The sequence below is a fragment of the Scomber japonicus genome, chromosome 22, assembly GCF_027409825.1.
Source record: "Scomber japonicus isolate fScoJap1 chromosome 22, fScoJap1.pri, whole genome shotgun sequence".
Lineage (NCBI taxonomy): Eukaryota > Metazoa > Chordata > Actinopteri > Scombriformes > Scombridae > Scomber > Scomber japonicus.
The window spans coordinates 10,061,050-10,205,228 of NC_070599.1; the positions used below are offsets into that span (position 1 = coordinate 10,061,050).

The 144,179-nt window shown below is 40.1% G+C and overlaps 2 protein-coding genes across 3 annotated transcripts in view; one reads left to right on the forward strand and one right to left on the reverse strand.

Annotated features, from left to right (window-relative positions):
* Positions 1-51,215: 51,215 nt before the first annotated feature.
* slc8a4b (solute carrier family 8 member 4b) lies at positions 51,216-100,420 on the forward strand. Its single transcript, XM_053342916.1, has 15 exons — positions 51,216-51,387; positions 52,946-53,085; positions 53,207-53,359; positions 53,453-53,680; positions 53,774-54,184; positions 57,042-57,152; positions 57,267-57,419; positions 59,329-59,425; positions 59,645-59,836; positions 60,495-60,687; positions 88,310-88,416; positions 92,407-92,531; positions 94,023-94,122; positions 95,436-95,708; positions 100,041-100,420. Exons 1-15 carry the CDS (start codon positions 51,216-51,218, stop codon positions 100,418-100,420), a joined length of 2,835 nt encoding a protein of 944 aa, XP_053198891.1.
* A 23,095-nt stretch (positions 100,421-123,515) lies between these two features.
* Positions 123,516-144,179, reverse strand: part of plcb3 (phospholipase C, beta 3 (phosphatidylinositol-specific)) — a 60,110-nt gene continuing 39,446 nt past the window's right edge. For both annotated transcript variants that reach the window (XM_053342913.1, XM_053342912.1), the window contains 32 exons: positions 141,923-141,991; positions 139,560-139,697; positions 139,151-139,230; positions 139,007-139,060; positions 138,666-138,738; positions 136,173-136,273; positions 135,861-136,027; positions 134,736-134,882; positions 134,442-134,599; positions 134,205-134,287; positions 133,968-134,052; positions 132,635-132,779; positions 132,425-132,526; positions 132,237-132,310; positions 132,054-132,150; positions 131,623-131,707; positions 131,316-131,440; positions 130,817-130,971; positions 130,536-130,697; positions 130,236-130,335; positions 130,001-130,105; positions 129,621-129,715; positions 129,385-129,517; positions 128,789-128,830; positions 128,464-128,573; positions 128,138-128,247; positions 127,686-127,845; positions 127,282-127,358; positions 126,959-127,048; positions 126,735-126,792; positions 126,293-126,379; positions 123,516-125,335 (listed from right to left, as the gene is read on the reverse strand). In XM_053342913.1, coding sequence (XP_053198888.1) covers positions 125,024-125,335; positions 126,293-126,379; positions 126,735-126,792; positions 126,959-127,048; positions 127,282-127,358; positions 127,686-127,845; positions 128,138-128,247; positions 128,464-128,573; positions 128,789-128,830; positions 129,385-129,517; positions 129,621-129,715; positions 130,001-130,105; positions 130,236-130,335; positions 130,536-130,697; positions 130,817-130,971; positions 131,316-131,440; positions 131,623-131,707; positions 132,054-132,150; positions 132,237-132,310; positions 132,425-132,526; positions 132,635-132,779; positions 133,968-134,052; positions 134,205-134,287; positions 134,442-134,599; positions 134,736-134,882; positions 135,861-136,027; positions 136,173-136,273; positions 138,666-138,738; positions 139,007-139,060; positions 139,151-139,230; positions 139,560-139,697; positions 141,923-141,991 — 3,579 coding nt within the window. In that variant the 3' untranslated portion in view covers positions 123,516-125,023. The remainder of the gene's footprint in view (positions 125,336-126,292; positions 126,380-126,734; positions 126,793-126,958; positions 127,049-127,281; positions 127,359-127,685; positions 127,846-128,137; positions 128,248-128,463; positions 128,574-128,788; positions 128,831-129,384; positions 129,518-129,620; positions 129,716-130,000; positions 130,106-130,235; positions 130,336-130,535; positions 130,698-130,816; positions 130,972-131,315; positions 131,441-131,622; positions 131,708-132,053; positions 132,151-132,236; positions 132,311-132,424; positions 132,527-132,634; positions 132,780-133,967; positions 134,053-134,204; positions 134,288-134,441; positions 134,600-134,735; positions 134,883-135,860; positions 136,028-136,172; positions 136,274-138,665; positions 138,739-139,006; positions 139,061-139,150; positions 139,231-139,559; positions 139,698-141,922; positions 141,992-144,179) is intronic.

Sequence of the window (144,179 nt, forward strand, 5' to 3'; positions counted from 1 at the left end):
CATAATACAGTTATTATCACAATGCAGCTTTAATTGTCTGCAGTTCATTTAAGCTTTTGTTGGCTAATCAGTCTATGTTTACCACTGTACAGCCTTGCCTGCAGCAAAACACATTTACATGCTTCATTTCGTTATCATGGTAGAGCCACTATAAAGTGCCATGCAATACAGTAATGTCTATGCTATTGACTAGTTAAATCTCAATTTACTGTATCACTTTTATTACAGTTTAAATTTCACGGTGTGTAAAGTTATTTTTTACTTTTACTAGATGTTTGTTTGTACATAATTGTTAGTGATTAATTAAATATGAACTATTATAAAAAGATATGAGATTGCTCTATGTGAAAAAAAAGAAGAAAATGTGACTTTTCTTTCACTGTTAAGCTTAAGCATTGCAGAAAACCTCTTATACTGACATATATATATATAATTGTGGTGTCAACCTGCTAATTACAGGCTTTCAATCACATCTTTGACTGAAATTGTATATGACAATTATTAGGTCAGGTGATATTTCCAGTAGCTCTATTCTATGTCTCTGTGTTCCTCCCCATATTTCATAAGAAGAGTGGGTAATCCATCCTCCTTTAAGGTTTTATTTGTTTTGTTCTGACAGTGATGAGAAGCAGGAAATTGGATGGAGAGGCGCAACACAGTGCAAAACAAGCCACATTTCCAGCCCAGATGAGAGTACATGGTATCTGCATTAGTAAATGTGTTTTCCTCATTGTTACTGCCCGTCTCTTTTCTTAATCCTCTCCTCCATCTCTCTCTCATTTCACCTTCTCTTCAGCTCTCGACATTGGCCTCTTCATTCTTTCACACTCTCTACTTTGCATTTCTCTGGCCCTCGTGCCTTCCATTACTCTTTATCCATCTGTCTATCTTTTTGTCTCTCTATTTCTTCTTGTCCTCTCCCCCTGTCATTCTCTTGCTTCCCTCACCAATCATCCCCTGTACTGTCTCTCCTCATCCCTATCCCCTCCTTTCTCTGCCTCTATGTCTTGGAGTATCAATTCTGCCTCCCTATTCTCTCTCTCTCATCCTTTCTTCCCTTCCTTGTGTATCTGGGTTGATGTCTGAACTAGTTCATGTAGAGCTTGCAAGCTGGTGGCGTCATTGCTTCTGTTTAATTGATGTTGTTTGATAGGAACAAGCTGCTTGTTGGATTCAGTCAGGTGGTAATGAAATCTTAAGAGCCTAACTACGAATGAGCCCCATACTAAAAAACCAGGAGGCAAACTGAGGTGACTGTGATTTCATTTTTTCACATACTCTATAAAAGCTTTTTAACACTTGTGGAGTTTGGGGACACAAAATGCTGTAATTCATTAGTGATTACATCCTGGCACTTTCCCACTACGTACAACTTTTGCTTTACTCTGATTGCACTTTTCTAAGCAAAGTTAACAAAGTGCTGTAAAGTACTGCAGAGGGAGTGGTGCATTTACATTAACAAACCATTGAATACTAATGGGAACTTGCACTGCTGGCTCCGTCAAGTCCCAGTCAGCAGAACAGAAATGGGATAAGTAACTGTAACATTAGCATAACAATACAAATCTGCATAAAAATAATGAAATAAAGGCTGTGATAGATGGCCATCATTACAAGGAGAGGAAAAGGATCACATTTGCCAATAACCTGATGTATTTTTCCTCTTAGAGTACTTCTGTTCCTTAGAGCTCATTATTTTATTAAACTTGACTACAAGTCCATCACTGCGGCAGATTGTTGGATGTTTTCATCACCTCAAGATTGTTCATAATGTCAGATGCAGCTTTGTTTTATATTGCTTTAAATTTGAATGTTAATGTGAACATGCAAGATGTGTTTCTGTACACTTACACATATATGTGTGAGTGTGTGTGTGTTTGTGTGTGTGTGTGTGCAGTGATAGGAATCATAGTAAAAGGTCAGTATTGCTTGAGGCGAGAAGACACAGAGACAGAAGTGATGAATTGTACTTTGAGATCATTTTCCTCGCACTACCCCAGGCTATATTGAAGTGCTTGGATGTATGTATGAGACTGAGAAAGAACAGGTGCATGCATACGTGTTTGTGAGAAGAGGATGATTTTTGGATAGGGATGCAAAATTGCATGTGCATGATGCAATATTGAAGGACATTATACCAGTAACTCTGGGGTGGAACACTCCCCTATATGTTTCACTTCTCTTTTTTTCATTTCATGTAGGCAAGAGCAACAAAAAGGCAGAGGAGAGCAGAAAAACTACAGACACGGTAAGACGAGAAATGCTTTTGTCATGGTTGTGGTGACAGTGTATTTTATAGACAGAGGGTTGAAGAAAACACTTCTTGTTTTGCTGATGACATGCAGTTTCAGTTGAAAGCTGGGTATAACCACTGGCATCAACTGGCCTGTGGGATGCATTTCAATTTTGATGAATTTCAGCAATATCAGGAAGGATACACACGGGGCTTCTGTGTATGGGTGTGCTTTGTGTGGGGTGTGTGTCAAGGATCTGATTGGTTTCTGCCTCCTGATTAATCAGCAGCTCCATTTCAATGCTGATCAATACCCTTCCAGGCTGATGGAGGGGGTCTCATGTGAATAATTTGTTTTGGTGTTTGAATGTGCTTGTGTATGCTCATGTGTGTCATGTTATAGAATCACAAGGTTCCTATTTGAATGTATGCACCTGCTAATATTTTTTGTGTGTTCACGGTGCAGATATATAGCCTTGGACACTACAGTATAGAGTGTGTGTGGCCCCAGAGCCACGTAAGCACTTAGCAATTGACTTTTGCCGTGATTGACGGTGTGCCTAACGGCCAGAACGCCACAGCGACAGATGCTTTGATGTACTCGTATAGCTGTTAACACTTTAATAACCTCGAGTGGACAGAAAACAATCAACCCGTGGGTGTGGGAGCATGTTTGTTTCAGTGATTCTGGATCCATTTGTGCCTGGACATGACTGCAGGTGTATGTACAAACTGGCAAGAATGTATGATACATATTTCAGCTGGTGTGAGAAACAGTGTAGTGTGGCTGCGATGCTCATCTTTTCCCTTTCAAATTATCAAGCCTCATTTATTTGCAATCCTCCTCCTCATCATTTAGTTCTGTTTCACAGCTCCCCTGGACCGTACTCAGCATGACTTACAATTGCTTTGGTAGGCCGATACAATGAGTCTGTGGTGGCTCATGAATAATCAGAAGCCAACAATGTGTTATAAGGTTCGAAATGAAGCAGGATGACTTGATTAGAGGGCTACTGTGTAATCATGGCCAATGTTTGAGCTGTCTTGTTTCGTTCATGAGAGGATTTTGAAATGGGATTTGGGGACTTAAGACCTGTATTAGCCTTTATTTACCAAATATAGATTGTCACACAGGCTACAAACTCATATCATTCTGTGCTAGCGTTAGTGGCTCAGTTTTTTCTCTATGCTTCATGACACTCTCAGGAAATCACTGAAATATGCAATTTCAAGAAGTGAAAGTGATGTGATTGCAGCATAAAACTTAGAGTTCACATGCTGTACATATTTAGACACCTAATTTTGAAATTACTGTTTACTGGAATTAGAAATGACCTAAGGTCAAAATGTTCTAAGATTTGGGGAATTAGCATTCTTGCTGAAAGATAGATAAAAAGATTGATACCATACTGTCATTAAGTGCAAAGCAGATGGACCCAAATGCAGGACACAGCAAGCACAAGGAACTTAACAATATACAGTATGTACTAAACAACACAGCACAGGAAAAGAGCTGATAGGCTATGGGAAGATGCGGGAAGCAGGGCGGAGCAAACAAGACTAATGCAGGGAGACACACAGAAAACCATAAAAACCCAGAAAACACAGTTTAACCATGAACAAACTCACAGAAACACGACTCAAATAAGTGCACAAGTCACAACAAGCACACACCGGTAAATAAACTTCAGAATATATTGCTGTTGACAAAAACATGAATAAATCAGGCTGTCAAGCAGAGCGGTTTGCATATTAAGGCTGCATGTAACAACATAAATCAGACTAAAAGACAAGTGCAGCTCTGAATAACAAAACTAGTGTTTCAGTTTACTTCAGCACCTACTTCTTATGAGAGTCAATGTAGCAAGCAACAGTATCTCAGCCTGTTCTTCTTCCCACTCAGTCAAGTTTTAACAAACAAGCAGAAAAGTCTGAGGGCATCTGGTGGACTGGTGGATGGACTCAGAGCCAGACTGGGACAGAATCACAGCCTACATACAGTATCTGTCTGTTGATTGTGAGGCTACATCCATCAGCCTGCTGCATACACATAACCCCCAGTAGAACCACAACTTGCCACTTTTCTTCTTCTTCTTTTTTATAGCTGTGAGCTCTAGCTTCATGTCTAACAGACATGTTTGCACATTATCGTTATAGTTGAGCCAGGAGCTCGTTACAGGGTGAAAAAGCTATCCTGGATCTGTCTAAAGGCACCAAAATCCATCTAGCAGCACCTCGAAAGCTCACTAACACATTACATCTCACTTCTTTTATCCGTACAAAAACCAGAGTGTAAAAACAACAAGTCGGGATTTAACGGACTACTCCCTCGCTCAAAAAAGTGTTTCTTAAAAAAAGGAATAATTGGCCATACTGGGAATTATTTGCTTCCTTGTTGAGAGTTAGATGAGAAGAGGGATACCAAGGTACTGTCTTGGTATATAGGTGGTCCCTGTCATGTTGTAAATAATATATTCCCACAACATAATAAATGCGTGCTGAATAGAAACGTGTTAAAATGCTGAATACAATAGTAGCACAGGTGTTGTATTTGTTACTGTCAGGTATATTGTGTGCAGCCGGTGTGGACCAGCTTATATCAGCTACAAAGGGGAATGAGTATGAGCAACAGCAACAAGGTCCAAATGAGTATGAAGAAGAACTAGTTTAACTGGCTTTTGTGGTCTGCCAGCTGATAGTCTGCCAAAGTCTGTGGAATACATGACAGAGAGCAGCATGTATTGTTCATCCGGAAAGTCAGTCCTGAAAAATTATGGCTGTTAAGTAGTGCCTCTACTGAAAAATGCAAAACAATTTTCACAGCCTGCAGCTTTGGTACCAAAGGGATGCTTAGTTTCCTACTGGTTTTTTGTGTAGGTACACTGAAAACCACTAAATCCTTGTACATGTATGTATAAACATTTTAGATGAGATTCTTTTCCTAATTTTTTCTGCTAGGATTTCGCTAACACTTTAAATAACAGCCCATATTATCAATTTTCATTGACCTTTGGAGGACTGCTGTCATCTTGGCACCAACTAATAGGCATCAACTCATAATTAATCTGATTCAGGCTAATTCAAATACAGTATAGCTGTAATGCACATGTTAAAATTCTCATTGTTTCACATGATTAAAGATTAATAACATGATAACTTATTAGAGGAAGTGCTTTTTTTAACCTGCCTAAAAACATTAGCGAGGCTGTGGTTAAGTGCAACATAACAGTTAGCCGCTATATGTATGTAATGTCTACCATCAGATAAAAAGATGTTTTTACTTCCTGCTGAAATACAAAGCTGAGCTGTGAGCCCCAGTTACAAGAAAGCTTAAAGGGCAAAATGACTGTTACATGTTCACGTTCAATGCATCTCTAATTAGAACTAGTTTGCTAGCCTAGAGTAACAAAGTGGGGAATTTTATACCAATATTAAAATTGGCCCTTAGAAAGTTAACCTGTTCTGAAATAAAGCATGTGGGTGTGCATATACAGTACATATTGAGATCACATGAAACATAAGCAGGAATAATCCTGTGACAGTACATGACAAATAGAACTGTAACCAATGTGCTACAGTGTTCACGAGTCTCGAGCTGAAGAACCAACTTAATATTTCATGGAAAACAGCAATTATCCTCCAGGCTGAAACGGTTCGCAATGCTGCCTTCAAAGACGCCTATGCACTGTGCTATAGTCATTGTTTGCAGCTATATAACAGTAGTAAGATGGAGAGCCATGCTTATATTCTCATTGCCATAGAAACTGGGTAGAAATGTAGCTTTCTCTGATCATATTGTGGTATGTTTGGCAATATAGTAGTGAGGTAGGCAGACACACACTACGTGGCGATGGGGGAGGGTTAATAGGCACTGAATCTGTAACGCTTTGATGTTGGCCTTAGAGGAAGACATACAGCAGAGTTAGTGAGCGAGGACTTGCAAGTGGCAGTTATAGTCATCTGAATTGAAGATGTTGGATGCTAGTTATTAAAAAGCTTGATTTTGGAGTCATTTTTCTAGTTTCATGTAAATATTTTCTAATATAATCATACATAGATTGTAATATTTTAACATGCATTTGGTTCGTGCTCATTGACTTTGAATTCATTAATTAGAAATACATCAATCAGAATCATACAAGGGTGTTTGCAGACCCCCTGTCCTTAATTTGAGTGTTAGATACTTGTTTTCAGTGATGTATCACCTTAACGTTCTAATCAATTGGCACTCACCCTGCAGCCAGTGCGCTTTACTGTCTGACATGTCTGAGTGACTTATAGCTTTAAATGTTTAAGAGACAAATTGACCTTAAAAAACATTATTGTTTACTCTATATGACTCTTGATTTTGCATTTCCTTGTCCATGTTTTCCTTTGTGTGTATTTGTTACATACATTTTGATGCATTGAATTATTTGACCCACTTACTTGAACTTTTTTCCATTTAAGCCAGAGCCTTAAATCTTTCTATAGCACCTTTTCTTTCTCTGAATCTTAATGCATGTAAACTAAAAAGTGGATTCCCAATCCAAAGGAACTCACTGGCTTGTTTAGATTCAGTACAGTATTTCCAGCACAACCTTTTCTTTAAACCTTTTCTTTAGTGAAGTTTCAACCCAGACTGTAAACTTAAAGATATTGTATGTCGAGTCTGTCTAGATAAGGAAAGGCCCTGTACTTAAATGCAATTTGTCCATATGATTGCCTTTATGGCTTTGAGTCAATCCTGTCTTGGCTGTGATCCAAATCCGCAGCAGAAAATAGTCCCCAACAAATGCACTATTTATTTCTGTTTGAGGAACATTTCCTAAAAATTACGTGTTTTGTTTTGTTTTTTCTTTGTTTGGTTTTTATTCAATTTGTTGACAATAAGAAAAATACAGAACATCTGTAATGTTTTACATCCTGAACAAGATGAAAGAGAGCTCAGTATCTTTGCCTTTGGAGAATATTCCCTCATTTCCAAACACAGCCCACTATTAGTAAAGCATTTTAATATTACATGTACAGCTATTCACAGAATCCTCAGTTCTATTAATTTTGAGACTTTCCTCTCCCTGGCAGCTATTATAGAAATGTGTGTGTAGGCATGGCGGATGTGTATTGTTCATTCATGCATATTTTGTACTATGCATTAGAGTTACTATCCATTTAGCTGGAACACACTTTGGTTGTGGACGGTTTGTGTGTGAAGCTGCATTCGCTCGATGTTCCTAAGAGTTTGGCTGGAATTGTTTGTGCATTCTTGTGTGTGTGTGTTTATGTGTGTGTATGTGTGTGTGTGTGTGTGTCCTCTCAGGGTGTGAATTAGCTTGCGGTGTAAAGGCCATGCTTCACACTGAGACAGAACTCTGATCAACTGTGTCGAAAAGACGGATAATGTAAAACTACTCCTCTCCTCTCTCTCATTATTTACACCAACTCCTGCACCCCCTCTCCTCTCTCCTGCATCGCCCTCAATCTCCCTCCTCTCCATCTTCCTCCTCCCCCCTCCCTTTTCCTTTCTCATCTCTCGTCCCTGCTGGCCTCCGTCCTCTCCTGCTCTGCTCTTTCGCCTCGCCTCGTCCACTTTTCCAATATTCTCACGGCCTTTCTCTCCCTCATCCATCTCTCGCCCCTCAGTCCACATCTCCTTCTTCTCCTCCTCCTCTGTAGAGAAGTGAGGCGAGGTGGAACAACAATTATCTAATGGGAAAATAAATTCCTATCCAAACGACATTGTTTTCTGGTGAAACTCATACAAACATAAATGTTCATATTTTCTTCATCACTGCTGACATTTTATATTTTGACTCCTGAGAAGTGACCTTTGACCTGTAGGTTTTGAGGTTTTCTTAAGAAATGAAGCCAAGCTGAAACAGTTAATCTTCATCTATTTTGATAATCAATTAATTGTTTTTTTAATCATTCTTCAGTAATTTGAATACACCACCTTTGGCTCTGGAACGCATTTTCATTATTCTTTGACATTTCAGAAAATTGAGATTGATCTAGGAAATAGTTGCTAGATTAATCAATAATGCAAATAGCAGCCCTGAACTGATAAACTTTGAACCTCCATCCATCCATCTTTTCTTTTCCATCATTGTCTTATATTTTTTCCACCTCTACTGCTTTTCAGCTCAGTAGTTCCTCTCCTCTCCTCTTCCCTCCACTTCTCTCTTCTCCTCCTCTCCTCCAATGATCTATGTTTTTATCAGTGCAGTGCCTTGGAGATGCTGCTGGCAGTGCATGCTCCTTTGGTTCACATTCATCCTCTGTGCCTTCCAACTCATACTTACACACACACATACACACCAACTCAAACACACAGGCAGGCACAAACACACAGTAATGGCCACACAGTTCAGCTCTCGGTCCCCACACTCCTGCTCACATCAGCTCATCCAGCCTCAGTCTCATCTATTTGTTTTCCACATACATCTTTCTCCTCATCTCTGTGTTGTTGTTCTGTACTAGAGAGAGAGAGGGAGAAAGAGGAGGGAGATCTTCCTTTCCAGAGAGAGAGAGAGAGAGAGAGAGAGAGAGAGAGAGAGAGAGAGAGAGAGGAGGGCGCAGGAGCAAACGGGTGAAGTGCGCTTGCTCTGTCGCTGCCACCGCTTCAGAGGAGAAGATCCGTTTATTCAGCTGCTGGATGAGGGACTGAGCGGAGGGAAGGATGAACAGATAGAGGGATGAGTGAATGACTGAACGGACCCAGACCTGGGCTTCTTCCAGTGCACCTAACCGGTGAGAAGACGCACACAACGTGTATTACATGGTGAATTTCTATGCATATACAATAACATCTAATTGTTTTAGTTGTTCTCATTGTCATATTTGAGCCGTGTATGTGTGTGTGACAGGAGCCAGTCGGTGTGTGTAAGAACTGTACACAGAATTGTGATGCACGAGCTGCGATCACTTTGACAGTTTTGGTTAATTGCAGCCGGTGGTGTCATTTGCACAGATTGGTGTATGCGTGCGTAAATGAGGAGCACAAAAGCTGTCAGTGAGATCAGATCAGAAGGAGGGTGAACGTGTGTATGTGTGTGTGTGTGTGTGGTTGAGGGGAAACACGGAGCAAAGAATCATATAGCTGAAGCGGGAGAGATCGCGGAGGAATCTACAGGGCACCGGAGTGCCATGCTTGACCGTGGGTGTCAAGGTGTGTGCGACATCTCAGAGTGCTGCCCTGTCTGGTCCGGTGCACGCCTTCAATTAAGAGCTCCGATGAAGCTTTTCATCCAGCGCTCAGCTTCCACTACTGAGACAGCGTACGTGCGTAAACCTAGGGGGATCTTGACTGGTGCCGGACTGAGGAGAGGGAAAGCCTCAGTGGAAAACGGTGAGTGATATTTCCTCCAAAACTGCGGGGGTGTAACCCGGTCGAGCGGGTCGAGTGGTGACCGGCGGAGGAGGACCAGATTAAGGGTTAGGGATAGTGAATACACCCAAATGACTGCGCACTGGGTGGGCTGCGCTGGAGCCAGGCAGAAGACACATGCTGAGCTCCTTGAATGTGAGTTGAGGAAATAACGCTGAGGCTGGATTGAGGAAGATAAAGATGAAAGTGGGGTAAATTGGAATTAGCACCAGTGGGTTTAATGAATCACACTGATTACATCAAGATCATAATGATGGTAGGTTTATTATTTTATTTAAGTTTTGAATGACCATGAACTTCAGCAGATGGTAATAAGGATGAGGGTGATGATGTTAATGATGATGGTGATGATGAGGATGAAGAGGAGCAAGCTGGTGATGGTGAAGAAAATGATGGTGGTGATAATGATGATGAAGATGATGGTTCTGGTGATGATGAGGATGATGGTGTCTGTGGCATCCTTGATGATGATGGCACTGGATGAAGATTGTGGTGATGGTGATTGTAACAGTGCTGATAGCTGAGCCACTGGCAGCACAGTGATGGTGATGATGATGGAGGCCGCTGTTATAAAGATAATGATCACATTGGTGCTGGTGATGATGGAAAATGGTTGTGATGGGAGTTAGATGATAATGGTGATGACGACGAAGACGACTGTGGTGGAAGTTTAACGACAGCAGCCGAACTAAAGGCGGCATGATGATGGGGATGACTTTTTCAACAATGATAAATAATTAAACTCAAGATATGTCGCCCACTCAATAATTCAAAGAGCCAAGCTGTCTAAGGAAATGTAGGCTATAAATTAATTTGCATATCTCAAAAGCATTTTTTCAGCTGACATCAGCAACAATATGTATTGGCGTTAAGCGGCTTTGGTGTTCTCTCGCTGTTATGATCCGGTGGGCATATACTGACAGCACAAGCCAGTGTGGGTCATGTCTGCAGGGTGGTCATGCATGAGGTAACATTTTGGACAATGCAAATGAAGCTGCATTCATTTATTTAAATTCTCCCTGGCAACAAGTTTAAATGATTTAATAATCAGAGTTTAAAAATAGGCTTCTTCTTTGAGTTAAAATGTTGACACAGAAACAACTTTTTGAGACAATGTGACACTTTGTGGATGATTCTGAGTGGATTTCCCTCAGCAACAGAGTTCATTTTGTGTTTATTTCTGCTTCCAACTTCCTTGGAAATGGCAACAGTTTGTTTTGGGCTTCACTGTCATCTGAGGTTGATTTTGTTCCACCTGTCCTGCTATTCATCCGGGATGAGTAAATGACTGACAAACCAGAGAAGCCAGGTGCTTGGCAGTAAAAACACATGCATTTATTCACTGCACAGTCAGACGCCTCAGCCTTGAAATGTCAATATTGACACTGATTTGGTCAGGCTCACCCTGTCACATTTATAGTTCGTCTCTAGGTGTGTGTGTATGCACATAACCATGCTGCCTCCGTATATCTGCTACGTCTCCGTGTGCTGGAGCCAAAAATATCCAAGACTTTACCTCTTTGTCTGTGTCTTCCTTTCCTGTGACTGTATCCTCAACTAATCCACTAATGACCCTAAACAACAAACTCACTTCCTAAGGTAACCCACATCTCCTGCTCTATTCTTGTCCATGTTAATCTGGTTATGTGTATCGCTGGAACCGGTCTCTCGTTACCTGTTATTACTGGCTACTGAACCTCGGGATCCCACTGCCGTCAGCGATAGGATGTCTGGCCAGTCGCTGAGACGGATAGGAAAGTCCCTGTGCTCATAATCCTCTTCTCTCCTGTGTGTGTGTGTGTGTGTGTGTGCGTGCGTGCGTGCGTGTGTGTGTGTGTGTGTGCTAAATGCTATTAGTAGTGTCAGTGGGGGATTGTTTTCCCTGAAGACAGATGCCTTGTGTTGTGAATGGCGTGGAAGGTGGAAGATGTAGTTAGCAATGACAGGAAGGTAGCTTCTTTTGCCAAGGGGGGTATGGTTAGGATTGGCCAAGTGGAAAAACATGCTTAGGGAAAGATTATGGTTTGGGTTATAAACAGGAAACTACCACTAGAAATGCTATGAAGCAATGCTTTTATGAGTGTGTCTCCGTTTTGTTTGTTTACATCATGCACATGCATGCACACACAGGTGGCTCGATACACATTCCTACCAGTGATTTCACACACGTATTAATGGAAGCTAGTAAATAAACAATGTAGGTTTTACTGAATGGAAACAGAACGATGCTTTAATTATGCATGAAAGTCAAACAGAGTAACAAATATGAATCGTGAAGTGTAGAATAGTCCAATATGATCTTTATTCTGAGTGTTACTGGGCTCAACAAGTAATGCTAATAAGTCAAAAGTAAGCTGTGTTGTTTGTGTTGACCTCCAATGGACTTCATCTTGCGTCAGTGATGCAGAGGTGTTTTCCTGGGTGCGTCAGTACATTGCGACATCACTGCACTGATGGATGTGGTTGCATGGTGCGACAAAGCAATCTTCTGATCACTGGCAACCAAACCCTGGGAGAGTTCAGATATGAAACCGTCTTTACATTTTTTTAAGTCAAGAGCACTGCTGTTCAGCCTGATGTTAAGTTACTCTCTGACGTGAGCCAAATCTTTTATATGGTTCCCTCGTGGCTCCAGAAGGACTCAGCACCTGGTGTTATCATTATTGATTTTCAAAGTCATAATTTTCAACATTTTTTTTTAAGATATTGGCCTTTGCTTTATGGGTGCAGCAAAATACAACCTGTTTGCTCAAGCATGTCCCCCACAGGATTCATTAAACTTTCAGCTCCCATCTCAGCCCCTCTGACCAACTCAAAAACATTTTAATTAAGTTTATCTTGTGGTAGGAAAGCGGCTTGTTTCAATATTTTGGAAAGTCCACTCCATCTCCTTCATCTATTTAGACTTCTGTTTAAATCGGTATAATTTAAGGAGGTATTTTAATCTTACTGCGACCTAACTGTGAGTTCCTCCCTTGAGGCTTTACACAACATAGCCTCCTGCCTACAGGTTGATTAATTAAGTCACTATTACAACAGAATGTGAGGACAGTGATATATTAGTGTTCAGCTCTTGTCTGGCTGCGAAACAAAGCCTTTGGCCTCTCCTGTTTTATTTGATGCAGTGTTTGACATTTGTGGAAGGCGCCCAATACGTTGCCCGCTTTGCCCAGACGCCACATCACATATTGGCACCTCAACACTTGCTGGTCTGGTGGAGAGTCTACTGTGAACGGAGGCCAGAGGGCGGTGCTTTTTTGCAACATGGTCTGTCTGCCCTGAAACTGTGCAGTCAGTGCGGTCATGTATGACCGAGTGGTATTATTTAAAGTTCAATTCAGCAGGAGACTTTGAGGAAATGAGAAAAGTTAAAAATGTATTTTACATAATGTGACTAAGACCCAGAGGAATTTAAGATCAAAGTAAAGCAGTGAAATCATATATCAAAGGAAACTAAATACTAGGCTAAAAAATCAATAATCACTTACACAGAGGACTGCAACAATATAGAGTTTAGATATATTCTGGATGAAACACTCCTCTGAGATTAAGGAAAAAAATCCAATAAAGATGAGTAGTGCCGACCTAATATTACCCTGATTTCCCCTTACGGGGCCAAACAGGTTGGCCGGGCCTCACATCATTCATTCCACTCAGTTTCCAATCACTCCCAAAGCAACACTTCAGGGATTCGTTTGACACGTTTATTGCCAAATGCTGTGATTTTCAAGCTGAGCAGCAGTTTCAGATGTACTAACAGTGATCTCACTTGCACTGCACACTGGTTTGGCCCTCACACTTATATACCTCGCTTAGGTCTTCAGTGAGGAGACAGCCAATGATGAACTGAGTCGTTAGCAGTCGTTAGCAGTCTGTAGCGCTGAATGCGTCTTGCACCATTTTGCTAAGTGTCATATTGACCAAACTAGACAGAAAGAACAAAGAACAAAGAAAGAACAGTTCGATCTTTCAGTGTTCCTCCCATCTAAACAATAATGTGTTATCATATATCACTCAGAGGTGGTTTATATTCACTGCAAGCCTCACTGCAACATATGGCAAAGTCCTCATCTGACAACACACACTTAGTTGATATTTTATAGGCTGGTTGCAGTATTTTTAATACTTACTCTGTACACAATTCCTCTGTTTTTAGGCCTATGAATAAACATCCAGTATTTCTCCACTAAATTTACATCAGATTTTGTCATTTGGCAGATGCTTTAACCCAAAGTGACAAACAAAACAAGATAATAAAGTGTTAGAGGACTCAGAAAGAGCTGTTGTACAAATTCTCAAGTAGCAAACCAGGTAGCAAGTGTTTAAAAAAAGTAAGAAATGGCTGGAAGTAGATAGTGTAAATGCAGAAGAAATACCCCACATTAAGCAAGAAAGTAGTGCAGCAATCAACAAAGTGCTGAAAGGTGTTGAGGTGTTTACGGAAGAAGGAGTGTGCAGACTATGTAGACTTGCAGCTCATTCCTAGAGTCTGGATCGAAGAACGAGAATCTTATTCTTGTCAGCATGGACAAAACTTTGAAATAGCATTTTCTCAAAATGGTGGGAAATAGAAGTCACAGACACTATAATTATATATATATATATATATATATATATATATATATATATATATATATATAATGTTTAAAAACACCTAAATTATAAAAAAATAATTAAAACTAATTACATACTACTTACATATTCTAGGGGACGGGGGCACTCGGGCTAGTAGCCTCAGTATTTCTGAGATCCTGCCTAGAATTCACTGTACATCAGAGCTGGATTGGGGTTTTTCTTTTAAATATTACATTAATGCCTGACTTGCTGCAAAAGTGCTTTTATAAACAGAATTTTAATAGCTGAATAATTGAATAATGTTCTCAAAACAAATTCAAATGATTTTTTGTGGTGAACTTTACATGTACCCAATTCCAGTCATGCATGGCTGCTGGCTGATGACTCCTGTGCAGAATGAATCATGGAGGACCAGTTTGCCAAGACCCCTCGACCAGGTTTTCTCATTGATCTTTTAGGATTAGCTACAATCCCACATGACTGCTGCTGCACTCATCATCTCAGTGTCCTTGAGCCCTCGGGGTCTGCATGTACAGTAGTTCACATCATTGCCCGATTCAGACATATGCAGAAACACTCACAAAAGCAGAATGTGTGCACTCAGACAGAAAAAGTGATTATGGAGCAACTTCGATCTCACAAAAAAAAAAAAAAAAAACGAGTTTATGAACGCATTTGATGGCAGCGTCATCCCCATCATCCCACCAGATGATGTTTAAAGATGAGCGGGGCATTGATATGCAGAGAGGCTCGTCCTGCTGCTGCTAAGAATAGAAAACAGTAAGGTGGACGAGAGCCATTTGTTTTATGAGTAACCTCGGCATTTCACACACTCGCACACCAACTGGTGACAATGTGTGAGAGGTAGTAACTGTGTCTGTGAATCTGTCTGTTGCTGTCTGTGTCCCGGTGCCTGGTTGTGTGTGTGTATGTGTGTGTGTGTGTGTGTGTGTGTGTGTGTGATGATTCACAGGGCAGGCTGTCTCTGAGATGTTATTGTTGTTGGCGATGTTGACTTAAATTACATTTCAGGGATGGCTTGATGCTTGGCAGTGTGAGACTGTGCTAAGTGGAGAAAAGTGACTAAGGTGGTTATGATTTCTACAAGATAGAAGAAGAAGAGACAGAAAACCGCTTCTGTCCTTTTCTCGGCGGCTCTCGGAGGTCAGATTCAGCACAATCTGCTCTTTTAAATTCAGGAATGGAATGCACGACGTGAAATGGACAATCGCAACCACGTCCAATCAGCTGTGAAAGTGGGCGCAGATAAGAATAGAGTGACCTTTTAAAGCGTTTTTCTGAATGGACAGGCATGAATCGGTTTGATGTGAGAGTCCCGTTGCAGGAAATGCTGTGTATTCTTCTGAAGGAGGAATTTTGAAGCAATAAGTAAAACTGAGGAAGATGTGAAGGAAGTGGCTACAGCTTGTTTCTGAAGCACAGATTGATTTCCTGGTAGTTTTCCTCTCTCTCTCTCTCTCTCTCTCTCTCTCTCTCTCTCTCTCTCTCTCTCTCTCTCTCTCTCTCTGTGTCTGATCCCTCTCTTTCTCCGCCCTGTTATTTCTCTCTCACTTTCTTTCCCTCTCCACCCTGTTTACATGGCTTTCACTCTCTAATTTTCTCCATCACTCCTGTCTCTTTCAATCTATCCTCCCATCAGTTTGGCGTCCCTAACCCTTCCATGTATATTGGCATTGAAATGACCATTTCCAGGGCAGTTTAACGGTTAGATCTAAACACCAGGAATTGAAATCACAGCAATCTTCATTCCAGGAAAGCTTCCCATTTCCCCTGGGAAAAAAGAACATACGCTAGGATTTCCAGCATGTGTATTGGCTCTAATGCTGTGTTGTACAACATATTTACTCATGTCAAAATATATTTACCATCTCCGATCTTACTACTAACTGCCACCGTTTGACTTTGAAATGCTGTTTTTACAGTAATACTAGTAATAACTGGATCGACTTTTCAGCTGCAGCAGGTTATTCCAAGTACTTTTCATGCTAAAATAGCAGCTTACACTCCTGCTGTGTGGTTCAAAATATCTTTTAGAATACATGTGAACAAAGCAGAGTGCAAAACCTTTCAATAAATATAAATATCTTAAAACACATTAAGTACAGGCCTCCATCTCTGAATCAGAGTACAAAGCAGCATTCAACAGGTGGAACATTCAGTGTATTAGACTGCCTTGACATTACAACTAAATGTCCAATAACAATGCACCCATTTCTCAAATCACAGAAACAAGCCGATACAGCTGCATTTGAAGTATTAAAACTGCAGTACAACCACTCGGACATATTAAATCGGGTTAAAAGATGTGCTTAAAAACAGAAGGTCACGTGATTCTGTGTGGTTAGTGTTTTGTTTTTTCTAGCCTACCCCATATACTCTGTTCTATCTAACAAATTGTTGTTGTACTAATAATAGTATCACATAATCTAAAGTAAATGAGAACCAGAAATACAAGAAAATTAGACTAGACACATTTTTTATGATAAATATCAGCAGATCTGTGTTTTAAAACAGGTTTAACTGTTTTTTGTGGCTGCTTGGGGGCAATGATACACAGCGCTGTACACGTAAGCACACTGGATTATCACCTCATCAAGTTTATACGGTGTTAGAAAGCAGTTGTCTATTTCCACATCCAGAAGACACAAAGCGACGTCAACATTCATTCCGAGTCACGGCTCTGTTCGTCTCATGAATGTAAGTCCGATATTCATCCTCTTAGTAGCGACAGAGCCAGAGCTTGCTTGCTAAATTCTCTGCCGTGTTTATCTGCTGGTTGCTAACTTTGTCTGTTTGGTGCTGAGGAGTTGCTGAGGCTAAAGTTGCAAGCTGTAAAACCAAAATAATTAGCTTTAAGATGCTAAAGCACATAAAGCTGAGCAGAGATGCATTGTTAGGTGATAAGTCTATGTGGGGGTCACCATTAGGAGTCAGTCATATGATCCACAATTAAGATAAAACTACTGATTAGTGCAGCTAAGTTAATTTGCTGTTACTTTCTCTTTTCCCTTCCTCCTCCACACTTGCTTCCATTCCCACATCTTATTACCTGATTACCTCTCCTCTCGTCAGGTTGGCTCCTGTCTGTCTTCCCTTATCAGTCACTTTCTTGTTCTATCCTCTCACATCCCCCAAATCCCTCTCTCTGCCTCTTTCTCACGTCAGTTTCCCAGCTCGCCCCATTACTCTCCTTGGCCTCCTCACCTTGTGCCCTCCTCCTCCTTCCGCCACTCATCATCTGTCTGTCACTTCACTCCAGAGTTGTTATCCCCTCTGCCTCACTACTCCTCTGTGTTCTGTGTTCTGTGCCCAATTTCCACCATTACTCCCATATGTCCTTATTACAGCCTCTTCATGCCCTGTTTGTCTTTGTTCTCTTGTCTCTGTTCTTGTCTTTGCTGTTGTGGCTGTTTTTATCCTTCTTCTATTCATTTGTGTGTAATCTGTCACAGCAGAATAAACCCAAACCTGGTTTATATAATCTGATAAGAGTCCACCCACACATACACACGCACACACACACACACACAAAGTCTGTCCAGCCATGTTGCATGCATGGTTGCGGGGTGTTTCGGCATGCAACGAGTGTGTGACAGTGTGTTCACAAGTGCACAGCTTCATTGGAGTGTGTTTATGTGTGTGTGTGTGTGTGTGTGTGTGTGTGTGTGTGTGTGTGTGTGTGTGTGTAGGGAGGCTTGGCGTGTCTGGTGAATTTCTGATTGGATTAAAGAAGGGATGAGGATCATAAGCGATGGAGCGATAGATGGGAAAACAAATAAAAAATAAATAAAATGAAACCGGAGTGTACGTCAGACACACCTAAATACCCATAATCCACTCTGTTGTCATGCTATTGTCACCCTCTGTCTCTCTTCTTCTTTGTTTTTCTCTTTCACACACATTCAATGCACATCTCCCGGCTTTTATATCTCTGGTTTGTCTTTGTGTTGTGAAAGTTTTGTTTCCTCACCAAGCCCTTTAGACCACAGTGTAAATGACTTCAAAAGGTCACGGGTGGCACAGCATGAATCAGGAAATAAAGTTGTTTTTTTTATCTCTTCTCTCTCACCTGCTGGAAATAATGACCTCCTTCGGAAATACATCTCGGACACGGGGTGCGCTCATTGTCTCTCTGCGCTGTCCTGTGAGATGAAGAAAGGCCAGTGCGGGGGTTTATCATACGGAAAAGCACTGAGCTAATGAAAGACTCACTTCCATTTAACTTCATTAGTTTTACCACAGCTCTGTCGCTCCCATTTCCTCAACACAAACAAATCAAATGTGTTAGTGTTATCCATCTGCTATGTTATCAAACTGTACTGCTTCTTGGCATTACTCACAGGCCCGCACACACACACACACACACACACACACACACACACACACACACACACACACACACACACACCTCTTTTTGGCAGTAATTTCTCATCACCGCAGGGGTATTTACTTTTGAAATTAAAGAAATGACGGAGGAAGAGCGCCAACTTTTTATGAATGTGGCTGAGCGAGTGCCGAGCCAGAGGAGTTGTAAAGTGCACTTATTTCTTAGGGAGGAGGAAAGCAGTGAAGAGGTAGTGGGAGCTGGAAGAAGAATGATGAAAATAAGATTTGGGGGAGGAGGAGGGGGGAATAAGAGAGAGGTGGAAGAGATGGCATGAAAAGAGATGAAAGATGGAGGAGATCATGGTGTGGGATAAAATAAAGAAGATGATAGCAGATGAGTATGGAGATAAATTGAACTGCATCTATCACATTCACAAATCTTCGCCCTTGCAGTGTCAGGGGAAGTGTTTTATCCCCTTCTCACTAACCCCCTCCCACCCCCAAAAAACGCTTGTTCCTGAGGCTACTTTTGTTTCTGGCATTTCCAGAGACACACTGATTCATAAACAAGTCAGCTTGACTTCTGCTCATGAACTTTTATTCATAAAGTCACAGCTGGTACCTTCAAATCTTGATTTCTTTTACGGTTTGCAGTTACAATTCTGAGTAAATGCCTCAGCAATAGAAAATGGCCATGGCGTAAAAATGGAGAGAAACTGTGGGCGGGGGTGTAAAGGCATCCAGGGTGAGCGTATACTGACATTCCCTTAGGGTGGCAAGAATTGAGTGTGTGTGTGTGTATGTGTAAGAGAGAGAGACAGATAGTGCTTCAATGTATGGATGGTTCTATGTGATGGAAAGTAAGTGTGTTCAAACAGTTGTGAACTCCATGTGAGTGCATGTGTGTGTATGTGATCAAGGGGTCCAGCAGCAGAAAAATAACACTTAAATGAGGAGCCTGTGTGTGTGTTTGTGTGTGTGTGAGAGTCACTGTTGCAAAGAGAAATCCATACAAGGACAGAGAACACTATAATAGCCTGTGTGGAAGCATGGTGCGTTGCATTGAGTATGCTAAGTTTAAATGTTCATTCTCTGTGTTCATAGTCATTTATTTATGCATGATAAATGTGTGTGTGTGTGTGTGTGTGTGTGTGTTCTTGCTTTAGCTAGTCAGCTCCCTCAGGCTCTCTGCTATTCTCTCGGTGTGTGACATTAGCAAGGGACAGAAGTCTGAGCACCGTGCTGCCAGTACCTCTCAACATCTCACACACACACACACACACACAAACACACACACACACACACACACAGACAGAGGCAAAAACAAACAAACGGAGGTTGGCAGATACTGGATATGAACATCTGCAATATGACTTGCTCTCGGGGAGAGCAGAGTGCGTGTGTGTTCGTGAGCGTGAACAAAACATATCCATGACTTCCCATCCATAGAAAGCTGGAGGAAGATTATGCTGATTGTGTATTGCGTAACACCAAATGTGTAATATGCATTATGAGATTGCATACATTACATTATGGGGATTATCTAAAGCCACGGTTCAAAATCTGTCAAACTGCCAGGGCCAGTTAGGGGAGGGCTTTAACTCTCAGAGCATGTAGTCCACAGCTGCATGGAGGCTATTGTGTTTTTTTATTGTTTTGTTTTTTTATTTATTTTTTGGCTCATTGGGAATCACAAAACACCTGCGCACTATGTTGCAGTAAACCTTATTACTCTAAACACGCTCTGTTCGCATTTATTACATCACACAAAATCCTCAGCAGCCAATCAGAACCAAGGATTCTTCCACGCCACTGTATAATTCATCATAAAGGCAATGCATCCTGGATATATCTGGATTAGAAGCAATTTCATCTACAATATGATGATAAGTGATCATTAAAACATTAAACAACACATAAGCTTTTTGCCTTTGAGATGCGATTGATCTGACACAAAGCTTGGAAACATGCGTCTAATGCTAAAATAATACATTAAACTGGATTTGTGGAATTATTAAAGGGGCACTCCACTGATGTTACACTTCAGGTTTAGTTTTTCTGGTCACAGGGATCACCACTAAGCCTTTATGAACAGTTGTGTGATGTCATCTGATGCTTTTGAGGGAACTTCCCAAGGTCAGAAAAAATAACCTTGATGATGTCATCATCATGAGGATTGTGCGCTGAGACACAAATCTATAACAGAAAGCTTGTGTTTTAAACTGGGAGCACGGACACTGAAAGAGACTAAATTCATATGGCAGGGAGGGTTTAACAAAAGATTATACTGCATTGCATTATGGGAGGTGTAGAGTCCAGTGTTCTTGGGGCTTGACCCAAGGGGCAGGATATCTTAACTTCTGCTGCTTTGATTTTGAAGTTTTTCCAATTATGAATTCATAATTATGAAATTATGAAGCTACATTCAGTTGAAACAAGGTCCACAAGTGAACAACAAATGGAGTCTATTACAACATCCCTGTAATAATTTCTACCTTAATTAAGATTTCAAGGTTCAGTTTTTGTTAAAAATGTTTTAGCGAGGTTTGTTTATGGTCATTTTGAAGGCTGTAGATTGCTGCAATGCTTGCCTCTCATTTATTTATTTAGATATTGATTCTAAAGCTATGTACATAGTTGTACAAATCCCTGGGATTAAGACCACCTCAAAGTCTTCATCAAGCCACTGTTTAGTTGTTTTGTACCTTGAGAACATTCTTATTATATTTCTCACAGTGTGCCTCAATCATTGAAACTGTATCATCCCGATTAATTTGACTCTTTGATATCTTTTTAAAAATGTATTATTATTTATTTGTCTTTTCTAGCTATTATTGTTGCACTCTTGCAAAAGAGAAATTCAATTTAAGCCTGACTTGGCTAGTGAGTATGTTCTGGGATGTTCATTAACACACACATACATACACACAGACTGGCTTCAATGAGTAATTTTTCGCCCCCCTGATCCCTGATCATGTCTTTATAAAGGCAGTGTAGTTATTAACCTCCAGCCCCAGGGACATGTTCATTAAGTTCATCCTCTAATGTAGACTTAATCTAGAGGTAGAATGAAACATTCATACACATTTCACCATTCATCTGTCTACTGATGAACTACCAAACCTCTGTGGCCTTTAGAGCCTGAAGGGCCCACTGACACTTTTCTCATTTCCTGCATCTCTGTATTGTTCCACCATTAGTCTTTTCTCTTATCGTCTGCTTTGCTCTTCTCTCTTCTCTCTTGCCATCCATGTCCTTCCTGTTATTTTTCCCACTGCGTATCCTCTTTTTTTCCCTTTCCTCTCCTCCACCTTTTCTCACATCCTCCCCTCCCCTCCCCTCTCCTCATCCTCTGTTCTGCCATTACCAGCGTGACGATCTGTAACTTGCCTGAATATGAATCGCCGCTTCAAACATGCTTTTAGATGGATCAAAGTAGATATTAAGCACTAATACACACAGATACACAGGCACACACACATGGATGCATTTCCACACCCTCACAATGAGCCTGTTGCCAATTACTGGCTTCAAAGACTGAATAAATGCTGTGCGTTGCCTTGTTGCAAAGGAGTGTGTTATCTCTAAATATTCACACCCACACACTTCCAAACCCACCCACTCAAATTACACACATATGAGTACACAGAGCTGACATGCATATACATAAAAAATGTATAAGAGTCAAAGTAGAAACATTAAAGCAAACCTGTGTACGTGAGAGAACATAAAACTGTGTGTATGTGTGTGTGCAGTTGAGTGTGTGATTGCAGGTGTAATGAATGCTTGTTATTCTCAGATCTGCTGGTTGAGTAGGATGTCGGGCGAGGGTCGAATGCTTCAAAAGCTCTTTCATGCCAGCCTCAGTTAGGTCGCATCGACCTCTGGATCTACGGATCGATTGACCAGCCTTAATTTGACTTATGTGGAGAGGCAAGAAGTCCCTAACCAATCTTTGGAATGCACACATGCATTTAAAGGATGTGACAAATTGAGATGGAAAGTCTCTTTAGGAATGTCAGCAACATTAGACCCTATTTGTAATTATCACATTTTCTTAGCTTTTTATATATTTTCAAAATATATGAAAATGTATTTCTTAAATTATTTCTTCTTTGTGGATTTCCATGAAAATATTACCATTTACAATAAAAACAATCCTTGAACAACAACAACAACACAAAAAAAAACATTTTAGAAGCTTTTAATATAAATTACCATATTACAAGTTTTTGCTTTTAGCTCATTAAAGCAGCAACATTTTCTTGCTCACCTGGGGTAAGGAGAACAAACCTTAAACACAACATTGACATACTATCATTGACATATATAAGTATGGTCATCATGGACAGCTTCCCAAAAGTGAAGCTAAATCATCTTGATTGCCCCCTTGTGGCTGGCTGCAATATAGGTCATAAGTCCCACCCCCTCCATGTTAGCAGATGGAACATAAGCCTTATCACTTTTGATACGTTTGTTTTTAGTTATTTAAAGACATAAAAAGGGGTTGTGATGTCATGATTGACAGCTGTGACAGCCACTCTGTAACCTTCATTGCACAGTGAGAGGCGTGTCCCACAAGCCATCATCCCACCACCCAATTCTACTGTGCACACACTGGCTCCAAATGACATCACACAAGCAAGATCCTGGAAAGGGGATATTTTGGCTTCAGTGATAGGAAGACACGTTTTTCATATTTTTATGCAGTCAGTGGTTATTATCTAATAAAATTGAAGCTAATGTGTTAGCAAAAAGTCTGTTTACTCATCCAGCAGATTTGGAGCAACATTAGCATTAATTCCAAGTCATGTTTCTATCAAATTGAATGAATGTCCAATATTCACTCTCCACCATCTCCTGAGGGAAATATCTGGGTCTCTAGCTACAAACTATTCAGACTCTTAACTACATTACCATTCATATCAGTTTCTAACAAAGTAGAATGTTTACTGTGATTGATTACATATTTCAAGCAAGATTTTAGTTGCTTTCGAGCTGATTTTTGTTGCATATTTTGCAAATAATGGAAAATGATGACTGACTGTGAGATAGGACATTAGTCTAAAACTTGTCATTACACTTCAGCAGATTCATCACAAGAGTCCTCTTACCAGTTTTTAAACAGCAGCAGTTTAATTCATATTTTAAAACGAGAAACGACTGGCAGGCATAAAGTTAATTTTGCTCAGATTCACTCTGAAATCTGACGTATACATGGTGTGAGTTTTTATTGACCCCTGTAACCCCCCCCTACTGTCAAATGGTGTCCCGGTTTGATGCGGGAAAACATCATCGATCCAAAGATAGAGAAGCAGCCGGCGGGCTTAGACTAAACCCATTTCACTGTGGAGTTCTCATCTCTCTTGTTTCTGTTTCATTCCATCTCTCTCTTCCTTTCTCTTTCTCTCTCACACACACACACACAATCACCCACTCCTCTCATACCCGTAATGATAACGTTAAAGACTTTTGTATCTCATTAATCACCATGGCAACAGTATTGGACCTACTTTTCTTTCTCCCCCCCTACTCTCCCTTTGTTTAACTCTCTCTCTCTCTGTCTCTCTCTCTCTCTTTTTCACACTCTCTCAGACACACACTTGGAGATTACTGTTCCTTTCTCCTTCACTATACAGCCATCTATATCCGATTGTGTATTGGTTATTATTGAATGTGACATACTGCTGATGCACACTCATTGTTGCTGCAGGATGCTGCTGGATTCTGAGGGATTGTGTGTATGTGTGTTTGTGTGTCTGGGGAAAGACAGCTAGAGAATATGTGGGTGAAACCGAATGAGTGAGTGTTCGCTGGAAGCCGTGGCAGGTGTGTAACCCCCGAAAGGCAGAGATACATTGTTAACAGAGCAGTGCATCTGTACGTGTGTGTGTCTGAATGAGTGAGTGAGTGAGTGAGTGTCAGTGCTCCAGGGGCATCCAAAACAACACTAGGTAATATGAATTATCATTGGTTATGTAGGTTGTGTAAGTGCTGCGAGTGTGCTTGTGTGTGTGCTTGTGTGTGTGTGTATGTGTGGGTTTCAGAGCTGCAAAGCAGGTGAGAACAGCTCAAGATGCCTTTGAGCAAGAGAAGATGGGCATTCAAATGTTATTGTAGTGTGTGTGTGTGTGTGTGTATGTATGTGTGTGTGTGTGTGTGTTCCAACAGCTGATTGTATATGTATGTGCATATGTCACCCTGAGGGGGTTACACAAACACAATGTCTTACCAGCCAACGCATAGAACAGAGGACAATGTGAGGTCTATACAGCATACACTACTTATAGTAATGATATAAAAAATTACTCTTGTATTCACAGATACAAAGTGAGCTGCTCACTTAGCCTTGTATCCAAACCATTTACGTACCATTATAGCTGCACAAAGCATGATCTCTATATCAATAACCCACCCCTCTGATCACAAAGTTGGCCTACAAAACAGAATCCCCTTTTATTGTCACCGTAGATACATATAGTGGTAACAATTTTAGTATTTTTTTATTTTCACTTAAAAAAGATAGTTAAAAGCATAGAAAAATCAGTTTGAAAAATCAATAATACAAAAATATGGTAACCCTTTCAGTGAAAATCAGAAACAACCAGTCCTAGTTCTGACATGACAGGCTGGTTTGGTTTGGTTTTGGGTGGAGTTTACATAGAACCTGGATTAATGGATTTTGGTAGTTGACAATAGAACCAAGTTGGAGCCAAGTTGCACCATGTAGTTTTTGCCAATTTCTTTCAGAGGGTTCATTCTTAGTTCACTCTACTCTCAGAGCTACAGGGATTCAACGCCTTCATTCTTACATGCTTTCTATTACGAAGTCTTGAGCCCATGTCCTCTGGATGAAAATTGGTTCAGATACTCTCCTGCTGCACCAGACTGAAATGCATTAAATCAAAATACTCCCGAAAGTACAATGTGTGTGTGTATATGTGTATGTGTCTGTGTGGGGGAATCTCAGCGGGGATTGGGGATTTGAGACTCAGACAAAATCCATAACAAGTCCAGAATGGCGTTGCTATGGTAGAGTATCAATCATGTTTTTCACCCGAAACCGACTCACAAGCTTGAATGAGCTTTTGGACGTGACCTTTGCAAACAGAATATAACCAGACACTAGGTCTCATCACATTGTGTAATAGGTTTTTTTTTTTTTTTTGGTATGAGACATCCACTCTTGAACACCTGTTGCCTTCCTTGCAGTGTATTTTTCTTCTGTTGCAGTAAAAGAGGGTTATGATGTGGAGCTTCTGTCTCTGAATCTGTTGCTGACATTGCCTGTACTGTGCCGGCATATTTTGGTGCTCAAGACAAGATAATCATCACCCAGCCTCCTTAAATGACCTCTGATTGTGCAAGGCACGTAATGACTACTGCTTCATCATATAAATTCTTCAGTGAGAAACAGTAACAGCTAAGATACAACAACAAACAACCCCTGTCCAACATCACATTTTAGATTTGTTCCGCACCCAGAAGTGATTCAGCAGAAAACAAACTAGATTGTGTGATTACAAATTGAGTAGCCTGGTGTCAGGCAGCTAAGGTTCCTGGTCTTGCTGAAGCAAAGACATCAACACAAGATGACTTGCAGTCAGACCTGTCATCCGCCGACCCGCCTGGCTGCTGATATTGAGTAGTCCTGCGGGTACATGAGGCAGAATGGGGGGTGGGGAGGTAGTAGGGGCTGAATGGTATGACTGCAGACAGAAAAATGCTTTGAGAAAATATTTAACAGCTCCACTTGCTGTTACTATATTGTCACTATGGGTGTTACACTTTCCCCTTACATGTAACAGCTCCTGGTGAGTTCTAACTGTGAACTATTTGTGCTTTATCGCTAACCACTCACTCACCATGTTAGTACACAGCATTGGCTTTACTCTCTCCTTCCATCTTCACACTGGGCGTCCGGGCAAGTGACGACTTTACACGGCAAAATGTCCTGTTAACTCTGGCTTGGCACTGGCTATCTAACACCATGAGTGACAAAGATGGTGTCAGTATAGCAGCAGTGTGTCTAACTAAAGCTTTAAACCGGTAAAACTACATTTGTATTTGCACTGATGACAATTTCCTTTACTATTGATAGATTTTTCTATATACAGAATATATACTGTAAAAAGTAGTAATTAAACTCTCCAACAGACATGAGATCGGTACACATATTCTCATCAAATTCTCAGCAAGAAAGAAAATAAGAGTATTCCCCAAATATCATTAACCTTAAATAACTCCAAAAAGGCTGTTAGACACTGTACAACACTGTAAGAGCACTCAAGGATTGACTAAGTAACAAAGGTACAAATGTACACTACATGTGCAGACTGAGCAGGTCACACATCCAGGTGCAACAGAGTCAAACCCCCAGTTGTGACAAGTGTCAGAACAGACAGGTATGACTCATCCGTTCAGCCGACTTACACACCTGCGAGAACATTTGCTGCACAGACATTCAGTCTGTTAAGCGTGTGCGTGGGTGCACGTGCAGAGATTATTGACTCTTTGTGTATGTGTGTTGGTTTGCAATGCAGACGGCAAAACAGGCAGTCGGCTGCAACAGTGAGTCACTCAATCACCCGCGACTCAATACGGTGCCATTTAGACAAGAAACACACTCAGAGGTGTGTGTGTGTCTTTTTTCTATATGTGGACTTCCATCTCACATTTCAGCTGTCTGTTTGTGTTTTCTTGTGTGTATGTGTGTGTGTGTATGTGTGTCACAGTGTTATTCCCATCTCTGTGCCTGTGTTGTATAAGCTATGCGTCTCCGTCTGCGTGTTGGCAAACAGTATATTGCATGTGAAAACTGTAAATATGTGCTTGTGTGTGCTGGCTTGTGTCTGTATTTGAAAGTAAGCTCCATGTTTCTGTTTGACCTTTGGAATTCCATCGGTCCGCTGCACACCGCTGCACCGCTATAGACGCTCTGCTCATTGTGTGTGCTTGTGTGTGTATAAGGGCACACTCACACTAGGCAATCATACCATGCCCAAGCACGTTTGCCCCCTGAAGTCTAGATTTTTTGGCTAGTGTGAGTGAAAGTGTACCATGCTTGAGTACAGTACACTTCCCTGGCCCAGTACGGTTTGGAAGAGGTATGCTTGAGCACGGTACACTTCAAATCCCGGGAAAAGAAGCCAATTATCAACTATTTTTAAAAGGAAACACTAGGTGAGCCCTGATCATTTCAAGCAACACTAAATGCAATGAGGAGACATTATGCATATATGGGTTCCCAATTGGACCATTTTTTTGTATTATTTTATCATTATTAAGGCAAAAGAACTCAATTTAAGTCCATTGACATTATAATGAATAGGCTATAGGCTTAATATTAGTTTGCATGCAGCGTGGACTTCATTACATCTGCTGCACGGCTAATACCACAATTATGAAATGCTAAGTTTATTGTCTGTGACTGTGACCCTCATAAAAGTGATATTTTACAAATCTGCATTAATGAAATTTGTTAAAGTGAATCATGTGGCGACTTCATTCAGTTAAACTAAGTCTATTCCTGCGAGCGTGAATGATCACTCGAACTTTCTTACTTTTACTGGAGTAAAGAGTTGAATCAGTACGTCTGCTATAGTCACATTTACACAAATATCTGTAGTACTTTTGCCTCCTCTGCATACTACACAGGCATGACTCAGAAGAACATGCTTGCACTTTTTAATCATAGTGCGTTGTGTTAGGGTTAGGGTAAGGGTTAGCAATTGATCGGCTGTGTTGTGTTTTACCGGTGCACAGCACGCGAACACACATCTATGCATGTTTTCTAAGAGTAAACTGTCTGCCTATGATTTAGTGAATAGATTGTGAGTTTTTTTTATTTTTAAATAATAATATTTTTTCCCAGTTCCCGTCATGTTGGTTTTGATTGGATTTAAACCCTAATGAGCAGACGGTTACATACACAACGCGCAACATATGTGTCGGAGGCAACCGTGCTTGAGGCAATGTGAGTGCGCGCCAGCGAGGGACAGGGGAGGGGGGGACATTCATGCTTCAGCACGGTACGGAACAACTGGCCCTAGTGTGAGTGCGCCCTAAGTATGTGTGTTCACAATGTGCAGACACCAAGAGAGAAACAGAGAATGAGACAGACATGAATGTTTAATTTAAGCACTTTTTTGTCATGTTCGTGTATAATTTATTGTAATGTCATGAAATGAATTCAAAGGAAAGAGTCAAAGGGGTGAAGATACAGTGAGTGAAAAGAAATAGAAATATCTGCTCAGCTGGCTGCAGGTCAAAGGTCATTTAAACACTGACAGCTTTAATGAAAAGACCATTTAACTGCTTTCTAATAGCTGTTGAGTGTGTTGGGTGGTTTTAATACAAGCAGCGGTTTTCACCTTCTGCATATAGATCATGGCTCTGATCAATATTTGAATCCTTGCATTGGTTCACCGCAGGATCAATAATGAATACACGAGCAGGTAATTGAAATGCATTCCCCGAGGGGTGAAAGGTGATTCAAATTAAGTCCTTCAAACATGATTGGGCCAGAATAATTACTAATGGATGGATGGGTGAGTGTCTTTCTTTCTTTCTTTTTCTTTCTTTCTTCACCTCCTACATTAAAACAATTCATTTAACTCTCTCAGTGTAACATATTTAATTAAGAATGGCTTTCTTGGTTCCAAATGATTTCAAATTGCAACTGTTTCTCATGTTGACATAATTAGTTTCGCTGAACTCGACTTACCTGCTTGTCTAATTTGTCACCATATGTTCCAAAGATGCTGATGTGCACAGATGGCGATGTTTTATTGCATTTGGTGGATGCGCAAATCAATGAGACTAGAGAGGAGGAGAAAAGATGAAATGAGACAATACATACTAACAAAGACAAGTGGGCAGCTGAAAATTGACAATATTGACAGATGTAGTAGAAAGGGAAAGGGGGAAAACAAAGGAAATGCATAGGAGGTAGATATGGAAGTGGGATGGATGGACGAATTGCAAAAAGAAAATGAGAAGGAACAGAGGCACAGAGATGGAGGTAAAGAAAGCTACGCAGAAAACTAATGTGAAAGAAATAAAGCTGAATCTTTGAGGGAGACAAAGAACAATGAGGTGAGGAAACAACATCTGGATGACTGACTGCGGCGGCTCGAAGAGGTGGAGAGCAGGGAAGAAAAAGCAGGAGGTATAGAAGTGAAGATGTAGAGTGAGAGGTAAAAGACTTGGAAAAAAATAGTAGTGAGATGATAGGGTGCAGCAGGTATAGAATAGATGGATGATGGCTATGGAGATGGAGCGTGGGACAAGATTAAATCTAATTAGAACATTATAATGACTTTGTAAGGTGAAACGAATAGATGGAAGCCATTATACTGGAGATAAAGAATGGAGACAGGCCAGCTCTTTAATGAAGAACAACACTGATTCTAACCAGGGTCATATTTTTTGGAGATTCCCGTGTGAGCTTGAAATGGATTAAGTGAGGCTTGAGCCGAGCAGCGAATAGAGAGAGATAAAATAGAGGTCTATATATTTATTGCAGAAGAAACAGGGGGTAGGAAGGTTGAAAGAGAAAGATAAAAGAGCAAAAACACCAAGAAAGGTGAAGAGAGGTACAGCATGATGCTGAGAGTGAAATAGAGGTTATAACACGAGAGTGACATCTTTTTCAAATTTTGCTACTTCTGTTCTTTATATGCAAATTCAAAATGTGAATAAAACATCAGCTGGTCAAAGTTGTAATCACTCCAAAACTTTGCCTTAGGACCAAATAAAACCATAAAAATGGCTCATCTGCCACAGCTGTACTTTTTGTTTTGTGCTCATTTGCATCAACTAAACTAAGATGGTGATTGTGGTAAACATTGTAAGTATGTCAGCATGCTTATCTCAAAGCACAGTTGTGCCTCACAGAGCTGCATGGCTCTAGACAGACAGCTGGGAGTTAGCATGACAGAAATCACAATGTCTGACTGTAGGAAATGTAGTGCTGTAACATCACAGTAATGGACGCTAAGCCCGAAAGATGAAACACACACACACACACACACACACACACACACACACACACACACACAGAACACAGAACACACTTACCTGCACAGACTGTTTAAGATGCAGTTACAATGGTTCAACAATGTTTTGGTACATATGATGTATGCTATGGTGTGTAGTTGCTGACCGGCACGTAATTTCAGCTTTTTGCCCGCGGTGTGCTTTGACCTTGCCCTGCTCATCAGCATCATGTGAAAGTCTGAGACATGCTGTCTTATCTGATGTGACACTTAAGAAAGATCTACATCAAGGGCTTGGATAAAGGTCTCCTAACTTTATGAGTCAGGAGTGGCAGCACAGAAAGAGGACATGGTTTTAACCAGCTTTAGAGTACATACAGAATATATATATATTGTGTGTGTGTGTGTGTGTGTGTGTGTGTGTAGGTAAGCACTCCTCTAATAGGCAGTCACGGCTAAGTGAAGCAAAGGAAGCTTAAACAACCTTGAGACACTCTTGCATATTTCCCTACTGGACGCTCACTTTTAAATACAGACACACACTATACTGCTGCATATCTAACAGTCCAGTCTGTCTCTAGTGTGCACAGTCATGCGTGGAAATGTACGTGTGCCATTACTTTCACACTACTTTATAATGGAATATTGGACTTTAATGGATGTGAATTTGGAGTAGCTTGTGTGTGACATTTAATACAACATTTAAGACCCAGCCTGGTAATGTGATTACACAGAAGTCAGTTTAGTAGAGATGACAGCAGCCTAATGGTTAATAAGGTGACGCTGCGATTGTAAGATTGTCAGCTGGAATCCCGAGAGAGCTGGAAGTATGCTGGGACTGGGTGAGAGACGGAGACACACACTTCGCTCTCCTTCAACAGCCAGAATCGCACTGCCCTTGAACAAGACACTAAAGTCCTGTCAGAGACCAACAAAGCAGAACTATTGAGCGCGATTAAAAAAACTGTGCTTAATCAACCTTTCTGGATGAAGGGTAAAGTGATCAGCTGTGACTTAGATGTCCATTTTGATGCCCTACACTGCCTGATATAGTTCAAAAGTGATTTAACGTTGATCCAGTTTCTTTTTCAGCTTTCTCATTTGCTGCTTGAGTTGTGTCCCAATTCACTACATAAAAAAAAAACTATATACAGTTTGTACTAAGAGAACATGAAGTATACTCCGACAGATGTCAATCAGACTGACATCAATTGTGCTTGTACTTCTTTCATCTGCCCCTCAACGTCTCTTTGTAGCTTTAAATACATGTATTCCACGTTTGCTTTTTCAGGATAACCAGGACATTTTGAAAAGTAGGAAGAATTTGATGTGAATAGTTGCTGTCAAGAATAAAAAGCAAGTAGAAGCTTAGAAAAATCCAGTTACAAAATACATTTATTACAATTCAGAATGTCAGATTACAGAACAGTAAATCCAACCAATCAGTGAAGTGTGTGTGTGTATGTGTGTGTGTGTGTGTGTGCGTGCGTGCGTGTGTGCGTGTGTGCGTTCCTGCGTGCGTGTGTGTGTTCTGACTTTTTTGAGGTCAATAGAATACAAATTATCATCTTAACAGTCTGTTCTCTGCTTCATGACATTGGCATAGCAATACACTCTACATATTCAAAACTTGCATCAGTAGAGTTTAGTAATGTAATATGTGTGTGTTTTCATTGTCCTGACAGCTGCAGCAGTAGTTGGATTCATATGAACTGTGGCCAGCATGAGCAATGATAGCTAGCGGAGGTTAACTGACAAAGAAAACATGTCTCTTTTCAAAGGAGAGGCCGTCACAGTCCCACTTATTCTGGCTAACTGACAAGTGATTTTGGGAAGTGCAACTCAGACTTAGACAACAATCACCACAGCCCAGTGTTTGAATGTTTACAGTCTCTCAAATGCCTGCATTTTATATTTTAGTGCAAGTAATTTAATGGAGGACTTGGTCGAGAGCTCCAGGGACTCATATATTTAACTGTTGGGCAAAGGCAAGGCGACACACAGGAGATTTGTTGGGGAGCTGTGAGAGAGAAGGGCATCTGCATCTTAATTGATTTCTTCCTGGATATTTTTAAATTTATGTGGACATAAATAAATTATTCATGTGTATGGGGAATGTGTGTGTATTAGTTGTTGACATGCTTGATGTTCGAGTTAGATATTTTATTTAACTGTTTTATCTGTGTTTCTATAGTAACCGTGAGTGCATGTGAGTGTGTATTCTTCCTCTTTCTGACACTAACAGAAAGAATTTAAGTGCATTGTCTTTGTGGTCTTCTGGTGTGTGTGTGTGTGTGTGTGTGTGTGTGTGTGTGTGTGTGTGTGTGTGTGTGTGTGTGTGTGTGCATATGTGTGTATGTGTATGTGACTCCATGCAGCCAAGCCAGATGGTGGTGTCAAGTGCGGACCACTGAGCTGCTCTGACAGCATCACACTACCCCAAGCCGCAGACGCACTGAGTGTGTACAAGCATTTATATGTGTGTGTGTGTGTGTGTGTGTGTGTGTGTGCTCGGGTGACGAAACACAAGGTGAGGGTGACTCAGGGACGCACCTGTTTGTAAGTGTCTCTATCTAACTTTATCTCTCTCCTTTTCTCTTTGTCTCTTCGCAGCAGAAGGGTGGTGGTTTTACCCATGGCTGAACACACTCGTTGAGCATGCTCAGCATAATGAACGAACTTACACACGCACACACACACACATATACACTCAGACACATGTGGGCAACAGCAGTAATTAACAGCTAACTGCGAGAAGCCATTATCATTACAGGAACGAGGTGGGATCAGACGCTCCCACCTACATAATGGACAATTAGTCTCTGCATCATCAAGTGTCCAGCATGAAACTCTCAGCTCTTTTCAGGAACAGAAGCATTGTCTCCTTCTGTGCTGTTTAGTGTATTTTTTGACAGGAAATACTAAAGGCGTTTCTCACACTGGAGACAGAAATAGGCATTTTGAAAGGGGTCACTGTGGTAATTCGTGGTAAAAACATAAAAAAAATCGCTCTAATTTTTCCTTTTTCTCTCATGTGCTTCTGACAAGGTATTACTGATAGTCTGGCTGGGCCCTGGGGTCATGAGAAACGTTTTCTAAATAATGAGACTATTCCACATGTGTCAGAGGAAATAAATGTTAAAATCATTTCATTGGTCATTTTCAGTGCCATTTTACAAAAGGATCAAATTGTTCCCACAAAATTCAGTTGGAGGTAAAAGATCACATACAGCATATAAAGGTCTGTGAACAGTCTGAGAATCAGTGTAATGGGTTTCAGAAGAAATCTGACCTTTTCTAGCTATTATACTCAGAAACCAGTCAGTCTCTTCTACAGCAGCCACATTACCAATATCGTTTTAAGTTGGGTTTTTTGTGTGTGACAATTTGGGCAGATTTTTGATCCATGTGGTGTACTTTGCAGCTGTACTTTACTCATTTGTATGCATCACATCACCATGTCTACACCACATTTTTTGTCTTTATTTTCTTAGCAGTATGAAAACCCTAGTAATCCCTTTTCTACTTCACAGACTTCAGACAGTAGTGACATAAACAAACATGAACAAGACTGAGCAATCATCAGCTACACTAATGACTCTGTGAGGCTTTACTCAAGCACAACAGAGCTTTGAGCTAAATGCTACTCCCAGGATACTAAAACACAGTGACACTATTAAACTTGGTGGTGCACGTACATAAACCATGATCAACATCCTAATTTAGCATGTTAGCATGCTAACAATTGCACTAGACATGAATTATAGTTGCTGATGGGAATGAGTCATTACTTCTGTAAGTATTGGACACATTAATGTTTTGACCAGGCAATGGCTTTAGATGAAAAGTTAAGGTATCACCAGAGTGATTATAATTCATCCTGAAGGCCACATGAATGTCTATACCAAATTTGAAATGTGTACATAAAGTCAAATGAAACACATCATCAAATGTTCATTTTAAGTCACTTGTCTCTAAATATCATCATTGGGCCTGAAAGGAAAACACAGTAATGACAGAAATAATGACTGAATGTTTTCAAATTCCAATCGCTGGACTAGCTGACTTGATTTCAGAGTCAAAGTCATCCAAAAGTAACTTAACATAATCAGATTTGACTTTTTAGTTGATGTACTTTACATGGATCTTTCTTGTGGTTACATTATTGATTCCACTTCGTCACCATGTAATGGGTAATCTGAGATTGAGTGCATTTTAAAATTAAACACCCTGAACTCGCCTGCTAGCCAGAGACGAATGCATTAGAGGCCAGACAGATTGGGTGAAATTTTCCCAGACTACTCCAGTACGCACTAATGGAACCACTATGAAGGCCATGGCCAGGCCGCCTTGCTTGGCTGCTGCTGAAATTGATCCCTACCGGCTCAATGGGCCATTTCGCAGATTATGCTTGAACCAGTGCTGTATGTAGCTTTTCGGGGGTCCCATGCGAAATCTTGTTTGCCCTTCAGTGCTGTTTCGCTCTCTTTGTTTTTCGTCTGGAGCTCTTTTTCCATCTTTGCTGATATCTGATTAAGACAGAATCAGAGTGTATTTACATAACAATTCCACACAGAAGGATATAGATGTGTATAATATGGTATTGCGTGCTGTAGTTTTTCTCTCCATAGATGATTGGAAGGTTTTAAGGGTTTCGTGCAGGATGCAACATCTTACCAGAGGCTTATATGACTCAAGACTGTGTGCATGCGTGTGTGTATGTGTGTGCATATAGGATTTTGATTTCTTCTCAAGGTTAAAATGGAAATCTACACTGTGCATATTAGTCAGGTTATATATCTGCTTTAGCTCCTGACAACTTGTCTCCTCCTTTTTTTTTATAGCACTCTCTCAGTTCCTCTGCTCACTGCTCCATTTGATGCATCCTCCTTCCGTCTTTTGTCAGCCTTGCTGTAAATATAAACTATTGTTTTCTGATCTCCTCTCCTCTCCTCTTCTCAGCCCATCTTCGATCGATTGTGGCTCCTGTTAATTAACAGAATTTATCTTTAATGAGCCAAACACTGATTACCTTGTTCCTTTTCCTGGACACAGCCACTTGTGATGCTTCAGACAGGCTTTCAAACATGAGGTCAAAGTAATCAAGCTGTACTCACACCACAGTGCCTGGTCATCGTGCCATGACTGATTTGACCTCGAATGCAGCAACAGTACAGCTGTAGACCCCCGAAGTTTTTCACCGAACGGCTGGAAAATAACCAGTTCTGCTGCCAACTTTTCTGTTGCAGTCAAAAGAGGATCACGAGGGACTTGTGAGCAGAATGGAGCTTATGTTTCAGAAATGTCTGAATGTGAATATCTATGTCTGTGTGATGGTGTCATAGCAGCGAGACCCCCGCTGTTTATCCAGTGATGCAACAGTCAGCTGGTTGAGGCTCTAGCAAATCACACAGAGGAGAGCGGTCTCTTCATAGCTTGTTCTTGTCTTCTCTGAAATCCCCTCAGCCCCACATATCTCTAACACTCATTTTGTGAATCATTCACACTGTCAAAGAAGTCAAGTGAAAATGCAAAGTAAAAAGAAGCATTAGAGATGGATAAGAATCTTAAATGCATTCTAGAAAGATGTTGAAAATGTTTCAATGTATGGAGTTAGATTTGTTTCATAATGTTGTGTGTGTGCAGATCGACAATCTGTGTGTAAATGTGTAATCTGTAAATATAAACACCTTCCACAAATACAAAAAAAAGATTTGTATATTCACAAAAATATTTTGCAAATATAAAACGGATCTGCAAATACACAAACAAATTCCACAAATATAAAAAATGCATTAAATTAATTTTGTGAACTCAGTTTTTATTTGTGAATCGAAAAAACATTTGTGGATCTCAGTTCTACGCTTGTGGATTTGCTTTTTACACACACGGAGTTTTGAAACAAACTTTCCGCCGGTCCGAACGAAAATCCACTCGTATCACTCGGCTATTTTCGGATAGCAAGTGATCGCCTACTGGTGACGTCATTTCCGCATATCAAAGTAAGAGCACGCAGTCTTTCTATGAGCTTTTTAAAATGTTTATCAGCGATAAGTGACGTGCATTCATGGTTTCATGTTAATGTCATACAGTGATTATTAGTGTGTGTTTATTTGTTCTATGTATATTATCTAGCACACACTTTCATATACATTTCTGTGTGAGTATGAAAGGCACCAGGATGCTTGTGGGCAATATTCAGACAATACATCTGCCTCCCCAGTTTGTAATTTTTATTCCACTCAAGTGTAGTTACATCGTGTTTGTCGCAGCTTAAGTGCCCATGAAATTACACTGACATTACCCTTATTTCTCTCAGTCCATGGATCTATAGGAATATGTCCATTGCTGGATTTGCTTAATTTCCAATGCATCCCAAGTAGCATGCCTTTTAGTATTTGCGTGTAGTAATGACTGACTGACGGAGGAGACTGGAACTTATGTGCCATCACAGAGCTTGAATTAACACCTGTATTTGTATTAGCTGTAACTATGGTTGTTCCCTAACCTTTAACCAAGTGTTTTACTTGCTAAACCCTAACCTCACTTTCACTACTTTATTTGCCATAATCACAATCTATTCATAACTTTAACCACGCTATAGTTGCCATGTGTACATATTCTAGTACACAAGAATATATAAATGTCGCTTTGGGTGTGAAGTTGTTGTCAGTATCATGAATGTAATGGAGGGTTTTGTGTAATCGTCCAATATCGACTCTCTGACACAGTAGCATTAGGAAAGAAAGCAGCTCCATTCATGTGTGTGCATACACTATAGGCTTAGAAGCACTTTCCTCAGTGTATCTGCCCACTGAAGAACTTTTACTGGAAAGAATAGGGCACGATGTGCAATGCAGTTTACATAATACCTCCTTGTTCGACACACACAGAAAGTGTAGCACAGAATAGGAGATGTAATCAGATTTGTGATGTGGCAAATGGAGACGTTTATACTGTGGCTAAGAGTGAACAAAACTGTAGTAATTGCTTCGGGGATTTTATCCAACTATAAAACACTTGAAATGACAAGCGTAAATGGGGCTTCAGAGAATTTAGATGTATCTTTAAAGAGTGGAGTATAAGGCTGTATTTGGGTGGAGGAATCTCTTGTTAATCAATGCTCAAGTGGCAAGATGATCCCTTTCCCCAAAAAGTCAATTAAGATATATTGTGTGTGTGTGTGTGTGTGTGTGAGTGCTACGACTATAAGAGAATACAACATGCACTGTGACAATACCAACAAGGAGGTGCAGAAGTGAGCTTTGTTGACAGAGGTGACTGAGGTTGTTGAAGAGGGTGAATATATTTGACAGGGAGACAGCATGTTCAAACTGTGCGTCCCCAGAAACAGCACTGTGTCCTCGATCTTTCACACTGCTGTCTAGTTTAATTTGTGTGTGTGTGTGTGCGTGTATGTGTGTTGGTAGGTGTGTGACCTTGAGGTAACAAGGTCCATTCAGCTGTTGATTGCCAGGCCTCTCTGGTGTTGCTGCTGGTAATGCTGAGAATTGATTCGCTGCCAAGAACGAAAATTTCACCCCCTAATCTAAATCTCCCACCCTCTCGTTTTTCTTTCCACGCCTTTCCATTTCCATCCCTTCCTCTCTCTTTCTGTCTTTGTCCCTTTCTTCCCAGTGTTGCATTTTGTTCTCGAACAGGCTTTAACCGCCAACCTCGCTCATCTGTGCCTAAGCCTTTACTACTATGTGTGTGCATCCACGAATTGCACCTGTTAAAACTCTTGCCAACCTCATCACTCAACTGTCCTAGTCATTATAACACTGACAGTACAGGTCTATCCACATTCAGTTCCATTCTACAGTCATTGTTCGTGAGGGTGAATAAGATATAAGCTGGTGTGTGTGTGTATGTGTGTGTGTGTCTAACAATCCAGACATTCAGCCTGGCAGAAACAGTGACTATTCTCTTCATCATAATAGCAGTAAAGGTCCATTAAAACTACTTCACATCGTGTCCATCCAGCATTTGTGTGTATGCGTAGCCTATGTGAATGCTTAGTTGTCTATGCAACAGTAAAATATTAGAGCTCTCTTTCCTTTCACTCTATTATACCAAAGGACATATGCCCACCCACTAGCACACTCAAATACACTCACACAAATAAATGGATCTACACTCCCCCTCACAATTATAACAAGGATGTTTTCACTGCTTTTTTTATTAACACGTTTGGGCAGATTGTGAGTGCAGATGCATCCTTTAGTTCTGTGTAGAAAAAGGGAAACACAATATCTAGCTGTTACGTCGTTAGAGTAAAAACACACAGCTACAGGACAGGTTGAGATTTCGAAGAGATGATTGTTTAACTGTGTCTGCGTCTAGGCAGGTTGTGTACAACATTTTTTTGTAACTTTTCGAAACTCACAATCACTTAATACTTTCTCATTCTTCACACCTGTAAAAATGTAACTGCCATACACTAACACAGCACCATCACTATTGCTTTTCATGCTTATTCTAACTGCCCTCCAGCATCTGTAAGTATATATGTACAGTATACACTATATAAGATAGTTGTAAGTTGTCAATAAAGACATTTTTAAGTGTTAATAATGTAGTTGTCAACAACTGTAACTCATTTGAAGCATCCTTATAGTATTTTAGTAGCAATAATCAAAAGAATAACGGCTGGGGATTTACAAGTATGGTGTGTGTACCCAAAGCTTGATCGTATTCCTCTGTTCTGTTTCCAAAAATGATTAAAAACATGTCAGTGAGCTACACTGTTGCACTGAGGGACATGTTTTCCTACATTATGAAACGTTTGATCATGTTAGTTTATTTAGAAAAGGCTTCAAAGACTAATAACAGTGATCATGTTTTCAGTCTCTGGAGAGTAGTTCTGTGTATAGCTGATGCTACTGTATGTCAGTAGCGTATACTACATATCATAAACTCTTTGACCTTGTGTTAAATATTTGCATGTCCTGAACTAACAGCAAGTCTTTTGAACCTACAGTATACTGCCCTACTATAGAAACTACCACACACAGATCAGACTGGGTCACTTTACGCCTCTCCTTAATCCAGGGCTCTTTATTTTAGGATTCAGTGGAATTAAGTGTGTGCATGGCAGTGTGCTTCAGCTTGTTGTCATTTCTACTTAACAGTTAATTTATGAGGAAAACCCTCTCATCTAATTGATTTAGTTAATGCCTAGTATGAATAATCAGCTAACGTTACTCTCCGGTTTCTCCTGGCTGACACACAAACACATACACACACATACACTGAGTGCATCACCCACTCATTTCATACGATAATGATAATGATAATAACTTTCCTATCCCATTAATCACTGTGGTAACACCACAATAGCACAGGGTCTGTTCATTCTCTGCCCCACGCTCTCCTTTTTTTTTTTTTTTTTTTAACTCTGATCATCTGTTTTTTCACTCTGTGACAGGTTTTGCTCCTTTTATACCACACTTAGGATAAGTACTGTATTTAGTAATAATGCCAAAATATTTGCAGCACTAATGCTTGAATTAGAGGTTTTAACTGTGTCACACTACAGCTGAAAATTTGCTTTATGAATTTTTAATTTTTAATTGACTTGTGTCAATGAGTCATAAACTTGAGGGCAGGTCATGACTTCCTAAAGTATGAGTGGTCCCTCTTGTCTACCTTGAGTGCTCCATACAGTCTAAATAAATGCAAGAATTAGCATTTGTGTATGGGCTTGTCCATTTTCATCATTTTCTTTTAATCATCATTTAATTTAAATATTAAGCAAATTCTATGTGATAGAATCAATATGAAGAGAATAAAAACATAAGTTAATTTGACCAGAAGCTCATTGTGGCCTATTACTTTACATATAACATATCAGACCACCTAAAACTACTTGAACTATCACTTCATGAATACTTCAATCACTGCATTTCTGTAACAAAAACACTTATATCCTCCTTGAATGAATATTTGCAGCAGCAGTTTAATGGAATTGTCCCTTTACACAAAGCCATTCAAGTCAAATGTACATAAACTACTTTATATAAAAATACTCGAATGCAATCCCAGCAAAAGACATCTGTAGTCCAGAAATGACAGGCGGAGAGAAAGGATAAAGATGGACAGACGGTAAAGAAAAGAAACAGAGAAGAGAGAGACACAGTACATATATATAGAATCTGAGAAGTGACAACGACAAGCAGGAGAGTGTGGAAAATGGTTGGCTTAAAGAACATGATTGGCCCTTTTCCATTAGCGCTGTGACTAATGGGATACCAAAGTTATTATCACTATATAGTATGAAGAGAGTGGGTGACGGTCTGAGTGTGTCAAAAGATAAAGGCAAAAGTGTTTTTAAAGGAGCGAGAGTGCAGACGGAGAGGAAAATTGTAAAGAGATGAAGTGTGTTTGTGCACTGACAGGTATGTAACTGTGTGTGTGTGCTTACTGACTGTGTATATATATGTGTTTACTTGAAAGAGCGATCAGGAGGGATTAATGCAACTTCCAATTACTGCTCTTGTGTTTTTTCCCTTTCTTTCTCCCTCCTCCCTTTGGCACACACACACACACACACACACACACACACACACACACACACACATATATGCACACACACGCACACACATGCACACACACACACATTCAAGCAAATGGCCTCTCTCTGTTTCTTTCCTCTATAAGCTGTCAGTGACAAGGGGATTTTCTGTAGCCTTTTTATTAAGATTACTGCTATTGTATTTGTCCCGCAAGAGGGAGTTTGCGAGAGAGAGAGAGAGAGAGAGAGAGAGAGAGAGAGAGAGAGAGAGAGAGAGAGAGAGAGAGAGAGAGAGAGAGAGAGAGAGAGAGAGAGAGAGAGAGAGAGAGAGAGAGAGAGAGAGAGAGATGGAAGGAGGGATGAAGGGAGGAAGAGAGGAGAAAGAAAACGGTTATGGGAGTTTGAAAGGTGCAAGAAAATAGCAAAGAAGAGAATAGACAGAAGAGGGAAAGGAGAGCAGCGGGAAGTGAAAGAAAAGACGAACTGGGGAGAAACAAGTGAGGATGAAGAGGAAGAAGGGGAAAAGGAAGCAAGAGAAACTTGCATCATCCGTCTAAAACAAGCCTGGGGGATGAGGGGGATGTTTGTGATGATAAACTCTTCACCCTCACTGGCTCTGACACACACACACACACACACACACACACACACACACACACACACACACACACACACACACACTCAGTCGCTTCTTGTTGGCCAGTCTTTGTCACAGATGTAACTTGAGTGTATGGATGTGGTTTGTATGATGCAGTGATCAGCCCTCATGCTAATATATTCGGTATTTAACAGCACCGTCTCAGTTTCAAGTAATCCTCTGAAATAAATAGTAACCATTCTTATTTGCCGGTGCAGAGCAGATCATCAATGTTAGATTTTGAATGTGAATTTATAATATCTATTTTTATTTTAGTCATTTCAACTCTGCTAATCTCACAAGCTTCCTAAGCAAATCTCAACAAATTGGATGTGAAATGTGTCGTCTGCTTCACGCAGAAATACAGAATAACTTCTAGACATCAGGGCCAGATGTATAAATGAAGTATATGCGATTTCTCCACAGTTAAACTGGCATTTATAAAGACAACATGAGCTGAAAGATCAAAGGTGTGCTTATAAGCCTCATTTGCATTCATTACTCTTGTGTGATCAAATGTGCACTTGCGATTGACATGCGAGGCATCAGTTTATTGCTCTGTTAAACTTGTGAAGCGCTTTGTAGGCTGAAGTCTCTCACTGTTAGCAGTGGAAACAAAATCATTGATCACCTTTCTGATGTGTAATGTTTAAAAAAAGGTGTTTATGGCTATCATAAGCCTTTTATTAGAAAGATAAAAGCAGAGCGATGACAGGAATGGAGGGGAGAGTGTAATGAGGAATGACATACATGCTGACATGACCCAGGGACATTGAGTGTCATTGTCCACATCGTCAATAAGAGGCTTGTTAATGATGGTTATTGAAATATCACCGGTGCAAGTACATGCGAGGAATTAATGATGTGTGTGCAATAATTAGCCAGTCGTGCTAACGGCTGCTCTGGCGCTGTTGGAGGCCTCCGCCGATGTGACACAATCGCTGAAGTTGCACTTCACAGGGGTAACAAGGGGTGACATTGACAAAAGTATTGATATGCAAACAGGAAATCAAAAGAATGTTTTCATCTGCATTCATTTATATCTAACTATGGGAATGCAAATCAGGTTTGTGCACCCAGTTTTACAATGATACAATGATGAAACTTCCCCATGATGAAACTTCCCAAAGACACACTACTAAAAATCTATGTGTGCATGAATATTCAAAGGAATATTTCTATACAGTAGCTCTCAAATTATCCCTGCCAACATAGATGATTAACTCTGCAGTTTGGTAGAAGGAAAATCCCATTTGCTTTTTGTTTTATCTTTGTGTATTTCTTGATTAGGCCCACACACACTTCCTCTCACTCACCCACACACCCACACACCCACACACACTCATGGTGGCTAAAATAAGCTTATTTATGCACTGTAGTTGAGATAAAAAAAAGTATTCTTAAGATATTTATTTCCACCTCCTCTCTCTCTCTCTCTCTCTCTCTCTCTCTCTCTCTCTCTCTCTCTCTCTCTCTCTCTCTCTCTCTCTCTCTCTCTCACTCTCTCTCACACACACACACACACCCCCCTAAAAATAACACACAACAACCCCATGCACATACACACGCTCACACAGCCAGCCTCACTGTATCATGCATCATCTTCTTTCGTATTAATGTCACAACCCATTAAAACCCTTTTAACCCCATTTAGCTGATGTTCTCGCCTACACTAACCTTCACATGTGTACTCAGTGTGCTGATTGAGAAATAGGAAGAGAATATGCTATAAAAAAAAGTCAGAAATGTAGCCGCAGGCCCATATCGTCATACTTAATGTATATGACATAAGAACGCATAACAGCATTTAAAATCTCCAAAACATTCATCAAGTATCTCTAAAACACTGAAAGGATTCCATATGAAAGGAAAGGCAGAAGTCTAGAAGTTTTATTGCTAGAGGCATAGAAAAATATTAACCCACACTGACTCAATAGCCTGGGGTGAAATCTGTATGCTGTAACTGAAGGAGCCAGACTCTTAAGGGAGCAGGCAAACAGCAAGACCTCGCCACTCTCTACTTCTGAACTGCACTTCAACTTCTCCGGTTCTTCAAGTTATTCTGGGCCAGTAAACCCACATGATGAAAACAGGGAGCATTTAAATGAAGAGCAAGGTTTTTTGGAGGGTGAAAGCACAGAGAAAAAAAAAGAGAGGAATGAGAGAGAAAAAGTCAAGTGGGGACCAGAAGCCGATGGATTATAGACTTGCTCTTTGTCTCTCTCTCAGTCTTAACCCCTGCGCCCTTGGATAGAGGCTTGATCCGACTTTCTACACGTCATATGACTCAAGCTGACAGCCATACATCACATGCAATGTTGTGTGTGTGTGTGTGTGTGTGTGTGTGTGTGTGTATGTGTGTGTGCGTGTGCGTGCCCTTGGCATGTACCATAGCATGTGTCCAGCATGCTGACTATAGGTTTTGTCAATTTGCAAGCTTGTATATGTGTGTTTGTATGTTGTGTGTTTGTGTGTGTGTTCACTGCTGTATTCATAGTGTGTGATTGCTCAGTGATATACATGTGTCCTGTGGCCATGTGTGTGTGAAAGTGTTTGTTTCTCCTCAGAGTGATGGATGAGTCTGCTATCAGATCGATGTCGAGCGAAGTCCTGTAGGGAGAAACACTCAGTGACCACTAGGGTACTGACCACACACACACACATACATACACACACACATACATACACACACACACACACACACACACACACTCACTGACTGCAGTCTGCAAGTATTTTATTAGTTTCCATTCATTTTAGAGCAAATCTGTCTTCAACTGCATAGTATTTGAATGTGAAATATTAGCTGTTTGTAATTTTGATTACATCCTTAATTATTTTACAGCAAAACTTCCATTTGGCATCTTTTTCACTCAATATGACTCCTTGGCATCATACTATCAGGCTTTTTTAGCATGAACATTTTACAGAAGTCTCCTAAAATGAACATTGAGAAAGGAAAAAATGCATTAGTGACTCCAGATAGATGCATTTGCAAGCACTATATGTCTGTGTTGTGCGCCACAGTCTGTATGACATTTTGAAATAGTCTAAAAAAGCTGCTTCCTCTCTGACCTTTTAGACTCAATGGGTTGCATTTGCTCGCATCTAAATCTTAAAATCTGCCCCAAATTTCTAAATCCTTCATAAGATTTAGCATCTTTTGGTCACACAGACACAGACACACACACACACACCACACACGCACACACACACACACACACACACACACACACACACACACACACACACACACATCCTAACGAAAGCTTACTGATGCATGAGCAGCATTCTGCAGTGACTTTTAACACTGTTTGGAAGGGACGGCCAGGCCACATCCCCGATGTCTTTCTGTTCGTTCCACTGGGTTGCGTTCGCCATCGCCTTAAATCTGCACTGTGCTCCAGAGCATGGGCAGCACTTTGCAACACTCTCTAATATGCTTGGACAGCTGTATCCACGGCCCAGTGGGGCGCATTCACTATCGCCCTTAAATCTGTCTAATTACGCATCTCATCAGCTCTTCAACCGCTCGATAGCTGTAATCCCAGAGCCACACACACTCACGCATGCACTGCCTCTCTTTCCCCACCTCTTTCTTTATCTCTGAGTTTCTCCTCCCTGCCTTTCTTGGGTTTTATCTCACCACTCTTATTTCTTTTTCCCACTGCCCCCCCTTCTCTTTCTCCCCTCTTCTCTTCTTTTTTGTTGCGTCATCTTCCTTCTCTTCATCTCTCCTCTAATCTTGTCCTAGCCAAGTAACCAAGCTCTGTGAGCTCTGTGTACCACAGGCAGTTACTGCTTCCCCCTCCCACAATAACTGCTCCCTCCTGGGTTTGCCTCTCTGCCTCATTGCCTCCCTCCTCCACTGCCACACCACCACCACCCCCCGTCCTCCCCTCATGCCTGGAGCTTCCACGGCTACAGCCAAAGATCAGTCACGCATGCACATTCACTCTCACACACACACACACACACACATGCACACACACATGCACACACACACACACACACACACACACACACACACACACACACACACACACACACACACACACACACACACCCAACAAAATATCACATACAGCACAACACCAGTAAAGTTGAAGGGAACAACCCGTACACACATACATACACATATTTGTTTAGGTCACTTTTAAGGACATTATATAGACTTTCATTCATTACTGGAAAATGAATGTACCCGAACCATAACCTTAACCACTGACCCAAAAATCAGCCTTTTACCAACTGGGACACAGCATTTGTCCACAATTGGACAAGCCGTCCCCAATTAACTGGTCTTTAGTCTGAAATTTGTCCTCGAAAGTAGCCTATGACACACACACACACACACACACACACACACACACACACACACACACACACACACACACACACACACACACACACACACACACACACACACAGACTTACACTAAAGATATGATCAGACACTCTGGCTTCATCTTGCTGCCTCTCGGTGGAGGAGAGATAATAACTTTGTTAGAGATGGAGGAAAGAGGGGAGCAAGGGATGGACAGTGGAGGAGAGGAAGCAAGGGATGAGGTGGAAAGATGAAGGTGATCAAGGCGGAGAGGGGGATTTTAATGATGGTGATATATTTTTTTTAATGTGTACTGTATTATTGTATATTTACAAAATGCTTTGCAGAAAGACATAAAACTGAAAATGCATAAATCACCCTGTTCTTATTTTTCAGTACAAAACAGGAGTGTACATTATAAAGTTAAATAGATAAAGCAATGAAAAATTATAGCAGTAGTCTTCAGAGAGTGTATAAATCACTATTGTGTTGTAATATACTGTAAACTCTCCTAATCTGAAGGGAAAAGAGATGACAATGATCAAAATACAACCTACAGTTTTTTGGCTCACATTGTCCTCAGGATTTCGAGGAGTCACAGGTGTTTTGCACCAAAAAAATGATATGATCTTTTGTCTTTAATTCTATGGCAGTATTTGCAATGTGACAGGATGGAGGGATGGTGTAAAAGAGGAAAAAAGCAAACAGGGAGGACAGGGAGGGTTGGACTGATGAAAGCAGGAATGCTAGCAGAGCCCATAAAGATGCAGTGAATCAAATGTCATTTAACCCTGAGACAATATTAGCCTTCTGCAGTGTGTGTGAGTGCGTGTGTGTGTGTGTGAGTGCATGTGTGTGTGTGTCTGGTGATTCATGGTGCCAAATGAGGCAGGGCAGTGAAGCACAGCTGATGTGATATGAATCAACAACCATGGTCAGTGCTCTTACTGCTTTCAATAAACGGCTTGAAGCTTGTGTGTGTTGGATGTGCTTCACAGTGGGTGTGAATATGTGTTTTGTCTTCCTTCATCTAACTCTCCTGCCCCTCTGGCACATGCTATAGTTAACATTTCCCAAATTCACTTTTGAGGCAAACTTTGTTGTGCTCTATTCAACCCCTACTTCTCCAGGCAGGTCATTTCTTTCAGTCAGTACTGTTTATTGTTGTGGGATACTTTCTTTTTCTTTGTTGTAAAGAACCGAGTATGTGAGATTTAGGGGGACTGAGCACTTTATATCTATATAGGGAGCGAGTCCTCTTCCACAGATCCTGCCATGATGCACCACCATGTTTCTACTGAAGCCCAGAACAGACAAACCAAACACTGGCTTTAGAGAGAGTGTTTCACTTTTGAGAGTTTCATTTCAGTTGATTGCAATCTGCAACCTCACCACTAGATGCTACAGAATTCTAAACAGTGGTCCTTTAAAATTAGGCAAAGTTCATCATCATGGCAAGATAAACACCTCAACAGTCTTTGTTAAGGTTTTTAAAAACTGTCCCAATCAATTCCACTTTTTCAGGTTAGACTGTATCAGTGCAACTAACCTGCTACTTACAAATGTGGAACTTTGTCACCTTATATACACGACATCCTCTTGTGGATCAGTGAGTGTATTACACACTTTGGCGTGATACTGGACTGGAGTAGTTGTGCCAGTGGATTGTATAGGTTGTGTGTGCACGTGTCATGTGTACATAAGAAAGTGTGTTGAAGCACACATTTGTGTTTACATACATGTCTACAAGCATGCAAACGCATTAGCATCACTGTCATTCTTGAGAAAAATCAGAACAGGTCATGGTGTGGATGAAGAAATAAGGAACACACGCACAGGCACACACACACACACATACATGCACAAGGATTAAGAAGTAATCCAGCTCTGGACTTGATCTAAGACATTCTGGTGTGAGTGGACCATGACGATGAAGATGCGACTCTCCCTTTAGTAATGTGTATTAAGATTATATGACTGAACTCACTGCTACCAAACATCAAAGTGTGAAATCTTTCCCTGGGTGGTTAAATCAAAAAAATAAAAACATGGTCCACTTCATCCTCTGTAGATGCCCCTATAAATGCTTTATTATTTTACAGCAAAACTTCCATTTGTCAACTATTATTCTGCATGAAGTTTCCTATTCTTACTGTATTAGTATTCTCTGTGAACAGACATCTATCTGTCATGTAGCCTTCCACATTACTATTAAAGGGATGTTCTTAAACTCAGTCTGAAAAATCTGAGTCAATCAGAGTGAAGGCAAATAGCTTTTTGAGCACAAATGCACATATGGAAATTATAAATATCTTCTCACCAACTTGAGCTACTGCAAATCAGCCAAACTGCATACATAACCAGAGCCTTTTCATTCTGTATTTAGCCAGTGTATTTTCCATTTGCATGTTATTCTGTATTCACTTTCTGTTAGCAGGCAGTTCAAATTAAGCATTCTCTTCCTCCCTTCCTTGAGCAAACCATTTTTTTCTCCTTCACTACATTTGTCTACATTTGTGCCAGCAAATACACATATTACTGACTAAAACAGGAACAGATTTGTTTACGAATCCTTGATGAGACAGACGGAGCAATGAGGTTGGAGAGCATCATGAAAGCAATGGACAGAGAGGAGGTGTGAGAAGAGAGAGCAAGCGGGGGATATGGAGAGGTGCTAGAGACGTGAAGTGGTGAGTGCGTGTGTGTAGGTGGAGAGAGACGGAGGGCGACGGGACATTATTAAAAGGAAAGAACTAGAAGACGGGAGGATGAACAGGAGCTGAGGGAGCCTGATAGAAAGGAGAAGACAGCATGGATTTGGGGATATATATATATATATTTTTACAATTGTAGCCAAGGTGTGAAGATTTATTGTTAATGAAAAATACTGCTTCAAAACTCAGCTTCCTCTCACTATTTTAAAAAGTAAACAAAAAAGACAAAAACAAAATGAGAGAGAATGAGTAAAGGACAGAGAGGCAGCGGGATGGATGGAGAAGAAGAGCGAGTTGGGTATTGAAGTGACAGGTTGTTGTCAGAGCAGCGAGACCTTGGAAGATAGATGAAGACAGGGTCAGCAACTCCCTGCTAATGTCACATTAGATGACTAACTGTGGCTGTGCGTGTATAGGTATGTGTGTGTGTGCACAGTATGTGTTTGTGTGTAAACAGGGTCAGCAATTTTTCGTCCAAGGCTGACTAACCCCAAGTGTGGAGAGCGTGTCTCGACATTTGGAAGTGTGTGTGTGTGTGTGTGTGTGTGTGTGTGAGTACAAGGTCAGAAACTTCTACACTACAAGGCTGACTGACATTGCGTTTGTGTGTGCGTGTCTGTCTGTATGTGTGTGGATACTTGTGTGTATCTTCCCCTGTGTTGTATGTGTGTACTGATTTGACCTAACACTGCCAGTTCAAACTGTTTTACTTCCATGTATGGTCCGTTTCCACTCACAACATATTAACTCTGGTCCAACTGAAAAGCTGCCTTGTTTCCTCCTCATGGGAACATATTGCTGTCGTATCTCTGCTGTCGAATGCTTGTTCTCAGCTCAGCTCATGTTTACCGCCAAATGTTGTATACTGCATGAAATCTGCAGCCAAGTCCAGCTTTACAGCTGGCTGACCACACATTCAGGAGTCTATAATGACCTGTGTGTAAAGATTCACACATAAGAGATTCGAGGCTGTAATGTCCACTGGGGAGTGTGGGAAAGCACTTTTGTCCAACCTCTTTTAATGTAGTTTGCGCTACAATAAATAGTCTATTCCTCCTGCCCAGCTGCCATGATGCAGAAAATGCTCTGAGCTGAAAGAATGATCAAACTTTTACCATTTGGGACTTTCATGAGTAGTAGTAAGTACACTGTGGTATTTTTTTGCCCTGAGCAAGCCTCTCAGGCATTGCCTCCTCTATGGCTGCATATAAGCCTTGGCTTCATTGCTAGGATTGACAGATGAAACCATGTTCTTAATATTGAACTATGTAACACCTAAACTTAAACATGTTATTTAACAGCATACAACCATTGATATGGGCAAAAACAACCTTTCTATCTACTGTATATTGTATCTTGTAAATCAGGAAATTATCAATAATTAAACTATGAATGTGTGGGACATAATGTTAGGATTTGGACAGACAGTCTAGACGGTCTATTACACTGCGACACTGGTGTGGGATGTTTCTGTGGATGTTTTTATACTTTTTTCTGCCTTTATAATGTTTAAGCATGGGAATTCATAAGAATTGGTCAGTCAGTAGTAGCTGTGACTCCAGTTAGCTTAATAGTGTCCTTCCCCGAGTGATAAAACAAAACCTTTACAATTTCCTTGATGATATCAGCCAACCTCTGCATTTACCTTGGTTATCTGATTACATCACAGTTGATTTCAGGAGTCCTTTTTTTCACATGTAAGAGAAGGAAGGCCCAGCACAAAGACATGTTACAGACCTTTTAGCCCTGTATGAGCCACTTTAAAGTCTGTGCTGCTCGGAAAGATTACTATCACAAAGTGTAATTTAACTCAATATGTTCTTCAAGTCCCTGTAAAGTTTCTATCTGCTCTGCAGTCCAGATAAAAGAAAACGACTGTTCTACAGTCCAGATTAAAAACGAGGTGATAGATTTTTTTTCATTTGGGCTCCTGAGGAACTCAGCTACTTCAACTTTATTATAGACTTTATTATAGAAACTTTATTACAGATTCTGGTCCCAACTGTATCTTCATTTACAGCACTTATACAGACTTGCTTTTATGTAATGACCTTTCGTTATTGCTTTTATTGCTTTTTTCATTTGGTTTAACATGGTTTAATCCACCATAAAGCTCTTTGCAACCATGTTCTATTGAGTTCTCTGACATTATAAAGAATGATGTTACTCTTAGTTACAGATGTAATGTTTTGCTGATTAATCAAAGCCAGCCTTGTGTTATTAATTTCAGGTGTTACCACTTTCTACATGCTTTAATTAAAGGCACTTGAGATGATTTAAAAGCAATATTTTGATAGTTAATTCAATTACAGCTCACAGAAATAGTTCACTTGAATGTTCACTACAGTACTGTATGTGGTTTTATTAACACATTAAGTATCACTGCTCATACTCAGTCTCCACTCTCTGTCTCTGTCTATCTCCAGGTTTTGGACATTACTTCTGAGGCGACCCAGTAGAACCCAGTAGAGTCCAGTGAAGGCCCAGCTGCATCAGCAGAAATGGCTCCAGCAGCCATGCCCTCACCTCCATCCTCCCTCACCTCCTGCCTCTCCCACTCTTCCTCCCTTTTGTTTTTGCTCTCTTTCTTTTTGCTGCTGTCGTGCCCTGGATCAGTCAATGCAGGCTCATCTGAGAAAAACTGCTCAGCCAGTGGAGACCCCTGTCAGGAAGGTGGGCTGGTCAATCTATGAGCACACTGTAGTTGAGCGTATATCAGGAAGGATTACACGGGATATAGTTGTGTACTTAACCCTTTCATGAAGTGCAGCTTTCAGAGAGGGTTCAGTAAGGGAAAAGGTTAAGCCTGTGGTTTGATGGTCTTTGCAGGAGACACATAAGCTATTGATATGATTCTTTACTAAAGCAGCTAGATCAGCAAAGTTTCAGTTCATCATTGAGACCCAGCAGACTTCAGACAAAAACAAAAGTCGACCTAATCTGAGAGGAAACACTCATGTGTCCTCTAGCTTTCAATTTGCCTCTAAAGTGGCTTATTCAATTATATAAGAAACAATAAAAAATTATGAAATTCATGATCAGTTGTTATGCCTGTGTTCTAAAGGAAGGAGGAGATGTTTTATAATATATGGCTTGACTGAATTCATGTATATGTAATTTGACTTACTGCAGATTTAATAGCCTTTTAGGGCCTCCATTATCTAGGTAGCATTATCCATCAAGGACATATAAAAGAGGTTTGTACAGAGAAAATGAGACTACACTTTATACATAAATATTATATTCAGCTGGTTGAGGCAAGCAGAAGAGATGGTGCATTTATTTCTTTAATCAGTTAAAGGACCCCTTAGTTTCTAATCAATCAATCTATTACTTTATATATACCCAATGGGCAATTTGTTGTGCAGCAGTGTATTACAGGATAAAAAACACATGAACACAACATATAAATATAAAAGCATCCAAATAGATACAAAAGAAAGCAGAATACACAAATTAAAACAATTTAAAACAAAGTGTTTTAATAAAAATATATAAATAACCGAAAATTTGTGGTGTCTAGGATTTGGCTTCTGAGTTGGTTTGTGGGCCCAAATCACCTCTTCTTCACAGAGTTTGAATGAGAGATGGCCAAGGGGATGAAAGTGTTTTTTGTATCTATTAGTTTCTTGCTAATGGGACTCTAAAAAGAGAACGAGAAGGATCTGAAACTGGATGTGGCAGAAGTGTAAATTCTGAAGTGGCGTAATCTCTTGGCATTTATTGATTGTAGCACACTTTGCCAACTCATCCTGTGCCCTCTGTCCAAAGGCTCTCCAAATAACAAGAAAGAGATTTATTTGTTAATGGCGGGGTGTTAATGCATTAGTAGAAGTTGAACTATGTTAACAGGATATTCATAAAACACCCACATGAGGAACACCACAACATATGGTGGAGACATTTGTATAATTACTTACCAAAAAGACTTTAACTAAAAGGCACCACTGGTGAGTTATCGGCTGATTGTTTCAATTTACTGCCTTAAAACTAGAACATATTGATCTAATCATATACGTTTTACTGAAACAAATGAGACTGTATGGAAAATATCCCACTTATAATCCTTAATCAGCGTGTACTGCCACTGAGCTTCTACAAAATGCCTGCTGTGGCAGACTATACAAGATTAGAGAGGCGGAGATTAGTGAGGTTATTACACAAAATTGTTCCAGCAACATATTGCTTGTGATCCTCTGCTGCAAAACTCAAAGTTGATTATCAATTTCAGGAGTGGTGCTGCCTGTGTGGAACCCCCAGAACCCTTCAGTTGGGGACAAAGTGGCACGGGCCATTGTTTACTTCGTTGCACTCATCTATATGTTCCTGGGCATGAGCATTATAGCAGACCGATTCATGTCTTCTATTGAGGTAGGTGACACATGAATAACAAGACAGTTTTTTTTACTGAGTTATGAGCTTTCATGACACAACTTGACAGCATCTTTGTAAAATGTCCTTTTCTTTCTTCTGCTTTCATTTCCTCTTTTAGGTCATAACCTCCCAGGAGAAAGAAATCACCATAAAGAGGTCGAATGGTGAAACCACTACGGCCACAGTCAGGATCTGGAACGAGACTGTTTCCAATCTCACTCTAATGGCCTTGGGTTCTAGTGCCCCTGAGATACTGCTGTCTGTTATTGAGGTGGGTACAATATGAGCCGGGTGGTTACACATCAGATTAACCAATACAGAGAGTAATGGGAAAACGGTAATCTGATTTTCACCCCACATATAGGTTTGTGGTCACGGTTTCGAGGCTGGCAATCTGGGTCCCAGTACTATCGTGGGCAGCGCTGCCTTCAACATGTTCGTCATCATCGCTGTGTGTGTGTACGTGGTTCCCGATGGAGAGACGCGCAAAATCAAACACCTTCGAGTATTTTTTGTCACGGCAGCCTGGAGCATCTTTGCCTACATTTGGCTGTACCTGATTCTGAGTGTCTCCTCCCCTGGAGAGGTGGAGGTGAGGATAAATAACAACTGTTGACATGGGGAGGGAATATGGAAGGAAGAGAAGGTTGAGTAATGGGATATTAACTTCTTATCTCTCCTCTAGGTGTGGGAGGCAGTGCTGACCTTCCTCTTCTTCCCCCTCTGCGTCGTCCAGGCCTGGGTGGCCGATCGGCGCCTCCTCTTCTACAAGTATGTCCGTAAGCGTTACCGTGCCGACAAGCACCGTGGCATCATCATTGAGACAGAAGGTGCAGATGGAGGGTTAGGAGGTATGGATGGAGGAGTTGGAGGAGCATTGGGTCCGGGAGGGTTCACCAAAATGGACATGCTGGAACTGGATGGACAGATGGCATTGAACTGTCACAGCGGGATGGACGGAGGGATGTTGGAGGACAGAGGACAGAAAGACGAGGAGGATGAGGCTAGGAGGGACATGGCGAGGACGTTGAAGGAGCTGAAGCAGAGGCACCCGGATAAAGACATGGAGCAGCTGATTGAGATGGCCAATTACCAGGTTAGGAGGAATGTCCTTGCATTCACACAGAGTCCATCTATACATCATGATTGGTGATGGTGATATGCAGCCATCAGACAATCAACAGTTCAGGCACAGGCGCTTGCAATTCCTCATTTCTAACAAATAATCACAGTTAGCATTGGTGGAAAAGGTGCTACACTTTGAGGAAGCTCTCAAAAAATCAAAGCAGCATATTGAGACATTTGAGAATTAGCTTGTTTGTCCGGAGGAAGTTGATTGACTGAACGTGACCACTCTCACATTGTTAGTTAAGTATTGAACTCAAACTGGGAAGTGATTAGCGTAGCTTAGCATAAAGATTGGAAGCAGTCGGTAACAACTAGCCTATTTCTGTCCAAAGCTCTAAAATACATCTACCAACACCTCTAAAGCTCACTAATTAAGATGTGTGTGTGAAAACAGAAATGTTGTTGTGGAGGTTTTATGCTGAGTTATGTGCTTGACGTTGTTATTAGCAAGCAACAGCCAGGTGCAGTGACTTCCTGGAGTTGTTGATTACTGCAGTTTACCAAAAAAATTGCTAACTTTTCTGTTTGTGTGAGATATGTGTCCATTAGTCAGTTTTAGAGGAATTTTTTGTATGTGACCCAATTTCTGGGCTATTTAAGATCTTTCTACATCTAACAACAGAATCTAAAACAGTAGACAGTGAATCATTTTGCATTACATTGCATATGTGACTCATCTGAGGGTGACATTGTGTTGGAAATGATGCTTTGACGCATTCAGTTGTGAAGAACAAGGTGTTTTAGGTGATAGCTTTAGGAAGGTGACAGCACAGAGCTGTTAGAGAGACAAAAAAATCAGGATGCTCCAGAGCAACTTCTAAGTCGTTTAACATGATTCATTTGCATTTTCCATTGATAGTCTTTGAATAATAATAGCTCTGTAAATTTGATTAAAATTAACCTCTCTATTCAGCTCTTCTAATGCAGTGATTATTTCTAGAAAATGGCCAAGTACACACACACACACACACACACACACACACACGCACACACACACACTCCAAATATAAACATGGAGAAGTTAATTAAGGTAATCAAATATCGCTCTCTCACACATACATAAACACACACAGACAATAAAATAGAGTTTTTTAGGACTCTCCTCATGTACAGTAATGTTATGTGCTGACAAACTAGTCTGCAGAAAGGAAGGTGCCAGTTGACAGCACTGTAACGTGTAACTCCTCTGCCATCCAGGTGATTTTTTGCCCGGTAAGTTATATGAAAAGATCGCAGTGTGTTAGCAGAAATGTTCATATATTTGAAAAAAAAAAAAAAAACATAACTCAAGGCCCACATACTACTTTATTCTGAATTCTCAACTGCATTTCACACAGACATTTCAGTGCTTTAAGAAAAACTGGCATGCACTTAAATGCCTTGAATAAAGTAAGTAAGTGGACCTCAGGTTAAAATGTAAAATGTAGATTGATGGAAACTTATAGCTTTGTCCTCTTGTTGACTTTTTGTTAAATTTGGCATTAGTTTAGTTGAGTTTCAATTGTCAGTGCGCCACCCAGCGATTAATCGACAAGTCGGTTAATCTGTTCTCATCCCTGTAAACAGAAAGGAGCTGCTACTAGCTGACTGTAATGCACAGATACACAAAAACACACACATATCCTTGTTGTAATATTTATTCACACTTGTAGAGAAATATTTATTAACTGAATAGTCATCATGAAACATGAAACACATGGCATGTTTTCTGCTGTTTTTAGAAGCTGTCCAAGTCCCTGCTGCTCTCCCTTTTTTCTGCTTTCGTCTCTTCCTTACCTTGCCTCCTCTCCAATTCATTTCTTGTTGTGATTTTTGGTATTAAAGGAGGAAAGGAAAGGAGCGTGGCGCCCCAAGGTGAAGTGGGCAAATCCCAGATGCTTTTTTGTTTTTAATCCTTCCTCACCCTGCGGAAATTCCTACAGCCTCGTACTATAAAAAATGAAAGAAAAACAGCTGCCCTGTGGATTAAACTTGAATGAGTAGATAAAGGTTAAAGGTGTTTAATGCAATGATGATAGATCACTGAATGGCAATTTAAACAGTTTTACATTCATTGGTGAATTCTCACAAGGTTAGGCCAACTTGCTCAGCAAAATACATTTTTAACTAAACTAACAATCACGGATCGCATCCCTTTAAAGTGATGCAAAGTTTATGAGGCTACTGGGGTAAAACTGCCGTCTCACTTCCCCTAAATTTAAATAAATCGCTGTGTTTCAAGCTCTGAGGCCACATTTAATCCAATTATCTCGACAGCTACAGTGGCCAATTTGTTCATTTTCAATTTGATGGATCATTAGGATATTAAATTACTATTCACTCGTACATTTTTATTGAAATCATTACTTATAGATCCAGAATAAACTGATAAGGTTAATTAAATTTAAAGTTTGTCGCTAAGACAGCCAGAGAAATTCTATGGGACAGCCTGGCGCTTTACGAAGAAGTTAATACAGAAATGACACAGACAATATGAAATCATTGCTTGTTAATTGGATTTCACTGAAGAGCTCATTTTTCTGCTTTGTCTTGGCAGCATTTATGTAAAAAACAGACGGTTGCAGCCTTTTGAAGCATGAATCGAGCACCAGCACCACAAACAGCACTCAATGAAGCTGTAGTTGACCCCTGACCCCTACCCTCCATGTGGAGACATATGAGTTTTTTGAGGGAGATTCATTCTTTAATCTTTAAATTGCAGCTGTACTTCTAAAAGTGAAAGTTTAAAAAAATAAAAAATAGGACTAATGTGGAAAAATGATGATATAAATTAACATCATAAATATAGTTGATTAGTTAATCAATTGATTTGTTTTGTTGATCAGGTCCTGATGCAGCAACAGAAGAGCAGAGCATTCTATCGTATCCAAGCAACCAGGATGATGATCGGAGCCGGCAACATCCTCAAGAAGCACGCTGCCGACCAGGCTCGCAAGGTAAGAAACAGACACACACAATTTCCCCTCATTACTATTTAACTTGATATTCACAGAGACAGAACATTGGTTACGAATCTTTGTGTGTGTGTGTGTGTGTGTGTGTCTTTCTAGGTGGTGAGCAGCCACGAGACCCAGGCCCAGGAGGATGACCCTCACACCGTCAGATTGGATTTTGAACCCTCTTTGTATCAGTGCTTTGAAAACTGTGGCTCCCTGAAGCTGACTGTTGGCAGACATGGAGGAGACCCCGGGGTTACTGTCAAGGTATGTGTGTGGAATTAATGCAAGGCAGTTGTTCGGATAAACAGGAATAAAAGTGTGTCTATGATAGTGTGTGTGTGTGTGTGTGTGTGTGTGTGTGATACCAAGAGACAAAAGCAGACACCAAAAATCTTGTTTGGACTGAGTTCACTCATATCTTTGGCACTTTTCCTAGTCTTTGTCTGATTCTCACTCATAGCATGTTCTCACTTCAGAGGCTTGGAGATTTTTTGTTTTCCTTTCTGGTTGGATGCCGGTAAAGAGAAGAGAAGACTAGAAAAGACACCATAGAAAACACTTTCCTTTCCAGATTTTCAGTTTTCAGCTCAGGTCGTAACTCAGACGAAACATATCCTTTTGCAAAGGCTCATTGATCTTGGGCTTAACGGTGGCCTGATACTCTGAATAAGAGATTTTCTTTCAATTCTTGTACAAAGAGTGTGCGTTAGTAGAATATCTGATCTGCTTGCTATTATTACAGGGGTTTTCCAAGGCAGCGTATCCTCTATTGTTGTCTTTGTATACAAATGAAACTCTAATGCAACATCAGTGCTGTCAGTAGAAGTATGCTGACGGCACGACCTCAGTCTGCCGTCTGCTGAAGGCTAATTTTGTTAAGTCAAGTGGCCTATTTAGCTCACAAAGAAGCTCCTCGGGCTCAGTGTCAGACCAGCGCTTTCGAGACTAAGAAATATTATTTTCTAAGAAATTAATATCTAGCAGCAGCTTCTGGCACTTGATGGCCTACTTGTTGAAACTGTCAAAGGTTCCAAGTACGTATTCACAGCTACACTGCAGTCTGAGTTATATTAAATCAATAGTTTTTAATAATAGTGGATAGAATGATGTATAATGTGAAAGGGGTTGCTTCTAATACTGAATGCAGAGAGAATAATCACCCAACTCTGCAGTTTCCTCAGCTCAACAAAGGGTTTTGTGTCTTTCAGCTCATTGTTTTGGTTTTACAATTCACAACTTTACTGTTTTGGCTGCAGCAGGCAACGGCTAGCAGATATTTCTCTCATGAGTTGGTGGAGACCAAAACCAGAGCTAAAAGAAGAGTGAATGTTGGTCATCAGTAATAGTAATCAGGTGGCCAAAACAAGTACAAATATTCCTTTATACCTGCCAGTGGGTGTAAATACTGTTAACGAGTTTGCCAGATTCATTTAAAAGGATATATCAGTGTTGTGTTCACAGTTTGTTTCAAAAGTTCCCAAATGACCAAAACAAATTGGCTATTGTATTTTTAAAGAAATCTTTTTACAACATTTAAAAAGCACCTAAAATTTCATAAACTTTCAGTAGAGACTGTGCTGTATCAGCTGGTGCAATGGATGCATTCAAAAATAAGTTTAGAGTTGTGTCACTTATACATGAAGAGCTAAGAATAGAGCAGAACCAAGAGAGTAGCTGCAATAGCACCACTGAGTCACCAATTCAACTTTACTGTCAAACAGGCAGCATAAGTATCCTGAAGTAGAATCTGATTTTAAGTCATGTAAGTAAGTTTGTAAGTCTCTGTACATGACGGAGAGGGTTAATTATAAGGGCAGATGGAGAGAGGACAGAGATAAAGGAGAGGATACAGGGACGGTTTTGTTGTACTAGCTTCAAAGTCTTTATTATCAGACTGTATCTGACCAGAGGGCTTGGTTTAATGAAGCTGTTTTTCTTGTTCTTTCTCACCCTGTCTTGCTAACTCCCTACATGCCTCTCCTCTCTTCCTTCGCTGTCGTCCTCTATGTTTCTTTCACTCCTTCCCTATTCTCCCTCTCCCTTTGTGTTTATCTACCCTTTTCATATCTGTTCACTCCTGTTTCATCTTTGGTGACTTTTTTTTTTTTTTTTACACTCTCTCCCCTCGGTCTCACCCCGCTTCCCATCTGCCTGTCTTCCTTTTCTCTCCCAGGTGGATTATCGCACAGAAGACGGGACAGCAAACGCAGGTTCAGATTATGAGTTTGCAGAGGGAACTCTGCTGTTTAAGCCAGGAGAGACCCTCAAAGGTAAAACCAACAGAGACAACAATGATGCATGACATATTTTTAAAAAACATGTCATTGAGACTGAGGCTCAAACAAGAGAGATCATCTGCAGCACCGGGGGCAGATTTCTTCCCACTGGCTTCCACAAAAATATAATTTCTGCCTAAAGAGTGGCACATTTTAAATATTAAGCACTTAAAGTGACATCCTGAAGTGACATGCGATTTTTTTTTTTACCAGAGATCACAGTCGGGGTGATTGATGATGACATTTTTGAAGAGGATGAGTATTTCTACGTCCACCTCAGTAACCCTCGAGTGGTTGGTTACCCTGAGATTGGCACTGCCCCCCTGGATAACACTGTCGCCCCCAAAGCTGTGTTGGGTGACAACCACACTGCAACAGTGACCATTTATGATGACGATCACGCAGGTAAGAGCCACACTGTTACTGTAACTTACAACTCAGAATATGTTTGGTCTTTACATTTTGTAGTTATAAACTGAATGTGCATATCTTTTAAGGTTAAAAAAATGTTTTTGGAGTACATTATCCCAGGAGAGCTACCTGAAAGAACATGATATTAGAAAACATTTAGTATTAGTATATGTTTTACCAGTACCAGCATTGCGAGTGGTACAAAAATTTCACATCAACGAGAAAACACAAATCTCAGGAGCTCTGTCGCTGTCGCAAAAGACCAAAATGTACACAAGCGACAAATGCATACTTCATTCCTCAGTGTGTAGTGTCAGGATATCCACAAAAAAGGTATAAGAAGGCCATTAAAAGGCCCAGTCCCCTCAATACCAACACTTTTTCAATAACAGGACTTTGATAAACACTCAGAGAAAATTAGAGTGTGGGAGGATGAGTGAAGAGTGGGTGTTCACCTAATGCCTATTATCTTTCATCTAGAGGAGTGGGTGGTGATCTATTATCCACTCACTTTAAACAGTAGGCTATACTGTACACCTTGGAGAGCGAGCTAGTGAGTGAGAGCGTGGGCATTTATCAACCACATCTTATGCGTCTTTTTAGTGTCTCTCCCCTGCGAAATATTCACTTTTCTTCCTTTCTTCCTCCTCAGGTATCTTTACCTTTGAGAGCGCCAGTCAGAGAGTAAGTGAGAGCGTAGGTGTGATGGAGGTGAAGGTGCTCAGGACATCAGGGGCCCGAGGCCTGGTAGCTGTCCCTTACCGAACCCTGGACAGCACCGCTAGAGGAGGGGAGGACTACGAACTGGCTGCTGGCAAGCTGGAGTTTCAAAATGATGAGACCATGTGAGTAGAAAGATTTTGTGAATAACTGTTTCTGTGAATTTTTGAAACTAAACATCAGAGAATATCCAGATCTGCCTTTCAGCAACATCTTGAAAATCCTGGTATATTCCTTCCTTACTTTCCACTTCAAGATGATTTTTGTTGCACATATTTTTTGTGACATATTTTTAAATTGCCAGTGACACATTTTTCTTTCTAGTTTCCTTTCTGCGTGATTGGATCCTATTCAGAAATCACTGTGTTGTTTAATTGAGCATTTAACATGCATTCACCGTATAAATAACTCTATTAGAGAGATAACGGTGTAATAATGCCACTCTTCAAGGTAGGCTACTCTGCATTAAAATGTGCACACACATGTATGCACACTCACACACACACACTTGCAATACTGCTCCCCTGTCCTTGGGCACATGCATTTTTAATATGCTGATGTTAGCTGTGTTAAATTGACCAATACATAAAGCAGTTGGGAATGCAGTTTTCTCAGCGCCTCCTGGTGCCTATAAAGCAAGCACTCTGTGGTTGTGTGTAGTGAGGTCTTGTACTTCTATATGTGCAAGGACCAGTTTTAGTTTTAGATGTCAGGAGTGAAGGTTAGGTCAGTTCCCGTTTCCGAAGGTGTTGTTTGATTGACAAGGTGAGAGGTTAGATATACAATAGGTTAAGGTTGAGCAGTAATTAGTGTCTCTACCTAGGGACTACATTTTACAAATGGGCAAGAGGCTTGCCAGCTGATACCAGCCAGCCTCTAGGTAGGAGTGTCACCACAAGGGCAGTGTGTGTTTGCATGTGTACACAAGTATCCTCACAAGCATAATTAGGCCTATGTGCATGTATTTATGTGTAATGATGTATTGTCAATGACACATGCACTGCTTTTAATGCTACAGTGACATCAGGAAGGGATGAGAGAGGAGTAAGGGGGGGGGAGATGTACTTTAGGGATTGCACCAGATCAGAGGTCGGTATGGTTGGTGTGCTTTTCTACTGTACAAGAGGATTATGGAGATAAGTATGTACAGGACATTTCACCCATTAAAGGTTGTGACTTTGTAGGTTAAGAGTTAACAAAGTAATCATGAAATCGGAACTGAAATGTACTGTATGTGGACTGAAATAATGTTTTTTTTTTTAGTAGTCGAACAATAAAATTCAACACATAAAATGGCTTTTAAAAGCAGATATATACAATATGATGTAGAAGCAGCATAGGCACAGATTACATTTTTTTGTCATAACTTATAAAAGTACTGAAATGAACTCTCCACACATTACTGCACATCTGCTTTCTTTTAAGCAGCTTACTTCAACGGAGAATCATATCTCAGGTTTAAAAATCTCAGCCATCTTAGCCATATATTTTATCTACAGTAAAATAAGAAGAGTCAGTTGAATGGGATTGTGTCTCTGCTGCAGTAATAGTGTTCTGGCACTACTGTTCATCTGCTGTCTGAAGGCAGCTGTCTCAGCTGCATAAATGTGTCTTGGACCGTTTTCAAAGCTTTAGTTGTTTGTTGTGGTCTGAAGCAGTCAATGAGTTTCTAACCTTGGTGTGTTTCTCCTCATAAATCCAAGCAAACCAAAATGCATCAACAAAAGTGACAATGTTCACTCTGCTCATAGGTTAGTTTTGTCCAGAGTGAGAGTAAGAATGATCACAGATAAACCACTTCCTCAAAGGGTCTCTGTATTGTTGGTTCGGTCCGCACCCAAGGTTGCTGTGTCCTAATGTACCACACCATCAAACCAGAGTCTGTTTCAGCCGGACTAAACAACACAGGTTTGAAATGCCCTTGCTCTCTTTGAATTTTTGAAAAGATGTACAAACCAGAAAATGAGTTCAAATTTGAAACATGAAAGTTCAGTCCAAAGTCCTTGGAACTGGTTTGACTAAACAGTCCAAGTAACCACAAAAGTACAGCTGTAGTTTTTTTTTCCAAAGTCAACAATAAAATGTTCTTCAAGTTTTAACTGAAGACCTAAAGAATGTCCTAAAACTATCATGGATAAAATCAGAACAAATTCTAAAGCAGATGTTTAAACTGTGTACCGCAAACAGATGTATAGCATGCAGCTGTGGCTCAAAGGTAGTGTGGGTTTCTACTAAATGGAAGATCAGAGGTTTAATCCCTTGCTCCTCCAGTCATTCAATATCTTGTCCTTGGGCAAGGTACTGAACCCCAAATTGCTCCCCAAGGCTGCTCTACTGGTGTCCTATTGGCAGCCTCTGTGAATGGGTGATTGTTGGCATGTGTTGTAAAATCTTGAGTGGTTGGAAGAATATAAAGACCCCAAAACAGGGATTTTCCAAATCTTCTAATGTATCGGGTCAGTTTCTCTGAACTTGAAGTTGAGCTCTCCCGTCTTCCGGTTTGTCCATCTTTAATTAAAAAACAAACAAAAAGAAGACAGGAAGATGGATCAACAAAATTGAACAGTCAGGAGGAAAGAAGGAAGGAAAGATGCAAACTGAGAGGCTTTGAAGTAGCTGCCTTGGAAAAGCTGGATGAGAGGAGCAACAGCGGAGGAAGGGAGGAGATGGATCGATGATCCATTGTTTCCATGTAAAAGAGTGTGAGGAGAGGGAGAGAATGACATGGGGGAGAGAAACCCCTCTGGTATATTGATCTAGTCATCCTGTTGTTTGTCTCCCCCTTTTCTTCACCTCTTTCTTTATCCCTCACCCTTGAGCTTTCCTGTGCTCTTTTCTCCTGACGTCTGAGCTTATACCTTGTTTTGCTCTTTCAACTGTTTGTGCTATTTACTTTTATACTTTCATGTAGCCATATTGTACATACCCTCTCAGTCAGTCAGTCCATCCATCCATCCATCAATCCATCAATCCATCCATCCATCAATCCATCAATCCATCAATCCATCAATCCATCAATCCATCCATCCATCCATCCATCCATCCATCCATCCATCCATCCATCCATCCATCCACTGCTGCTTCATGAGAAGCCCAATCAAGTTTTGACTTTGGGCTTAAGATGGCTTTAAACCTACCTCATTATCAATATCCCATGAGCTCTTTCTATCTATTTATTTATCCCACTCTCCTCTTTTCTTCTCTCTCCCTCTTCCTCCATGCTGCACTCTCTGATAATATCCCTCCACCTTTTTAGTTTTCTCATGTCTTTTCAAGCTACTGCATCTCCCTGCGTTTTCTCTCCCCCACACTAATGTAAACCCATGCTTTTATCCGCTACACTCGTTTGTGCCTTTCCTCCCCCGTTTTTTCTCTTTTCTGTTGTTTCTGCATTAAAATTTCAGCCATTCACAGACTTTGTGTTTGCTCTGTATGCTTATTTCTTTTCTTCCTTACTTGTTCTCTCTGTTATTTCTTCCCTTCTTTCTTCCCTCCCCCATATATCTGTCTTATTATATTTTTAGATTTTTTTCCATGCAGTGTGAGTTTTGTTGTCCGCCTCCTGCATCCTCCCTCGTTCCCTACTTCACCTTCTCCTCTACCCTCACCTCCCTGTCATCTCACGTCTCTCCTCCCTCCCTCGACTTCTCTTCATTAGCATCTTCCTCCCTTTCTGCCTTTCACCTTTGCTTATTTACACTGTCAGACTTTTTTCTCCCCTTTCGCCCCCCTTTTCTTTTACCTGACACCTTCATCCCACCATTTTGCGTGCCTCCTCACCCCACACCTCACTTTCTCTCCTCTTCTGTCTTCTTTTTCCCTTCATCCATCCATCTCTGTCTAACCCAGAATAAGGAATTTACTGCCAGGGCAATTTAGCTGGATCACAACCCAGACATAACTCACCATCCACAGTCTCCCACCATTCTGTTTTGTCCCTCCCACGGTTACTTCTTCCACTCATGCATAATAGTTTTGTTTACTCCGCTCTGGCTTCTCCCCCCCTCTTTTTATCTTCTTCCTGCGTTTTTAGCAACCGCTTATTAATCTGTCACTTTTCTTGTTTATTCTGTCTGTTTGATTGAGCTTCCTCAAAAGTTCGGGAAAATAAGTAAAGTGTTGGAATGAGAGATGCACGGGGAAGATGATGGTGGTAGTAAAATTTCTTGTAGAAAATCAAAAAGGCACTAGAGCTGAACACGGGTGAGGTGATGAGACAAAGAGGAATACACAAGAAAAGGATGGGAGGAAGGGGGAAGAAGGAGAAGAAAGCTTCAGTACTAATTTAGTGCAGTGTCATTTTCAACTTTGTACCTCCAAGTGCAGCAGAAAGTGTTTGAAGCATGAATAGTAGTGGGAGGTAAAAAAAGAAGTGTGTTTTCATATGCTGTTATTAACTACACGTTCATGCAAGGGAAGGAGGGGAGGGAAACAGCAAGCAATGTACAGCTGAAGAGTGAAGGGAGGAATGAGAAGAAGACAAAGGAAGATTACTGTGTTTCATGATTTTATGATTAAATGAGGCCAGAGGTGATGAGGAAAGGGAGCGAAAGAAAAAAATGTGCTCGTGTCAATATATTCTTTTTTATTAAGTATTACTCTGTGGGGATTCACACATACAGTATAGCTATAGGGTACATATGTGATATCTGTCGATCTATATTATCATAATAACCTACATTATTCACTATGTGGAATCCCTTTATATGCTGCAGGAATGAGTGAATTCTCTCTGTTCAGCCAGTTAATGCTCCAACACAGCTGATGAGTCCCTTGGTTTTCTGTCTCTCTATCTATTCTCTCTCTTGTTGTTATTGTTCATCAGAGGGCATGTGTGTGCAGAAGTCGAAAATGAAGTGTGTGTGTGTGTGTGTGTGTGTGTGTGTGTGTGTGTGTGTGTGTGTGTGTGCGTGCGTGTGTGTTTGTTAGTTAGACAGATAGAGAAGGAGAGACTCAGCAGGGTCAGTTTATTCTTAGCCTTCCTCTGACCTGCAACAGACTCACAGCCAAGACATAGACAACTCTGTGTGTGCGTGCGTGTGTGTGTGTGTGTGTGTGTGTCTGTGTGTCTGTGCCTGTGTGTGTGTGTGGTCCTCTCCCCTGGCTGCTCATTATAAATTTCAAACAGGTGTCGCCACCAAACTGTGCTGACATCTGTTCAATTACTGCATCACCCTGTGTGTATTTATGTGTGTATTTATGTGTGTGTTTGTGTGTGTGTGTGTGTGTGTGTGGCTTTGGGGTATGTGTGTGGGTGTAAATGTGCTCACATCATGTAGAAAACCACCTCCAACATTTTTTGGTAGATGAAAGTTTCTATAAAGTATCATCTTTATGAGCACCAAACTTTTCAATATGTCATTTTACACATAAAGCTGTGTTGAACATTTGCTATATTCCTAAAAGTATTAAAGTCATTCACTGTTAGCTGAGCTGCCATACTGTTCTAGCCGTTACCCATCAGTTTTGATGGCTAAAATGACTGTCTGGTGGATTTTATGAGCTATAAACATTAGCTGATTAAGCTAACATTAGAGAAGACAAGTGTGTAATGTGTGTAATGTGTGTAAACCACAGTCTCCAGCTGACTTTTTAATGTTTCCAGCAGACTCATTTTAAAAGGAGAACTCTGTAAAAATGGGTTTCGCATATGTACGTAATATCATCATAACATAAAATCATAATATCATGCTAAAAGACTGAGGCTAATGCTAACAGCCAGTCTCATCACAAGTTAAGAGAGCAGTGTAGCTGAATATTTCTGAATGAGGAATGATGAACATGTTGTTGTAGTTTTTCAACAGTATTTTTTCACTTTTGACCTCACAAAAGACTTTTAGGATGAGAGCTTGTGCGTTTTGCAAACATAACACTAGCTGGTGTTGCTGAAGTGGAGCCGAACATCCCAAAATCCTGCAAGAAACAGGACAAAGCTGCTTAACATCATCATAAACTCAAATAGCTTCTAAGATAGCCTTGCACACTGTGAGGAAACATAACACAGTAGGTGTGGTAGTCATGAATGTGTTGTTTCTTTCCAACATAACCGGTAACCCCACAAATGTCACAAAATCCCCACCAGTCTCTAAACTCTTTAAATCAGCGTGTTGCTCTTATTACAGCAAAATTCAAAATTCAATGCTTAAAAAGGGAGAGAGAATCTGTTTTTACTCTCTACCAGGACTCAAACATCATATGAAGTGCACAAGCCAAATTACCACTACACAATATTGAGTTTATCTTGTAATCGAGGCATCCTGTCATGTTTTGTTATGTGTGAGTGAAGCACAAAGACAACTTCTTAGTGTTTTTGACAAAGCTGTCAGAAGAGCTGTGATCATACTTTGCTGCTGGTGAAGAAGTCAGCTTGTAAGTTTTAAGCAACACATTCTCCCCTTTGGCACGTTGTTTCTTGGAATTAAGAGAGAGGCGGAGGAACTACAAGGAGAGTGTGCGAGTGTGTACGAGTGTGTGCGCGTGTGTGTGTTTGGATGCAAGCGGGTGGGTGGGTGTTTGCGCGTGTCACAGTGCTTGTAAAGTGTTTGATATTTGCAACCTGTTCTTCCGTCTGTCTCCAAAGTAGGGTGACTAACCCAAAGCTGTTCCCAAAATAAGACATCCTTTGAACTCCAAATCCCAAAGAGCTGTGCGCTGTATGTGTGCATACTGTGCGTGTGTCCGATTGTGCACGTGCATACAGATGCATTCAAAGTTTGTGTGAGTGTTTGAGCTAGCTTGCTGCTGCAGGTGCATTCGTGCGTGTGAACAACTGCTTGCTGTACTTACCTTGCAGTCATGTTTGTTGCTCATCTAGCAAATGTCACATCATCTTCTCCTTTTCCCCTCACGTACACACACACACACACACACACACACACACACACAAACATACACAAACAGACACACACACACCCTTCCTGCTTATCAGTATGCAGCTTATCATTTTAGTATATCTTGACTAAACTGATTTCAGCGACTTTTTGAGTGATGTTGAAAGTGTAAGCACGTGTTTGTGAGCAGATATCAGACAGCCTAAGTGCTGTGCACTAACCCCATCGTGCAGCACAAACACACAGATTTGACACTAGACACATGTTTTTATTGGGATGTTAGCAAGCTTTGAACCTCGCCGAAATTATCAAGCAGTAGTTTGATATTTTTCACAAACACAGCATGCTCTCTAGTTGGTTACAATGCATGCTGTTTCCTGCTGGGTATATTTATGCAGATGGTATTAGAAAATCTCCACCCTAAAACCCTTTAATATGGTTCAAAACAGCCTCTGATAATACGGTATATCTTTCCCCCCTGAGGCCACGTTGTTGTGTGTTGGTGCATTTTTGTTTCTAAAGATAATTAACATGATTGCAGCATTTTCTAAACGAGACAATGTAATGTTGGTGACATTTTGATGTTTCAGACTGACTCAATGTCAGTTACACAGGAACCACGGCTTGTGGTTGGAGCCAATGCAGCAGTACCTTAAAGTAGCTCCAGCTGAATCCCATCCACAAAGTATCTTCATCTCTCTAGAAATTTGAAGTGAGTCAGTTTTTTCAACAAGTCATTATGGTCTCAGTCACTAAATTCAGGCCCTGTAATAAGTGTACTGGTGGTCAATTTGGAAATTATAGCCGGGCTATTGTTGCAATAATTTGTTACTTGATGACGATCTGCCTGACCTCATAGCACAATTCAGCTAAACTAGCTAACGTTAGCCTTGTTGTTCCCAGTAAACAAATGTCACTACTAGCTCGGTTTCCAGAGCATGAAAGGCCACGTTCCACACCCTTTATTTGGAAGATCCTGGCTCCAAATGGAAAAGATGGTACTGACTTCAAGCAGCAACTCTGGTCTTCAAACCAGCTCCATTGCAAACCATTGGTTGACATCACACTTGCTATGTCCATATACAGTCTATGATTAATAGCCTAGTTTTGAAAGATCACCACCGGAACCATGTAACACAAGCTAAACTTTGTTACATAAGGCTGTGAGCAACTTTAAGGTTGTCAAGTGTAGTTGAGAGCTTTTTTCTTAATGCTGTAGCTATTTCCTGGAAATAGTACAGTGTAGACCCCCACATCAAACTCAACAAAAAGTCTCCTTACAAAAGATTAATTCCTTTATTTTTTGCCTACACTAAAAAATGCATATCTTCTTTCAAAAGTGCCACTTTAATCTAGCTTTGACATCATTTACACCTTTTCGCCAACCACAGAGAGAAAGCCGCCGTTGAAACTTACAGAGCAGCAGGATTTAACAGTCTGTCAGTATCTAAGGTGCAGTACAAATTAAGACTCCTTGAGCTTTGCATAACATTAGACTGTCAGAGCGCACATTTCAGGACATTTCAGGTTTTCACTCCTGCATCCTCTGATGTATCCACCACCGTTCCACAATCCCTACATCCTTCCAGGTTCAAATAGCAACCTGCTAATGGGCAGATAAACACTTTCAACCTCCCTAACACCCCCCGACACCTTCCCTTCTCTACTGAATTTCTCCATCTCTATAAAGATGACAGGGTTGTCTTTTTTTCCCATTTGTTGCCTTAGCAACTTTTGATCCCTCGCATTGTAAGCACAACAAAGAGGAGACGGCAGAAAGAGACAGAAACATAGAAAGCAAGAAAAAGATTAAAGGGAGAAATTATTGGTGTAGAAGCCGGAGCTATGTTGTTTTTTGATCTCTTGTTTTCTTCTAAGAATTAATTTTTCTGCTGTCGTGTCACTGTGCCGAAAATTTCAACTCCGTGAACATAACACCACACTCTTCGTCTCCCTGTACTTGATTTCTCTCCTTTCGTTTTCTGTCTACTTCTATCTTCTATTGATTTCATCTTCTGTTCCCTCTCTCTATTTATTGTCACATGTGGAAATGTTGTCATTCTCTCTGCAACTGCGAGCGAACGTGCGCATGTTCATTTGTGAGAAACACATCCATTGTTTGTTCTTTAATTAGTAAAGGGAAACATTCATTGGCCAAGTGGATTATGAAGATTAAACAGCAAATCACATTTTGGCACAGTCATGGTCTGCCTGACGGAGAGAAAGACAGGACAGAAAGAGATTTTTTTTTTTTTTTTTAAGTGAGGGTTTGAATGGTGGAGTAAAAATATAAACGCAGTGGAGAGAATAAGAAAAAATAGATTCTCTTGCTGTCTTTTTCATTCTCCTCTCTGCCTCTTTTTGTTCATCCTCTCTCTCTCCATGCTTCTCAACTGTTTTCTCCCTCTTCTCTTTCTCTTCATCTCCTCTAATGTCACAGCAGTCAAACTTAAGTAGCTTAAGTCAACATCTTCAACAACTTTAGAAGATTTCTTTGTGTGTGTGTGTGTGTGTGTGTGTGTGTGTGTGTGTGTGTGTGTGTGTCCATTTCCCTTCATGTGTGCGAGCCTGTGTGTATCATGTTTCATCCGTGTATTGAAATCGATGTGGCACCCGCCGTCTGTTGTTTGCCTATTGACATTTTTCTCCATACTACAGTAATTCGACTGGCAGCGCCTCACACACGCACACACACAACCACAGAGCACTTCTGGCTTTCTCTAAACACAATTTTAACCCATTTTTAATCCCTGCCTCTGGCTCCTCTTTCTCCCTGCCTCCCTCTCAGTGTCTTTGTCTTCGCAGTGCTTCTGTTTAACTGTACAAAAGTCTATCGATTTGTGGGTCTTGATGAAACCCACAACCTGACAGGCCAAGTTGAAGTTGCAGTGAAGCATTTTACAGCTGTGGCTTCGACAGGTAAAGGAAGTCAGAATGCTAAAACATAAACCAGCTTTCATTTGGAGTGACTTTGAAATGCTCACACTGCTGCCTCTCTCTGCAACTGTCTGCTTCTTTCTCCTCGTCTCCTCTTTCTCCTCATGCCTCCACATCTTTGTCAGACAATTCTACCATTTAGCATCCCTGTCACTCCTTGTTTCTGTTCTCTTTCAGTCTCTCTCTCTGTCACTTTTTTTAGTACTTCTTAGCCCTGCGTCTTCCCCTGTGGTTGTTTTTTTAGCCTTGCAGTCCCAGCAATTTTCTGGGCCGAGCATACACACACTCTCACAAACACACCCTGTGGTCAGAATCCTGCGCTCGCTCGAATACATACAGTACAAGCAGAAGCACACTCTGACTCTTGCCAGTTTATCCCTGTGATCAAAACCCCTGTGGACTGCACACACCCTGTAATCAAGGCTGAGACCTACCATGAGCTGCACCAGGCTGCCGGTCCCCTGCCCTTCCATGCCCATGATTAGAGCCTCAACAGGGAACACAGACACCCGCTTAACCCACCCTCCCTTCCCTTCCCACTTCACTTCCAGCTCCCCATCTGCCCCGGGCCTCCCTATTCCACTAGAGGACCAGCAGCCACCACCCTGCCCCGCTGTGACCACATTAAAGGCCTCAGAGCTGGGTTCACTGACCATAGAGGCCAGGGTAAAGCCTCCAGGGCGAGTCAGCTGGGCTTCCATCTTTTAATTTATGTAACAAGTTTTCCTTCCAGTTTTAAACACTTTCTCAGCAATCTGCATATACATAGCCTCTGTTTCACACCACTGCCCTTGGTTTTAAAGATACTAAATCCCAATTAGCTGAGCACTTGTGTGTTTGTTACTTTATTTCCCCCCACGAAAAGGAAGAACATATGGAAAGTGTTTATTTATTTATTTTTTTAATAGTAAATCAGTTCTTTACTCCTTCTACCATCTGCTATTGAACAAGACTAAGAAAAGTTTCTTCGCTTTGAAAGAACAACAGTGCCTCAAAGCAACGCAACAGACTTCACAATGCATTGGTAGACACTGCAGTGCAGAGGCCGATGAGGGATTTGCATATGGAAGCAAAGAAAGGCTGCAGTAATTTAAACTTTACGAGCACCTGAATACCTAATCTGGGAACTCAATCACTATTCAGTACTTACAGTAATGTTACAAGTTGTTCAGTTCTTTAGGCTCTATTTCTGACAGTTAAAAAAAAGGCTTAATTTTCCTCATCTTTCTTGTCTTTCCTCAGTTTATTATAGACTTAAATAATTTTTTTTTTTTAACACGTCTGATATCTTCCCCTTCACACATCTGATAAATCATGGCAAGGAAAGTCTGTCTGCTGTGTCTTCTCCCTTTTTTTGCTTTGATCATCTTCGCTGAATTACTGTACGCGTGACCTCATATTGCCCAACTATTTACCCTCTGATTGGATGAAATTCAATTAGAGCAGTGACCACTGTTTTTGCATGATTGGATACTGCTCCGATGCCAGTATCAAACTAATGAAGTGCAGAGAGATAATGATGAAGCTGACCCGTGGCAATGATTACCAAACTCAGATTTTACAGCCAAGATGAGAAATTATCTGATCGTAAAAAGTGTTGAATGCAGCAATCCGGAGCAGTCAGATGATAAAGTGCCAAGGAGTAAGTGATAAAGATAGTTTTTTAGGAATTGAAGAATAAAGGGGGTTGGAGTTGAAATAAAATATATCCCTACATCTTGAAAAACAGGCTAATACTGGCTGTAGATGATGATAATGACATTGTTCAATATTTTTTAGGAGATTGGGGTCTTCTGATAATCAGTCAATAAATGGATCAATTACATCCATTTATTTATTTATTTTAAATCTCAAAGACAAATAACAGTAGGACATAAATGTAGTCCTTGTTTCTTATGTAATAATTCAGTATTTTCTCTGTGCAGTACTTCAGGAAGTGCTGGCTGTTGGTTGTGAAAACAGAGATGAGTATTGCATATTCTAAACAAGAAATACTAAACATGAAATTTTCAATATATTTGTAAATTATGTATTGTGTTTGCACATTACAAATAGATGATATTCTTACACAAGAACATCTGCATATTATACAAAAACACCTTTAACAAATACTTGTGCAGGAGAGGCAGGAAGCTAGAAGACCTCTCTCCTAAAAACCTAAGACAAGATAGACAGAAATACATTAAATTAAACATAATGAAAGGCTACTACATCATAAAGAAATAAAGCTAGCCCTCAAGCTCACTGTCCTCATTAATGGGAAAAGATCCAAACCACTTAATCAGGCTCCTTTTGCCCCGGTGGACAATAAGCTGTACCTGTGCCATTATTGTCAGTGAGAATTAAGAGATACAGAGGCAAAAAACCTTGACCAAGATCATTATTTTACATCTCTGATAGTATCAGTTATTACAGTGTTTAAAAATAGAAATATTCATGAATGGAAGGGTGTGAGGGTCAAAAAGACTTTCTGTTGCCTCAAGGCAGTGAACTGCAGTAGAGGGTTGTCAAACTGCTAATATAACTCTCATAGACGCTATAGATCAGTGAGAGCTTACAAAGGATTAGTAGAAAGCCACCAGTGACAAATCCGCGACTTGTTTTGGGTCTCAATCCATAGCTTGAGAAACCTGACTCAGACATTATGAAGACACTTCTGTACAAGAATAATGAGCCAATTCCTGTCTGCACTGGATCAGGGTAATCTGGTACCATACACACACACACACACACACACACACACACACACACACACACACACACACACACACACACACACACACACACACACATACAGATGTACTTAAGTCACTTTTGGGGTATTTACATAGACTTAGATTCATTTCCTGGAGACTTACCCTTACCCTAACCATAACTACTACTTGCCTAAATCTAAGCCATATCCTGACCTTTATCTAATCATAACATCAATCTAACGCTGATCCAAAAAGCAGAATTTTACCAACTGAGGATACGGTTTTTGGCGACACGTCCACAATTGCACATGTAATCAGCTGGTCTTAAGTCTGGTTTTTGACCCTATAGTGATTTAACCCTCACACACACACACACACACACACACACACACACACACACACACACACACACAGTGATGTCAGAGTGATTAAATCACTAATAGCTTGCGGAGGAGACGATGTGACTCACACAAGCTCTCTGTCTCAGCTCACATCTCTCACCCTCCCTCTCGGTACTCTTTCCAATATTCCTCTCCTCTCCATCTGACTCTGTTTAACTCATTGCCCCTTCCTTTTATCATGTCTACCTCTTACTCACTCGATTTATTCTCTTTTTTCTTAATTTATTAGAATCCCCATTCGCACCAGTATAAGCATTGGCTATTCTTCCCGGGGTCCACCACACATACAGTTATACACATTTATACACATTTATACACACTATACCCACATTAACACACAAAACATACCTTATCTCTTCCTTCATCTGCTTCCCACCATCTCCTCCATCATCCTTCACCATCCTAATATCCTGCTCTGCCACAATCTGCCCCTCTTTACACACCGTCCATCTGTCATTCATCCCTCTTTCCTTTTATTAAACTCTCGATTTCTTTTTGCCCTCCACCTCAGCTCCATCCATCTTGCCGCCCGGTCGTCTCTTCTCCTTTATTCTTCCCATCGAAGATATCTTCTGTCTCCCTCTTCATTTTACGGGATGATATATCATCCCTCGCCGTCTTATTGTTCGCCCATCCGTTCCTTCTCACCTCTTCTGCGCTCTCCTTCGCTGCATCGCTCCTTCTCATCGCTTCATCCTTTGCCCTCCATCTTTATCACCATTCACTTTATCATCCCTCTCCTGCCTCCCTCTTTCCTTTAAATTCCCCAGAGTTCCTATTTTTTTCTTTCATGTGCGTGTGTGTGTTGGAAAGAAAGTGGGATTACCTAAATTATACACTTTTTAAAGGTCAGCATAGGCCAGACTTTCAATAGACACACACACACACACACACACACACACACACACACACACACACACACACACACACACACAGACAGACAACAGCATCTTTTATTAGCCGTTATTAGTGTACTCCATGGCTTGTAATTATTGACTTCTTCAGCCTGCTATAAATGAATTGCCAGTAGCTTATACTATAGAGATGACTTTCGGTTTTTAGTGGTCTGTAAATACAAATAAAATGAGGAATAGGAGGTGAAGGGTAAACTTGGAGAGAGCGATTACACATGTGGAGAGGAGAGAAAACATAAACAAACAAAAGAGAAGAGAATGCTTTTAAAAATGTCATGCATGGTGCTCCTGAGAGCGCACAGATTTATCTAAGTGCGTACAGAAATGAGGAGGCTCAGAGGGAAGAAATATTGTAGAGGCAGTAAAAAAGAGAGTGATTCAAAAACAGGGGAGGTGATAGAGTTAAAGACAGGATAGAGGTGACAAGCTGATTGATGGAGGTACAAGCAGGGAGGAAGAAACTACGGCTGAAGCCAATATGGAAGTAGTAGTGGAAGTGCAAAGCCACTGACAGCTGCTGGATGCTGGATGCTGACTCCAAACAAACTCTTATTGAAACAGAGTCAGCTTCTCTCTAGAAATTCTATAGTCATTATGGTCTCAATTGTTCAATTCAGGCCCTCTGATAACTGTGCTGGTGGGTATATTGGAAATGATTTCTCCATTAACGAGATTTGAAGGCTTTCGCGTCTACCCTGTGAGCATTAATTATTAGCTGTGATTGAAAGTTTGCTCACTTCCTGCTCTTCTGGGCCGAGCAGTCATGCAACGCTCAGTGTTGGCAGGAAGCTGGTTTTCAGGATAGAACAGAAACGTAAAATATGGCACCAAGCTAAAGTAGCAACTCTGGGCTTCAAACTGACAAACCAACTTCAATTAGATCATTTATTTTATTAGTACTGTGTAGTGTGAACCCACTGTACACTACCTGCTCAGCACCAAACAGCAACATCAAGTTATTAACTTCCTAAAATCACAGGCATATTTTTTACATCTCTGTTTCTGTGCAGGTTAAACAAGATGCAGTGTGCCAATAATATAGTTTTATTTTTCACTTTGGGGCGAGGCAATAGGTTTTATCCACTGCTTCCATTCTAAGCTAAGATATACAGGATCCAACTCCAGTTCTCTACTTAACACACAGACATGACACTGACATCGATCTTCTCATCTCACTGTCAGAAACAGATAAGTTTATTCCCCAAAAGGGACTAAAAGAACTATTCCTTTAAGAGTGATCTTGTGATAGTTACAGTACAATTTGATATAAAGTAATACAATTTGTGGTTCAGTCACTCTCCTCACTCTAAATTCCCCCTGATGGTCAATGATTAAAAAAAAAACCAAACTCACAACCTCCAGGTTCTAAACACTTATGCCGGTATTGTGAGTGATTGATAAAAGATGGATCGACAGACGGAGGGGACACAGGAGGAGAGTGAAGGTGTCAGAGGAAGATGAATAGGTTCAGGGAGAGGCAGTAAATGAGAGCACAGCACAGAGGGAGAAAGACGGATGAACGGAGTGTGTGTGTGTGTGTGTGTGTGTGTGTGTGTGTGTGGGTAAGGGGGTGAAGCAGAAAGACAGAGAGACAGAGTTTGGGGGGTAAAGGCAGACGGATGAATCGCTGGTAGAAAAGACAAGGGGGAGAGGAAAGGGCAGGTGGAGGTGGGGGAACAGGGAGAATGAGAGCAAATAATGGCTCGAGGGAAAGAAGAAAAACAAATAGGACAGGAGGAACAGACGAAGGAAGAATGAATGGGGAAAATGGCTCATATTTGGTAAGGCCAACTGTTGGCACTCTGGGTGGTGAATAGAGGGATGAGAGGAGGGAGTGAAGGAGGGGAAGGAAAGAGAGAAGTGATCATTTTCCTTTGCCTGGGGCAGAGAGAGTGTGTTTATGTGTTTGAGCCTTTGGCAGGCAGCCGCATTGCTAGGTTGGCAGCGGTTGGCATGGCGATTATATATATCCCACTGCTTAAAGGCCCTCACCTTGAGCCACTAATGCCAGTCAGTCAAACCAAGGTCCCATTACAAGCACACACAGCACTGTGCTTTCACATACCTATATATTTTTGTGAGGACCATCACTGACTGCCTTCATTTTCCAGCTACTAACTTTTTAACAAGCAGCCTTTCACCAGTGGTTGGTTCATCACAAGCTCACACTATGAGGCAAATCCTTTTCACAGCCGCAGAGCTGTATATTGAGTTCTAGCCACGGTGAAGGCTGATCCAACCATGCAAATAGGACAACGACCCCAAGGCCTCTGAACTCTAGAGGCCTTGAAAGCTGCAGGCTTACTGTGTGTCAAATGGTTTGTTCTTATTTGATGAAAAAATTCAGTCCCATGACTCCAATGCATGACAAAATCCATTACAGTCATTGAACATACAAGGCTATACCATGACCTCATGCAAATCAAATGCCATATGCAGTCAAATGGAAATATGCTTATATAATATAACACTTAAAATCTTGCTTGTATGATTGAACTATCATGAAATATGTTTCCTGAATGTCAGATGTCTCTACATGTCTTTATTACAGTATCACATCTCTCTGCTTTCCCCTGCAGCTGTATCACTGTAACTGAAGTAGCTACTTTTAAAAAAGCCTCTCTGTCCATCTCCTGCAGTTAGTTGATTTGGATGATCAAATTACCTCAACTATCAAAACTGTTTGAAATTAAGCTTGCAATACTGGTCCATTAATTTAGAAGAAATCCTAAACTATAGGTGTCCAGTTACACAGTTCAACTATTATAATTCAATCCACACATGCCAACCAATCAGAATTGAAAATATCTGTGGCCACTCTAAGCATAATATTAACCTACAGTACATGATAAAAACCTAAAGGTGGCTACAGTTTATTTCACAATCTTGAGGTCTTGGAAAGACTGATTTTTGTTTGGCCATGTGCAGTCAATGCAGGCTTTAAACATCATATTTTTTATGTGCTTACATATTTTTTATAGGTTAAAATTACAAATCTGGCAGGTGGGGACAAAATCTGTAGCTGGAACCTGTTCAGTTGACTTCCACTGCTTGCAACCAAAGATGATACTTCATCAAAAAGACAAACAAATAAATTGAGAGTGCAGACGAGTGTGCAGAGTTATTTTCAGTTTGTCCTTCTCATAGATGCAACCGATAAATTCACAAGATAGCCAGAGCCAGCTACGATAGCCACTTGGAGTCAGAATACTCCCGTAAACTGCAGCATGTGCACATATAGTGTGACTACTAAACTTCACAGTTAAAGTGAGTGTTATAACTCAAAACAGCTAAAATAGCTAACTACCCTGCAATACTTTTTACTAGTTAGTTTTTGACTAAAAATAACTTAAAAAATTAGCTAAAAAAATTAACTTAATAAACCCTTTTTTTTTGCATATTGTAATAATATTCACTAATTAGACATTATGCACATTAAGCAAAGACAAAAAATCGAATTAATTTAAGATCTCACACAGCCCCATTTTAATCAAATAATCACACAGGAAACCTGAGACCAGCTATGTTTCCAGTGTAAAATAATCTGTAGAGCTGCAGAAAGCACGGGGGAACGAGGGGTTAACAGCTCATTTGCTGTGTGTCCAGGATGTTAACCTGGGCATGGTGTCATTATTAAAATGATGCAGCCATAAAAAACAGAGTAGGAATGGATGGTTCAGTATTAACATATGTCTGTAATAAAAGACTGGAGTAAACTGATACAGAAGGTGGAAAACTGTATGTTATGTGTTACTGTAATTAAATTTATAGCAACATTTTGAATCCAAAAAACAAACAAACAAACATGGATGCAAGTGAAACTGTGTTAGTGTGCTTTAGCGTGTTATGTCACTCCTTCAAACAGCTTGCTTCTCCATGGCAGCCCCCTATTTGACCAGAGCATTAATATATGATGAGAGGCATTAAAACATACATGAGAACAGACGAGATGGGAGAGATACAGAGAGAGGAGGAGGGGGGGGGTGAAAGAAAAAGGGATGACAACAGAAAAAGGAGGAGGAAGGACAAGTGTTTGTCGTTCATTTATCTCTTTTTGTCTGTTTGTGTTCAACGTTTCATCATTTTTCCATTGAGGATAAAGATGCAGAGTGATTAAGGAGAAATTAAGATGAAGTAATGTCTGCTTGTCTGGCAATTTATCTGCGTCTTTGTATCTGTCTCATTTCTCGCCCTTCTCTCCGTCCTTTCAGCTTATTGCAAACGTCCTTTTCTATCTTTCCCACCGTGCATTTTGACTGCTGCATCTTTCTTTTTGGCTTTAATCTCTCCATCTGTTGGTCCCTGTTGACCGATCCATCCTTCATCCCTATATTTATTTTTTGTTTCTTTAATTCTTATTTCTAAATTTCCCCCTTTTTTTCTCATCCCACACTCATTTGCATCCCTCTACCTATGTGTGCATCCATCCATCCATCCATCCATCCATCCATCCATCCATGCAACTCTTCTTGTTTAATGTTTAATTAAACACTGGTAAAAGGGAAGGGAGAGAGCAGAACTGCCAGTCGCAACATTTGACTACATTTTCTGAAACAGAACAGCGGGAGAACAGGGTGGCCATTATGCATCTTCATCACCATAGCGACCCCCTAATGACAGCTTCAAGCTGTAAGTCTGTCAAGTTAAAGAGTCTTGGATTGATGTGATCTACTGTATGCAGCTGTTTACAAGTCCTGGTTTTATACGCTCATTAAAGTCCAAAAATGTGTCCTTAAAAATCCAATTTTCTGATTTATGTCACCAGCAGGCAAACTGTCACAGTTCCTTGTTGATGTGAAAATTGAGAAAATGATGAGAAAAACATCAGAAAACAGAAAAAGATCTTTCTCTCTGATTGTACTGCATCTGCAAAGCCAATTAACTTTTTGTTTTACCAGCACAGAGGTGATTCTGTCTGTGAAGCATCTTAAATATATTGTCACTTTTCACAAACTAACACCCGCCAGAGTCTCATGCCTGAAGGGCTAAAAGAAGCACTGTTCTTATGTATGAATAATAATTACTTTAACAAGCTCGTTGAGGTGACATATCCTCATCTTTTCCTCACATCGTTCCATTTCCCAGGACTGAGCTGTGCCTGGAACGCTTGCTTAGAAAGATGCAAAATGGCCGGTAACACAAGCTGTTACGTAAACTATTACATAAAGTGAAAGTGTTTGGGAAAACCTCTGACCCATGATGAGTGAGCCACATCAGAAAACTCTCAGCTGACTCACACACTCATGCGCTCTCATGAGGTCAGGCCATTTCTTTTTGTGGGAGAACTATGTGCTTCCTCTGTGTCCGATCTCGTTGAATTCTTTCATCATTTTCTGAATGGGTGCAAATTAGGAGGGAGGGAGAGACAGCTGAATGTGTGTGTGTGTGTGTGGGTCTGTGTGTGTGTGGTATGGGGTGATGGCATAACCGTCCATTTCATATGATTGAACTCATGAGCCTCAATTATTCAGTGAAGCCCTCAGTCCTGACAGTGTGAATCAAATTCAGCAAAAGGTGCTAATGAAGTGTACATTGCTGTAAATGTGTTATACTGTAGAGCTGATTCACAAGCATGCACAACGGATACCAATTCATTTCCTTTCCTTCGTTTTTCTTACTTCCTTTCAAATTTAATGATGTCTCCTTCTCTAATTCATCTCTTCCTGTGTCGCATTTCTTCTTCTACTCCCCCTTGTAAAGTGTTAAGTGCAGCCTTGTCCTTGTGAGACCCTCTCCAAGTAACACATCACACACGTAAGAGAGATGGGGGGGTTATGCAAACATTGGCAATTAGGACACATAAAAAGAGAAAAGAGGAGCAGCACTTCTTACTCTTCTACTCAAAATGTAAAGATATCAGAGGAATATATTGTGCAAAATTGTAACAGAAATAACACATTTACAGATTACACCCTCCCATGTAAATCCAATGTAGAGTCGTAGGCTTTCTCCAATGTCTAAACCCATACATGCAAATGAAGCATAGTGAATTTGAATTGAGACGGAGGGCGAGAGCATTGCGGGGGAGATAGATGATGATCAGGGGAGAAATAAAAAGCATCTTCGCGTGCCCTCACATGCAACTGTGCAGACTGTGCAGTACGCCGCTGCCACTCTGCATGCTTGTACATGTATGTGTGTGTCAGCTCCGATCTGATCCGCTCTACTTTTAACCCGGTGGGAGAAGTTGTAGTGCAGGCCCCTCATGTGGGCGCCGTTTGAGATCAAACCTCGTCAGAAGCTTCCTCCCTCCCTCTGAATTGAGCCCAGTCTTTCATCTCTTCTCGTCGGCCTTCCAGTTTCTCACCAAAATCATCCTTCTACATTTCCACCATGGAAGTATCTTCTTTATCTATTTCCTTAAGATGTTGTTTTCTCAACAATCCCTCTCTTTGTTTTTCTAATTACCTTTATTCTCCTCCCTTCCACACCCCCTTCTCTTTTCTCTTTCTACCCTTCCTCCTTCTTTTTATCCCATTCTTCCTTCTTAATCCATGCCGTTTTTGTGCTTCTTCTTATTTCTTCTGCCTCTCTGAGTCTCTTCTTCTGTCTTTTCCTCCTTCATCCTCATCCTTCTCCTACATCCTCTCCTCTTACTCCCAGAGGATAAGAGTAGCTCCTCTGGATTACAGTGCATCATGCAGATTTGTGTGCGCATGTGTGTGTGTGTTTGTGTATGTGTGTGTGTGGTAATGTAGCATTATGGTGCTTTGTGACGTTGCTTAATCCTGCGCAATTTAATGCAGATACCAGAGCATTAGCACGTACGCTTGTGCACGTGTGTGTGTGTGTGCGTACGAGAGCATGCACTGTGTGTATGCTATACTCCATTTCATGTCTTCCTGTGTCCATGGTTTCCATGCCAACCATACATCCTCCATACTGTACCGCCTGTAAGTGTTTCAGAATCTACCACCCCTCCATCCTCTATCATCTCTCTTTTCTGGAGGGAGTAGTTTAGAAAGTATAGAATGGGCTTATGTTCTATCAGCTCTCATTTTTGGGTCTGTAGAGGACTGAAGTTGGATTTACTTCCCCATCAAGGTGATGTGATGGACCACTGACGCCTCAGGTGCAGGAATTGGATTAAAGTTGTTGTAGTTGTTGTGCGATACCAATCACTTGTACATTCTGGTTTGCTGGGGCTTATCTACCGAGCTCACACACCACAAATGTGTCCATAAAAAAAAAATTCAACACAGAACCAGTAAAATAGCAAATAACCACTAACAGAAAATAAGAGTGGGCTTCCAACCTGTAAAGTTACAGCAGTCATTTTTCTGTGACCTAATGCCTGATGTACTGTGAGAGATTGCATTTATTATTTTGTTGTATCAGCTATTTTTTGTTACATAATGATAGGAAATAAACATTTATACCCCCAGTTACAAGCAACCTTTATATGTTCCTTTATCTTAGAGGTATAAAGTGACAAAAACTCTATTTACATGGCAGTTTAATCATGCATTGTAAAGTAATGCTGCCTATCAGTTGAATGATTAACAGTAGTGCATAATCATCTGTCTTTAATTTGACAGAAATGAAATGAAAAAAAGCACTTTTGTACAAGCTTTCAACCACATCATCTCATAGTCTCTCCTCAGCAGATGGGGTTGCTCATTATGGAAAATAACCATAATGTGATTTTCATGTGGCCATATATCAAGTGCAAATCATGACCCAAGCTTAATATTTGATTCCAGCTTAACATCTCTCCTCAAATGTATTTCTTCCCTCTTTAAATGTTCATTGGCGACCTGAATCATTTTGTGGATGGATCTGACTTCTAAACTTTTTGAGCCAAGTATTTCCAAAAGTAGCATAATAGGCAGCTGCTCCCATGTGAACAAACACCAGCTCCAACACTCAGTTCAACTGCTTTTTCCCCCTCACCTTACTCACACACTCATTTTAGCATCTTCTCAGCTTTACCTCTCCTGCATCACAGCCTCTCCTTCCACATTTTCCTCCGTCCCTCTTCAAATCATGTTATGCACCTATCCATCTCTGTCTGCCCACACACACCAGAGATGCAACTTTATTACTCACCACAGCTAGAGACCACTTATCCACGAGTGTGTATGTGGGAGAGACGGGAGAGAGTGTGTGTTTTGTGCGCTTTCTCATTATGCGTTTCGGCGATATCATTAAGAGGGGTAATATCTTTCCCCTTAAGAGCTTTTTATCTCGCTGTCTCTGTTGGCCTGTCTCAAACTGTTTTGTTTGTGTTGCCTCCACTCAGACCAGAAAAGCTGAACACAGGATTTTTTTTTCAATCTGCCTGCTTGTGTTGAAGTGTGTGAGTGTGTGTGTGTGTGTGTGTGTGTGTGTGTGTGTGTGTGTGTGTGTGTGTGTGTGTGTGTGTGTGTGTGTGTGACAAAGAGAGAAAGATTCAGACCAAGTCTTGTCACTTTATTGCATGCAGTTGTGCTCTATGTTTTTACCTTTCTGCTGATAGTCAGTCATTGCTGATAGTTAACATTGATACATTAACATTTTGGTAATTTTAACAGAAAGCCTCCATTCTTAGATTATCAATTAACCAAATAGGTCAAAGTTCAAACAAGCTATTTATGTTGCAGCCTGTAGTTGGAAGTACATTCAATTTATATACAACCTGTATTATCCTTTATTTAAATAGAAGGGAAATGTAATTCGAACTAAAATGCAACTTAATTGCGAGAAAGAGAGATCAGCTGTCATGTTTTAGCTGTGAGTAGCTGCATTTAGCAAGCTTGTAGTTGGAGGTTCAGCTCAGATTGAAACAGCCAATGCTGGCAGATACAAATTGGACAGTGAGAACCAGGCATTTAAAGGCGAGTAGACTGAGAAAATAGGCATTCATACTTATCCGAGGGAAGCACCAAGACCAGACTGCTAATTTTTGCAATTAAGCAGTGGCTATTTATAAGAGAAGTTAAATGTCTGCTACGACACCAAACATCTTAAACCAAACTGCCCCCAGAGCCCAGAAGTAAACACACAAAGAGATTACTGTTCCTGATTCTGAACGTTGCTCATGTGTGTATGACACAGCTTTGTAATGACACTGACTAAAAGTATATGTTTACTGCAGATCTGTATCGCCACTGATACAAATCCATCTTATCGGATCTGTGCATCCCCACACAAAACTGAACCAGCTGATAACAAACTTCCTGCAGAGTAATTGTGGAATCCATGACACAACTAGATTATTTTTAGATTATTTATTGGCATTTCCACCTGTATTTGACAGTCATAGTGAAGTGGTAGACATGGAGCAAAGGTACCTGGCTTGAATCAAATCAGGGACACTGATTATGTGGCATGCACAGTAACCATTCAGCACCTGTCAGCAATTTTAACCACATATACAGTGACAAATTTACACCCCAGCAAACTATCTAATGAAGTCTTATATCAGCGTCACATCTTTTTGTTCCCAAATTTAAAAACTGGGGCATCATTTCAATCTGTCCAACACCTTTCAGTCTGCCTTGAATGATTCTTGGATGTATTTACGCTCTTATGAGATCAAGGCACATTAGATGATTTAGTGTCTGGGTCATTTTCCCCCATTGATGAGGTCACTTTGGGCAGGTGTGAACACAGCAACCTTACTCAAGTTTGGGCCAAAACAACAGTGTACATAGAGGTACTCACTTGAAGAAAGAAAGAACTTAATCCAACCTTCCTGGGATTGTGACACTGGAAATTTTGCAAGTGTACATCTAATCCTTTAATCCTGTGTTGTTGATTTTGTTGTTGCTCTACAGTGCAGTGCTGCTCATTAAAAGACTTGTCAAGATAAATGTCTTCCTCCGCCTCTCCCTTTCCATTAGTCTTAAGGAAGTAGTTCAAGCTACTTTAGGATTTAGGATTGCAGCGGCCTTGTGGCTTGCATTGTTGTTCAACTTCCACATTTTAAACTATAACATTTTTACTGTCTGAGTTTTATTGTGTTGCAGCAGAAAGAGAGATTTAGAGCGTCCACCAAAAGCAGAAACGGTAAAACAGGAGTGTGTGTATAAATCAACCTCACTCAAGAAAATGAGTTGTTTGTTGCAAAGATACACACACACACACACACACACAAAAATATAGAAGGCAGTCTTTCATTGCTGGAAAACAGACATATGCACACACACTCAAGCACAGGGCGTCCAGTGCTTGTAAATCAAAAGTAAAACTGGGGCCAGAGGAAAATGGAAAGAGATGGAGACAGAGATATAAAGGGAGGTCGTGTCCATTAAGTAATGCTACCAGGTCTCAGCTAATCAAATCAAACTGTCACTCAATCATTTACTTTGAAAACAAGTTTAGAGCCACAAATACACACACACACACACACACACACACACACACACACACACACACACACACTGCAGCGACATAAAACTTATCCATAAAATTGATTTACAGTCATCTTGATTCTGTTTGGGGCTTTTCAATCAACAATACCGTTTGTTGACCTTTTTTCCCTCTGTCTCTCAGTCTCTATTTCTGGCAGCACAAGTTCTGTGTTCACTGAACTTGGTTTCTGTGAGTCTGTGTTCTGTGACAGTCTATTGACAGACCGGGGCATTGAGGCTACTGTCTGACAGAGGAACTTCCTGGGGAACAGGTGTCAAAAAGTAACAAGGTAGAAATATAAAGAGAAGGCGAGACGGAGAGAGGGAGAGAGAGAGAGAGAGAGAGAGAGAGAGAGAGAGAGAGAGAGAGAGAGAGAGAGAGAGAGAGAGAGAGAGAGAGAGAGAGAGAGAGAGAGAGAGAGAGAGAGAGAGAAGTAGTAGAAGTAAAGAATGAAGTAGTGTGTTGCATATTCTGTAGAGTAGTAACACCATCCATTCAATAGAAAAAAAGATGCATTACGGGTGAAATATTAAGGAAAGTTAAGAGTGCAAATTCACAATGAAATAGTTCCTCATTCAGTGCTGGGGACTTCATCTGGTAGGAATTATCATTATTGTTGAATCCAAGAGCACATGTTGGCAGCTTCATCAGAAATAAGTGACCACCACAATTTTAAAAAGAAGCTTAAAACTCCATCATTCATTAAAATGTCAGTCTGCCAGTAGCTTGGTCCTCTGCTTTCTTCCAGTGAATTTCTAACTGACGATGTATTATAAGGTATCTATTGTGTTGTTTTTTTGTTATGTCATCTAGTCCCTAGTACTCTGGCATCATTGCTGTTTTAACATCAAGCACCACAATGGAAATATATCTTGGGCTTGTGCCATCCTTTACATTTTTCTAGTTTTGTGAGTGCCCTCATTTCATACTGACACAATAGGCTATTGGAACCCAATATAGAAGAATCTTCTAATTGCTGACTCTCAATTCTCTGGCACAAGCACACAAAAGCATTGCAGATGAACAGTTTTCCCAGCGCTCCCTGTTTGAACTACATAAACGATCATGGAGGGTTTTAAAGGCTCAATCCTTAACAATTAATTCAATTACAGATACAGTATATTCACAAGCATAATTGAAGACTGATACTGGGATTGATTCCAGTCTCCTGTGAGAAACAAATGGTTTAATGAAATAGTAATTTGAGAACAAATAAAAAAACAGTACGAAAGAATTTGGTTGATGTGATTAGAGGCGGTGGGAAAAAATCAGTAAGAGAGGGAAAGAAGTGAAGAGGAGGCTAAAAAAGGATGGACAAGGCATGAGGATAGAGACGGAGAGAGATGGGAGTGGTGCTACAACCAGCACCAACTATGAATAATGAAAGCACTACAGTCAACGTATGTGTGTGTGTGTGTGTGTGTGTTTGTGTGTGTGTGTGTGTGTGCGTGTGTGTGTGTGTGTGTGTGAGTGTGAGTGTGAGTGTTTTCTCTGTGCATTAATTGACTAGATTAGTGCATCCATATGTTTATAAATCCCCCAAGTGTTTACTGGGAACATAATTGTTTGATGTATATCATGGTTATGTACACTGGACTGAATTATGTGTGTGCGTGTGTGTGTGTGTGTGTGTGTGTGTGTGTGTGTGTGTGTGTGTGTGTGTGTGTGTGTATGTATCTCATGTGAAGCATGATTGTACTGTATGTGGGGGTGGCTGGCTGTCTGTTTGTACTAACAGCAATCTACGTCATTAGTATAATGTACAACATGAGTAGCATTAAGGGCTTGTCAGCTGTACGTCTGTGTGTGTGTGTGTGTGTGTGTGTGTGTGTGTGTGTATGTGTGTGTGTGTGTGTGTGTGTGTGTGTGTGTGTGTGTGAACTCAGTGTGTATTGTACTGTAACCCTTCATCTCAGCAGGGTCTATACATTACTCATACACCAAACCTTTATTTTTTTCTTTCTTTCTTTCTTTCTGTCTTTCTTTCTTTCTTTCATCTCCCTCCACCACTGCCATATTTTTGTTCAGTTTATTTTAATGGAAGCAATTTAGTGTGAAAATAACAAGGCATAATAAGGCCAAAAAAGTAGATCCTTCCTCTTCTGCTTCACATCCAACTCAACAATATTTTCATATAGTTTCCAACTGTTGTTGAGCATCGGCCACTCAGGCTGACACACTACTGTAAATAGTCAAATCCAGCCAGTTTTACCCACTGTTGCCGTGACAGCTCACCAATGAAAAACAACACACTTCCACTTCTCCACATCTCCATCACTCCCATCTCGCATCCCTCCTTTCTCCCTCCTGTTCTTCTCTGTTGAACCGAAAAGCCTATTTGCAGCTTCAGAGTCAACATGGCTGATAGTGAAGCATATGATGACACAACCAGGTGGAAGTGAATGCTCTCTCTTCCTCTCGACCTGTCAGATACAGATGGCTAGTGGAGATGAAGATGATATACTCTGAGAAAAACTGATGCTATTTTCATAAAAAACATCAGAAGTGATGAACATGCAATGTGCATTTAGTCACTTCTACTACAAGCACATTTCATTTCAAACTTAAGTATTAGCTGGTGTTTCTTTTGTTCCCCAGTATGTTTGTTCATTTAACATATTTGGATAGTTTGTGGCTCTTATAATAATAATATCATACACATACTCTTGACATCACTTTCTTCCATTAATTCCTGTTTGACTCTACACTGTCTCTGTCCAATTTTTATTGTGTTGTATCTCTTGGTGACACATCCACATCATATTACTTGGGTTCACAAAAAATGTTGTCATTCCTATGTAGCTTATATTACATGCACAAGATGCATTAAATTACATGATGACAAGGAAGTATATACAAAAAGAAAATGCAAACAAACAAAAGTAAATTGCCAATATTACACAGTTTATAGCAGAAACTAGTGTACATGACATGGATACTACTTTTTTTGTTCCATTGTAGGATTTCTTTGATAGACTATATAAAGTAGTTTAAAGTATATAGTCAGAATAGTCAGAATAGTCAGATAAAATGGCAGACAGTGAATGGAGTGCACTATGTAATAAAAAGGGATTTCAGATGTAGTGATCTTAGTCTACTAAAGCACTGCTGCATATGGCTATTTTTGAATATGCCCACTTTTTTATTTTTTCAATTTAGTTGTTAAAGTCCAATTGCTGCATGTGTCCCCTCAAAACTATGTGCGTTGCATTTTGGGTCTCTCCCGTGGGTGCTCCTAATTGAAAATGTCTCAACTGTGGCTGTGCTGCACATTGCATCACTGTCAGCTGGAGAAAAAATGTTCTTAGCTGAAGCCTGAGGGGGAAGTGAGCAGCCTACTGCACTTGCCTGCTGAGCAACTTCAACTCGGGCATCAGTCTTCATCTTTGCATAGCCTCCTCAACATAATTGCGTTCATCTTTTGTTTTTAGTGATACAGATAGTTGTGTGGAAATGAGTACGATGTAGCAGTACTTACATATGCAGCTGTGTGATGGGGTGACACTGAGCTTTAATGGACTTTTTTATGCACACTGTGAACACCCTCTTATTATGATTGAGATCATAAAGCTAAAAAGGTTAATGATGTTAAATACACTCTCAGAGTCTCATCCTTCTCTTCTCTTTTCAACAGGAAGATCATTGAGGTGAAGATTATTGATGACGAAGAGTATGAGAAGAACAAGACCTTCATCATTGAGCTGGGGGAGCCTGTCTTGTTGGAAATAGGACAGAAACATGGTGAGTTTGCCTGCACATCTACTTTGTGTGTTTATGTGTGTGTGTGTGTGTGTGTGTGTGTGTGTGTGTGTGTGTGTGTGTGTGTGTGTGTGGTTGACCACAGAGAATATCAAAAAGCCACAGCAGGGAACAGGGACAAGAAAAGAGTGACAGACAGAGCAGAGTCTTTATTTAACCGCCCCCAGTCTCAGACCTCCTGCACATCTATCACTTTCAAACAGGGTGAGACCTGCATTGATTGTGTGGAGCCCTCTAATCTAAACTGAGGAAACATTTTACTTTTAAACCACTTGGAGAGGAGTTAAGAAGCAGCAGGCTTGCGCTGTGAGGTGTATTGAAATGACAACTTCTTTGTTGCATTGTGTCAGATCACACAGACAGATCAGACAATCAGGAAAACAGGAATAATAATGACTCCCTGATCAGTATTTGGTCCATTTCATTACCAAACACATAGATAGGTTTAACATATGAATAAACAGGCTGAAAACTTCCATATTTGCATGAACACACTGGGGTCATAGTAACAAATATGCCAGTTACTTTAACAGAGAGAAAAGAGCAGACTGAACACAACTTGCAATTGATTCCTGCCTAATGGACAATTTTGATCACGTCCCCCTTCTCTGTGGCAGTTCTGCCCTGTCATTTGACAAAAAGAACTCTGAAATCCATGGATCTAAAACATCTAAGACCTTTAGTGGATTTTTTCAAGAATGTCTGAAGCCTTAGTTTTGAAAACCTCATTAGAGCAGGCTGACTTCTAATCTCTAGCAAGTGACTCAAGGCTAAAGAAACCCAATGCTCAAAGTCAATAAGTAATTTCTGTTGAAATAAATTCCACTGGGCTGAAAGTTTACAAATTAGAAGAAAATAACGTGAAGATATCTGGAATACATTTTCTTCAGCCATTTCACTTATTATAAACATTTTCTAATACTTGACATATTGTGTGTCTCATCTTATGTATCTTGCTCTTTCACACATGTACAGGAATTCATCCCAATATAGAAAAGTTGGACTGCAGCTTATGATCATTTATATTATCAATTAATTTGATCTCACGTTTTGCCTTACACTTACTTACACTAGGACTAACTAGCTTTACACTGTAAGACAAGAACATTTGCATCTTTGTTTTCATGTCTTCTACATGGATCAGCAGTTGGCGAGGATGCTAATGAACTTCAAGCCCTTACCACAATATAGCCATCAAGGGCTTATTTCAGACCCTTTTACAGGTTGCTCAATTTCAAAAAGTTAGTTGGAAAAAGACGAATTAAGCTAGTGTCAGCATTATCAACTGACTCACTGAGCTAACGTGAGCTTGATTTTCTGGCTTGCCAGACACATTGCTAAAAAATAAATAAAAACAATTAGTGATTGGATAGAGGGATAAATCTGCCACTGTTGTCATAAACTGTGTATGTGCTTTGCGAGAACAAAAAGGAAAGCCCAGTGCCAGGATGAGGTGACTGAGAGGCCTGTTAAAAATTGTGAGAAGGCAATTCTTTTCCATAAAATAAGATTCACTGATACAAAAAGCAACAGCTTTTTTTGAAATCTTGTCTTTTGTTTTTTTAAAGCATGCACCCCTACACACACATCAGCGCTGTCCATGGTGCTGAAACCACCACTAAGTGATAGTCACGTATATCTTGTTCCTTTTTTTTTTTTTGAGTTTTGCTATTTTTCTCCATGTACTTAAAGGTTGAACAGAGGGGGCAAAAAATGCACCTTAGTGGGCTATAAGCCCCTTTAAAGAACCACTGTGTAGGATTTAGTGGCATCGAGCAGTGAGGTTACACATGGCAGCCAAGTAAATACACTTCCCCTCACCATTCCCTTATACACAAAACTTAAGAAAAAAAAAACCCAAACCTTTGACACCATGTTTGGCTTGTCCATTCTGGGCTACTGTAAGGCACACAAAAAGGCAATAGGGGGATGGGGCTTATCTAAGAAACAATAAACAGTCTACAAAATGCTCATCATAATTTTCCCAGAACCCAAAATGACATAGATTGAAGTTGAAATGATACACGTTTTCACCATCCACCACCCTTCACCTTGAGGTTTAAGCATCCCTTCAGTACGGGTGTCCCAACCAACCAGTAGAAGTTGTTCTCAATATCCTTCATCACGTTGCTACAGCACATGCAAGCAGTGGCAGTTGTGTTTGATGGAGTGCCAGCCAAGTTAGAAACAGCACCAGCGGGGATTGAAGCCCCAGCCTCCATGGCGGTCGAGTGTTTTATCTCTCGCTCTCTCTTACACACATACAGACTCTTCCTGGTAGAGCGAGGGTCCACACTCTAGATGTCAGACATGAGGAGCCAACAGCCCAGGGCGTGTTTTGTTACAGAGGAAATTGGTTTTATAACACTGCTACATAGCGAGTGTATTGACATTTACACATGCTCAGCCACACACATACTGTATCACATACTGTACACTGCTTTTCAATTACGGTGAAGCTACACTGATTACAGCTGACTCAATTAATGACTGTCACTGTGTGTGACGAGAGATGTGGGACGCATATGAATTAATGGTGTGATGTGTAGTAGAACGTATAGTAATGGAGAGATAGAAAAGTCGTTTCATGGGGGGAAAATTTAAATTACTTTATATTTGTAATAACATAGGATGCTTGATAGCTTGGATTTCCCATGCAGCACATCAGTGTTTGAATATTAGCATTTATATTATGATCTTTCACTGCTTGCACATGCTCACTGAAATGATACCCCAGTTACACAAAATAAAACCAATGACATAAATAAATTACATGATTTGATTTCAGATGGCGCACAAACGCTGATGGATCAGACTTTATGGAATTTGTTATGGGCAACAGAATAATGTTGTGTAAAAGCAGCTGACTAATGCTTATAGCTTTATAAAATCTGGTTAAGAGATCATTTGCTTTGTGCCATTTTGTTTATGTAACATAACAATGCAAGTGATAGGAGAACATTGTTTTCTTGGGACAAATAGATACGCTCTGGACATTTTTTGTTACATGTTCTTGTATTCAAACACTTATGTCCTCATGCTGTCCAGTTTCCGAGCATTTCTCAGTGGAAATGCAAAGGATCTCAGTTATTCAACACAGTCTATTTCATAAGTGAAGGCAGCATTATGTCAGTGTGTGAGAGGTTGGCAATGAATTTTTGAAATCAGCAGCATGCCAGGAGATGAGGCAACGTCTGACTGCAGCTACTGTAACACCTAACTGCTCTCAGACTCTACATTTAACACTATAGAACCAGGGCTGTATATATGTAAAATACTGAGATCATGCAACTTATATCTGCCATATTTTGTATTTTGTGTAGTGTTTATAAAGTGACTAAAGACATGTGCATGGAAGCAGAGAAAGCAGGTCCTGTAAAACATTTGATGGTGAATCACGACATCTGTGACCTTTTTCCATCAAGCGCACCAAAAATAAAAACAACAACAACAACAACAACAAAAACATGGTTATGCAATGTCATATTCAATATAGGAAATGTCATTGCACTGCAGCTTCTTATTCATAATGTCTTACGCAATAAATATTTGGAGTAATTGTTTTGTTGTTTGGTTAAATGTTATGTTTTGTTATGTAAGTGAAACAGTGGGATCTCGGAGGCTTGGGATACAAGACAGAATTAAGGAGAATATGCTGATAATAAAATCAAATCAAATAAAATCAAATACTGGACCTGAGGCCTACATTTAATATAAAAGTTAATGCTGTCAGTGATCAGACTGTTTCCACATCAGAGTTTTACGTAAGTTGATAGTTGGTAGAAAGTTCTAGCATTCAATCATCCACTTTCCCAATAATACTCAAGACATGACCTCAGAAGCTGTAGCCCTGCTTTGAACATGTTTTTGCTGTATATATAAGTTCCTATATGTGGGTTCCTTTGAATTGGTGCTGTAAAAAACAATTCTACTGGCCTGCTGACTGATTCATGGCATCCTGCGGTCTCCTAGGTGATTCCAATGAGAACAAACCGCTGGTGGGAGCAGAGGAAGAAGAAGTGGCTAAAATGGGCTGTCCTAGCCTGGGTGAACACACACAAGTAGAGGTGGTCATAGAAGAGTCCTACGAGTTTAAGGTAAGTGTGTTTGTGCTCATACAGTAGTATATCTACATATCATTAACAGGAATGTGTTTGTGTGTATGCATGTGAGTGTAATTTGACTACATTTTCCCTTAAATGTTGTACATGAGGTGTTTCAGAAGACTTCAGCAGCACATCAGTATAAATATTATAGAGTTAACTGACTTAAAGTGAAGGCTGCATCACTCCAGAGGATGAATCATTCATTTTGTTCGCGTGTAATAGACTCTCTAATGAGATGCTTGTCATTCTGATAGCAGACACGTAGAAGACAACAAATCATTTATTTAAAGCAAACCTTCTTCTTGTTTTTGCGCAAAACAGTCCTGAAAGCGAAAAAGCACAACCTTGAGCTTCAAGTTAACTCTGCACCATTCCTCCAGCAATTAAAAAAATAGATTGGCTCAGTCGTTATCATAAATATTCTATGTTGGAAGGCGTGCATTTTTAATTTTGATCAGTCTGCGATTCAGCCCTCAATCATTGTAGATTATGTAGAACATGCTGGAAGTGTCGGTCTCATGCTGGGTTTTCATTACTTTGCATACTGACATCATGTAACACTTTGTGAAGGTTTCATTTTTGCTCATTTCCACATGATTTCGCCTCTCATTTGTGATTTTTGTGTTGAAAATATAACCAATTATGTTGTTCACATTTGTTGCACATTTCATTTACTTATTTGTTCATTTGCATCATTGTGTGTGTGTGTGTGTGTGTGGATATGTGCAGAAAGCAGTAGATGAGCTTATTTGGCGGGCTAAAAAAAAGGTTACACATCTTTCTTATTCTTTACTTTGCCTGTGCATGCACTTTTTCTGTCTACTGTATCATACTGAACTGTTGTAATAGTGTCTGGGTCCACCATCACATCCTGATTTATAAATCCCCCAACTGTCATCATACATTGGGATTAATTTGCAATATTTCTTATAGAGACTGCTGATGCACAGTGAAGTTTGTGTTTTTTATGACGTCTTTTTAGTGATTGGAGAGTGAGATTTTCTCCTCACAGAGCTCTTGCCAGCTGAGTTATGATAATGACTGCTGTTGCAATGCTCCATAGCTGCTCCGAGGTGTTTTGCATCAACATTTTCTATTATTCCCCATCCTTGCTGCTTTAAACAGGAAACTCAACCAAGCTTGCCTGAAGGCTTTTCCTAGATTTCATGGGAGCATCAGTCGAACGTGGCATCACAACCAATTTCACAGCAATATATTAATTAGCACATCCTGTACCTTGAGTTTACAGTGTTATGCAGTACTGACTTTTCACATTTTTCTTAGTGACATGGTAACTAATTGAAAGGCTTGAAATCAGCATTTTCCCCTTTCTGTGTGGCTGCAAGTGGGTTAACAACTTGGGGTTATATCTTTCCTGTTCTGCCTTGTTTGTATGCACTTGCATGTTGGCTTTGTGTGTGTGTGTGTGTGTGTGTGTGTGTGTGTGTGTGTGTGTGTGTGTGTGTGTGTGTGTGTGTGTAGAGTACTGTAGATAAGTTGATCAAGAAGACAAACCTGGCCTTGGTGGTGGGAAGCAGCAGCTGGAGGGAGCAGTTTGTCAGTGCCGTTACCGTCAGCGCAGGTAAAAACCCACGCATACACGCACACACACACACACACACACACAAATTACATTTCTTGAAAGTTTACCTCAGCATTTTATTTTGAATCTTTTCATGAATTAATTTTAATATATTCATAGTTTTCTTGTAGTGCATGTCATGTTTCGCTATCATTTCACATCTGAAATACCCAATATATACTATTTTATCTCATTTAACATAACAACGGGATATATTTTTCTTAAGATCTGCTGTATAAATGTAGACAGTTTGGAAATATGCTGTTTTGCTTTGTTGCTGCAAGTTAGATGAAAAGATTGATACCACTCTCATGTTTCTATGGAGTTACAGCCAGAAGTCAGTTAGCTTTGCTTAAAGACTGGAAACAGGGGAAACAGCTAACCTGTCTTTGGTAACAAAATCTGCTTGCAAGAACCTCTAAAGCTCTCTAATTAACATGTTATAAATGATGAAATATATATGAATTTCAAATTACGTACAAATGACAAAATATCATGCTGTCTCTCCCTTTTCCTAGTCTCTATACCAAGTTAAAGCTGGAGTGTGGGACCTTTGTCTCCCCCTTCTGGCAGTGAAAGTAAAGGGAGGCGCTCTGCTGTGATTGCGCTGATTCAGGAATGCAGCTCGCAGTCATGCACACATGGGCCAGTAAAAATTGATATATTTTGATGATCCATCGGCCCAAAAATGTATTTTTAATGGTTCACCAGCCCATTTGGATTTATCCCAGTATGCCCAATTACACCATTGGCTGTAACCTATTATTGCGGCTATAAAATGGTGAATACATTGCATTGACTTCACACATCCGCTGCAAAATGATTTATTTCACTATCAGAATTTGATCTATTCTGTACCACAACATTTGGAAAGTCTAGAAGTGAACAATAAACAGCCAAATGGCCATCACAGGAATATCGATCGAATTTCGAATATTGGTTTAAAATTTCTGTATTCTGTGTAATACAGACAGATTTATGTGGCCGTGATAGGCTTACTCAGCACTCATTTGGCAAGACCTTGAATGTAATGGACATTCATTTATATGTAAAATTTCTGCACTGCAGGTTTAAGCTTACCATCCTGGCTCAGTCTTCATATTTGATGGACAGATATTAGAGTGGTGTACAGCTCTCATCTAACTCTTGCCAAGAAAGCAAATAGTATATTTCCTAAATGTTGATTAATTCCTTTAATCAAGTATCTAAAGTTATGTCTCTCAGTTTATCTGTTTCCTTTTACTTTACTTGCAGACACTGTATTTGTTTTAACTCACCTTTCTCTTCCTTTCAATCACTCATTCCACCTGAAGGAGACGATGATGAGGAAGAAAGTGGCGAGGAGCGACTGCCATCCTGCTTCGACTACATCATGCACTTCCTCACTGTCTTTTGGAAGGTTCTGTTCGCCTTCGTCCCGCCCACAGAGTACTGGAACGGCTGGGCCTGCTTCATCGTGTCCATATCACTCATCGGCGTCCTGACAGCAGTTACCGGTGACCTGGCATCACACTTCGGCTGCACGATAGGGCTGAAGGACTCGGTGACAGCTGTGGTGTTTGTGGCGCTGGGCACGTCGGTGCCAGGTGAGGCAGAGTGGGAGGGTTCTGGTGTGTGTGTGTAGACTGATTATTTTCTATGTTTGCCATTTCACACACTTCTTTCCTCCCATAACACTCAAAAATTCCATTAGAACATTTTGGTTAAAATTGTAATTACAAAAATGTACTCCAGTAGATTAATTTTAGGTTCCAACTGACAAGGTTACGTGTGCAAACTTGACATCACCCCCCCAAAAAATGTGGAACCTGATCTACTAACACGGGGCACTAAGGATTGCAGCTTTTAAATGTACTGTTCATTTAGTACGTTTGCCACAGTGAACATGCAAAATGGGGCGAAAATGCAAATATGTGTATGTAGCTCACGCATTGCAAATTACCAAACCTGAAGGTAATTTTGGTAATGCTAATTTTGTCTATAAATAATACATTTGAAGTGCAGCACACAGATGACTGCTGTTACTGTTAGGAGGAGGAGACAAAGTTGTTTGCTTACATCCTCTTTGTTAGTGAAATACAAACTTGACAGCAGAATGGGTCCTAAATTATTATAATGCTATAAAATCACCATAACCAATTAAATGGTCAAGAAAAAAGCTCTTGTATCAACGTTTATAGGATTTAGCCTAAAAGATTGTGATGTGAAATTTACGGCACATTTCATCATTCAACCCACACCAAGGGAAATGCAGATCAGAGGCTTGACGTTTAGCCACTGTTTCCACAAAAATGTTAAAAGATGGTTTGATCTTCTTTTGAAAAATGAGTAACAATTTAAATTATGCCCTAAACTGAGAATTTGAATCAATTTGACTTTAAATTTGACAGACGTATTCAGCAGTAAACATGTAATAAGATGCGTTTTCCCTAAATTCCAGATGAGACCCATAACTGAGTAAACAAATTAAAGGAGGAAGTGTGATCCTTTCTCCCCCATCAGATTTCAATAGCAGCCACTCCCAGTGAGCAGGCTGGAAATCAAAATTGAATTGTAAACTCTGGCTCCATCACAGCCTTCAGCCTCTGCTTGTCTCCGCCCGGAGGGGACGCATCATCCCAGGGCTCTAATTCAATTCCCTTCCTCATTCCTCTCGTCAGCCATTTTAATATTGCCCCTCTGTATGATTTATAGAAATAGGTCCTTTGCTCATTCCAGGCGGTAACTTTGAAGGCTTGCAGCGAGGTCTTTGGAAACTAGTGTTTGAATCAATTTCTTCGGCAGTCATATAATGTTGTGTATTGGAATTGGAAGCTGTAAACGCGGATTTGATAACCATTATCAGTGTGTGTGTTAATTTTCTGGCTATTCTTATTTTTCATTTTTTTTGGTTTTCCCCTTCTGAATCTTTTATTCTGCTTTGTTTTATCTTTTCCACTCACGTTCACTCTCCCTCACGTTTTCTCTCCCTTTCTCTGTATGACTATCTGCTCCTCCCTCACACACTCTCTTCCACCTCTCTTATCTATTCTCCTTGCTCTTGTGCCCCATCCCGGTCAATTTATTATTCTGACTTGGTGTTACCTTTCTCCTCTCTCTCTCTCTCCCCCCCCCCCCCCCTCTTATTGGATGTTGTGTTTTCACTATTGTATCATCCATCATTCCGACCTGTGTGTGCTGTGGTACCCAGGTGTGTGTGGGTGAAATAGTGTTTTTGCACTGCTGAGGTGATACAAGTTAACGTGCTGCCGGTCATTATAACTTCCACTGGGAGTGTGTGCTCCCTTGTTTGTGCGTGTGTTTCTGTGTGTGTGATTGGGGTCTCCTTAAAACTTGTTAGAAACACTCATCTGCTCTCTTGTCTCGCAGCCCTCCTCCACATTTATGAGAGCATTTTTACATTATTACATCGGAGACACACTTGAGGATTATCGGGCCAATCTTTACCAGATTTCCCAATTCAGGCAATTAAGAGGACAACTGCTGATCGGAGGCTTGGTTTGAGAGTCATAAAGCGCTAAATGTTTCTGTGAGGTTTACAGTACATAGCTCATGTGTTACCATCTGAGCAATCCAGATAGTATATGTAATGTGTGATATCTGCATTGGTGGAAGATTATTCTGCTGTAGCTCATCAGTAGCTAAAGACATAGTGCTTATTTGCCACCAGTCTCATTCTCAGGTGACTTGAAGCTTTGGTAGCTGTTGTTAGGAGCAGTTAATGTTTTTCATGCATGAAATGTTCCTGATGTAAGATAGATAGATAACACTAGATTGTACTGAATGTTGCTTTGTAATTTGGGTGAACTGACCCTTTATAACTGTGAGAGAAATACTGATAAATCTGGTGAATGTACTATATGTGATGCAATGAGTTTCTAAATGTGGGTGTGATCCTCTGTGTTTCCAATTGTTTGCAGAGTGAAGGCAGTAATATACAGTTTCATGATTCATGTCTGTCAACACACACAAACTTTTCAATTATTTTGTGTGGTCTATCACCAACAGGATTGCAATTCATCCCCGAATAAGTTTGGGGGGATATTTTTCATGTTGGGATATGAATTTCAACTAATCTCGCTGACATTCAAATGAGAATTGAGACTCATCTCGACCAGCAGGTCTAAAAATAGAAATAAGCCGAGACAGGCGTACAATAACTGGCAGCTGTTTCCCTGGTGTTCCCTGCCAACCCTGCTGTAGAGTCTCCGCTTTTCATCCAATTTCTCCTCAAATGCTCAGCACCAAAGAGCTCCACTTATGTACGCCTACAGCATTTTACAGCATTTATTACATTTGTTCTATCATACAGTAGGCTGATGCCAATATACAACCACAGAGGACAGAAGAGGATTTATGTTTATTTTCCAGAATATGCATGAAAAACATGAAAAAGAAACAAAAAGTGGATGTAACTTAAAGGAAAATTCCGTTTCCTTTTCAACCTGAATTATATTGTCATAGTTGTGGTTATCCTGAGTATGGGTTAAGATAACTTTGGCAGAACATTGCAAGCAGCAGAAGCTTTTGAGTTCAACCACATGGATGAGCTATTTTTGCTAACTGCATAAGGATCTGCCTACAGGGCAACTAGCTGTTTGGTTACCCAACTAGCAAACTATCTATATATCTGTGGGGATATTTATGGTTTCATATATAACATGAGTCTCATTTAAGAGCAATGTTGACCAGCCGCAAATTTGTTGTAGTTACTCTACCGGGATTGCTGTCATCCATAGACACATTGAGATTTTTCCAAGATCTTCATAACTAAGTCCCACTCTTTGCAGCTAAGTTGTTATCCTCAATCAGCTGTGGAGAGCAGAGACTGCAGAAATACCATCAGTTTATTGAGTTACGTTGCCTTACTGGATAGTCATCTGCTGCATTTGTGCCTCCACTATTTGCATTTCATCCTCCATTTGATTTAGCTCTTCATCTGTGTACTCTGGTTTGAATAAATAATGGTGGTCATCAAAGTGAAATGACCCATAATTATCCTCATAATGCCCCACTCTATAACCAGCCACTGCACTTAGATTTTTTTAATGTATTGTATGTGGCAAATCTCAACTATCAGCTATTTATCTAGCATGCTCACACACAGTATATGCAGCTGTTTGGCCAGCCAGCAAATTGCCTGTGAAAATATTCCTAATCTAGTTTCTACAATACCTAACCTGTGGAGCTACTTTCAGTGTTTACTGTGAGTTTCAAGTGTTTCCAATGTTTTGCCTGAGTCATGTTTTGCAAATCTCAAAGGTGTTGAGTTCAAAGTTAGCATGTCCAACAGTCAGAATGACCACAATTATGAGAATACAACCCAGGTTTAAAAAACAGAATTTTCCTTTAAGTTTGGTAAGAAAATCATAAAATAGGTCACCTCTCTTCCCCTCATTCATTTTCCATGCTTGCCTCGCTTTTTCCTGTCAATTATCTGTATGTGCTGTTCCTCCCTGCCCGTCCCTCCCTGTTTCTATCAGCCGGACAATGAATGTGTCATTATTTCCATGAATATGGATTTCTTTTAAACGTACCGGTTCCTACAGTACTATCTGCTTATGACACTCAAATCTTTTATTCACTTCTTTGCTTTTATGTTTCTCAGCATACTGTTTTTGTGTACCATAGTGTGTGTTGAGGTTGTTTCCTTGGAGGCTAATGTGAACCTCAGAAGTCTCATTTCCATACTGTTGCTTTACATTATTTCATGGTTTTGATGTAACCTGAGGTTGATGGTGTACTTTCATGTTCTTACATTACTTTTGCTCAGCTGGTTGAAGAACTTTCTTTATGTACATTTAAAACATAAAAAATCAGCATCATACTAATGAGGTCGAAAAAAAAACATCAGAAAATTTTGATAAGTCATAGATGAACTTAAAAATAAATGGAACATGTTTTTCTGTCTTATTTAGACACATTCGCCAGCAAAGTCGCTGCCATCCAGGACCAGTACGCTGACGCCTCCATTGGCAATGTCACCGGGTCCAACGCTGTCAACGTCTTCCTGGGCATCGGGGTGGCATGGACCATCGCTGCCGTCGCCTGGCGCTCCAAGGGCAAGAAGTTCTTGGTGGACCCAGGAAACCTAGCCTTTTCCGTCACCCTTTTCACCATCTTGGCCGTAGTGTGTGTCTTCATACTGCTGTACCGGCGGCGGCCAACGGTGGCTGGGGGCGAGCTGGGCGGGCCACGGACTTGCAAGGCGATAACGTCTGTGCTGTTTGTCTCGCTGTGGCTGCTTTACATAATGCTGGCTTCTTTGGAGGCCTACTGCCATTTACCATTCTTTTAAATGAACAGGAGAGGAGAGGGAGAGAGACCCACTGCCAGTATGGAGAGAGAGAGAGAGAGAGAGAGAGAGAGAGAGAGAGAGATGGGAGGTAGAGGTGGATCAGTCATGGATGTCTTACAAGATTTGGATAGGTCGCCACCGGCCAATTTTTCCAAGTGGCCACTCACTATATTACAACAAAACATCCTCCTGCGACCCAAAAAGACCACCATTGTAAAAGAGATGTCTGTAAAACTGCTGTCAGGACACCCTGACCTGCAAACAAGGTCAATTATGACATTTTTAAACCAGTTTTATATTTGTAAAACTTTACTTGAGAAAGTTCTTATTGGACTGAATGGGCACCATCCTTGGTCTGGTATCCAGCTCTTATAATACATCCATGGGATCAATATGGGCAGGTTCAGATATTTTTAAAATTGAATTTACAGATCTTAAAAAAACGCTTCAAAAGACTTTTTTTTTTCACCATTTTTCTCTTTTAATTTTAATTTTAATTTTAGAGAAAACACTAATACTATCAAATGATATAACAATAATTTAAATTTTTCTCCATCATCTATCCAGTGATGAGGAAAATTCTTACATATGTATACATAAGGCCTCTGAAGTAACAATTACATAGCAGTAAAGTATAACAACAAAGTGGGAAAAAATGTAATGCCGGTTTTTAAAGAGTGCTTTTATGTAGTTGCCTCAATAGTCCATCATCAGCAGTGGACAACACTGTTAATAAAAGGCTGATATTGTTCCAGTACACTGCCAAACCAGCAAGACAGAGGAAAAGATGGACAGCAAGAATAGCCGTTAGCTAATCAGATGGGCTCAGAGGGGGAAAAAAGACGGTGAAGAGGAAGAATTATTGTGCAAGATAAAAGGGGAAAGGTTGAGATAGGAAGCTCGAGGCAAAAAAAGTAGAGCAAAGAAGGAAAAAATAGAGGAAGAAAGAAGAAGAATGAATAGCTGGATGGAAATATTCTACACCCCCTCCTCACTCTCTCTCTCTCTCTGGCTCTCTCCATCTTTACTGTATTTCATTGTCACGGGAACAGTGGATCCTCCCATCATATCCATAGCAACTCTAACTCACATAATACTATCAGTGACTTATCACTTTAAGCCCCTCTTCCCCCAACTGTTCAGACATTCACTCATACACACACACACACACACACACACACACACACACACACACACACACACACACACTTTGGGGTCCTCAGGTGAATCTGCAGTGGAGGACCACTCACTAACTTGCGGGTGATGAAAACTGACAACTTTTTTTCCTTCTCTTCTTGAATACACTGTGCAAAGTAGTCCTTCCGCCCTACAACACACAAACACTGACACAGACACACACAGACACACACACACACACACACACACACACACACACACACTGTACTCTAATTTTCCTAAAAACACAACTGTACATACTCCTTCGTCCCTCCCTCTTGCCTTACTCCTCTCTCCCCTGTAGGATTTTGTCTTAAAGTTGTGATAATGAAAAGCTGTAGTCACCACCACCAACCCTCTTTTTAATTGAGCCAAACCTGAGCCCCTCTCCTTATATACCAATCAACAGCCCTGTTTATCCCATTACAGAAACAACAACAACTTTTTTTTAACTTTTCAATGGCGTCACGTGTTGATGTTGTTACCGTGCAATTGTAAAAAAGAAAAGAAAAAAAAAAAGGAAAAACAAGATACATAATATAAATACGGTGTGGTGAGATAAGGATATAGAAAGTTAAAGAAGGTTGTCTGGAAGATTGGATGTGACATTAAATAATGAAGAACTCGAGAAAATGATAAAAGATGAAGAGGAGCAAGCAGATGTGCAGGATTTGAAAACATGAGTCCAGTAAACCAACGTGCAAGCAGTCCGCCTAGTAATAGTTGTTCATCTTGCACTGAAGAAGCATTGTGCACTACACATGGTGAGGTATGCTGTATACACTCTGAACTCTCATTAAACGGTGGGGAAAGCAAGCTACTTCCTTAATGTAAACAACTAGAACCAAGGACCAATAAGAATGAAGGATCTCACTTGACGTGTCCATGACAACAACTACAAAGACGATGGTGATGACAGTATTGTTGATGACAAATCAAAACAATGAACAGTGTTTCTAATTGTAAATGATAATATAAGAAATGTTTACCGATGTTTGTGAGAAAACAGATATTTAATTTAAGTTATGTCAAAGGACCAGAGTGTAGGATTTAGTGGCATATAGTGGCAAAGGTGCAGATTGCAACCAACTGAGTTGTCCTCCCCGTCCCCTTCCAAGCATGTAGGACTTTTGCAAAAAATGCAAAAGGCCCTACAACCAGTTTTTGGTAGTCCATTCTGGGCTACTGTAGAAACATGGTGGTTTAACATGGCAATCTCCATGAAAGAGGACCTGTTCCCTAAGAGCTCATTCCATGTTAAAGAAAACACAACAATTATAGACTATACACTAATAAAACAAATGTAAGAATATTATATTCCATTCCTGCCGAAAAATACCCCTATATCTTACACCCTGGTCCTGTTTATAAGGAAACCCCTGGAGGAAAGCATGAAAGCTCCATGTGCCCTTTTGAACCAAAGTTCAAGAGGACATCTGAAGGAAATCCATCAGAAGGGGAAAAAACTGCAGCAAGACAGTGAACACAAAACCAGAGATGACTCAGACAGAAAGAGAGGAGTCGAAGACTCTGAGGGAAATGTACGGCAGCTCTGAAATATCACACGACTGTTCCGCAGCAGTTGTGAATGGGACATTTCTTTGTACTCAAAGCAAAAACCACGAGTCTCTGTTATCCAAAGATTTAATAGAACATTATCACTGATCACTTCACAGGTGGAGAACCATTCATTCTCAGTGTGCGGTTTTATCTTGCAGGTATTGTACAACTCCCACAAGCTGTCAGTCCTGGTTCAAAAACTGGCACATTCATAATGGTGTTCACATTACAGCTAAATGTGCTAAAAAAAATTATTTTTTATGAGCCTGTGTCAAAAGCTGTGCTATTTATTTTGTTTCTTGTGAAAACAATTGTTGAGTCAGGCATGGTGTGTGTATATGTGTGTGTTTGTGTGTGTGTGTGAAAGTGAAAGTGAAATATCAAAATAGCTTAAAATGAGAATATTACGCCACATATCATATGACATCAACTGTTTTTGTCTGTCTGAGAAAGTGTTAAAGCCCACATTTACATTACATTTGTGTTCATACCCCTATCCTGCCCAGGGGCTAGACTGAAAAAGGACAGAAGGGATGGCATATGGCTTGTCAGTGCAAATTATTATAAAAATGCATTCCCCTCGTTAACAATAGAAGGAAAAACTGATTGTATGAAAGGAAATCATCTGCAGGAACCCAACTTCTTTCCTCGCAAATGCCCATGATGCTGATTGTAGACTTTAAGGAAAATCCTCCTGAGAGAAAACACTAATTTAACTTATTATTGTGCCCTTGGTCACTGAGACAAAAATAGGATTGAAAACAACAATTTACCTGCCCACCAACCACCCTGTTAAATATGAACAAATTACCCACCTCTATCAGCCCAGTGTAGATGCAGGCTTTGCAAAGCCAGCTCATGGCCCTGCTAAACAGGCCAGGCCAAGCCAAAAACTTGTCTGCCGCTGCCTTGCCAAGGTCAGTATTTGTACAAATGGAAGATAAGTGGAGTGAAAATGTCTGTATGCATCACCCCTCCCCTCTACTATGGCATTTCAAATGCCACACCAGTTCCTTGCACCTTTTGACAGCTATAAAGGAAAGTAGAAATTGACAGATTGCTAATTTTTATTGCAGAGAAATGGCACAGAAGTGAAAGCGTCTGTGATTCCTTAGTGAGTTAATGGATTAGCTGATTTCAGCCAGGCTCAACTAGGGGTGGGATAAAAAAAAATCGATACTGTAACATATCGCGATATTCCCACCTGCAATACGTTATTGATAAACTGGCGGCAAGTATGGATACTTATTTTTTTAAACATAGGACCGCTCAGAATTGATTCAGCTCACCATTACCAGAGTGCCGCAACCCCTCCTTATGGACTTACTGAACTGATTGGTGACAGATTGGTCAGATGAACAGCTGTTTTAGGTGACACCGAAGAAGGAATGCAAGCAAAATAACCAGCCATGAGCAGCTGTTGTCCCGTGTCCTTGCTGGAGTGCATTAGAGCTTTGATGCTACAGGCTTATTCATTGCTCTTTGTAAAAGTTTCTGTGTGATAACCGTGATGTAACTGAGCTAACACCTCTACTACAAGAGCTGTAGCCCTGCTGTTTATCATGTTAACGTTGCGGTCATTCCTCGTCGGCTCTGAATATCTTGTAAAGTTCTGAATATAGCGGTTAGTTATCAGCGGTTCGTATGTTATATTTACTGCCGCAAAAAAGGATAAATCTTTGGGTTATTAGTACGACGTTGTCTCTCTGTTGTCTCTTATCAGGCTTACTAACGCTGCCAGCAGCTCCATGTGACATGGACAAACTCTTGTGATATTTATACAAATTGAAGCTACAATGAGCAGTTCTGTGATTTTTATATTTGGCGGCATTTCTTTTCTGAGAAACTATTATCCTGTTAAACATTGTACATTATCAGACTAATTATTGCCCTTTGATTTTTTCTTTCTTTCTCAGTGACAGATATCGTGATATATCATAGATATTTTCTTTGTGATGTATCATGTATCACAGAATCACCTTTGTTGTGATATATCGTTATCATGGGAATAATATTTTGATGACATCTTATCATGAGTTCATCTGTGATTCCCACCCCGAGGTTCAACAAAGTACATTGATGAAAGGAGTTTGGCCACATGCAAATATTTAACATTACTGTACACCAGATTAGACACTAGTGAGGTTCTACCTAAATGCCATGCCATGTTTACCATGGTCATCATCATTATTACTGAGGCAGATGGGAATGTCATCCAGTATTTAATTTAAAACCAAAAGTATTAGTTTTAGATTCAATTGCGGTTCTGGATGAAAAGTGAGGGAGTCACAATTTTTATTACAATTTATTCTGTGAGGAACATTAACATCAGAATTTAATGACAATGTATCTAATATTTCTGGGACATTTCACTCAAAACCACAAATGTCAACCTCATGGTGGCGCTAGATAAAGTCATTAGGATTTTGGAATGGCTTTTTCAATTGGCATGACAAATGCTGTTGAAATAATTCAGTCTGGACCAAAGGGGTGGACTGACTGAAATTATATGTCTGTGTCAATGGAAGAATGCAACCACCCCCACCCCAAAACACATATCTCTGAAATCCCTAGAACAGTGCGGAGGACGTGACCTCCATGTGCTCAGTAGTAGCTAAGATGCTGACATGGATTTTGAATCCACATCATTCATTCACAACAGTCTGTCTAACCACTCAGATCCTTTCATTGTCCCTGTTTCTTTAGTCATTCCTGTAGCGCCCAGTATCTTCTTACGTAGGATTTAAGCCTCCATGAATAAGGTCATCCACCAGTTGCCAGTTTTGACATGAAACGCACATTGCCATGCTCCTGGCCTGCTGAGACACCAGGATGCCTGCCAGGCCAAACTCTTTTTCTCAATGACTTAAGCTTCCGTAACAGTTGCCAGTTTAAGAATGAGTGGGCAGGATAATAATCCTGCTGACGCCACAGGAACACAAGAATACTGGGACTGATTTAGAAATGTAGGCTTTTTAAAGGTTGATAAGGTTTGCTGGAGGATGGCTGAGTGTGTGTGTGCCTGTGTGTGTGCATGCATTATAAACCAGTGAAGAAATGCAACCATATTTTTAGTCTCTTGCCTGTTGCTTAGCGACCATCTATCTGTAAGCCGTTGTCTTCTTGACTGTTGCTGGTATGTGTGTGTGTGCGTGTGTGTGTGTGTGTGTGTGTGTGTGTGTGTGTGTGTGTGTGTATGTGTGTGATTCTTTTTTGATGTTTCTCACTTGTCTGCTTGCCCTCCTTCTTGTGAATGTGACTGTAATTTCACATTCATGTTTTCTCTCTCTCTCTCTTTCTCTCTCTCTCTCTCTCTCTCTGCGGGTGAATTTCCACACATTATTCATCATATGTTCATCTATTCAACATGCATGTGTGTCATTTAATTTATGTTACCTGTGCCACCCCATGTTTGCATGTGTATCCATTGTGTGTACATGCGTATGTGTGCCTTTGTGTGTGTCGGTTGGTGTTGTAATCTCCTTATAAGGGCTCGCCCTGTGTGTCCCTGGCTGAGTCCCATACGCTAGATTTATTAATTAAAAATGCCAACCTGACCCACAGTAAAAAAAAATGCCTGGAAATTGGATTTATTCTCTCTCTATGTGTGTGTCTATGTGTTTGTCTGTAACAAGGATTTACCTGGTACTCTCCCTTACCAGGTGTGTGAGTTTGTATGTGCACCCTGTCGAATAGGGTCAAATATATAATAGGTCCAGTTGTTGATCGAGACTGGGAAAAGATGGTGGCTCTTTGCTTGAGAGGTGTGTGTATGTGTGTGTGTGTGGTGCAGTATGTGACTGTCATACTTTGAAGTTCTTCTACATCATCTGATTGGCTGATGGCTTATTACACATGCACACATAAGTGTTCATTTAAACAGGTCCACATGTCTGGAGACTGATGTGGAAATCAATCAAGCAAACTACACACACACATACACACACATATTGAAATGTAAGCTGGCTTGGTAGCTTTGGCATTTTTTAAATTAATCGATCTAAAACATATTTATATAAACATATTTTCCTGTAATGTCTCACTACAACTTTGAGCGTGATTTAAATTGTGGCCTGAGATGAAAACGATGAAAGATGGAAGATGAAATGTATTTATGTCCTCTACTGAGTATGTGTGTGTGTGCGTGTGCGTGTGTGTTTACAGACATTAACTAGCTGGATCTGACTTTGAGACAGACAGATTATTTGTAAGAGTATTTGTATTCAGGTAAGCACGTAGGTGAGAGGCATCGTAAATGCGAGCAGCTGCTGTCATATTTATATCATTTTTTTCACCGTGTCCACGTTTCTTTTTGTGTGTCTTCTGGGCTTGATATATTAACAACATGAAGAAATGAACTTTCATGAATGTAAAGCAGCTCATCAGCCAAAGTGTTCAATGTTAAATAGAAAAAATGAGACGTTTCAAAAACAAAAAATATAATTGGGTCAACCTTTCACCTTATGTTTATGTGTCTATGTATGACTTTATTATCAAAGAAGCAGATATTTTTTCGGATACAGTTCATCTGTTCTTTCATCCAGGAGGATGTCATGCCCATCAAAGCTGTGCTCTAACTGTGCCACTTCACAAGAATGACAGTGCAGCCTTCAGCTCTGACTCTGTACTGTTGGACTTTATTGGCCAACAAATACTTTCTGGTGAAAGTCATTGGAAAATAAAAAAAAGGACAGGATTTAAAAAAGTACAATTTGAAGTTAGTTTGAAATAAATTTGGAGTTTAATAAAAATGAGCTGCAGCAAACTCAGGATGAAACATTATGAAAATGAAGTGAGTTTTAGAAGTTCATTGAATAATTGCCTAGTTTCAAGGTTATTATATATATTTGCTGTATTTCTTATATGGGTTTTTTAACTGCATACTGTCTCATTTACTTAAGATTGAACACTTTAGTGTCTCTATAGATTCATGCTGTAGCTCAAATATCAGAGCCTCCCAACAAAAAATATACTTTAAGAAAGTGGACTTGTCAGAATTAATTAAGAATAAATATAAACATTTGGTGCTTTTATGATCTGGAGACATCCAACCTGTGTGTGTGTGTGTGTGTGTGTGTGTGTGTGTGTGTGTGTGTGTGTGTGTGTGTGTGTGTGTGTGCGTGCGTGTGCGTGTGTGTGTGTGTGTGAGCCACCAGATCAGTGTTAATCAGCCACTATCTATTGATCAGCGTGTTTCTTTATTTTAAACCTTTCTTTTCTCCTCCTCCTCTCTCTCAACTATTAGCCACTCTATTGCTCTCTACTTTATAAATATTTATATATTTTATCACTTTATACTTTATAATCATTCATTCCTGTTTATGAGGTCACAAAGTGCTTTTGATATGAATATCTTGTATTTTAATTTTTCCATTCACATTCATCATTGTTATATTATTGTGTATTATGTTTTGTTGCATTTTTTTCCCCATAGTTTTGTGTTTGTTTTTTTTGGTGATTTGTTTTGTGATGAAGCCCTCAGAGAGTAGAACAACAAATTAACATAGTGACAAATTACAATGAGTGTGCTCTTAGCCTTTTTATTATGTGTGTGTGTGTGTGTGTGTGTGTGTGTGTGTGTGTGTGTATGAATGTGTGTGCGGACGCGTGCATTCTTTTCTTCATATCATTCTGTCCATGAGTGTGTCGATGCATGAATTTAACTCATTCTGAATACAGTGTTGATGTTGGAAATGTTGTAGTAAAGAGTAAAGTATTTTTAAATGCTGAAAATGACATGAAATGAAAAATGATATAGATGTTTACAAAGACCAAACTTTTCTTTTCTCTCTTTTTTTTCTCAAAGATAAAATAAAACTTGACTGGCAAATGCTCAGAGACGTGTCTGCTTCTTTTCTGCTAATGGAGAGGAAACCTCAACTCAATTAACTTTGGGGATATCTTTCAAAATTAAGCTGCTAATTTCACTAAATGCTCTGCAATTAGCAAATGCACTGCAGTATGTAATTATATTTGGATTGAAATGATTAACTGGTAAGTAAATTAACCACAACCCTGCTTTATATTTCTGTTTGGAAGCATCCTGAAAAATGTTTGCTGCAGATTTGAAGGTGACTCACATCTGATGGATTCATTATTGCTCAAGTCTATCTTAAAACAGCAGCCATACCTGTACATGCAATAATTTTGGATTGAAGTAATCATTCTTTACATCCACACTAGCCAAGAAGAAAGCAGATCTTATGTAAGCGAAAAGAATCAAGTCCTCTTTCTGTGCAAAAATAAATACTGACATTCAGCTAAAGCTTATTCGTGGCTTCAGCAGCATAAGTTAAGCTAAAAATATACTTTCCACATCTGCGAGTACATTAGGGTCCCTAGGGTCCAGGTGATGTAAATTTATTCTCACATGGTGCACACATAAGCTTTGTGCGGACATCTGTATAAGTCCAGCTGGTCACAACATACCAGCCATACATCTTCCTGTAGACGCTGACATAAAGTTATTCCTTTTTTTTAAAGAAAGATAACAAACGCAGTGCAGCACATATAACAACAGGCAGTGGGGATGTGTCACAAGTAGATATTTATAAGGTAATTAATAGGGTCACTCTGAGACCATGGATGTCTGTTTAAATATGATGCTAATCCATCAGTCTCAACTGACAGGAGCGCATTGCTACTCATGCAGCTAGGGTGGCCATTATAGTATTTTTTTGCCTGCCAGCTTTACACTCATAACACTTGACAGAATAAATGAGGTCAGGAAGCACAATGAAGGACACAGTCAACACAGAAGTTTGATCTACTAAACAGTTTGAATTAATTCCCACTTCAAATATCCAGTTTACATGAATAGGCATTTGTGTTGGTGTTAATATGCCTGCCAGCCTCTGTCCACTGATTAGAAATTACAAATGATCTTACTACATTTTCAGAGGAAATGTGTGGGGCATGAGCAAATATTTGGCAGAATACCCTGATGTCTGTCTTGCTTACATATTTGTTGGCTGCATTGTATCAACAGTTGGGACAATAAAATGACACATGCATGATCAGAGCCTGGATATGTATCTCATAAACAGGTCTTACATCAATACACCCTCTAATCTTGCAACAAGCGGATGTTGCCAGCAACATGTGAATAAACAGAATAATAAGCAGAGAACAAAGAAGATTCAGAAAACATTTTATTTTTACTTGATGACAACAATAATAATTTGTTGTGCATAATTCAGTTTCTCAAGTGTCTTCAGAGCACTCCAAATATCTTCAACTACTGGAACACATTATTATTTTTGTTAGATTTAGTTGCCTGACCTGAATGTGGAATGTTGTTTTGTTTGCTTAGAAGTGTACTTCATCAATTTAGCATTGCACTTACTATAACATTGTCAGTCTCTTTTTTCCTCGCAGCACCAGATATATCTCTTCTATTTATCCTTATTTATTCCATTCTTCTTCCCTATTAAAATCTGCATTGCACTATTAACAGTTCAGTTAGGGATTCAGGTATGTTAAGCAGCAGTTAATTTATCCCCTAGATGAAGAGCGGGCTACAGAGGTCTGATAACTTCACTACTTTTTAATCCACATCACAAGATTTAACAGACCAATTAACAGATTTATCCCCACCCAACACTGACTGAAGTGACATCATTTGAGGCAGATTTCACACAGCTCTGGATCCACAAACGCCTGTAGACAACTATTTTCACATCTGCTAATTTTTACTAAAGGAGAACTCTATTGATTTTACACACAAAGGTCAGATTAAGTGTCATGACAAAAGTTTCCGTGTTTCTTAAGTCAAAAGACAACATTACTGATGATGCCCCAGCTTGAGACAACAATATAAAACAGAAGGCCTGCATTTCAGATCAGTGGCAAGGGGTTTGAAAGATGTGGACATGTACCAATGGGATTGAACACAATTATGCTGTAAATTATGTTATAGGAAATGTAGGATCCAGCATTTTTGGGACTAAACATAAAGAAAAAATCTGTCTCTTGTGAGCCTCCCAACTTCATGGAAGTACAATACTAAATCACTGGATGTCTCCTTTAATAGGCATCCTGTACATAATGATCTCATAATTTCAGATATGCAAAGATGGACATTTTCTGTAATATTTCTTAGTTTTTTTGTTTAGCCAAGAAACACTCAAAATGATTGCTTGTTACTGCATTATATTCTCAACACTGGAGAAATGTATTTGGGTTCAAATTGCAGCAGCAGACTTGTTATCTGCTCAAATGTCTCCTACCTGGGTCAGAAGTTAAAGCCGCTTAATGGTCTGTAACAGGGTTGACATTAATCACTACCCAGTTTGAAGCTGTAAAGACAAGATTTCACACAATCTATGATGCATTACGTCTCTGTTCGTTTAGGGAAAAGAGACAAGCATGGGCACAGTGTGATCTGTGTCTCTTCCCGCTGCTTCTCCTGGAGTCAGACTTTTAAATAAAACTGATACTATCAATTTTCCAGTCAAAACGGGACGAGGATCTGGATGTTACTGAAAATGTCACCAAAATGTATGCTCAGTCTGTTCCACCTTGTTCTCACCCCACCATACTTGTGCTGTAGTTAGCATTTACAAAAACAAGTGGATGATTCATTTCAGCTGGAGCCTGTTTGAACTGAATGATCACACCAAAGGGATGCATCATGCCGTATCGACCGTGTTACGCTGGAACAAATTCTATGACTGTCTAAACAGGGGATTAGTCTGTATTTCTCCTTTTTTCTCTGTGATGAATCAGCGATGAAGAGGTCAAATCAACATCCCAAAGGGTTTGAATCACTCTGGCATGTCTTTTGTCCTTGTTTTAAAGTGTTTTATGTGTGCTTATCAAGTGTGATCTGCTATATGTGCCGTTTTGCTATTCCTGTCAAAGCTGCCCAGGGACTGCAGTTTAAACTGAGCCAAAATGGAAATATCTTAAAAAAAATATTAATAGAAATATCTATTAATGTGCACTGGCCCTGTAACTTTAAACTGTGGAAATAAATAAATAAACCTGACCTGACCATTAAAAGTCTGACCTGCGAAATACTGCCTGGAAAGTTTCGTTTCGACTGGACTGGCGAGGCCAGACCCCTTGGGCTCAAGACCCTTTGGGTCTTTATTACATTTTTGCACAGGGGGTATTCATACATACAAAAGTAAAATAAACAAATTCAATGCAATAATAATACATCTTCAACAATAATACATCATTAAACGGAGGTTACCGTGCATTTCTGGTTACTGCGTCCCTTATCCAATTAAGGCAAGGGAACTTTGCTGCAGGTCATTTCCATCTTGCTCTCTGCCGTGTACTTTCAAATAAAGGCAAAAAATGCTCAGAAAACAAAAACATTGTTAAAGCTGTATTAATCAACATTCTTATATTCACAATGGTTTCAAAACTATGAGGGTCGCTCACTTAGACAACCCACAGAGAATTATCACTTGACCTGAATTTCCCCTCACCTCAATGGTGCATTTTAGCCTCTTTCAGCTCATTGTTTTGATTTTACGGGATGCAAATTTACTATTTAATGCTTCAGTCTCTCCACTCTCATCTACCTCATTCATTCCCTGCAGAAGAAGGGCGAATAAACCAACTGCTATCTACCAGCTAGTCCCTAATAAACAAAGCTAGCATCTAGCTAAATGCTAATATGGATGCATAAATAGGTAATCGTCTGCTAAGATGTTATCCCAAACAACATTATAATAAGGTACAGATGAAATTAAAGGGAAACCAACATAAAGTATCTCAGTAAGGTGTTGGGCTACCACATGCTGCTAGAACAACTTCAATGTCCTGGGACAGAAGATCTGCACACTGTACTAGTAATCCTTTACTCTGACATTTTATCCAGCACCTGTAAAGGTTTTTTCTTTTTTTCTCTCTTTTTTTTTGGGATGTGCGTGCTCTATGCTTTGTTTGTCCTTAACACTTTAGTCCTTGCATATGTGTTCAATTGACCAAAACTGAGCCTGCTCATTATTTTTATACATACCACAAAGCATGATTGCATGTTAATTGCGTAATTGTACCATGCAGTGCAGTTGTGTGGAAGCTTCTGCATTGTATGTTTCTCCACTCACTTATTCAGGTTTTTACTTTCATTTTTCACTTGTCTGTAATATATATCAATATAGTGTTCCAAGCATTTTCTCTTTGGTGAATCAGCAACAAATCAGCATCCCAAAGGGCTTGAAACACATGCGCTGCCTCCAAATAGCCAAAACTAATTCAGTTAACATAGGTTAAAGGAAAAGGAAAACCTACATTAAGTCTTTAAACTGCATCCTTCTACATCTGTTCTCTGTTCTCTTACAGCAAATAAAGAATTTCACGAGTCTATCAGAAGGAAAATGCTCTCATGCTATCAATTACATACACCTTTTTGAAATCATAATGGAGAAGACTGAAAGACATGATTTCTACCTCAGGTATGAAAAGGAATGCATGAAAGATCTTTGTTGCTTTCACAGTAGTGCTATCCTGTTAGTATTTACTGAAAAGCAGGATGCTTCTTTGACTGTTTAAAGGAACCAGTAGCTCAATAGATACTGAAATGATAACTGCATGGAGTAGATGATGCTTAACTGTGTCTGTGTGTGTTGTCAAGTCATGATATCAACTCATAGCATGCATAACAAGTTTATAAAAAATGTCATCATGTCAAATGATCACTCTAACGTGATGCTCATTTGGGTTTACAGATGATGGGTTCGCCATTCCATGTTTGCTGGGTTGGATGAGGTCAACCAGCAAACTCTCCTTGTTTGTGCATTTCTATAGTTCCAGTAAACCAGCAAATGAACAACAAAAACTGCCTCAAGGTTAATTATCTCATCAGCATTCACCTATGTGTTTTTAACTGTTATCTAATCTGGCAACATGAGAATGAACAGTGTCATATTTATAGCGCAGGCCAGAGGGAAGAGCTTGTTAGAGGTCTACATACAAACATGCACATACACATATATATACAGTACAAACACACGCATACAGTACACACACCTGGGACCTGACCAGCACAACCGCTGTGTTGTTGGCCAATAAACAACTCTACTGTGGTTGCCTGACTTGCTGTAATGCACTTTAGGGACAGCAGAGTAGGGAGGGGGTTGTGATTTCACTTGCTCTGCATTTTAATCCAGGTGTTCAGCAAATTCACTTTCCAAGACTGATCTAATTAACGAAAAAACTCAACCAAACTTTCACTCATAGGTTTAAAACTGTTTATGTTTTGTATGTTTTAACTCTGTTTTATTTTTTTTCATCCTCCTGTTCTTCTCTGTCAGCTTTTTGAACAACGAAGTGGCAGCTGTTATTCCCACAGCAACCCCACGGTAACCACCATGGCGAGACACGTCTCCGTCCTCCGCTGGAGGAGAACGAGACAAAGAGACGAAGAGTAAACACAACAGTCCTGAGGGACAGATAGTGGAGGTAAGAGAAGACGAAACAATGGGGAGGAAGATGCGGTGAGAGACAAGAGGAGAGACAGACATGGGGGGAAAAAAAGATGAAGATCTAGAGTACGTGAGGGGGAAGACAGAGAGAAAGACAGAGGAGAGGAGTGTGAATGTGACCAGAATTAGAGACAAACAGATACAGAGAGAAAGCAGTGAACAAATGGGAAGCATAAAAAAGAAGTGATGGAGGCAGTGCTGACACAGATTCATCCTGTGGGATGAGGAAGAAGACAGGAAGTGACACGCTACATTGATCGTCTCTCATCTCCTGGGCCCAAATGTTTACCTCCACGCATAAACTGATTTTGACACTTTTTAGTTGGTTAATTGGCTCTGCAGTTTTTACAAACAACTTCACATTTGTATTCACCAAAGTGTTGTTCCTCTGGAGGAAAAAGAAGGAGAGTCCTGTTTCAGTCATTTTCAGATAGGGGAAGAAGAAAGAGAAGAATTACAAGTTGTGTTGTGAAATTATAAGAGTTTACCATGACATTTTGTAACAGACAGTCATGTTCCCTCCAGGATGAAGAGGACACAGCCTTCTGACTTTGATCATCCCCCAACTTTTCCTTCAGTGCCATCATGAGGCCGACACTTGTGCTTTAGGGTGAATGTCTTAACAACTCATTTTGTACAACACTCAAACTGTAATAACTTTGATCACTTCATTTTTTCATATACCATTGTCTTGTGTTTGACCAAATACCTGCAAAGCAAGTGACATTCCCATCAGCCATAGCTGTATTTTGTTTTGAATGCTAACACGCTAAACTAAAATGGGGAAACTGGAAAATATTGCCTGCTCTACATCAGCATGTTGAAGTTGTTTCTGTGAGCATGTTAGCAATTAGCTCAACACTGTTGTGCCAAGGCCTCACAGCGCTGCTAGCATGGTTGTGGAATATTATGCTTGTTTCCTGATTGTGTGTGCTACAAGAAAGGACACCATCCCTTGTGCACAATTTTACTTGTTAAAGTATTGAGTTGCAGTTGAAGACTCATATTAGCTTCAACTGAAGTGTTCAGCAGTCCTAATTTGTACCATATCTTCCAAAATCTACTTAGCATTTAATTCCAAGGACATCAGTATCTTGCTGTGCTTGTTGGAATGGAAGTCATCTGCTTATACCTCTAACTTGCCAAAACTGACAATCATGGTCAAGTTAGGCTCAAAAAGGATCTGTTCCTGTGACACAGTGTTTAACCTCATCAGAGGGCAAACGTGTTTATCGCTGCTCTGAACAGCAGCACGGGTGAAATGAAAAACCAGCCGTCATAGAGAGAGTGAGACGTGATGCTTCATTATGGAGAAAACTGTGCAGACAGTCTCCTCTGGAAGACTTTCAGAATGTCACACTTGGCTATACACAGACAGAAATAGCTGTGTCAAGATTTTTTTTTTTTTTAAGTGCTGGAGAAGGAAGTTAGAAGTGAGTGTGAATGTTGGATATTCTGTTTTGAAAAGTTACAGAAATTGTCAGATCTATACTGGTGCCCTCATACCCACTGTGCAAAAGTACTGTATCAACTGATTTAGGCAAAGTAGGCCACAGAACCATACTGTGTAACCCCAGGCTACAATAGAGTTGCAATTTTGATAAAGCAGAAATCACCAGGAATACATTTGGAGGGCCAACTACACCTATGGTGAAACATCAACTAAATGTCTCATGGGTTGATATGTTTGGTGGGGTTTACACTTTAAGACAGAAGCTGACAGTAATGATGAATGATCTATTATCTGTCAATTGGGTGCCCATCTTCTATGTCTCAGAAAAATATCCACAAGAGGTTCAAATATTTTAAAGCCTCTCCATTTACTTGCTTGGTTCCCTTGTAAAAGAAAAATCTAGAAAAAAGGAAAAGACAGAAAGAAAAAGAAACAGAAAGAGATAAAAATAAAATAGGCTGTCCAGTGCAGTTCAGAGAATTGTGAAAGGATAAAAAATAAAACAGCAACATCAGCGAGAAGGGAGATGGCAAAAAAAAGAAAGAAAAGAGAGACAGACAGGCTGGAATTAGAGGATAAGGGGGATAAAGAGAAAGAGAGGGAGGGAAACGGATGCAATCAAAGACAGAGAGCTGCAACTGAGAGGGGATAGACCGCACGACCCACGAACAGGAGGGATGAAGGAGTTTGGGAGGAAATGAGATTGACAGGGAGAAAGAGAGAAAAGGAAAGATGGCAAAATAAAGAGGGACTGTTGGATGAGTGGGAGGTGGAGGAGTGGAAAGATTTGTTTTTCATAGAAGGACACAAGATTATTTTGAGCAAAGCTGGGTGTATATGTGAGGAGGAGAAAGAAGAATGTATTATATCTGAAAAAGAAGAAGAGAGGAAATGAGGATAATGACGCTGGTGAAAGCTCATTATACACACATTTCACAGATGATGTGACTATTTATTTATTAGGTTACGGCCGTTTTGAAATGATGCAGGTCACAATCAGAAAACGTTACTGGCTCCATATAAAAATGATAATCCCCCAAACCAATTGCCTCCTGGGAGACTCCTTTGTGTCACTGATTAGTGAGGATTTGGAGCAGGTAATCAGTGATCTGCGTTGGATTATACTTTCAAACTAACCTTTCTGACCCCACCTGGCAGCAGCAGGGGGATGAGAGAAGGATGGGAGGAAGTATGACAGAGAAAGAGAGAAAAAGAGAGAGGAGGAAGGAGAGATGGAGGAAAGCTGTTAGTGGACTATAAGCTGCCAGTTGGATACTTCGGCTAATGGTGTCGCATCCTGTCTTGCTGGGTGAGAGCGCATTTCCAAATTAGGTTCATTCACACCTCCGTGGCTACATAATCCGCTTCAAACTGATGGTGTAGTTACACTTTCACAAAGAGAGCATGTGTGTCAGCATGTGTTTGCGCGTGTGTGCATGTGTGTGTCTAAGTAAGTCATCATCATATTGATCGAGAGCACAAGGCTGCCAGGAGCCACAGATCGAAAGGAAAATAACACACACACAAACACATACAGTATAGGAAAGAAAAATGCACACACACACCACTGACTCTCTGTTCTATGGTGCTGACGTGCTCTCTCATACATTAAACGACTCCTATTAAAAAGGAAAATGCTCAGAGCTGCTTTCTCATAATGATACATCAAAGCAATAATAATAAAGTAATATGTGCATAATTTCAGAGAGAGAGTAATGACTGACATGTTTATTCCTCAAAGCCCGCCAGGTTATTCACATTAATCCTGAGCTACTTGGGAAGTAAGAAAGCAAAGTCTGATGGGTTTTTTTTTTTAATGTTTTTATTAAGACCAGCTACTTGCTGCTGTCTCTTGTGATTATTGTTAATATTGTTATTGATCTCATGAGTAAATTGTCTTTTCTGGTTTCTATAGAAAGGTCAAAGGTCAGACTCAGCTACAGAACAGCAATAATGAAGTTTAGTGAAAGACTAACACTATCATTCAGGTTCACTTCATTCAGATTTTTCCTAAATTCATTTTATAAATAAGTCTTTAAGCCCTTTTTTCACTCAGTCTATTGTGACTGAACTGAAGCAGTTAGAGCTACTGCATGTCCAATTTGTAAGTGTACTATACACACTTCAAGTATGACTCAAATACAAGTTACTAGAGAGTTGTCTAAGGACAATTGTATGATTTAATCATTGAAAATACACATTCTAATAATTTGAATTTCCAGATACAAGCTGCTGCTCCTCCTGCTGCATTGTCATTTGATGATGATGATGATGATGATGATGATAATGATGATGATGATGTTTGTTTATTTTTAGGGGGGGGGGGATTTAGACTATGCATACTTAGATTGAGCTATTTTTACTCAGCCCTCAACTGAATGTTAATCTTGCAGTGTGGAAAAGGCTTTGAAACAGCATCACTTAGTACACTTACTGTAATTGCTATTAATCTCACAGAAAGATCGCCAGAGAGCAGGATTTAATCTTCTGTCAAATTGTATGAAAAATAAAGACAAATTTCTCAGTCAATTATTTTAGTTACACTTTAGATGGACTTCCTTGAAAGACAAGATGAATGTGTATGAAGTGCAAACTAAAATATTGTACTGTAAGTAATTGTGTAGTTTAAACACTGCAAACTGCTCGTGTCTTCCTCAGTGGCACTTTAGCAAAATGCTTTGCAGCTTGAACCCAGTTTCCGTCTCTAAATTAAATGTGAGTGTGAAAGCAAAGCTAAGCTGTAAATCTTGAGTCTGTCAAATCCAATAAATCTTAAACACATTACACATTTAAAAAAATATTAAATAATAGATAGACACTTTTCATTACAAATGAATGGGATGCAAGTGCCTAAAAAGAACTTCAAACTTCACATCACAGAATGAAAGTTTTGAAAAGAAAAAAAAAAGTGATGGCACACAAACATTATCATAAAGAAAACCACACCAGTCAAGGTTCAGCTCTGTTGAGAGACCATCGAAATTTATTACTGAATCTTCAGTCATGTACTAATTAATTATGAAGGAACAATAAAATATTACATCTGAATCATTGTAGAGTATTCCCTTTATATCCGACAGTCATATACTGTACATATACAGCATCAACACAAACTCTTACATGTCCTGTCTAATGTATGTTGCATGCTGCTTCTAGTCTCTCACTATCTGAAGTATACAAACAAACACGGCTGCTGCTTTTAATTAATTTAACTAATCCAAAAGTAAAAGATGGTCTAATTATTGGATGAAACTGGAGGGAAGAAAACGGGGCATTGGGGTAGAGAGAGAAAATGAAAGGGAGAGAGAGAGAGAAGACATGACAGCCAGAGGCCTCTGGGTGGGCCTGAGGCACACTAGGCACACCAAATGTCTAATAAGAGTTAAGTCAAGGAGTGTTTGTGTGTGTAATGCTGAAGTGAATATAGTTTCAAATGGCAGGCTGCTGTGTTTGTGTCAGAGTGGGATATTGTGCGTGTCCGTTTAAATGTGTGTTTTCAACATAAACAGGACATATATAACAAAGGTTAAAGCTCATGGCAGACAGGAAACAACCCCCAGGCTTCATTCTGGTGGAAGGAAAGTAGCTAACGGCATTAGCATACTGACTGCGCTCCTCTATCTGCTTACTGTCTGCCAAGGAAGCACAGGCCAATTTGAGGGTGTTAGAAAACAGTACTGTCATGGTTAAAAATGGAAGTTAACATGATATCCAATTAGGGTTGTAGGGACTATACTAGCTTTCTGTGATATTTACTGATCTTGCACAAAATCGCTGTGGTTGTACATGCTAAAGCTTTTCAGCAAATGGTGTGTTCAGTAATGCTAAGTTGTCACAGATGAATCGTTATCCCAAAACCTTTTAGAAATCCACATGTTGCATTGTTATAATGTATGGCAGGTATAGTGCTGAAAATAAAATAGAAACTCATTTGAGAAATATTAATTGATGTTTTCTACTCACTGGCAGTGCAACCAGCTATAAAATCAATACTGACATTTTATCAGCTGAAAAAGCTAAAGGGTCATTTTGCTGATTTTCAACTGTAGCTACCCAAATCAGGGATATAGTGTGAAAAACAACAACAGTTGTTGCCGACGTTCTCTGTGTCTCTGGGGCGCAGCTGCAAAATCTGTTGTTCATCCAGCACCAGTGCCGTCAAACGTAACAGTGTTTGCTTACAGTTTTTCACCCACGATTGTTTCTCTCTAGCAGTATTCACGTGTAACTCTAAGTAGGTTTGCAATTATCCACTTAACTGACTCCAGTTAGGTTTTATGATGCTTGCATACCATACGATCCAGTATGGTATCCAGTCTGATGAGGCATAATATTTTGTAAATGAAAACAAGCCTCAGTAAAGAGATATATAATACTTTGTCTCTGCTAACCAGCTGCTCTGCTGGGAAACGTCATCGGCACGTTTATTCCATAAACACACCATCATTGGACGGCACTGCACACAATGCATTCTGGGAAATCTACAGCCTTTTCTCAGTTTTCTCTGGTTATAGGGCACCAATTTAAAAAATGACTGTGCATTTCTACTACATAGGTGACCTCGTTTTAAGAAATCATTACATTCACAGCGGTGAATTTTCCCTTTAATATTGCAAACAGCTGCCTATTTATAGATCCAGTAGACACAGAGTAGCATTGGCACTCATTTGGAGTTGTGTTTTTCACAACTTGACAAGTCCAATATTCACTCTCCTTGTAGGCTTCATATTTTGGTCTGTGCCAAGTCCTGAGAAAATATCTGGCTTCATAGCTGCCAAATGCTCCACTACACATTCACCAGATAATTGCTAATTTTGTGTGCTGAGAGTGAACCAAAACATTAAAATCGTGGTCGACAAAACCAAAACAATTAGCTGGTAAGACGCTAAAATGCTGGGGGGAACTGCTGAACTGCTGCTCATCACAACTAGTGACCCCTTTCATATTACACACAGTAATTTGAACCATTGGTAATATAAAATCATTGATTAGTGCAGCTTTAAGTCTGATGTTAATCAACAGCTGGATTTTTTAAAATGAACTAAAGAAACAAGTTGCAGTCAAGATTTCACAGGAAAAGAGATTCTGTGCCATTGAAAGTCATTTTAAATTCAAGTAGTTTTTTGTATTTTACAAATCAAGCTAGTTATTATATCTAACTAACAATCCAGTATTAGAGCAGCGCTTTTACATTTTACCACTAATTCCAGTCTCAGAGCTAACAGCTGCATGCTGATCCATGGTGTCAGTTCTTGGCATTAAGGCAAAAATTCCTAAAATGCCACAATTAAAACATTTTAGAGTGATTCAAACAAGACAGACTATCTATTGAACATAATGGTACACGTAATTTAATCCAGCAGTTCCACCTGTAAACTGTGTTGCTTTCTTTTGTCTCTCCTGGTATATGAAACGTTTAATATGTGTTTCTACTGTACAGTTAAATGTCTACAGAATACAAATAACAGACGTGAAATAGTCTATTCATAGTTATTTTGGTATGTTCCACATATCTTTTTATATTGTTTCCTTTTAGATATAATAATTAAATATTTTTCTCACATTGTTTGACTTTATCACACTTGTCCTGACATGATCCTGAAGCTGTGATGCACTGCACACACTACAGTATATACCTGTTCAGTAGCTGCAGTGATTACATTAAATTTCATGTGCCAATTGTTGCATGAGTTTGTTGGATTTCTAAAGCTCTAAGATTTTGGTAATGATTAATTTATACAATTTATCTCAGGGACAGGCTTAAGTCAGGCTGTTACATTATTTAGGCTGTTAAAAGGTTTTGTTTTCATCTACATGATGTGACATCTTTTAACATCCAGTATCATAACAGGCTTTTCTTAATGCAGATTTAATGCACAAGTACCAACAACCACAAAGAAAACCTTTCTTGTGTCTTATCAAATATCCAAAAATGTGCTCAATGACTCTTTTTCCACAACCTCGTAAAAAATAAACATCTATTGTAGCTTTACACAAAGTAAAAATCACTGGGAAGTGGTTGTATTGATGTCCATGTCACAGGAACAAAGGAATTTTACAAGCAACAAAAAAGGATAGTGATAAAAGTGCATTTAAACATGAAAAAACAGTGGGGAGGAGTTATTGTAAAATCTCATGCTGAACTGAAAGGGGATGTTTAACCTCAAAAATAAGAATGAAAAAAAAAACCTCTTGAGTACCAAATAACAATGTACAAATCATATTTAAGGCAACCCAGAATGTGACTTTGAATACTTGCCACAGGAAACTTGGAATGGCTCGGACCAACTTGACCTTAAATGCAGCCCGCCTGTGAGGAATGTATCAACTTATTTTGGGGCAAAGTAACTCTTTTGACTTGGGACTGGAGCCTGCTGTATAAAGTAAATACTCTGACTTTATAACACACTGTATACATTAGTGTCCAAAGTGCGATAGCTGAGTAAATACATTTACATACTGTACTGTATGCAGTGTGGACAGCCATAGATGAACAATTAGACATCAAGAGGTCAGTGTCTTCATTTGGAAGAATGCTGACCCTAATAGGTGCATGTTGCTGCTGCTGCCCTACTAATGACATAAAAGTTAAACTAATAATGTCATAACTGTTTCTGGCTTTGAGTTGCTTTCTTTACGGTGTCCAACTCCAATATTATAAGGTTTGTAATGGCAACCTGATGTATGAAAACCTTTTACACTTTGCTATTTCTTAAAGCAGCCTAAACTTTCACTTTCCTCCATCAATAAAAAATTAAATAACCACAAAAGAAAAAGTTGTTAAAATTCCATTTAAATAGATGATAGTTTACAAAGGGTCTCTGTGTGTGTGGGAGGGGGGGATAATCAGACAGACAGGCAGCCAGTGCTCATTGAAGGAGGGAGGTGGGAAAAGACAAGAAAGGACTTGTTAACTAACACTTCACTCTTGTTTCCTCCCTCACTCTCGTCCTCAGCCTTCCTCGCCGTCTCCTATCCTCCATCTCTCTTCAGCACTTGTGGTCAGTAGTAAAATTCACGTAAAACTAAACATATACACAGAATACATATACACAGAGTGCCATTATTTTACCCCTTAAAGTGGACAAGACAGACAAAAAAAAGAACATTTTGCTGCTGAAAAAAAAAAGGGTCTCCAATAATGGATGACAGAAAACAGACGGAAATAAATATAACAGGCCAGGAAGCAAAACCACAGATTAAAAAAAAATAATTAAAGTACCGCTTAGTTTGTGCACTACTATCTCTCTTTCAGCATTTGGTATGAATGGACACAGCAAGGGAGCTAGTGTGGGATATTTTCATTGGTATATGCACCATAAAATATCATTTACAAAGGTTGTTCCTATGTTTGATGATAACTCTAGAAACAACAACTACTGTTTTTCACATGATGGCCCCAAACAGCAATGAGAGGTAATGCTTTGAATTTTAAAACTTCATCTAAAAAACTTCAAAAGACCTACAGCTCTGTGGTCACTTTAAGAAATCTGTCATGATCTTTTTGCAGCGCAATATCTAAAACTAAAACAAGAATCATTTGGCAAAATTGAGAAAATCTAATTCATAGTGCAGCTTTAAGTCATAATCAGTTGCTTTGCTGTTTTAAACATATGATGTCCTTCTCCAGGCTGCCAAAGTGGCAAACTACCAGCACCGACACACACGGACACAGACGCACAAACACACACAAACTGATCAGACTCTTTCCATTTAGTAAGAAGTATTACTGTCCTCGAAAGCAGATGTCTCATCAAGAGATTAAGTTCTGGCCACATACTCACAAATACCCTCGCAGAGTTGGGTAATCTCTGATATTTGTAAAATGACTGTGGTTCCTCTCTAAAGTGTGTTGTGTGTGTGTGTGTGTGTGTGTGTGTGTGTATGTGTTCTGTTTTTTTAAACAGAGTAGATTGAATGGCATGAGGATTTTGAAGACTTTTGGCTCCTGAACCGATAGATGTAGCAGTGTGTCGATACAGCACATCATTAGAAAATGCAGTGTCTGGTGTGTGTGTGTGTGTGTGTGTGTGTGTGTAAGAGTGATGTCTGCTCACACATGCATTTAAAAAAGTGAGAGTGTTACATCACTTCCTTCTAGCCAGATGGATGTCTGCTCACCGCCCCACAACCAACCTTGGCAGGATTTGATTGGAGGTTAAAGGCCACAGGTTTATCCTGAACAATGGGGCTGCAAATCCTGGCGAGACAGGTGTGTGTGTGTTTGTGTGTGTGTGTGTTGGGGTACTGTATAATAGGATAATCAGGCAAGATGACTGGACAGCTCAAAGCATATATTTAAAAAAACAACCAAGTCTACAACACCACCTGCTTGTCAGCTACTGTAATTACAACTAAAACTTAAGATTTTTAAATATTTTCTATAAAGAAAGACTCAACCCTTCTTTTCTTAATAATGCTAATTTCTATAACCTATCCTTCTTTTCTCTGGGTATCTCATTATTAATGTGTGTGGCTTATTTGCAGCACACAGACATCTCCACAGGTCATAAAGTCAGTATGAAGAAATGTCATAGGTCAAAATTTGGTGAGAATTACTTTTAAAGTAGCCTGGAGGCTTTCAAAAAAAGTCCTTAAAAAGGGGCTTAAAGCTGTTGTGAACAAAAAGTTTTAAAAGCATGAAGCAAAAACTTACTGACCGGACAAAAATGGAAACAATGAAAAGAAAAAACAGTATGACATGACTTTAAAAGCAGGACAAAGAGACAAGAAAATGTAAAAAACTAAAATAAGAAAACAAGTTTGGTTGTGATTCAACAAAATGCATGATGTGTCCTCTGACAAAAACACATCAGCAGCAAAATAAAAAATAATATAGCTCTGTAGACAATAACTGTCTGTAATAAAAAAATGAATAAAATTAGTAAATAATTAATATCATTACTATCCCACATTATAATCATTATAGACCCCAGTTGAATGTATGTATTTTCCTTTTTACAAGTTATAATTCTAACTGAACGACATCTCTCCCTCTGACAGGACAGGGGTGGCGGATGAGGACGTGGAATCGGCCAGTGAGGCATTGCTATTGTCCAGGCTCCTATTCCAGGTGCTTCGATTGGGCGTTGACGGGAAGGAGGGCGTGGAGCAGTTGGAGGGTGGACCCGAGCCAGAGCTGGGGCTGCTATGATTGGACATAGAGGAAAACAGGGCGTCCTTTCGGAGACCTTTGCTTTGGAGCTCCGAATGCAGGTGCTGGCAGATTTCCTCTGGTAATCGCTTATACTCCTCCTCCTGTTCCCTCTCCAACTGAGACTGGAGCTGGACAAGGAACACCAGAAACATATCAGAAAATGTGCCACGAGTACTTTTAGGAAATACTGTTATTTGTTGAGAAGACACCACTCTCATGTCTGTGTGTTCATTGCTAAACTTCAGAGGTGTTTAAACTCAGGACAGAGCCAGGCCAGCTGTTTCCCCTGCTTCCAGTAACACAGATGTGGGTGAGAGGTATCAGTCTTCTCATCTCATTCTTGGACAGGAAAACATGTTGATACTGTAATATAGAACCTTATCTACCCAGCTTCCTGTTTGTCTTCAAATATGCAAAACAAATCCCAGCAACATCATTTAACTTCTTTTGGAGCAGCAGGTCATTGAAATGTCAACACTGCTGCCCTACAGATGCAGAGCCTTCATTCTTTATATATATTTTTACCTCTAAATAACTTCCACAGAACCTACACAGAACCTAAATATGCAGATACTGCACTCTGCCTTTAAATCATTTCTCCAAATAAATGTGCTATTTCAGTTTTCTTGTTCATTTTAACTGGTTCCTTTAGGAAAATGAACTTTAATTTAATTATTTACAGTCCATACTCCATAGGAATTAAATGTATTTCTGCTTCGTTAAGTGTGTCTCTTTCCTTTATCACTCTAATAAATTACATTTACAATTTTATGCATTTAAATATGTGATTTAATGGTAGCTTAACCTCAACAAATCGCATGAACTCAACTAAAGTTAAAAGCTAAGATGGCAGCCGCTGAGATCTGCTAAGCTAGGCAGCTTCAGCAGGAGCTTAGCTGGGCTTTTTTCTCCATCGTGATTGGATTTAGCTGCTTTCTCATTTAGAAACTGAATTACCAAAAATAGATATTTTTCATGTATTGGTTGGGAATGTAAATGTGATAGTAGGGCAAACTGGAGTATAACAAAACTGCTCCTGCTCTTGAATGGGTTTAACATAATGACTTCAGTGTGTTTTTGCTCACCAGTGGAAATTCCTCATCTATGTGCTGCAACACTTCCCGCTGTCTCAGCATCACCTTGTCCTGTCTCCTGGTCTGAGCCTCCTCCAGCTGGAGTGAGACAGGTGGGAAGGGAGGAAGATTTAGGAAGGAAACGGGGGCATGTGCGGAAGATTTGAGGGGTTAGAGGTGGTAAGGAATAGATAAAAAGAGGGATGGAGAGGATGAAAAGTGTAAGAGGGCGAATTGAGGGTTTGTGAGGAAACAAGTACATAAAGAAAGTGTGAGGATTGAAGGATGGCACCAGTGGATTAAGAGAGATAAGCAAAGAAGGGAGGAAGGAAAAAGAAGATAATGTTTGAGAAGAGTTGATGACAATGGCAGAAAAATATACTATAAGGTAGAAAAATGGACACTCTCAAGGTTGGAGAGGAGTGTATGTGACTGTGTTGAAGTGAGTACTTACTCTTCTGATTAGTGTGACCGAATCCTGAATATGTTTTCTGTTGATGTCATTCAGTTCCCTGCAGAGAGAGGGAGATGGATACAGGAAGATGGAGGGATATGAAAGGAAAAAAAGTCAAAGGGCAAAAGAAAGGTGAATCAAAATAAGTCTGGCTGCCCAAATATCAAATATCAACTTGAATTCCACTCATACAACACTAATAAAAATAGAAATCCTTTTATTACGTTTCAGCCTTGTCTTTGTCACGGCTCTTGGCTTCGCTGATGCTGTTCTGCCGCTTCCTGTCCAGGATTTTCTGGAGCTCTTTCTTCTCCCTGCAGACACAGTAACAAAAACAATAGTAGACCCAAACAATGCAGATAATTAGTTGAAGGCTAAATGTCATCAAATGTCAAAAGTTGCTTTTAAAAATAGGATTTCTACAGTTACACCTAAAACTAACACTCACTATACTGCGACAAGGATTAAAAGTTAAAACTGGAGGTGTCACTTTCACAGTGGGTCTATGATCGTCCTGTTCCAGCCAAGGTGAAACAGCACCACTTACTTCTCGCACGTCTCCCTGAGCTTCTTGAGCTGAGCTGCTTGGCATTCATGGGCCGTCTCCTTTAACTTCTGGAAGTCCTGAAAAACACACGGCAGCAGACGACGACTTGTCAGACGACGGTGCAGATGTACAACACACCATGATGCTAACACCAAGTGCCACAAAGTTTATTAGAGGTCAGTTAGTAATGAACTCTCATTACTGTGTGTGTGTATTTAAGAATTCAGAGCAGGAAAATAATGTGATTGTGTGTCACCTTGAGTATGTATGAGTGTGTAAGGACATGAAGAAAAGTACACTGATTCACATATAAGACTGTGTACCGTATGTGTGTGTGTGTGTGTGTACCGTATGTGTGTGTGTGTGTGTGTGTGTGTGTATGTGTGTGTGTGTGTTCTTGTTACCTCTTGCAGATGTGTCTGTTGCTTCTCTCTCTCCACTGTGTGTTGTTGCTGTCGGAGTTTGAGCAGCTCTTTCATCTGCCATTCCCTCAGCTGGACCACCTGCTTCTCAAGCTCCTGATCCAACGCTGTCAACTCCCTCTGCACTGGCTCCTGAGGCTCACTGAAAACACACACACACATACACACAAAACAACAAACACAATGTGGTCAAGTTCAGTCATCTGTAACTGTAATGTCCTTGAAGTAGAAATTTAAGTTTATCAGGCACTGTCTCTTTAGAGTTCCCTCCAATTTATCAGTTCACACATTCAATTCCATCTTCTAGCTTTACCCAATCAATCTATCCAGATATTTTGTCACACATTTTCATTTTCTTCCCCTCCTTCATTTATTGATACTTTATGAGGCTTGAAATGTCCCGCATTCATTTTATACTCGCTATCCATCTTTACTTTTTCTTGATGCTCCGTTTGAGATGTTTCTCCATCTGACTGCGCCTCCTCTGGGTGTCAGATTGAAGCTGACTGTTCCGACTCTTCTGCTCCTTACTCAGGTGCCACACCTTACACACAGACACACAGACACACAGACACACACACACACACACACACACACACACACACACACACACACACACACACACACACACACACACACACACACACACAGATGAACACAAGCCCAAACTAAATTCATGTGTAGAGGTGCAGATGATAAAATGTTGATTGAACAGTAAAGAATGAAATACATGTTGGCATTGATCTGTGCCAGTGTGTACCTTCTTAAGGTGTTTCTTACGCAGCTCTTTGAGTTCTTTGCTATGTTTCTTTGCAGTCTTCATATAGTTTTTCTGCTGCCTCAGCTCCTCTGCAGTCTGGACCTGTATGTCTGACAGACAGACACAAAGACAGAGTTATGGCAAGAAGTAAAGAGAAGAGAAGAGAGCAAAGACAATTATGAAAGAATGCGTTCCAACAGATTTCTACCCGTGTAAATCCTGCTAGCCACTTCTAGCAGGAATTCTATTCATGAAGCTTCATGTGACACACAAATGATATAGAGAACGTTTCTGTGTGGAAATGGATGCACTAGGATGACCTTACCTGCCAGGACTGTGGCTATGAGGTCCTCCTTTTGACTTTGTGCTACACACACACACACACACACACACACACAAACACACACACAGCAATACAGGAGGAGAAGCAGACACGACAGTATGTGTGAAATGGATGATGGGAAAACAAATCAGACACAAAAGGCAAACACATTATTGCCAAAGCAACCAGAACAGCGATGTGAATGGCTTCTGGCTACTTCATTGCTGCTAAAAACAAACATATTTTTCTTAAAATGGTTGAGCTAAAAAATTAAAATAAATACATTTCCATCAAACCTGAAAGTTTAAATTCATGAATAGTTGAGATTTTGGAGATGGATGACTTAAGGGCATCTTTAAGAAATATCGTTTCACCTGTAATCATTTATTGTCAGTTTTCCATTACACATTTCTATTGCTATTTGTTTGTGATTTCAGTGCTGCAAAAGCTCAGTAAGTAGAAAGTAGATAAAATAGTGCCTTTCCTGGGTTGGAAGTTCCATTTAATTGACCTGTGTGGGTATTTCTAAATTATTTACTTGAATTGCATTTTAAGACAACATTTGTGTCTGTAGATGTATCATGTGTGGCTGTCTCTACCTGGCGTAGGTAAGTTGATGACATCAGGGACATCCTCCAATTGGCAGGGGGGCATATTTTGGAAGAGGGGTGGGAGTTGACTGACCTCGCTCTCTTTGTTGGGTTCTCCCTCTTTGGGCTGGTTGGGGACATGCTGGATAAAAGATGAGATTGAAAAGTGTTGTGACCTCTCTGATACAGAAAGTAACAGGAGGATGTTTTTTTCCCCTTTTATTCAACATGCATTTGTGTCTCACCTCACTGTTGTCCTCAAGGAGAACAGCCAGCTGTGTCTCTCTCTTGTCCAACTGACTGACGTGTTTAATGGGGTTGGTCAGGGCCTCTGCATACTCTGAGAATACAAACACACACACACACACACACACAGAGAGAGAGAGAGATAAACACAAAGTCCCTTGTCTCAGTCCAGCTGCAGTCCAGCTACAGTCCAAGTCAAATCTTCATGAGCAAACTTCAAGTTAAGATGCCATTTCTTCAGCCCTTTGAACTCTGACCATTAATTAATATGGTGTTCTAACATTGTCCTTGCAAAGTTGTGTTAATAGGTCAGGTCTAAGTCTGAGTTTTTGGGAGGATGGTGTCATGCACACCACTGTTGTTAATGTGAGGTGCTTACCCTGGTGTTCATTAGGGATGTAGTCCTGAGCCTCAGTGCAAACCAGCAGAGAGGACAGCAGGAGCGGCTGGTTTAACTCATTCTTTAGGTTGATGTAGTGGTACCCTTGAACGGAAGAGGGCAAAAAATCAATAAGCAACTATTGTCCAAGGACCAGCTCACAGAAAACAAATTATCTGAATGATTTAACTTAGGCTAGTCTATTTAGTTTTTTTTCTTAAATCTGTAAACTAACCAGGTCGAATGGCCGACACAGGGAGGATACGGTGTCCAATAAACTTCCCATTTTCCTCAAACACTGCTATCCTCAGAGAGGCCAGTGTAGGAAGGACAATCTGGAGAGAGAGAGAGAGAGAGTGAGAGAGAGAGAGAGAGAGAGAGAGAGAGAGAGAGAGAGAGAGAGAGAGAGAGAGAGAGAGAGAGAGAGAGAGAGAGAGAGAGAGAGAGAGAGAGAGAGGGAGGGAGGGAGAGAAGAAGTTTAGGAGGACACAGAAGAAGAGGGATGAAAGAAAGAAGGTTTGTGTGCACAAGTTACCTTATTGAAGACAAACATTTCATCATCCCACACAGGGTCCAGTGAATTCCCATTGGACGTTTTGGTTCTATACTTCCGTTTTGTATCTGCAGGAAGTCCAAATATGTCCACTTCCACGTACACGCCAACCTTCTTATCTGTCAGGAACTGGCCTGACATCACCTGGTAGATGTGTACATGTTTGTTACTAATACTCAGTGAAAACATACAATAAGTTTGCTCGCAGAATATTAATCATATTAATCACACAGTTAAACACAACAAACACACGTTGTACACACCCTAATCTTGACAGTATTGGCAACTATTCCATCAACGATGTTCTCCGTGAAAGGGTCGAAGTGTTTGTCTGTCCTTCTCATGAACTCTGGTTTCAGCAGGTAGCCACTGCCGCCGTTGTACTCAAACACCCCCATGTTCAGCTGCATCGGGAGGTCTGAGAGAGGAGAACGGCATGGACGGATTTAGAGGGATAAAGACAGAGGTGCTGAATTATTTATTAGGCAGGAGAGACTCTTAGTTTATCAGCTACACCATGGAAGCCCAACATTGCATTTTTAAAGACCTGATTTGTGTTTCTTGGGATTCAATTGAAAACTTAATTTAAAAAGGACTACAAAACAAAAATTGGTAAACAACCTCATTTATCATTTTACAGTGTATGGGAAAGAGAGAAATAAACTACATGGTAAAAAAAACTTTAAGAAAACTTGGTTCAGTGTATACTTTTAAACTTAAATGAGTTGTTTGACGATCTGAGGCTAAAATAACAGGACTTACCGAGGGTCTGGAAGTTTAGCGCCACCATCTGGCACCCAACGTTCCAGAAGAGCTGAGGCATGTAGTTGGAGCTGTCCACCCTCGTTCCTTTAGGGTAGATTCGGCTCAGCTGATTCTTATTGTACCTGGAGGAGTGTTGTTAAGCATTTAACCCTGTATAGGTGACATATGTGTGCACTGGCAAAATTATGCTGTTATTGAGATTTACGGTGAATACAGAGAGGAGGGGGATTTAAAGTCCACCCTGAACTGTATTCCTGTAAAGAAGCTGAAGTTTTCAAGGGATGACCAAGATGTCAAAGGATACTCGACAAACTCGATAGGGGAACTCTTTAGCGTGTCCATGCCTTTGGTTTCCACGAATGACGACATCTCAAAGAATTTCCTCCTCTCTGGTGGACAGAAAGGTAGAAAAAAAGACTCAGACAGATTGTAAATGTTATGGTAAATGAGAAAGGGCGGTAAAAAAAAGAAAGCGGTCACGGGTACAGAAATTAAGATAATCAATGTGCGACAAGTCTGCGACAAGACATCATTAACCATAAATGAGTCCATGCAGCCAGCCTGTCATCCTAATGAGCGACATAAGAGAGGTTATTAGACCTAACGAGGCTTGTCCACCTCCCGCTCACACACCGTTTCTCTCACTTCTCTGTACACAAAGTCAGCGCTTCTTCCTGTCCCGTTATCGCACACACACACACACACACACACACACACACACACACACACACTTACTGTTTGCCACCTCAAAGGTCTTAAACTTGACAGGCTCGATGTAGTTGACGAGGGTCGACATCTCCTCTGTGGCGTTCACCTCACTGCTGGCTGTCCCCTGAGAGAAGCAGATACCACTAATCCATTAATCAGCCCATCAGCCAATCAAACACTCCATCAGTTTCTGCTCTCGATGGCTCTTACCTCATCAGAGTTTGGTTTTTTCAGTTCGGTCGCTGGCTCATCATCTTCGTCCTCCTCGCTCTCTCCCTCACCTCCTGGATGGATGGGATAAAAAAAAAACACTTATTATACAAAACCTACTGGGCCGTGCACCACATTGACAGCTTTATTAATTAAGGAATCAATATCTCATTTGTACTCCAACCCACCGATGGACTTGCGAGGCTCTGAGTCTTTGACCAATCTCTCAGCCAGCTTCTCCTCCCCATTAGACAACAGCTGGCCCCCCTCGATGTCTGTCAGAGGGCAGTCTACACAGACAATATCGTATTATCTTTGCATGTCTATGCCAACTTAAATGTTAGTATGAATCTTACTTTTTGTTACTTCTTTCTGCATACTGGCATAACTTTGCGTACCGTTGTTAGGCGACGACTGCTCCTCCAGCTCTCTGCGTCGAATGCTGCCACCGCTGGAGGGCCGGTGGTGGTGCTTCTTCTTGTTTTTGATGAGAATCTTCCCCATCATCTCCTGCGGCGAGGGGAGTGCTTGCCCAGGGACCAGCTACAGATTTTGAAAAAGAGCATATTAAAGCAGGTCTGTGCAGTGACAGCCATAAATTGCAGATTCTTTATAGCAATTCTCGCCAACTCACTGCTAGATTAACTTAAACATGGTTGGAAGGATGAGCAGGACTAGAACGGAAACTAATCTGCAACCAGCTATAGAAAAAAAAATCAGGGATGTGACAAGGACATTATAAAACGTTTGAAAGAAAAGATCAAGGGATGAAAGGGAAAAAAGTGTGGAAAGGAGAACACATCTTTTAATGTACTTTCTGAGATGAATAACAGGACTGAGAGTGATCATGAGGTGCTCAGAACAAGGTCACCGTGGATTGTGCGGTCTGGCAGCCACAACATATTATCAGAATTTAGCCCATACTAAAGCTTCAATGTCACAGGAGTCACAGGGCTGACTGCAGCGTTTCATAACTTCAGCCCTCAAAGCAGTCTGAATGAACAACAGCTTTACTATCTTACAACTATGGATGGTTGTCTCTTTGAAGGTTTTCACACTCTGCCCTGCAATTTACCCTCAAATGGATTTATCCAAGCTGACTTGTTTATTACATAAACTATATTACATAACTAGAATTGTTGTATTCTTTAACCTGCATTACACACAAAGACAGGCCTTATCTAAACTACACAAACCAACACTATTCTCAAAATATCTCCTCCTTGTGTCTGAGCTCTAAATATACTGATATAAATATGTTTCATTCATGAGCCTTTTTCTGGAAACCTTACTTAATAATAGAGGTGACAATTATTGTTCACTGTTCCTCTTCTAAATGTAGTAATATGTCCACTCATTACATAACATGTTTGTATAATGAGTCTAAAACCATAGTTGTGTGTCCAAGTCCAAGAGGCTGGGAAAAGTGGATCACGAGTTAAGTTTTCGTACTAAATCAACAAAAATCCTGAGCTGATCTGCATATCACAAGCTGTTTGATCATATGTGATGGTTTTTAATGCGATTACCTCCATGACTGTAGGGTAAAAAAGATATTAGTGTGTTGTTGTTTCTCCTTAAGCAATGAGATATCATTTTCAAAACAGACCTCAAAACAGCATCATCTATGAAAGTGTCAAACGGTGGATATGGTATACATGTTCAAAAAGAATAGTGAAAGTTATACGTATATGACACATTAATGAAGTTCTGACTGGAGAACAGTATTACCGGATATTTCTCCAGTGGATCAATGAGAAGGGCGTCTCCAAATATGGTCCTGCAGTACTCCGCCATCTTGGCTTGCTGCTTGGCCCTGACAGAAAAACATTTAAATTTAAATTAACCCTCAACAGACACCCAACATGGTACATCATCAAACTGCCATTGTATTTTAAAGCAGTGAATTTTGGTCAGCAGACTCCACAAACTGCTGAAAGACATCACTCACACATACTGACAACTTACGAATCTACGTGGTTTTCAAAGGACAGGATGACGGGGTACGGCGAGGTCTTGAAAGCGCTCTCTGCTATCGCTTCAATCACCTCCTGCAGTCAGTATAAAGAGTGAGACAATTAAAAAGAGTAAAAGCTGTACATACATATGGTTTTCTGAACTCGAGATCCAAACTTATTGTAACAAACTTTGTCTAGAAAAAGAAGATGCAATTGAATGAGTAACAATATGGATGCCCAAACACACCTTGAAAGGTATCTCAGTGGTCATGGTGAACCCGTGGGTGATGTAGGGCTCCTCATCTGGCGGTCGGCCCTTCCAGCAGTCCAGCTCGACGCAGCGACAGCCGGTCAACAGCACCTGTCTGTACATCTCTACTGAAGATAGACCAGTCAGCTGACCCACTGAAGACAGACAGACAGACAGACAGAGAGACAGAGAGACAGACAGAGGGATGGGGGAAAGATGAATTAATATCCTAAAGTTATTAAAAATCAATGGTAACATACAAACTGGTGTGCAGTATGAGTGTGTTTTTACCCGTGAGGTATGTGTTGTGTGAGGAGTTGATAAAATAGTGAGACAGCGGTTGAGTCATGTCGTCGATTACGTCCAGCCTCTCCGGAGGTGTAATGGTGTTTTCTTCTCCTCCCAAATACCGACTGAAAGCCTGCACGCTGATCTGGTCTGCAAGAGAGACAGACAGAGGAGGACAGATGTGTTTACTTTGATCATAAAAAGTCAAATCTGTTTTTATATTAACTTTTAAATGGACTGATCAACAGATGCAAATTCACATGATCTGCTATAACTGACCCAAAAAAACAAAAGGTTTCTGTTTTTGAGACAGGAGTGATGTGAACACCGTGGGCGGGATCGTGGATCATCTTACAGATTCTGGCTTAACAGTGTCCTAGCAGAGTGGCACATTATCACCAGGGTTCTGCTTGTTCCCATGTTTCATACACATTATCCACAGATGACCACAGAAAGACACGTGAAGGGACATTTCATCCAATTTGGGAATTATTTCCACATTATGAATGCAAATCTGAATATTTTATTTTCAGTCCATGTCTGAGGATTTTTAGAAGAGAACATCTGCTTCAACTTTGCTGTAATCACATTCAAAGAAATGAATTAATCCTATAAATGTGTAAATATCTGAGTGTTGCTATTGCTGATAAACCTCATGTTGGGAGAAACAGATATTATCTAGCTGAAGATAGATAGACCAATCTGTGCCCCAAGCTTTTTATCTAGCAAAATGATGTCATCACTATAATGCTGTCATTTGGTTGTGCAGGTTAGGAAGGTCACTTTCTTGGAGAGAGCTTGATGTCCTTTGAGAAACACATCAAAAAGCAAAAGAACCGGGGGGCTGATTTAAATTCACTGCAGCTATTCATACTTCATTATCCTATTTATCAAAAGTAAAGTAATTCTCCATGTCAGATCCTATGAAGTCATGATGGTGTATGTACCAGTGTGGAAAATAAACTGCTAATTCAATTTTCTCTTTGTGTGACGTATGGAGGTGAAATGTTTTTTCCAGGAAATTTAAATCAAATGATGAGAAACGTTCTGAAGCGATACATAAATATTCATCCTAATGCACATTTAGGATGAATTGCAGGAAATAAAAAAACTTAACGCAACACACACCTCTCTCCAGCTGGCTGGTGTTGGTCTCATATCTCTCCATGATCTGTCGGACCTGTTCTCTTTTCAGCGGGGGGTACAACACCTCGTTTAATCTAGAGTCTCGCTGCCTGCGGTTGATGAAGTCCGTCAGCTGGTCCAAAGAGATGAACGGCTTCCTCTTGGACCCACTGAGGCGAGGAGAGAGGCAACATTTTAAAAAGTGTGTAGTCACTTATTTGGCATATTGCCGGAATGACTATGAGAGCAGCATTTTGTGCTCACGTATTCCTCAACTTCCAGTGTAATAAAGTGCTATATATGCGTTTGTCACACCTTTCTTCAAAGATGCTTTGTATCTCAGACCGGAGACAGAGAGCGTCAAGAAACTTCTGGAAGGCCTCCCATGTTAAATCATCTGGCTTTATTCCCTCTGACTGCAGAAAGAGAGCAGAATGTTAAAATGAAAGAGAAGGAAATGAACAAATTTAGGTTTAACATGTGTAAATGTTGGGACAACTGGGTTTTAAAAGGATCAAACATGTCAGTGTCAGTAAAATCCTGTTCTGTTTTCTACCACTGATCCCACAAACATTCAAGTCCTGCTTTGTTGCTTAATTTCCTCAACAACAAAGTGGGTCAAATGACTGCTATTTCCTGTTTCCTTTATAGGCTTTTTTCATACTGAATTTGTTAGATTGACAGATTTAGAGCTGTGTGTGGAGCTGTGAGGAGGTCGACACAGTGACAGAACAGCCTGGTGGTTACGTGCACAGTTTGATCCTGTTAACAGTCAGTCAGCCTCTCTACAGCCATCTGCCTCCAGTAACACACCAACACATCACTTACAAGCCCATGAGTTGTCAAAAAAAACACAAGACGCACTTATTCTAACTTATAAATTACTGTTAACCCTGTAGAGTGAAGATAATTGCACTTAATAAAGCATCACATAACATTGATGACACTGTCAGTTGTCTTTTTCCTCTGTGTTCTTCTGTGTAACCAGCAGGAGGCACCAGAGTACAACAATACATAGAGAAATGCTGACAGTGCAGTTTGAACCAGCTCGTTTCTTAATTCAAAAAGCAAAGTCTTGTGACTCCAAACTGATTTTTAGAAACGATAACACTGACTAATCAAGACACAGGAGATGTTGTTTCACCTACCAAACCACAACCCTGCGGTACCTTAACATACAGATACAAGTAGAGATACTGACAATATAATAGATAAAAACACATGACTAGCACTTCTACTGGATTCCCAGGTTTGAAAGAATGAATGAGGGCATGACTTTCAGTGTTTTAATAACATCTGCTCTGTCTGGAAAGAAAATGCCACAGTTTAAGGAAACATCCAGTGACTCAACAGTGATTTTGAAAGTAAAACATAAAAACTAAAATTAAGTTCAGCTTGCCTTATAACATTTTAGGGGTCACAAATCATAGTTTTGTTTTCATTTTACTGCTTCTTAAACAAAAAAGAAAAAAGAAAAGTGCAACTCTTATTGACAGTTAATGAATGCATCTGCATGGCCAGATACTAGAGATAAGTTACAACTGTGGGTCCTGACATTTTTTCTTCATAGACCCCAATATGTGATCAAAATTGGGCATGAACGATTTTGGAAAAAATACTAATTGTGATTATTTTGACAGTAGAATACGATGTGGCCAGGACATTTCTGTTACATTCAAATATTGAAACCCCTGTGCTTTAAAGATATGTTTTTGGATTTGTTTTTTGTTTTTTTACTTTTATTTGACAAGTGATGGTGGAGAAGCAGACAGGAAACAAGGGCCAGAGTTTATGATATGCTACAGGGGTCTCCAGGTGGACTCAGTCAGGGACATTGTTACCATTGGGCTACCACTGCGCTCCTTTCATACATTTCAAGTATCAGTGTGCAGCAAACTATTTCAACTATTCATCCATTCATTTTAGCTAATTATTTAAACTATTCATCCATTACTTTGAGCTGACTATTTATATTTAAACTGATCACATTTATTTTGTATTTTTTAATTTATTGAGTTAATGCATTAAATGTGTTTTTTATACTTGGACTGAACTAGAGTAGCTCTAGCTGTATAGTGTTGTACAATGACTGTAAAGGCATTCTAATTTCTTCTTCTAATTTACCCTTTTTAACTGTCTATGCATTCATTTCAACCAAGTGTTACTTTTAGCTCATTATTTCAACAGTTTATCTGTTGCTTTTCATTTCATCATTATTTTAAGTTAATTTTATTCACTAACTAAAAAATCTCTTTTAGCACACAATTGTAACTTCGCTGCTCATTTACTTACTACTTTTCATGTTGTGTCAATAGCGATATATGCCTTTAAATTTGGCGTTTTGGGAGGTGTGCTTATTGACTTTTTTGTCAATAGTTAGATGAGAGGATTGATAGCACTCACATGTACAGTACATATAAAGCTAGAGCCAGCAGCTGGTTAGTCAGCTCAGCACAAAGCCTGGAAACAGGGGGAAACAGCTAGCCTTCCTCTGTCCAAAGATAACAAAATCTGCTTAGCAGCACTGCTAAAGTTGACCAAATAACACATTTTATCTTCTTTGTTTAATCCAGTCAAAACCACAACAGAAAAAAAAATTGCACTGTAATGCGTACAGGAAGTTAATTAAATAACAAATGATCATACGATCCTAAAAGCAGTTTCTTCCCTTCCTTGTACTCAAGAAGCATGCAAAGAATGCAGTGTACCCCCGCTGGAGAGAGACTCATGCTACTTTAAAAAAATGTTGTCATGTATGAACACATATCTCCAGTAGGCACGTCGTCAGTGATTGCTTTTGATGAGTACCTTGTTATTTACGAGGCCACACTGCTCCAGAGCCGTCTCCACTCTCTTTTTATCTGAAAACATCTTGAGAATACTGAAAGAAAGAGTTTAGAGAGATAACAGTCAGTGTTCAAAGGACTTTTATCACCACGCAACATTTATTTTTCTCTACATGAAAATCAAACACTCAAACAGAGTCTGAAAGGATTATGAGTGACACAAATGACAAAGGGGAACATGACCAAAACATCAACAGTGAGCAGAGATAAACTAGTCATGAGATGAGAAAGTGAAAGAGAGATAGAGAAGAGGAAAAGAAAGAAGAAGTGGCTTAAAATTCTGGCTGGTGTGTGTTTTCTCACTTCTTCACTGGAATCTTCCCGTCCTGATTCACCTGCAACTTTAACTTAGTGTACCTGAGAAAGAGAAGGGAGAGAGGCTTTAAAAAGAATGACCTAAACATCTGCAGCTGCCTAATGTCAAGATAAGACAACACAAGGTCTTACGCTTTGAGGAGGAAGGTGTTCCGCGATGAATTCTGGGAGAGTATGTTTGTGGCCAAAGTGAACAGCTCATCTGTCCAAATCTGGAAACACACACACACACACACGGACAAGAACGAGAGGATAAAAACAGCGTTGTGTGACTGCTCGTCTCATGTCGAAACTAAGCAAAGCAGTTTTTCTATATACAACATACAAACACACACTCACACACACTCAGAGGAAATAATCCCTCTTTACAACCCCTAAACACGCACATACACATGCCTCTATGTCAACATTGTAAAGTAAGTAATCAAGATACGGCCTGAGGGGGAAAATGAAGACAGAAAGGAGGCAGAGGACAAGTGTAAGTTTAAATCATTTGATTATGTACAGATTATGGGATGATGGTGGTAGTTTCCATGGTTACCTTAGCTGTGTCTTCCTGCATAGCCTGGAAGTTGAGATAGGAGGTGTTGACCAGGTCGTTTCCATAGACGACGGTTACCAGCTTCCCTTCTACACTGTCAGCCTTACCGCATCCGAGCACATCCCGCACCTTGTGGTCCTGACACACACACAGACACAGACACATTTATTTACACTTGTGTATTGTTTAGGACATTTTATTTACACACAGCGTGACAGAAACAATATATTGACTACAACTCTGCTTTGACTCTACAAACTCTTGTGTAAAAAGAGCCCTACCCACTCTTTGTCCATCTCTCTGTCTGCCGAGGACAGTAAATGTGATGCATGTGGTCGAGCACTCTGATCTAATTAACTAAACGACTCTTTCTTCCTTTGTAGACTTCTCTCTCTCTCTTTCTCTCTCTCTTTCTCTCTCTTGCACCAGCTCTCGCCAACATCCAATGTCTCTCCAATTATGCATTCTCTCCATCACTCGCTCTCTCTGTCTATCATTCCCATTAAATTAATTAACTTGGATGACTGTTTATGAATAAATATACTGCCAAAACCAGTGCACTAAAAGTACATTAACATAACACAGGAAGCAAGTTTAAAGGGTTGGTTCGCCCAAATTGCAGATCACTTCATCATTGCATTTCTAGCGGTATCTAACCATGCAGATCATTCTGAGAACAGGTTTTGAGATATCCATCTCAGAGGTTTCTCCCTCCACCACAATACAATTATGGAAAATTAAATTTCATGTGGTCAATCATCATTTTCATCGAAAAAAATGTCATTTGAAGGAACTAAAGAGAAATGTGTCTTCCCAGAAACAGTGTCTTTCTTTACTGAAGATAATCCACAGATCTAACCATCTACAGTTTTCTTTGGAACAAAGTCTACCAAAGAAAAATTCCCTATAAAGCTGTAGACAGTGTGGTCTGTGGACTCTCCAGAGTGACAAGAACATTGTCTCTGGATATAAATATTGTGGAACTTTAAAAACTTCAATAAGTTATTTGTTGGCCACCTGGGGCTACAAAACTGTGTATACAGCATTGACATATTAACATCTAAGAGCTGATAAATGGAATTTGTTGGCAACAACACATTCAGCAGATGCAAAGTAACATTAGCATCTATTTGGAGTCGTGTTTTCTGACTATCTGAATGCTATTCTGCTCTGTTTTTGGTCTCCACCGTTTCCTGAGAGAAATATCTGGCTGTTGCAGCTTAATACTCAACTACATTCACTGGCTAGATGGTAACTTTGTCTGCTGTTCTGCATCTGTAAATGAGACAGATGAGAGCAGTAGGATGAACCAAAACAGTAAAGATGATGTACAAAATAATGAGTTGAGATGCTCAGATGCTGTGCAGAGCTGAGAGGACCAGCAGTAAGTTGATAATCATCAGTGGGTTCAACATGGAAACAATCTCTTTCACATGGCACATAGTCATTTGAGCCACTGTTAACATTAACATTGATTATGGCAGCTTCAGAATTAATTTGTTTGTTAATGTTGTAAGCAACACAAACAAAATTTGAGCAGGTTAAACCAAAACTATTTCTATGACTAGATACCACGGAGACAGTTGAGAAGGGTTTTTTTATAATTTGAATGTCCTGTCCCTTTAAGCACTCAAATATGGTGATGTTTTATGTTGGCCAGCAACACAGAGCAGCAAAAACTGTTGCATCACTTTTTTCTGTTTTTTTTACTAAAATGATTCACAAAAGCTTGCACCATCCAACACAACCATGAGTTTGAGCCATTCACCACTAATACCAGACTTTATGTTAGCGTATCTACCAACCACATTTAGGCTCTTACACAACGACTTCCTCGCCAACAGTCACTGGTTATATCACTTCCTGTCTGACAGCCCATCTGTCAGCAGGCTCATTAGCACTCTGTCACCTTTGCACCATCAGCTGAGAGAGGAAAGACTCATGTACAGCACACACACGCACCTTTTGGTGACAGTCACACTTGAGCATCACATATCTGCTCAGAGGACAGTGATTAACAGGAGGAGGTGACAGCTTCTTTATGTATTGCAGCTCAGTTCAATGAGGCTTTACATACATTCTTTACATTGTCAAAGCAAGTGTGAAATAAAAGCAAGGATTGTGATTTTGCAGTTGAGACAATATACAGATAAGTTAAGATTACTTCAAATAAAACAGAATTATGTAGAAATTACAGTTAAAAATATATAAATAAACAAGGACTATATGAACATTGCAACTTTTTTTTCAAATAAACAGATTTGAAGATACATGTTCTGTGTATCTGACAGACAGATGGGTATCTCTCTCTCTCTCTTTCTCTCACACACACACACACACACACACACACACACAATACCAACCTTTGGTAGCTTGGCGTACTTTCCTGTTCGGGTGTCCCTGATGGTGCTAATGTCCAGAATCTCCACCTCCTAAAACAAAGACAAATGTCAGAGGTCTTGTGTTAGCAGTGAACCTCCCTTGTTGAGTCATGGATGTGCAGGAAAGAAATTGAACATGAATCAGTAATGGACATATAATTATATTATTTTGGCATATTATTCAGTATCACTGTTGCAAATCAGGGAAATAGGAAACAGCAATAATGAAATGTTTGTGAAAAAAAGTGAACAGGAAATGTACTTTAGCTGATAATGGGGGGTGATGGTCATGGTCACACTCCAGTTTAATGTACATTATTTTCTGCTGTTTGCACTTAATGCATCAAGCCCTAAGTAGGAACACTGATGGAATAAAAGTATTCTTTTAGATGGATGGGAAAGATGAAGAAAACTTGAACAAAGGTCGGAGTAGAAATTAATTCCTCAGGCTAAAAGCTTCTTCTCTGTCTAGCTTTTCACCTCCTTCCATTAAATCTTCTTTTATTTCTCTTTATCAGACTTCCTGGATTCTCTGGATATAAAACATAACTGCTGACATACGGACTATGTGCATTGCGTGAGTACTATGGAAAAAACTGAGAGAGAAATGGGTGATATTTAGGGGGAACTTTTGAACAAGCGCTGACACGTAACGTTCACATATCGTTGTGTTACAGCATTATACATGCAAATCTGCTCCACACGCCCCCACATACATCCACACATATGCAAAGAAGCGGAACACACACAGAGATGACAGCAAAAGATGCGCACAACACTACAGCAAGTGAGGATTGATTCATTCATAACCCGGAGGAGAATGTCTTACAGCAGTAGAGAAGAAGCAACGGACGGAAATGGGAGGGAGGAGAGGGAGGGAGGAGAGTGTGGTCATAAACCCAGCCATAAACACAGAGGAGCATGCACTGTAAATATTTGTTTAGTGTTTCACTCTTAGCTTTCTTAATACATCCATGTCAGTCATCTCACCACATCTTTTTTTTTCTTCCAATCTTTCTCTTTCACTCTCTCCCTGCAGCTTGCTGTGGCACTTGAATGTTTTTTAAGGCACGTTATACATTTTCTTTCTCCATCCTAAGTCGTTTCATTAATAAGAAAAACAAGTTATGTTTACATCTCTCTTCCTGTTACTCTTTGTCTCAGTCTGCAACTATTTGTCAGATTGTGAAAGGTCTACTTGTCTGATGTTCGACTCATATTTTCTCTACAAAAGTAAACTCACTATCCTGGACTTTGGTATAGAAACGTCACGTCCTCAGTCCTTCTTTCGTTACATTATTCTATCTGTGATGTCATCACCCTGCAAACTGTCACACTCCCTTGGGATTGGCCACGAGTAAAAAAGGTCAAAAGTGTTAGACCAATGGGGATAAACTCTGTCTCAAAATTTGTCCTCTGATTGGCCTGTGGAGAATAACTTAGTTCCTGGGGGAATAAACCGCTTCTGGGTCTGTAGGACGCACAACCTCCTCCTCTCCCACAGGCCGTGGTTTCATTCTACCATTACCATGGTGACTCCTTGGAGACCACAGTAATGAGACTACAACTTTGTCTCCCGCCTGTGTGTGTGTGTGTGTCTCTGACAGTTAACGTTTTCTAACTGGCTAGTATCACTAGCCCTGAGAAGACACACACACACACACACACACACACACACACACACATATGCAGCAATATGTACACAGGCATATCCTCGACATGCAGGTTCCAACTTGTGAAACATCCTGACCTGTTGAGCAACACAGGGTGTGTGTGCGTGTATGTGTGTGTGTGTGTGTTTGTGTGTGTGTGTGTGTGTGTGTGTAGGTGTGTGCATGTGGAAAAGGCTTTCAAGTCAGTACACATTAAATTCATGTGACACAGAAGCCTGAGCATTTCTTCACGAACGAATTGTCACTCAGGACGAGCACAAATGTGTTACCATGTGATCAGAAAAGCGGGTGAACTGATACGTGTGTGTTTTTGCCCATAGTTGTGTATCCAAGCACACGACAGGGTGCATGTGCCCGTGTGAAGGTCGGTCATCTCTGAGAGCACATTCCTAACATATTCCGGCCTTCTGCTCAGTTAGCGTGCTTCTCTGTGTGTGTTTCAGTGTGTAATATTTAGCTAGTCATGGCAGCTATACCGATCCATTCATCTTAGTGTTAAACCCAAACACAGCTCACTCCATTTATCACTCCAGACTCTGGCTGCAGGCTCATTATGGCTCCAAATT

What these genes read in the sequence shown, in the direction of transcription:
- slc8a4b (XM_053342916.1), top strand. Translation starts at nt 51,216, where the DNA reads ATGGCTCCAGCAGCCATGCCCTCACCTCCATCCTCCCTCACCTCCTGC. An exon ending in TGGAGACCCCTGTCAGGAAG is followed by an intron (nt 51,388 to 52,945) that starts GTGGGCTGGTCA and finishes TATCAATTTCAG; the next exon opens with GAGTGGTGCTGCCTGTGTGG. An exon ending in CCTCCCCTGGAGAGGTGGAG is followed by an intron (nt 53,681 to 53,773) that starts GTGAGGATAAAT and finishes TCTCTCCTCTAG; the next exon opens with GTGTGGGAGGCAGTGCTGAC.